At 42.3% G+C, this 123,495-nt stretch overlaps 2 protein-coding genes across 6 annotated transcripts; one reads left to right on the top strand and one right to left on the bottom strand.

Annotated features, from left to right (window-relative positions):
• Positions 1 to 5,343: 5,343 nt before the first annotated feature.
• On the top strand, positions 5,344 to 65,802 carry LOC147885896 (protein EMSY-LIKE 2-like). 2 transcript variants are annotated; one of them, XM_087396756.1, is made up of 10 exons: positions 5,344 to 5,552; positions 11,533 to 11,720; positions 37,156 to 37,265; positions 37,770 to 37,980; positions 38,073 to 38,285; positions 44,665 to 44,733; positions 44,880 to 45,194; positions 46,768 to 46,830; positions 47,066 to 47,132; positions 65,054 to 65,802. In XM_087396756.1, exons 1-10 carry the CDS (start codon positions 5,534 to 5,536, stop codon positions 65,191 to 65,193), a joined length of 1,395 nt encoding a protein of 464 aa, XP_087252882.1. In that variant the 5' UTR covers positions 5,344 to 5,533; the 3' UTR covers positions 65,194 to 65,802. The 2 variants fall into 2 exon arrangements, with proteins under 2 accessions (XP_087252882.1, XP_087252881.1); XM_087396755.1 differs by having other exon boundaries at positions 11,527 to 11,720; positions 65,054 to 65,801.
• Positions 65,803 to 120,828: 55,026 nt separating this feature from the next.
• Positions 120,829 to 123,376, bottom strand: LOC147885895 (pentatricopeptide repeat-containing protein CRR2, chloroplastic-like). 4 transcript variants are annotated; one of them, XM_087396026.1, is made up of 2 exons: positions 122,451 to 123,376; positions 120,829 to 122,360 (listed from the first exon to the last, which is right to left on the bottom strand). In XM_087396026.1, exons 1-2 carry the CDS (start codon positions 122,594 to 122,596, stop codon positions 120,977 to 120,979), a joined length of 1,530 nt encoding a protein of 509 aa, XP_087252152.1. In that variant the 5' UTR covers positions 122,597 to 123,376; the 3' UTR covers positions 120,829 to 120,976. The 4 variants fall into 4 exon arrangements, with proteins under 4 accessions (XP_087252152.1, XP_087252148.1, XP_087252149.1 ...); XM_087396022.1 differs by having other exon boundaries at positions 120,829 to 122,800; positions 122,964 to 123,376; XM_087396023.1 differs by having other exon boundaries at positions 120,829 to 122,775; positions 122,964 to 123,376.
• Positions 123,377 to 123,495: the final 119 nt, after the last annotated feature.

Below are 123,495 nucleotides of genomic sequence, written 5' to 3'. Positions count from 1 at the left end.
TGGGATATTACATTCTCGTATTGGAACTTAGTTGTTGCTCTTGCATCTTCTTTCCTTGTGGCTTTGGCCTTTGCCCACTTTGTGAAATAGTCCATGGCCACTAGAATGTTGTTAGGCCTTAAATGCACACCTAGGACCTAGAACTTAAATACATTTTGAACCATAGTTATATTGTGTGATCTGAAAGGGTGCATATGAATGGTTGTACCCATATTTTTAAAAGGAAGGCTGTGAGCCTATTTTGTAAGAATCGCTTATGCATAATGAAAGTGGATGAAACATCAATTTCATTACAGATATGTTTCTCTCTGTTTTCCTGTCTTCTTGTCTTTTGAGAAAACATCCGTTCTGTAATAAAACAGAGCATCTGTCTTTTGAATAAGATGCGTTGAATATATTAAAGTGTGGCACTGTGATGAATGAAGATTGGATGTTACAGGAAGTCTGTTTAAAGTTAAAACATAAGTTGTGAGAGTGATAATCTATTTCAGGGGATTAAACATGTTAGTGATTGGGGTCTAATTAATGCCCTAACACTTAGCGATCCTGCCAATACTCTTTGGGACACAAGCAAAGATAGACACGGGGATGTAGCATAGGCTACAAATGTGGAAAAGACAGAGCAACCGCTACCCCCTAAGCAATGGACATATGGTTGCAAGATTTTGTTAACTGGAATATAGAACCAGAAGAATGCGAAGAATTCGCAGTGACACTTTGCAAGGAATTTGCCAATTGGACAACAAAAGAAGAAGAAGATCAATCATTTGCTTCTGTTCTTTGTGAAGAGTTTAAACATTGGACAACAGAACATGAAGAGCAGGAGGCATATGCACAGAAGTTTCTAGAGACACATTTTGAAGAATTACCTTTGGATATTATCAGGGTGATAAGACAGAAAGTGTGGCAGAAACAGGAGAGGAGCCAAAGCTCAAATTCACTAATCTGATCAGTAGTGTTTTATCATGTGTTGTTCTATTTGTTGGCAGTGAAAGTTGATTCCATAGAGGAGAGGAGCCAAAGCTCAGATTCACTAATCTGATCAGTAGTGTTTTATCATGTGTTGTTCTATTTGTTGGCAGTGAAAATTGATTGCATCTCATATCTTGAGACAGGATGCCTCCTTATCAACACAAAAAAAGCAAGACCTATTGCAGTTGACCTCATACCAAAAAAGGCTGTAGTTGACCTGGTAACAGAAAAGGCTATAGTTGATCTGGTAACAAAACTTGCTGCAGTTGACCTGGTAATAGAGGAATAGTGTGACAGAGGATGATTGTGCCAGAGAGAGCTCTTTAAACAAAGGGTTCTTCTTTAACAGGGAACAGAGATGGTAGGAGTTGTGCTTGCAGGTCAACCTCGGAATTGGTACACCTCCCTGCATCCTTAATGTGGTCTTCAAGCTTTGCTTGTAGTTGTGAGACCTGATCATTATAGTTATAAAACTCTTGCTCCAACAAGAATTTGGCCTAGACCAGAGCAAATAGTGTTCAGTTAGTATGAAAATATCTTTCATTCCCTTATCCTTAGCTGCACAAATTTCAAGACCTTTCTTACTCCGGGGCAAGCTATAAACAAATGAAAAATGTCCTCCTTACCATCTCCCTTACCAAAATCCTGAGGCTCCTGCAATTAGTCCAGACAACCTTGTGCAGAATTAGCCATAACAAAGTGGACATTTTCTTTGGGATTCTTATGTCCCAGATCAGCTCAAATCTATTACCCCATTTTCTTTCATTATCATCATTGTTCCATGTGGCATTAAGTTTGGTCACAATCTCTTCAATGTCTTCAGAGGGAGTGGGGATAGGTAAGAGGGATGAACTACCTACCCAGCCAAACTCTCTAGAGAACTTTAGGACCTTGCCCCTTTCCAGGTGATGTCTCCCTCCCACAATTGTATTCTGATCATAATCAACTCTTAGTCTGCATTACTGAGTATGAATTCTCTTCTTATCTCAAGCCATGTCTTGCTTCCACTTGAAGTTGGTTTTGTCCCACACATCTCCCCAACATGATAACCCTTTCTTTGACAAATGCCATGCTTTCAAGAAGTCCTCATCACTTAACTGTTGTTTGGTGAAGAAGGCAGAAACCCGATCACTGAGCACTTCACCTCATGAATTCAATGTCAAGGACTAATTTGATCATTCAACAATGATGAATGCATGCAAAGCATTGGAGAATAGATTCAATGCCAACAACATGCCCACAATTATGATGCTTGACAATCAACCCAACAATTTATAGTTATAGATTACAACCAAAGATAGGTCCAACATACCTTGTATGACTTAAAGGCATTGCATATCAATTGGCATCAAGCAAACATGAAATAGAGAATGGAAGACTTGTTCAAATTGCATTATATGATTTAGGCAAAGATTATGAGCAATTTGGGATAGCCATGGTCACCAAAGATGATCCACTAGCTTTTGAAATTCTTATGCAAGATTTGACGAGAACAACTTCCATTATTGACTCAAAGAATTATGAATAGGCATTCTCTTCTAAAGGTAGGAGTTTCCCAAGAGGTAGAAGTAGAAATCATTATAACTTAGACATGAACAATCTTAAAATTACCAAGCACCATCATCTTTCTCACATTAACATCATGTTCCTTTGAATTAGAGGGGACTTGGAATGAGAAAGGTAGAGATGACTCTAGTAGTGGGGGCTATCAATCTGATCATGTAAAGAGAACCAGAAATTCAACTATTGTGGTACACTAAGTCACTAAGAACATGAATGCAGGAAAAATTACAAACGGAGGCTTCAACAAAATTAGAAATCAAACTAAGAATATAAGACAAATGCAAATGTTGATAATGAAGAAAATTATAACTAGCCTTAAGATAACAAAGTTCAACATCAAGTCCTTCTTTTTCAATACTTAAATGTAGTAAGTCCAAAGTGCTTGAAAAAGCACCTAGACAATGATGATAGTATTTGAAGGTTTGATTTCGAAGCAAGTAATCACATGTCTCATAAGGGAGAATGGTAATAGGAATACAAAAGAGAAATCCAACATGGGTGATAATACCCCTCATAAGATAGTAAGAATTGACAATATTCCTCTTCATGGTGTTGAAGGGGATGCACAAAGCATAGGAGATCATTACTTTATTTAAACTATGATAAAATCTCTTGTTAATTGGCTAGATGACAGAATGAGATGAAGTTAGTCTTCAAAAAGTTTGGTTGCATAAAATTGTACAATCTCATCATGGCGAAGATGCCTATCTAAACATGTTATAGCTGTAGAGGTTTGAACACCTCGATTTCAAAAGCTTGGCTTCACTTATTTAAACAAACATGGTTTGAGTCCTTCTATGTGTCTGATTCCCTAAGGGTGTATGTGAATCATGTTGGGAGAACAACACCGTCGACCTTTTCCCACTTCATGGTTTAGGAGCACTAGTGCACTCTAAATCATAACATGGAAAATTGGGGTTATGTGTCAACTTTACAATTAAACAAAGCCTTGTATTTTATCAACCTTTTTTATGATTATAACTCCTAAAAGACTTGGGATTATTTTATAAAATAGAAATAAGATGCTATCAATGCATTTGAAGAGTTCAAAGCTTTGCTAGAAGAGAAAGCATGAAAGCACATCAAGATCCTCCGATATGCCAATAAAGAAGAGTACGAATCAGAAGAGTTCAATCAATTTGTAGACAACATGACATAAAAAGGACATTGTATATATGTAGCTATACTTCTTAATAGAATGACACAGAACCTACAAGATCTTTCTTTCCATGATTCTAGGTGACCTCCTTGACCTTTTACCAAGTCGTGCACTTTTTAGCATGCTTTAACAGATTGTAGGTTTTTTTTCATAGAGTTTCTTTGAGGTTGTAGAGTGGCCATGTTGAGAATGAGCTCGGGAGATGGTTGCTGACTCCTTATGTTCCTCAGAATGAGCTAGGCTAGAGGGGTAAGGGTGTTCATTTATATGATTGTGAAGTGGTGTAAGGATGTTCATTTATTTGATTGCTTGATGGAGATTTAGTGTCCACCATCTAATTTGTATGTGTATATATCCATGAATTTGACGATGACAAGCACAATATTTAAAGACAAAAATCCCATGTTGGATTTTGCAAGCAATAGGCTTTGATCACCCAACCACCATGTCACTTTTTGTTAATAGAAAGTGACCTAGTGCAACCAAATCAAATTTTAGGACCAATTGCTTACCTACCAAACAAAGCTAAACGAAATATAACTATTAAAACTCTTAAAAAAAACAACTTATCTCCACATGCCAACTACTCTTACCTTAAAAGTATTGAGTGCTACCTTCAAACTATTGTATGCTACCTTTAACTATTGAGTGCTACTTTCAACTACTATTGTGTGTGACCTTCTTCACTTTTTTTGTTTTGTTTTGGGGGTAGGCATTTTTGTGTGTGGTACTTCCATCCACCAGATTTCTCATGGAGAACTCTTTCCGCCCACCTTTTGTATTCGGTGCCACCTCAAGTGTGGATCCCCATTAGTCAAACCTTTAAGGGGCAAAGAAGATACTAGGGCCTTGATGGTTCGGGCATGCGGGACTTTCCTCGAGCCCCCTGGATCTTAGCTCATCATCGCGCTAAAACTCCATTAACTAGCGGGTGCTGAACTTAGGAAGTGATGCATACCCATACCTTTTCAGTGTCTCTTCAAGAGGCAGGGATGGGCCTTTGCCACTTGAGAATGGCTTCTAAGGGCAAGTACACAATGTGTGAGAGTGCCCGCCTAAAGCAGAAAAGGGGTGGATGATGCGTGTTTACACATCAAGCGGGCCCTTTGTTAGCATGAATGAGGGAGTGGGCGGTAGGGATCTTGGCTACTCACACTCATGGACGCCCCCCTTTTAGAGGATCCCATAGCCACATCAACTTGTGCCCCTTCTCTTGCATGGGCAATGCTCTCGCGTGTGCGGGCTGTGTAAACACTCTGACTTGAGCAAGATTCACTCACGTCTGGACGCGTGGGCTGGGAAATGGTGTCCGGGTGTCGATGTATTTCACATATGGCTGGACATTGTAGCACCTTTGATTGGGTCAACATGAGATGGTGGGGCCCTCAAACTTTCACTTTGTCGGGTTGTGGAGAGCAGCGAGGGTGGACTCGCGAGGCCGGGCGAAAACAAATACAAAGGAGATGAAGGTGATGCCATTATGTTGTCCAGGTGATGTCATCCGGGGGTGGCCTTCACCCTAACCGGCGTTAGAAAAATGTGTGGAGAGTTAAAGCTGCAGTAGAGGGAAAGGTGAGAGGAGAGGCTCGAAAGTTTTGAATAGATTCTTAAAACTATGGGGGGAGAGGCCTAGTATATAAGGAGCGTTACAATTGCCAGTCTCTTCTTCTTCTTCTTTATCATCAGTAGGAGCAGCAAAAAACATCGTGAGGAGGAAGCCCTGCCCTTCCACCTCCATCTCCATCTCCATCTCCATCTCCATCGCCATCGACTTCGACTTCTCCTCCTCCTCCATCTCCATCGCCATGCCCTCCTCGCCTCCTTGACGCCTCCACATCCATGGATTACCACTCCAGCGGTACTTTTTCTTTCTCCCTTTCCTTCCAATTTCGCTTCTCGCATCGTAGATTTTCATCGCTCCTTCCTTCGCCTCGAGCAACCACCGCTGCACATACTGTCTTCCCTCTTGCTGGCGGCGCTTCCTTCGAGCTCTTTTGGAGCTACGATTACCCGAAATCGCATGCAAAGCTTGCTTAGGTTTTCGGTGGCGCTGACGGCCCGAAAGTAGCTCCGATCCTTTTCTAAATTCTCCACAGGTTCTTTTCTCTCTGGCCACATAATTAATGGTGAAGTACCCAAGCTACAGGAAACTGATCAACCATGGACACAAACGGAAATGCATAACATCGACGCAATCATGTTCCCTGTACCAAATGCCATGAACAGGCTCCATAAGTAGAAGCCGCACCATGTAGGCTCGGCAGCAGTAGCCGTATATACGGTGGAAATCCCAGTGTATAATCTTGCTCCTCGCCCTCGAACAGTGCGTCGGACTGACGGGGTATGGTATGTTTACGGCTAGCGGCAAGGCTCTGGAGTTTTGAGTTTAAATGAGTTGAGGTTAACTCCTACGGGGGGAAGCCCCTCCCTGCCTCAAGGGATCTCAGGGCGCTGCACGTATTGTTACGTCTTTCTTCCCAGTTGTCCTAGGAATGGTATGAGACGAATATCCAGGTGCTCCGTTGTTTTGGAGAGCGTTTGCCCACACATTTGCACAACTTCACTGCTCAAAGATGAAACGTGTTGACCGAACTTCAAGGAAAATAATACTGCTAGCTCACGGGACGAGCATTACAGCTTGTCTTGATTATATCCGATTATATGAGGAGTCATCGCTATTCCTTAGTAAAATGTGCTCGTTAACAATGCAAAGAGATGCCCTGCAAGGAAGAGGCCACTCCCTATGGGTTGTTAGAAGTTACTTATCCACCTATGAGTCCCCAAATGTGGAGGACAAGGGGTTAGTTGATTTTAGGGAGTTAGGGTTACCTGTTCCAGAGGTTTTCACAGCTAGTGGTACTGTTTTGGAGTACTTGGCTGCAAGGAGCATACACCTAGGAACTGCCGGGATGGTACAACACAGGTTTGCGGGGCAGAAGGCCTTCACAAGAGTCTGGAAGGTGGATTGGAATCACCTTTGTCCTTTGCCACAAATGCCTCGTCATTGTTGTTCTCGTAGAGCTTCTCCCTAGCATCAACAAGGGGCCTAGCTCCTCGAACGTCAAAGGCCTAGTCCTCTCTCCTGTTGTCATGACAGTCGTGAGCTTTTGACTCCTCGGAAGCATCCCAAGCACCAGTAGTGCAAGTTGGTTGAGGCCACTTTCTGAGCAACTAAAGCTAGCTGATCTGTCACCACCTTCACCTTCATGAGATGGTCATGTACTTGATTCCCTTCCGCCATGTTCACGTCGAATAACTTGTGTTGGAGAGATAGGATCTCGGATGTGTTGTGCGTCTTGTACAAGTCCTTTAGAGCCGTCCATGCCTCAACTGACGTATTGGAAGTATCCTTGATATCCATGGGCATCAGATCCTTCCTTGCCACCAAATGACTACAGATCTTCACCTTTTAGATGGGATAGTTTGTCCCATCAAGCTTCCTTGCTTCTCTGAAACGGAGGAGTGGTTGTGGAAGCAGCGACCAAAGGAATGGAAACAGCACAGGCAGTAGGCATAGCTTCTGAAATTATAGATTAATGTAACGAAACTTGCTATAGCAACCAAATAGGCTCAACACACACCTTGCTTTGAATTGAGGTTGCCTTCGAACTTGGCTGCAGACTGAGCTCGTGGAGCTGCCCACCTAGGCTGGCTTTTGGACAGCAAGGTGGAAAGGATTTGGATGAAGAGTCTACCTATGCTCGAGGTGGAGCACGCGGACTCATTGTTCTAGAGATATCTGGCAGATAGTAGAAGTACCTTGTGGTAAGATCAAAGGACCACGCTCTGGTGGGATTTTGGATCTATCTCTTGTGTAGTGTGTTTATAGCTTTGGACGTAAATATATTCTTTTGGTGGTTTCTATATCTGGCTGGATCATTGTCTATTTATTAGTCTGCACATCTATTTGAAGCACATAAGTTAAGAAGTTTGTGATTCCACCCCACCACACACACTGTGTGAGCTCCTGGGCTATTCTATTAGTCTTCCGCTGTGCGTACCCTCAGTTGGTTGATTTCTAACACCTTTGATGTGGGTGTGTCTAGAGCTGGAAACCGTGCTCTGATACCATGTTGGAACTGAAGAAAAGAATCTCTCTATCCTCACAACCTATGCGGGATAGGAACAGCTCCGTCTCACACTCAATGATGCAGACCACACATGAAAACCTCACTCAAAACATGGAGCATAGACAGCATATACAAGAGAGAGAATGAGATAGGACTTAGATGTATTCTTCCACCAAATAGTGGCCAAATAATGAGTACAGGATAACCAGCAAGGGGCTGGGCAAACTGAGACTCTTTGTAGGCTTACTCCTGCTCTGCGCTGCCTCTTAGGCTTCAGTGCCTGATGAAGAATGAGGGGAACAAGGGTCCCCTTTTATAGGGGGCTGGAAGGCCTTGGAAGTGGCCAACCTTCTGGTCGGTTCACAGATTGGCAGGGTGACTTGCCAGTCGTCCTTTTTCTGCCCCAACCAACCCCCCCTGTGCAGCCTATATGTGCTGCTGTCCTGCAGCCCAAAACAGTCCCCATTATCCCTCCCCCTCACAGTCATATGCCCCCCCATGTCCTCATCATATGGGGCTCACAGGTGGGGGACAGTGACTTCCAACTGCCTCTAGGGCGCCGACCAAACAGCCCCACATGGGCCGACCAGGCAGCCTACGTGGCTGACCAGCAGGTCTGGTCCACCTCTGCCTATAAACAGGCTGTTGGCCTGATAACCCGACCTGGCCTATTCAGTGCACAGCAGAGAGGCTGCCATCGCAGCATACAAACAGGCCACAGGGAGGCCATGGACAGCTGCACATATGACCACCACTCCTCCTAGAACCACTCGCAGACAAGCATCTCCAGGGCAGCCTACCAACATGCCCATCGGGCCCCGTGCTTTGGTCTGAACTGTGCCTACTTGGCCTGCAGTGACAACACCCAGGTGGGGCCTCTGTAAGGGCAGATTTGCCCTCTACCCTAGTCTATCCTCACCAGGGGCGGGCACACCCACAGCCAAGGCCCTTACTCTCTACTCTAACCATGGTACATCAGGAGATGCTCAACTCTAACAACCCCACTCAGCTCTTGGATGTAACATCATCTCTAGGGAGCTGGGTGTGCCGCTGGAACAATTGAAGGAATCCATTGTGTGAAGCTTCGTCGCTGAAGACCGACACAAGTACTGTTGAAGAACCCCCCTCTTGGCACAAACAGTTTCAGCATGATCACTGCAAACTTGGTACTACTGCTCTTAGGCCACAGGTGCTAGGCAACCTCCTCCGGTCCAGTACTGTACTGGTAGTCCAACTGATACCACCAAAGATGCAAGGTCTGCTTTCTTGCATGGGCACTGTATCACAGAGCTATATATCCTCCTCTGAAGCCCCTCCTCAGGTTCAAATTGGTACACTGACCTTAGATCGATGAACCTCTGTGCTTCAGAAACAATGGGCTTCCAACTACTCACAAGGATCAAACTGCGGTGTTTGGATTGCCACACTGGCAATCATCTGATTTATCCGGATCTCTAGCAGCTCAATAGACAATAATAGCTGCAAGAGAACACCAGGAAACCCCCTCTAGGTCTGCCAGATCATGAGGTCCAAACAAATATAAACTGGTATACATACTGCCACCTGAGTTAATAGGAACAACTTCTCGTCACTTGAGGTTCTGCGGAGTTTTGATAAATTCAAAGGTCTCAATTTTGATGAGACCTTTGCTCCTAAGCTCGGATGGTGACTATTCGGATAGTGATAGAGCCTTGGGCTGCACATCATGGGTGGTTGGAACACACAATCTGCATTTTTGAACGGGAACTTGGAGGAGGAGGTATATGTGGATCAGCCTCAAGGTTTTTAAGTTCTAGGTTCCGCTTCTCAAGTTTGCAGATGAAAGAAGGCTCTCTACGGGTTGAGACAGGTCTCTAGAGTGTAATCGGGTTGAGTGAAGTCCATGGGATGCTTACCTGTGTCTCTTCTTAGAGGGGGAGAAGGCTGATGGTAATCTTGTATGTGGATGACTTTATACTTACAGGCGGTCACAATTAGAAGATCTTGTATGTCAGACAGCTTTTGATGAAGGAGATGGATCTAGGTCTTGTTTATTACCTCCTTGGGATAGAACTTGAGCAGAAAGAATGGAGCAGCTTCATCTATTAGGAGAAGTATTGCTATGAGATATTGAAGTGGTTCGAGATGGAGGCTGTGATGCCAATTGAAGCTGGGTTGAAGCTGAGTGCTCAGGATACATCTCAGCATCATAGATGACAGCAGGTAGCTGAGGTTGGTAGTTAGTTTGGTCTATCTGACCAATACTGTGCTCTGCCAGTTTTCTTCGGAACTCGAGGAGAATCACTGGAAGGTAGTGCTGGCACGTATTCTATCACATATAGCACAGGTTTCCAGCTGGGTGGTTTTTCTGACTGAGATTGGGCACCTGAGTTGGATGCTCGGCGTTTGACGTCAGGCTATTTCTTCATTCGCTTCAAGGGTTAGTTCATGGCTAAGCAAGAAGCAGCGGACAGTTGCCTTTTCTTCTACAGAGGCGGAATACAATGGTGCTTGTATTGCAGCATGTGAGATGTCATGGTTGAGATGGATATGGACGTGCTTCAGGAGGATGCAACGATGATCATGTGTGATAGTCAGAGTTGCATTGACATTGCAAAGAACCCCGTTTGCATGGAACAAAGCATATCGAGGTCCATTACCACTTGTTCGAGAGCTTATAATTGACAAGATTGTGGAGCTGATATATTATCCAACGACTGACAATGTTTTGGATTTTTTCTTGAAACCACTCCCAAGATTGATGGATGGGGATTGGCGGCTGGCCCACATTTGTGTCATTGAGAGGACCCATCCGTGAGCCTCCAAATGAGGAAGACAATGAGTCAGTCAACAGTGGGGGGGTTAGTTGTTATGGTTATGAGAGGCTTGCGCAGCTAGTGGTACTGTTTTGAAGCAGTAGCTGCAAGGAGGATACACACAGAAACTGCTGTGATGGTACAGCACACGTCTGTGGGGCAGAAGGCCTTCACAACAGTCTGGAGGATGGACTGCCAGGGCCTATTTATAGCCCTGGCAGTAGGCGCCTATACCTGCGATCTAACCCTGGTTGAATCAGGGTTTTCTGAGTCAGCTAGGGTGGCAGATCTCGTTGTCTTACATTAGTTTCAAGGTAGAAAGCAGCCAATATGTTCTTGATGTATTAGTGGACATGCGAATTTCACATTGTGAAGTTTTCGTCCATGTCGCAGCTTGCTTTATCTTAAGTGTTGTGTTGCCCTATTATCTATCTTTTCTAAGCATTCTTTGCTTAGAAATGCTAGTTTTGGAGAGACTGAAATGAAATGCTATAGCCTTTACAAGAGATTGTAGCTCGAATGAAGAGAATGCAACTACTTTTTGATTAGCCTTCTCCTTTAGCGCTAGCCTTTATTACGGCTGAGTCTGTCCTTCACCTTTGGAGCATTGACAGGAACTCATCATCAAGACCTTTGTATACATGGGTGCTCAGAGTGTGTGTGGATATGTATGTGTCAGAGAGTGTGTTTATACTATGGTCTACACCCACCATGGGCGCTGACGATGTCAGTGGGGATGTCATAGTAGCTAGTCGTTGCTATGTGAGGGAGTCTATGGTTTTCAACCTTGTGACTGTCATGAGATTGAAACTGCACTATCTGTTGTGTCTTTAGACATGTTCTTGGATTCATCTCTCTCTCTCTCTCTCTCTCTCTATATATATATATATATATATATATATATACGAGTTTGCTGGCAGGAATACATCGTGTCTTCTTATTTTGTGGTAATGTGGCTTTTGGGCAGGAACAGACGACGATGTTCCACCTTCTGGACCTGGTCGTGCCTCTAGAGGGGGCAGAGTAAGAAGAGATGGAAGGGCTACTGGTGGAGCTCGTTATGGACAGTTGACAGCGAATCAACAGATGCGCAAGCTTGAACAAGATGCATATACAGCTGTTCTTCAGGCCTTCAAAGCACAGTCTGAACATATCACTTGGGTATAACTCTTTCTCATTCTTATGCAGAGTTTACATAGTGTTTTAAGTTGCAGCTGAGTATGCTTCCTACATAATTAAAACAGAAAAGGGGTAAAATGGACAAGTGAGAGTGTGACTAAGCTGTGGTTTGGGGGGGATCAGGGGTAGGGGTGTGGGGGTAATCATTGTAAGGGAGTGTGTGTTTGGGAAAGAGGGGGGGGGGGGGGGGGGGGGAAGCGGGGGTAAATGAGGCTTTACTGTATTAGTGCCTTGGCATGGATTTCGTGGCACCATTTTGAGGAGGGGTGTCCACCTTGAGTTTGAGTCACCTTGAAGTTTGTAACCATGCTACATAACTTTTGGCTTCCTAAATTAAGGTGAGGATATATGAGGGTTTTTGACGTGCATACGGCTCCTTGCTTTTATCAACAGCTCCCATCTTTTGTTCTTCTCTTCGGTCACGGTAGCTGTCCACTAACTTGTTTGTTACCCTAGAGACTTGAAGACAGGCTTCTTTAGGTCTTTGAACCTTATTAAGACTTTCATGGCTTATGAATAGCCTCTCCCAAACTATACCACACAATATAGCTCTACTTTAAGCAACTGAGGTCTATTGTTGACCTTTCTGTACTGTTTTGCGGCCAACTATCCTCACAAGAGTTAGAAGCTCTCTCTTCTTCCCCCTCATCAACAAGCTCTCCCTATGCTCAACATGTGCTCTGATACCATGTTAGGAAAAGGAGGAGGTGAGAGGACCTATAGACCAAGAAGATGGACGAGACAACTACCCTAAGAAATGTACAACTACCATTAAGCAACTGAGGTCTTCTGTGACCTTTCTTTACTGCTTTGCAGCCAACTACCCTTATAAGAGACGAGTTAAAAGCTCTCTAAGTCTCCAATACAGCTCTCCCCATCAGCAAGCTCTCCATATGCTTGACATTTGCTCTGATACCATGTTAGGAAAAGGAGGAGATGAGAGGACCTATAGTGCAAGCAGATGGACGAGACAACCACCCCACAAAAGTACAACTACTATTAAGATGAAGCAGTATATCCAATTGTACATGTGGAAGGGTTGATCTCCTTATCCTCTCAATACCACTCTACCCACACATGAACCTATGCAGCTAATTACATAGCACGATAATATTGACTATTCTAACAGCATCCATACTTGGCTGCATGAAAACATCTTCAGCTAGCAATGGTCTATTTTCACTAGAGAGTCAATGCCAAAGAAACTCTTGTCATATCCTGAGTATCTTGACTATTTGTCAAAAGGCTTCTGGCTATCAAAATCAATACTCTACCTTCTTGCATCAAGCTTGTTCCTGTAACTGTGTTGAAAGTGTTGGCAAAGGACTCAAATAAAACATTTTGGTCAACAACAGCCCTTATGTCATGTGCACGGATTGGTATCTGACATGTACTGGGTACACGAGACTAGCTCAGGTAGACTGGGGAGGCTTAGAGTTAGGCAGGCTTGATTCTTAGGTTGAGTGGCAAGGGTACGAACCAGTTAGAGGTCTTCGCTATTTTTGGCACTTGGGCCCGAGTCTATATAAGGGGCCCAGAGGTTCAGTTCTCAGAGAGCAGATGGGAGCAAGTTTCGTTCCCAGGTGCTAGGTCTGATCCTGGACTGAGTCGCGGACGCGCGTCTGCATCATAGCGTAGTCCAAGGCCTAACAGCAGATCCCAGGCTTCACAGCGCCACCTGGTGGTATGGGACACCAGGTTGGTTAGGATCTGGTTGGGAGTTCGTGCCAGTAGCTCAGCTCGTGGCTCGAAGGGGACATCTCCTGATTCGGGATCACATCTCGTAGATGTCATGGTTGGGTGGTGAGCAGCCTGCTCAGTGTTCTCACGTTGTGTGTGTTCTTGTGTTTGCTTGCAGATCAGAGGTTTCAGGAGTGCTGGGATGTGTAAGTTGGTATCAGAGCCAACTTCTGAGGTAGGAACTTCTGTTCCAAGAATTTTGGACGATTTGTTCCTCCAATTATGCCCTAATTTCGAAATTCATGTTTATTACCCTGCACGTGCTTTATTGGTTCAAGGCTAAGGGTGGCGGATAGATGGTGGAAAGAAGGAAGGAGAGACAGAGAGAAAAGGTAAATTCACAAGAAGCAAGGTGGAGTGGAAGAGATGCCATGAGAAAGGTAGTCTGTAAGGGGAAGAGCTTGGGAGCAGTTCGTTAGTTGTAGGAGCGTGTTTCAGAATAAAAGCAGAGAGCAAGGACGTGATGGACGGCCGCGGGCAACTTTCAGGATGAGAGTTAGGGAGTGGGTATTGATGGCTGGAGTGAGGATGAAGGTGTGCAGCAGATGACAGTCTCGAGGGACTGGTTGGGTTGCGAATCAGGCAGGGGAAAGCTGCACCCAAATTAGGCTTGGAAAGCTAAAAAAATCAAAAGTCCTACCAAAAGTAGGGGACTGTTTTTTTTGGCGTGCCAGAGCTGCGTCCAAATTAGGCTTGGACAGCTTAAAAAAGCAAAAGCCCTACCAAAAGTAGGGGTCTGTTTTATTTTTGGCCTGCAGGCTGCTATAAGCCTGCAATGAGGCGCTCTTTGCTCAGGCTGCCATCTCGCATGCTCTACTTCGCAGTTCATGAGTGCGCATAGCCAACCCTCCACCTGCCCTCACCTAGTACCACCCGTTAGCTCAGGCTGCTATCTCGCACTTCTGAGTTCGGAACAGCCCTTCTCTCCTACCCTTCCAGTTCACTACCTTGTTGCTCCTCTGCTTTAACACTCTCCCCTCTAACGAAATCTCCAGACAGATCGTTATTTACTGCCTGCTGTGGGATTCTGTTTTCTCTGCTGCCCCCTCCTTTCCTCACGACTCTCTCCTTTCCCTTTGGCCTTCCGAGCTCCTTCGCTCCACATCCTTTATGGCTGATTTTGTAGACCTTGAGCTTGCGATGGGAGACCAGGATATGAACTACCATGCGGAGGATGACCAGGGTCTCTACGATGATCTGATTACGAAGAAAGCCTTCAGTGAATTCACCATTGCTCTTGATGGAAAGTTTGAGCAAGTTAACACGAATCAAACGGGGTTGACGCAGCAACTCCAAGGGATTCAAACTACACTCACACTTTTGACTAGCACTGTTCAGGCGCTCATGCATGTGGATGCCATGGCTTCAGTGTTAGGTCCGAACATCACTCCAAATCCTTTTCCTGGAGATCAAAAGTTTTTTACCAAGGAGGTTGTGGACACTTGGTTGCACAAGTGGCAAGTACACTTCCAGTTTCACTCTTATCCAGATGACAAGAAAATACAGCTTGCAGTCGGGTTTATGTCAGGAAAGGCTTTATTGTGGTGAAACTCACTCCAACCCAACCCTGCGACATGGATAGATTTCGAAGGGGTCTTCAGGAAAGAGTTTCTGAAGGAGGAAGATACGATATCGTAGGCAAGCTCAAAGCTCTCGATATGTCCAAGCTGAATTTGACTTTTGAGGTTTATCTTCAGAGGGTTCGGATTTGCAGACCAGAGCTACAAAGATGGACCGAGTGAACTTGTTAGGCTTCTTTGTGGATGGTTTGCTTGACTTCTACAAGTTACAGATCAAGAATAACAAGTGTACCACGTTGCAAGAGGCCATGAATTACGCGCGTATTTATGATGATACCATGGCCAGTGCAAAGGGAACCACAGTTGTCGACACGGGTGGGAAGAACAAGTGGAAGTTCTTCTAGCCTATCACTGGTATCGGGGAGTCGAAGTCTATAGACAACGCCTCCAAGAAACACTTGACTCAGGCGAAGAATGGTCGTGCCTGTTTCCTTCGTACCTTGAAGCTAAAGAAGGAAGGACGTTGCTTCTTCTGCGAGGAGCGGGCCACACTAAGAATGATTGTCCAAAGCGCAAGAACCAGAAGCAAGCGCCGAGATCGAAGCTCCAGGCAGGTCTGGGTACCAAAGCCAAGGGAGCTAATCAAGTTGCGATGACAGGTATTTTTGTAAATGTCATTACCTGCCCACTTTCTTGTAATTGCACTTTTAATACTTCGTTATTTGGTTCCCATGATCTTTTCCGAGTTTATGGAGAAGTTAGGGACCAAAGAGTTCACATTCTCTTTGACCCGGGCAGCTCTCACAACTTTGTTAATTACAAACTTGTGCAGAAGATGGGGCTGTCCATGATACCTAGCTAATAGGTTGAGCCCCAGGTACTAAGTCTATGCGATGATCTACTGCCCGTTCTGGTGGTAAACCTTCCGACAGTTGAGCAAGGAATACATCCATGAAATCATCTAACAACGTTCTCAATTCACGGTGTTCAAACACACTTAAATCATTCTTGTTATTAACAAAGACAACAAATGAAGAGAGCGGAATCAAAACACACTGATAGACATCATAATGAGAAGTGTTTAATATATTCCGAAGCTGCATCGCAGATACAATAGGTCCCTAAGAAGAGGAAATATTATCACACTGAATACAAAATTAGGTGTCCTTATCCAAAAAAGAAAGAGTATGTTCCTTCCATCCAATTGTGGGTTTTAAACCACTCTATTCCGATTAATAAGTCCACATGCTCCAAGTGCATGACATAGCACGTAAGAGCCGTTGTGTATTCTTGAATCCGGATAGAAAGGGCTTCAATCTTGCGATCCCAAAACTACTTCTCAGCTGGAAGCTGCACCTCATAGGCACCTTATAGGATGAGCCAGCTTGAGGAGGATGAGTTAGCTTCAGAGCTACATGATTATTTGAATATGGGCTATATTCGCCCAAGTAAATCACCTTGGGGAGCACCTGTCCTCTTAAGAAGAAGAAAGATTCTACATGGAGAATGTGTATAGATTATAAACGATTGAATAAAGTGACAATTAAGAATCGATACCCTCCACCTCGTTCCGATGATCTAATAGACCGTTTGGCCGGAGCGAAGTATTTCACTAAGATTGATTTGCGTACGGGTTATCACCAAATCCCTATCTATGTTAAACACATAGATAGAACCGCATTCCGAACTAGGTATGGCCAGTACGAGTTTCTTGTATTACGTTTTGGTTTGATCAATGCTCCTGCCACCTTCTAACAAATGATGAACTATTTGTTTCGAGATTTTCTGGGCAAATTCGTTGTAGTATTCTTAGATGACATCTTGGTATATAGCCGAACGCTAGAGGATCACATAGGACATCTCCGGATTGTCTTAGTTATTCTAAGATAGCATAAGCTCTATGCCAAGATGAGTAGATGTGACTTCTTTATGAAGGAGATCATTTACTTAGGACACAAGATTTCTTTTGAAGATATTAGCATTGATCTGGATCGTATCCAGAAGATTTTAGAATGGCCGATCCCTTAGACTATGAAACAACTTCATTCTTTCCTAGGATTTACGGTAGTTCTACGGAAGTCAGTGCGTGATTATTCACACATCACGGCACCCCTGACAAACATTTTAAAGGTCGTGGACGCAGGTCTACCCATCCGATCTCTTGGAATGATGCATTGAACAAGGCTTTTGAAACCTTGAAGTTTTCTATTAAGGAAGCACTCGTTCTTGCATTACCCGATCCTACCCGACCTTATGTTTTAGAGGCCGATGGGAGTGATTTTGCAATTGGGGCAGCTCTATTCCAAGAGGGCAGACCTGTAGCTTTTGAGAGTAAGAAGCTAGACGACACCCAATATCGTTGGCCCACACTAGAAAAAGAACTCTATGCAGTAGTGTATGCCTTGAAGGTTTGGAGACACTACTTATATGGTTCGAAGTTTCTTGTATTGACCGATCATCAGTCAATCAAGTATGTGTGTGATGGGTCTGAATTGAGGGGACGGAAAGCTAGAGAATTAATGCAAGATTTTATGTTATCGAAAGGGTTCGTTGAATAGTGTAGCGGATGCCTTAAGTCGAGTCAAGTTTGTAAATGCTATGTCATTTACGGAAATATCCTCAGACCTATTTCAATCCTTGAGAGGGCTTTGCGTAACTGATAGTCATTTCAGTTCTTATTGGCAGAGAGTCCAGGATGGGAGCTCCATGGTTGACCAGGACTTAGGGATTGTGCCCCCTACGGTACAGGCGGCGGGAGGTCAGTGGATGATTAGGAACGGCTTGCTGTTCCGGAATGGAAAAATTTGTGTGTCAGATGTTCTGGAACTTCGATCCAAGATTCTCTGGGAGTATCATGATGCTCCTAGTGCTGGACATCTGGGTATACATCGGACTCTGTCTCTTGTGAAGCATACCTTTTATTGGCCTAAGATGTGTCCATTTGTTGAAAACTATGCATGATGGAGTTTATGGTTTTCAACTTTGTGAGTGACTATCATGAGATTGAAACTGCACTATGTTGTGTTTTTAGAGGATGAGTTTGGGAATGTTCCTGGATTCATCTAGATATATGCTTCTGCTGTATTAGCGGACATGCAAATTTTACCTTGTGAAGTTTTCGTCCAAGTTACGGCATGCTGGTATTGTGATAATTCTATCTTAAATGGTGCGTTGCCCTATCAGCTAGATTTAGATTTAGATGCTCGTTGGGGAGAGACTAAAATGAAAATGTTTAGACTTCACAAGCAGTTGTAGCTTGAATGAAGAGATTTTGGACTACCTTTTGATTAGCCTTCTCCTTTAGTGCTAGCCTTCATCATGGCTGAGTCTGCCCTTCACCTCCGGAGTGCCGACAGAAACTCAGTATGAAGACTTTGTATAAATGGATGCTCAAGTATGTGTGGGTGTGTGGATTTGTATGTGTGAGAGCATATTTTTATACTATGGTCTACACCCACTGTTGGGTGCTGATGACGTCAGTGGGGATGTCATAGTAGCTAGTCCTTGCTATGCATGATGGAGTTTATGGTTTTCAACCTTGTGAGTGACTATCATGAGATTGAAACTGCACTATGTTGTGTTTTTAGAGGATGAGTTTGGGAATGTTCCTGGATTCATCTAGGTATATAGTAGGTTGTCGGGTTTGTCAGGTTACTAAGGCAGAACGCCTTAGAAGCGTGGGTTTATTACAGCCATTGCAAATTCGAGGTAATAAATGGGAAAGTATTTCCATGGATTTTATTACTGGTTTGCCTCGAACGCGCAAGGGTCATGACTCCATTTGGGTCATAGTTGACTGTCTGATAAAAATGGCTAGATTCTTACCTACTAGAACAACTATTTCAGCTGTTCAGCTGGCTCACGAGTTTGTGGACCATTTGTTTAAGCTGTGTGCTTTGCCCTCTGACATAGTCAGTGACAGGGACTCAAAGTTTACAAGTAAGCTCATGGGATTGAATAGCATATGAGGCATTAACTGTCAATCCTGCTTTCTTTTTCTACGAAGCAATGCGCTTGTTGCATTCTGAAATGTCATGTCCAGGCTTGCGACAATAGTCGCATCTTTTCTTCTTTGACTTATTTGCTGTATTTTAAGATGCATGGGAGGAATTGCAGCTGCTATGCGCAGATTTTGGCTTGCCCATAGGCTTGGAAGCCTTGCCTCTTCCTGTCTGCTATGAAGCAAATGCATGATCAGGAATAATGGCTTGTCTATTAGCTCTACTTTGATCTTCCTGCAAAAGCAAAGTAACTAGCTGATCAAAAGAATAGTGGTTTGGATTACCCATGGCCACTAATCGAAGGGTTGTAGCAAACCCTTGATATGTATTTGGCAGTCCATTCAATGTGGTACTAACAAGCTGTAAATTTGGCACCACCTCATCAATGTTGGCAAGCTGTTCCATGAGGTCCTTGACCTTTGTGAGGTATGCATCCATAGACTCACCTTCATTCATACTGACTTCCTGTAATTGCCTTCTCAAATATGCAACACGAGACCTGAAAACCCAAAAGCCTCAAGGCTATCACTGCAAAAGGCTGGCTGTCCAAAAATGACAGCAAATATCTGCAAATTTCCGACCCAAATCAAAGGGCAAACGCAGATCTGACCTGAATGTGACTGTAGCAGGCAATGTTCACTGCAAAAACAGCAAATTTGGCAAAAGCCCCAAATTTATTGAGGGCAAATAGGCCAAAAAAAGAGCAAATACAGAAAAGCCCAAAATTTTGCTGAAATTTTTGCAAATGTGACCCAATGTATGCAAAGCTGACTCAATGTACTGCAAAAGTGACTCAATGTCCTGCAATCTGACCCAATGCACTGCAAACAATAACAGATTGCAGACCAAATCCTAAAGCCCCAATGTTCTTGCAGGAATTTGGAACCAAAGAAGCGGAAATGAACTGAAAGCCCCCAAAAAATACCAATGTCCAGAATGTAACCTTGCACGTGCAACCACTTGTACAGGGACCTTGAAAGATGTACTAGCTGTACGGACAGCTCAAGTACATTGTACAATAACTGTATGGATCAAGTACAGATCAAGTGCACTAGATCAAGTGCACTGTACGATGTACAGTTGAAGTACGGAGTTGGTACAAGTACAATGGTACGTTGGTACGAAAATTGTACCGAACAGTACGTTCCTGGGCTAGTAAAATTTTATCATTTTTAGTTTTGTCAAGCTGTTGCTCCATAGTCTGAACTTTGAAAAGTATAATAGTATTAAATGGCAGCGGAAGATGCAAACAAACTGAAACTATAGAGCCATACAGAGAACACTAGAGATAACAAAATCTGCCACAACTGATCTGCTGTAAATCAGCCCTTAAACCAGGGCAGCAACTGAAATACAAGATATCTTGAATAAGATAAGAAAACAGGAGCTGCAGGAGAGGTTGAACTGAAGCAGAGAAAAAGGGGGACACAAGAAAGCTGAAGCCTGAGAGCACGGAGGCAGGAGAAGCCTGAAACGAAGAGGCAAGGGCCTGGAGTGAAGAGGCTGGAACCTTGGAACAAGGGAACTGTAGAGGCCTGGACTGAGGAGGCAAGAGCCCTGAAGAGGCAAGATCTGCTGCGGGAGTGTGGGCAGCCAACTGAGCAGCTGAGAGGGGGCTCTGAGGGAATGGTCAGGAGCAGGCTGTATGCTGGAGCCTTGAGGAGCTGCAAGAAGTGAGTGAATGAAGTGAAGGGAAGGAGTCCCTTTTATAGGGCAGGCCAAGGGGGGAGTCGGCCAGTTTGCCTGGACCGACCAGCCTGGTCGGTCAGGCCAACTGGGCCGACCAGCTGGTCGGCCAGCCTACCCCCTCTGGCCCCCTTTGCTGCGTGGGGGCTGGTCGGCCAGCCACTCCTGGAGATGTATATTCTCAACACCCCCTCTCAGCTCCAGGGTGTGGCACAAGACCCAGAGAGCTGGTATGACGTTGAAGAAGGGGAGGAGAAACAGATTTAGTAAATATGTCGGCGACGTTGTCGGAAGTGGTGCTGAATAGGAGCACAATGGTACCGTCAAGAACCTTCTCTCGCGTGTAGTGGTACTGAATTTCAATGTGTTTTGTCCGAGCATGGAAAACCGGATTGCGAGCAAGGGCAATACAGCTTTGATTGTCACAAAAAAGTGTGGTAGAAGTGGGTTGCTGAAAACCACAATCGAGAAGAAGGCGCCGAAGCCACACAGCCTCACAGGTGGCACTACACATAGTCCGATACTCAGCCTCGGTGGAAGATAGGGCGACCGTGGGTTGGCGTTTACTGGACCAGGAGATAGCCGCAGAGCCAAAGGAGAAAACATAGCCCGTGGTAGAGCGGCGAGAATCGGGGTCGTCAGCCCAGTCGGAGTCACTCCAACCTCGGAGAGTGAGCGGAGAAGGAGAGGAACCACCGGCAGCATAAAAGAGCCCGAAAGTAGAGGTCCCCTGAAGATAGCGGAGGAGACGTCGAGCAGCTTGCCAATGAGAAAGCGAAGGGGTTTGCATGAAGGTACTGAGGGTGCCGACAGAGAAGCCGAGATCCAGTCGAGTGTTAAGTAGCCAAAGAAGAGATCCAACAAGCTGGCGGTAGAGGGAGGCATCAGGATAAGCAGTGGACCCAGAAGCAGAGAGTTTAGCGTTGGGATCCATGGGAGAGGTGATGGGCCGACAGTCAGCCATGTGGAAAGTTTCGAGGAGCTCGTGAACATAGCGTTGCTGAGAGACAAAATACCCCCTCTTAGTCTGCCAAATCTCAAGACCCAAGAAAAAATGGAGAAGGCCCATATCCGTCATCTCAAATTCAGTTTGAAGAGCAACTTTAATGGCAAGGATATGATTGGTATGACTCCCGGTGAGGATTAAATCATCCACATAAAGAATGATGAAGGTATGAAGCTGTCCTTCATGAAAAAGATAAAAATTGGGATCAGCCAGAGAGCGAAGAAGTCCTTGGCGGCAGAAGAAGGTATCAATACGCTGATTCCAGGCCCGAGGAGCTTGCTTGAGACCGTAGAGAGCCTTGCGAAGGCGACAGACCATGAAAGGAGAACGAGAATTAATGAAGCCGGGTGGCTGATCCACATATACCTCTTCATGAAGATCACCATTCAAAAATGCAGATTTGACGTCCATTTGAAAGATGGGCCACTGATGGTGGGCTGCAAGAGCGAGGATCGTGCGGATGGTGCTCATCCGGGCGGTAGGTGCAAAGGTCTCCCCATAGTCGATGTCGGGTCGTTGGGCATAGCCTTTAGCCACCAGCCGAGCTTTATACTTGTCGACAGAACCATCAGAGGCGTATTTTGTTTTGAAAATCCACCGGACACCAATGATGGAACGATGTGAAGGACGAGGGACAAGGTCACAGGTGTGGTTCTGAAGAAGAGCATGAATTTCCGCTGCCTTTTAACATGGTATCAGAGCACCAGGTTACTCTCTGATCTGGGAACTTCTATATTGATGAAGTTGAAGAAGTTTGTCCTCGTCAGCAACTCTCCTTCCCACTGACTACAGAACTCTCTCCTCCCCTCCCTATATATATATTTTTTTGCTGCCTGTCGGCAGCCCTGTTCTAGACCTTGATTTTTTCCTCAGCCCCTTGTTGCTGTCCATTCCCTGGTTTCAGTTATGGCTGATGAAACAAAGGATTCTACTCCGGATCTTCGCGTATCCCCTATGTCGAGTTTCTTTCAAGAGTCTGACAAGCCTGTACGTATTCCCACTCTTCCTACATTTCCAGATACTCGGCAGTTAGATGGGACCAATTATTCTCTTTGGAAAATTCAGATGGCGTCTGTATTGGAATCTTATGATCTTGCTGAGTTTGTTGATCCCGGGATCCCTCGTCCGTCACCTGAGGAGGAGCCACATGCTTCTCTTATCTGGGATAAATTGAATGCTCGTGTACGCTCGTTCATCTTTCTCAATTGTCAACCAGGGGTTCTCAATCATATCAAGCATCTTACTTCTGCACGTGCTATTTGGGAATTTCTTGATGGCATGTATCTTCGCGTCACTCCCATGAAACGTATTTCCTTGGAAGTTCAGCTTCGTCGCCTCGATCCGACTACTTCCCCTTCCATACGGGACCACATCAACAAAATGCAGAGCATGCATCAGGACATCCTCCATGCAGGCAAGGCTATCTCCTCCGAAGATATGGCTATTACTCTCTTATCTCATGTTATTACTGACAGTCGATATGCAGCATTCTATTCTTCTCTTATTACCTCTGGCCGCCTCAGCACCATCACTTGGGAGGAACTTGTCCCCATGATGATGGATCAGGAGGAACAGTTCACTAAAACCTCTGATGGTTCTTCTGAGGCTCTTGTGGCCCATCGTCCCAAATCACGATCCAAGAATGCCCCGTCCTCTGCCAATAACTCATCTCCTTCAGATCCCTCCAGTGACCGTCCTGCTTCCAAAGGTAATTGCAATCACTGTGGCACTCCTGGCCATTATTGGCGCAATTGTCCCTACCGCAAACACAAACGAGCTGATGCACCTCTGGCCGCTGCGGCTGATGCTTCCCTTACCCCTACTCCTGCACTTGTTCACCTTGAGCTCTTGAATTCGGTCCCCCTTCCTGCAGCAGAGTCATTGGCTCTCCATAGCTCCGACGCTCGTGAATGGATTGTTGATAGTGGGGCCTCTCGGCATATGACCCCCTCCTCCTGACTGCTCCAGGATCTTACTCCTCATTCTGGTCGTGTCTGCATCGGCAATAAGCACTCTATTCCTGTTCATTTAGAGGGCTCTCTTGATATTATTCCTGATGGCAAAGGGGGTAAACGCTCTTCTCGTGTTCTTTATGTTCCGTCTCTCGGCTTTCATCTCCTTTCGGTTCATCAGATTTGTCAAAACAATATGAAAGTTGAGTTTGAAGCAGCCTCTGTCACCATCCGCGATCGTGCCACCGGACAGCCGGTTTGGACCGGCCATTCTACTAATGGTATCTACAAGCTTGTCGCCCTTCCCTTCCTTACAGGAACCTCTCTTGGCGACCTTTGGCATTATCGGTTTGGTCATTTACACATTGATGCTCTCCATCGTGCTTTCCGTGATCAGCTTGTCCTCGGCCTCCCTAACGTCGGCACTCGCCAAGGTCTCTGTCCCTCTTGCATATTGGGCAAAGAACATCGCGAGCCGTTCGCTCATCATGCCTCTCGCCGTGCCACTGTTCCGCTTGGTCTTGTTCACCTCGACCTATGTGGCCCTATGCAGATTATGTCCCTTGGGGGAGCCTTGTACTACATGCTCCTTGTTGATGATTTCAGTCGCTACTCTTGGATCTATTTTCTTTCCCACAAGGATCTGGCTTTCAGTCGTTTCCAGATCTGGCTAGCCATGGTGGAAAAAGAATCCAATCACTCCCTCAAAATTCTTCGTGCTGATAAAGGTGGTGAATTCACCTCTCTCGAGTTTGATCGGTTCTTGAGTAGTCATGGTGTCAAACGGGAATTTGCCAACACAGGTACCCCTTCTGATAATGGTGTGGTTGAACGTAAACATCGTACCGGTGTTGAAATGGCTCGGACCATGCTCACTCACAGTCAACTCCCTCAGTCTCTCTGGGCTGAGGCCATGATGACCGCCATCCATACTCTTAACCGCTCTCCGACATCAGCAGTCCCAGGCATGACCCCTTATCAGGCTTACTATGGATCTAAGCCCGATGTTTCCCACTTTCGGGTATTTGGCTGTGATGCTTATGTTCATATTCCTAAATCTGATCGTGGCAAGCTTGATCCTAAGTCCCACAAGCTCTTGTTCGTAGGCTACAACTCCGTCTCCACTGGCTATCGCCTCTATGATCCTTGCCGCCGCATTATCTCCGTGAGCAAGGATGTCCTTTTCGACGAGCAGGTCCTTCCGCCATCCTCCGACTCTCCTCCTGTTCTTGGAGATCCGTCCGATGCCCCGGAGCCCTCTCTCCCTCCACCTGCCTCGTCTCCCGGTACATCACCTCCTATTCTCTCTCCTCCGCCTCCTTCTCCGGCTTCACCCTCGTCTGCTCCTCCTTTGGAACCCCGCTCGGTACGTGTTCCGCGATGGCTCATTGATACTCTCCGCTCCTCCGGTCTTGAGGATCCCTACTCCGAACCACCCCTTGATGATGGGCCTCGTCGCTCTCATCGCCATCTCCCACCGTCCTCTTCTGATCCCCTTCATGTCAATTACGCCCTTATGTCTCGCATCCTCGCCACTCGTGAGCCCACTACCGTTCCTCAGGCTCTGGCCCAGCCTCATTGGAAACAGGCTATGGAAGCGGAAATTCATGCTCTTCTTCGGAACCACACCTGGGACCTTGTCCCTCGTCCTTCACATCGTTTCGTCATTGGTGTCCGGTGGATTTTCAAAACAAAATACGCCTCTGATGGTTCTGTCGACAAGCATAAAGCTCGACTGGTGGCTAAAGGCTATGCCCAACGACCCGGCATCGACTATGGGGAGACCTTTGCACCTACCGCCCGGATGAGCACCATCCGCACGATCCTCGCTCTTGCAGCCCACCATCAGTGGCCCATCTTTCAAATGGACGTCAAATCTGCATTTTTGAATGGTGATCTTCATGAAGAGGTATATGTGGATCAGCCACCCGGCTTCATTAATTCTCGTTCTCCTTTCATGGTCTGTCGCCTTCGCAAGGCTCTCTACGGTCTCAAGCAAGCTCCTCGGGCCTGGAATCAGCGTATTGATACCTTCTTCTGCCGCCAAGGACTTCTTCGCTCTCTGGCTGATCCCAATTTTTATCTTTTTCATGAAGGACAGCTTCATACCTTCATCATTCTTTATGTGGATGATTTAATCCTCACCGGGAGTCATACCAATCATATCCTTGCCATTAAAGTTGCTCTTCAAACTGAATTTGAGATGACGGATATGGGCCTTCTCCATTTTTTCTTGGGTCTTGAGATTTGGCAGACTAAGAGGGGGTATTTTGTCTCTCAGCAACGCTATGTTCACGAGCTCCTCGAAACTTTCCACATGGCTGACTGTCGGCCCATCACCTCTCCCATGGATCCCAACGCTAAACTCTCTGCTTCTGGGTCCACTGCTTATCCTGATGCCTCCCTCTACCGCCAGCTTGTTGGATCTCTTCTTTGGCTACTTAACACTCGACTGGATCTCGGCTTCTCTGTCGGCACCCTCAGTACCTTCATGCAAACCCCTTCGCTTTCTCATTGGCAAGCTGCTCGACGTCTCCTCCGCTATCTTCAGGGGACCTCTACTTTCGGGCTCTTTTATGTTGCCGGTGGTGCCTCTCCTTCCCCGCTCACTCTCCGAGGTTGGAGTGACTCCGACTGGGCTGACGACCCCGATTCTCGCCGCTCTACCACGGGCTATGTTTTCTCCTTTGGCTCTGCGGCTATCTCCTGGTCCAGTAAACGCCAACCCACGGTCGCCCTATCTTCCACCGAGGCTGAGTATCGGGCTATGTGTAGTGCCACCTGTGAGGCTGTGTGGCTTCGGCGCCTTCTTCTCGATTGTGGTTTTCAGCAACCCACTTCTACCACACTTTTTTGTGACAATCAAAGCTGTATTGCCCTTGCTCGCAATCCGGTTTTCCATGCTCGGACAAAACACATTGAAATTCAGTACCACTACACGCGAGAGAAGGTTCTTGACGGTACCATTGTGCTCCTATTCAGCACCACTTCCGACAACGTCGCCGACATATTTACTAAATCTGTTTCTCCTCCCCTTCTTCAACGTCATACCAGCTCTCTGGGTCTTGTGCCACACCCTGGAGCTGAGAGGGGGTGTTGAGAATATACATCTCCAGGAGTGGCTGGCCGACCAGCCCCCACGCAGCAAAGGGGGCTAGAGGGGGTAGGCTGGCCGACCAGCTGGTCGGCCCAGTTGGCCTGACCGACCAGGCTGGTCGGTCCAGGCAAACTGGCCGACTCCCCCCTTGGCCTGCCCTATAAAAGGGACTCCTTCCCTTCACTTCATTCACTCACTTCTTGCAGCTCCTCAAGGCTCCAGCATACAGCCTGCTCCTGACCATTCCCTTAGAGCCCCCTCTCAGCTGCTCAGTTGGCTGCCCACACTCCCGCAGCAGATCTTGCCTCTTCAGGGCTCTTGCCTCCTCAGTCCAGGCCTCTACAGTTCCCTTGTTCCAAGGTTCCAGCCTCTTCACTTGGGAATGTTCTCTGGAGGTCCTGTAATGTCTCCCATGTTGCATCCTCCTCAACACGATCCTTCCACTTGATCTTGTATTCCGTGATAGTTCTATTTCAAATCTGTCTTTCACGAAATTCAAGAATACACTCAGGGTCGTGTCGAATAAAAGTCAAATCTATAACTTCTATTATTTCTTGAGGAGAAACAAGTTGATCATCCGCACCCAATACTTCTTTCAGTCTACTGACATGAAAGACTGGATGTACTCTAACATCAGGCGGCAATTCTAGTCGATATGCAACTGGTCCAATTCTTTTAATAACCTTGAATGGACCACAGTATCTGAGGGATAATTTCGGAACCAAACCAGTATTTAGGCTCTTGGATTCCTTGGGGATTCGCAAATATACCATCGTTCCTTCATAGAACTCTCTAGGTGAACGATGTCTATTAGCATAACATCTGTCCCAATCTTGGGTACTTCTAATAGACTCCTTGGCAAACTGCAACATTTCCTGCATGTCTTGCAAGAAGGTCTTTGCAGCATCATTTTGGATTCCCTTTAATCCAACCATAACTGGTGACTTAGGTTGAAACCCGTACATAAGCATAAAAGGACTGTAACCAGTACTCGAATGCTTTGCACTGTTATAAGCAAATTCTATCATAGGTAGATAATCTTCCCATGAAGACTGTCTCTTAGAAACATATGCACGAAGCATATCTTCAACCAATTGGTTGACCTTCTCGGTACTGGCATCGGATTGTGCATGATTTGAGGAACTCATACTTGGAGTAGTTTCTAGCTTCTCAGAAACAAGATGCTTCACATGCACATGCTCTTCAGGATGATTGGGCATGGGCTGTCCATTGCTCATTTGATCCCTCCAAAGTTGATGCATTCTTTACTGCTAATGATGCTCAGTCCTGGTACTTTGATAGTGGTGCTTCCAAGCATGTCACATCTTGCAGACAGTTGTTTCATTCTTTAGCTGATGCACCTCGAGGGGGGACTGTCACATGTGCCAATAATGCTTCATATGCTATTAAAGGAATTTGAGATGTGCAGCTCACATCCATTTCAAGCCATCCTGTTACTCTGACAAATGTTCTTTTTGTGCCTAGAATTGAAGTCAACTTGATTTCAATTTCAGCAATTGCCACTTCAGGTTTGAGAGTTATTTTTGATGGCTACAGATGCCTAGTTTATGATCTTCGTGATGACAATGCCATAGTTCTCACTGGCACTTTGCAAAAGGGGCTTTATCACCTTGATCATCACTTAGTTGCACTTTCTATTGAAGCATTCGCAATTTCAGATTCACAGCTTGCTGAAACTCATCTTTGGCATGAGAGAATGGGTCATCTCAATTATAGAGCTCTTGCAAAGCTACATTCAGAGCAGATGGCAAATGATGTACCTCAAACTCACACAGTTTCCAAACATGTGTGTGAGGGTTGTCTTTTGGGTGAGATGCATCGGTTTCCTTATGAAAAGAATTGTTTAAAACTCTCACAAAGGAAATTGCAGCTAGTACACAGTGATATCTGTGGCCCAATGAGGACAAATGCCATTGGGGGGTATAAGTATTTCATGACTCTCATTGATGATTTCACAAGATATTGCTGGGTATATCCTTTAAAAGCCAAATCTGAAGTTTTCTTATGCTTTCAGAGATGGCTGAATATGGTTGAGAATGAATCAGGATGCAAGCTTGTCACCCTCAACACAGATAAGGGGGGAGAGTATATGTCAAAGGAGTTTGATGCATTTCTGTCTTCACGGGGCATTATTCACTCATGCACTACTCCTTACATTCCTTAGCAGAATCCTGTTTGTGAAAGAAAAAAACAGGTCCACAATGGAGATGGCCAGATGCATGCTTAAGGCCAAGTCTTTGCCCAATAAATTTTGGCTTGATGCAGTAATGTGTGCCAACTATGTGCTGAATAGATCACCTACACGGGCATTGAAGACTGTTACACCTTATGAAGCATGGAAAGGCAGGAAGCCTTCACTTTCACACATGAGAGTTTTTGGGTCTCTTGCATATGTTCATGTACCATCTCAGCTGAGACATAAGCTTGATGACAAGGCAATCAAATGCATATTTATTGGTTACAGCCAGGAGAGCAGAGGGTATCGGTTATATCAACCAAATACTGGGAAGATTATTGTCAGTAGAGATGTAATCTTTGCTGAACATTCAGCTTCTCCTCTTGTGGACTGTAAAGCAAAGCCAGATGTTGACATGTTTGATGCCTTTGAATCTTGGTTACCTTTGCCATCATTAGAAGATGATTTTGACCAGCAACATGAGCCTCTTGCAGGCCCTCCACTAAGCAATAATCAGCCACAACCTCATGCTGATTTGCAGGTTTCTCTTCCGGCACAAAATGATCCCGCTATTGATGATGCAGTCATTGAAGAAAGAGCTGTCAATAGACAGCAAAGGCAAGTTCCCAGATGGCTTCTTGATACATTGAGGGACAGCAAACAAGATCAGCCTTTTGCTGCCTGGACAAGATCAGGGAATAGAGAGCATGGTCACTTTCTTGAGTTTGCACTCCTTGCTACAGCTTGCAATGAAGAGCCTCTGTTTATAAAGATGCTTTTGACAGCAAAGAGTGGATGGATGCAATGAGAGCTGAGTTACAATCTATTGCCAAAAATGACACGTGGGAATTAGTAGATCTCCCTCCCGGCAAGCATGCCATTGGAATGCGGTGGGTCTACAAATTAAAAAGGAAATCTGATGGCAGCATAGATCGATACAAAGCCCGCCTTGTTGCAAAAGGGTATGCCCAACAACAAGGCATTGACTTCGAGGAGACATTTGCTCCCACATCCAAGATTACTACCATTAGATGTGTCATTGCCATTGCAGCCCATCATCATTGGCAAGTGCACCAGCTTGACATCAAAACTGCTTTTCTTCATGGGGATCTGCAGGAAGAAGTCTATGTCACACAACCTCCTGGCTTTGAGGTTGTTAATTCTGAAAATAAGGTATGCCGGCTTAGAAAAGCCCTTTATGGTTTGAAGCAGGCACCCAGGGCATGGTATACCAAAATTCATGCACACTTACTATCCCTTGGTTTTCAGAATAGTCCCACAAAAGCCACTCTTTATGTCCGTGGGAGTGGATCTGATTTTTTAGTGCTGATTTTATATGTGGATGATATGCTCATCACATGCCCAGATACTCAGCAAATTGCAGCTTTCAAGGCTGATTTGCAGCAGATTTCTGACATGTCAGACATGGGACAGCTCCATTATTATTTGGGCATTCAGGTTGCTCATGTTGAAGGGGGTATCATGATGTCTCAGTCCAAGTATATTGGATAGCTCCTTGATTATTTTCAGTTTGAGGATTGCAAGCCAATCGCTACTCCCGTGGACCCTGGCTTCGAATTCTAAGCTCATGATGGGAGCCCGCCATGCGATATCACTCTTTATCAGCAGGGTGTTGGATGCCTTATTTATTTATGTCACACCAGACCTGACTTGCAGGTATGCAGTATCTCAGCTCAGCAGATTCATGCACATGCCCAGTTCACAACATTGGCAGGCAGTGAAGAGAGTCTTCAGATATCTCATTGGCACTAAGGATTTAGCCCTCTTCTATGGTGATTAGGGTTCACTTACCATGCATGCTTACACAGATAGTGACTGGTCAGGATGTTCCGACACCAGAGTGTCACATACTGGCAATTGTTTTTTGCTTGGCAATTCATGTATCTCTTGGCTCAACAAGAAGCAATCAACAGTTGCCACGTCTAGTTGTGAGGCTGAGTACAGGGTAGTTTTCACCGCTACAGTAGAGTGTGTTTGGCTTCGACATTTACTTACAGATCTTGGTATTCGCCAAACATCCTCTACTATTGTCTACACTGACAGCCAGAGTGCTTTGGTCACTGTGCGTAACCCAGTGTTTCATGTGCGTACCAAGCATATTGAAGTTCACTATCATTATGTTCGGGAGCGGTTGTCAGCAGGAGACAGAGAGTTGTCCTATCTTCCCACAGAGGACAACATAGCAGATATGTTTACAAAGGCACTTCCTCGTCCCAAGTTCGGAGTTTTTCAATAGGCTTTACACTTGGTTCCCTTTGTTACATGATCTGACATCCCTTGTACATTCATAGGTGGCTATATCCTTTTGGATGAACATGCCACCATGACCAGAAAATACCTGGTATTTTGAGACGTTTTCAGAGTACTTCAGCCCATCCCATGGAGGGGGGTTTGTAGGCCATTCTCTGGTGGTTCTAGTGATGCCCTATAGGCCATGGTATGAGCCTTGTAGGCATAAATAAAGACACTTATAGTGTTAGTGTCTTTTAGGCCACATAGGACACTTAGTCCTGTGTGACACCTAGGACACTTAGTCCTAGGTCTAGGTACTTGTACCTTGTACTCCTTTGTTTTTGATCATCTAATCCAGGTTTAACGTGACGGCTAAGGCTCGTGCTACGTTTTGCTATCTGTACTCTCTCTCTCTCTCTCTCTCTCTCTCAAGCGATCCTACAAAAAACTTGTACCAACACTTCTAGAAACAATCCCTGAAGCAATGCACCAAACTAGGCTCCGTTCGGTGCACCCTCTGATGGAAAGTCGTCCTCTTCTGACATGCATATCTGTGTAGGCTTCAGTAGCTGCTCAAGGCTGAGCACTTTTGCAAAGTTCTGCTCCAATGTTGTACTGCAGATGGTGCTCTTCACACATGCGATGTGATCTGCAGGCTGAATAGACTCTCCAAGCTTTCCTGGCTGCTCTGAATGCAGCCCAATCCAAGCTCCAAAGAATGTTTGGGCCCCTGCATAAGGTCTCCTATTTATAGGGGAAAGCCCCCAGCAGCCTGGACGACTGGCCCCTGCAGACCAAGCCAACCAACTCTGATAGACTCACTGACCAGTCTGTCAGCCAACCAGTCAGCCCACAGATTGGGCCGATCCAGTCTGTTCACTGCCTGTTCACAGACCAGTTGACTAGCTTATTTAAGGCTTTTGTACCTGCGCAGCCTGTGGTCCTTTGTTTTATGCAGGTTTGCTGTACTTAGGTCTGTCCTTACACTCCTAGCCGGCTGCAGACCTTTCCTACTGCCCTGTCCAAGCTGTACTTGCTGTTGCCAGTGCTGCGCATTGATGCAATCTAAGGAATCCTGCTGTACCAGTGCAAGTACCTTCACACCCTTATCTTGGGGCATTGACCCTATTTTTCCAATCCCTTGTCTTAATGACACACTGTGGCCCAACATCAACCATGTCAAAACATTAGGAACATGTCACGAGGACGTGAAATTATGGGACTTTTGATTTGTGACTCTTGTAATTTGCGCGTGACTGCCTTGAGCCTTTGGGGCGCGCGGGCGGGACTTGGGGAATTAAAATTCCCTAGTGGGCCCTTGGGAATTGTGAATGTGCGCCCAGTTACTAGGCAATTAATTCTTAGGGCCGAAGTGTGCAAAAGGGGGGCCAAAAGAGTGGTACAATTAAAAATTGCTAATTTTAGCACAGGATTCCAAAAAGAGCAGAGAGCCTTGTTTTTAGGGGCAGAAGACCAAAATCAGTTCCAAAGGAGCCAGATCATCAGTTGCGAGTTGCCAGAGATCAAATCGCCATCTACCAGGAGCATCCAGAGCCTGCTAGGGGAAATCGCCATCATCTAGGGCTAGTTCCATTGCATCCAGAGTATGCCAGAAGAAATCGCACCTGATCTAGGATGTCTTCTTCAGGTTGTGATTTCAATTTCTGCCAGGATGTCTTCTTCAGATTGTGATTTGATCTCCAAGTCTTCCAAGTTGTTCCAGGTGACTGCGACTTGTTCCAGGTGATTGTGACCTGATCCAGGTGCTTGATGTAGATTGCGATTTGCTTTCCAGGCTGTCCAGGCTGTGCAGGGAACTTGCGATTTGATTCTGGGGAGCTTCTAGGTGTTGTTGCTGATTTTGGTAACTTGCCAGGCGTGGGTGTTCTCTTCTAAGCTGCGGCTGTGCTAGACCAGAATCAGCTTTTCTCTGTAGGATCTGGGGTTTTCCAGCCTTGGTGACCTATCCTCTGTGGATGCTGGGTAGAAGAAGGCTTGCTTTTTGCTTGCTTTTGCCGATCCTTGATTGGTTGCTGGCCAGTTATTGCGTTTGGGTTTCTTTCCTCACGAAGAAAGGTTGATTCTTGCTGTTGGGCAGTTGTCAAAGGCTTGTCTTGCAGTTGTTCAGCTGTGTTTGGCTGGTTGGGTGCTTGGTTATGCAATTGCAGGTGTAGCACAGACAATGGATGCTTTTGGGGTCTCTGTTGCATGCTTTGGTTGGCTGAGGACAAAGGGTTGCCTAGTAATTGGATGCCATTTCACCATTTGGAGTTGAGCAGGGAACTACAGGGTGGGCTAGACGGGGAGTCTGTGGGCGTTGGTTTACCTGTGGTGCAGCTTCCTAGAGACCTTTGTAATCAGCCGCTTGGTTTTAAATGAATGTTAAGGGGCGTTGACGTTTGGGGCTAATTGGTGTCCTTGTATTTGAGTAGGAGCGCTCTAGCTCCCTTGTGATTTGATCTGTGGTGCATAATTATTTGTCATTTTACTGTGTATGATGTAATTAAGTGGATCCTACCACCCTTTATGTTGTTGAGGCTGGTTTCAAAACATGTTGAGGAAGTCTTCTTGATGTGGTCGTGATTCCCACACCTCCAGTATCCCCTAGAAGTTCCCCTCAATGGTCTTGAACAACCGGGTCCAGTCTAGAACACTGGTCTGGTCCAAGTCATGAGCACTCTAATTCTAGTCAGTTGCGTCGCTCAGAAGCTAGGGAGTGACCAAACCTTTTGTGTCGCTCAGAAGCTAGGGAGTGACCAAACCTTTTAGATGCTCGTTGGGGAGAGACTAAAATGAAAATGTTTAGACTTCACAAGCAGTTGTAGCTTGAATGAAGAGATTTTGGACTACCTTTTGATTAGCCTTCTCCTTTAGTGCTAGCCTTCATCATGGCTGAGTCTGCCCTTCACCTCCGGAGTGCCGACAGGAACTCAGTACGAAGACTTTGTATAAATGGATGCTCAAGTATGTGTGGGTGTGTGGATTTGTATGTGTGAGAGCATATTTTTATACTATGGTCTACACCCACTGTTGGGCGTTGATGACGTCAGTGGGATGTCATAGTAGCTAGTCCCTGCTATGCATGATGGAGTTTATGGTTTTCAACCTTGTGAGTGACTATCATGAGATTGAAACTACACTATGTTGTGTTTTTAGAGGATGAGTTTGGGAATGTTCCTGGATTTCGATATTCAGACGATGGACACTTCTTTTGAGGCTTGGACCACTTTGAGGGACATGTACGAGCTAAACAACGTACCGAGGATTCTAGACCTCAAGATGCAGCCCTATGGCATGAGCATGGATGAGGGGGATTCAATACATGAATACATCACCAAGACGAAGGTGGTAAGGGACTAACTGGCAACACTTGGACAAAGGACGAGCTCGACTAGGATGGCTAGGCTATTGCTTGGCATGCTTTTGAGGAGCTACAATAGTTTCGTGACTACAATGATTGCAAGGTAGAGGGCGGCACCGGTCACATTTGATGAGCTGGTACCATTGTTTCTGTTGCAAGAAGCTCTAGAGAAGAAATACGATGATGGAATCAATGACAAAGCCCCTAAAGCTCAGGATGGGAATAAAGGCAAGGGCAAGGGTAAGCTTGACATAGGCAAGTCCAAGAAAGACAAGTTTGATGACGGAGCGGGCTCTTCAGATGAAGAAAACAAGAAAAAAGAGAAAGAAAGAGAAAACGTGATTCTATTGTGATCAGTTTTGCAAAGGATTGCAGAAAGAAGAAGGCAAATGAGGAGGAGGAGGCTAGCTCATATTCAAAGGAGTCAAAAGGTAATGCGATGGTCACCGGAGAGCTTTTCTTGGTGACATTTCTAGGTGTTGCTAAGGTTTAAAGTATACAGACCCCGATGTTACGGTGAGGATGTTTGACATTGGGAGATGGTCAAATGAGAAGTCAGGATCAGCATTGAGTGCTTGGAGCCATCTAGGTTCTTGGTTGGTATTGCTGACATAGAGGAGGATTCTTCGACAAGACATGTGGATTCAAAGTCAGTTGGATGTTGTGACTTAGAGGGGGACATCATAGGACTACACATGAAAGTTGATGGTCCAAGTGATTTGGATTTATGCTTGGGATTTGATTTCTCGAGTATGCCATTTGGTTACAGACCTTGCCACATGGAGGACAGGTTGAAATAGACCCTAAGATCATGGTGTCTGGATGTCTCCAAGCTGTTCACCATCATGAGCGGGGCAGTTGGAGGATGTTGGTGCCTAGAGTGCTTGAATTCAAAGGCGATACATGACTACAGGAGGTGGTGCAATGTGGTGCTACCAAAGATGGACCCGTGTACTAGGGTGGTTTGCTTGTATGGGACCGGACCTAGCGGAGCAGGAGCCACTGGGTGAAAAGCCAAGAAGTGATATCGACACCAAAGTGCTACGACATGGGGTCACCTCCCCCATCTTTAAGCCCCCATAGTTGTGAACCTAGAGATGATGTGGCTGCCATGTGGGCAGCGTTCAAACAACAAAAGATGTAAGCATGGGGCTGCCACATGAGTAGTATACGGGCTGCCATTTGGGCAGCCCTAGACTTGCACAATGGGTAATTGCTCCCCATCCAGTCTGCCTATCTCCCCAAAATTCTGAATAGCAAATCTTTGGGCCATGACAACGAACTGAGAAGAGATAGAGTAAGAAAGTTACACACCTGTGTGAACCTGAGCCTCCCTCATTCTTGCCAAGGGCACAATCCTCTAGATGTCAAAGTAGATTCTCCCAAGCTCTGAATCAAGGTCGTCTTTCAGCAAGGTCCTTGCCTTCAGGCTCCATTTCTCGTGAACTTCCGATCAGGATGTTAGAAATGACCCAAACAGAGGATATCCGCAACGGAAGACTGATAGATAGCCTAGGAATTCACACGGAAATGTTTAACTACTGAATCAAAACTTCTTTACTTGTGTGTGCTCAACATACATGTGTGCAGACCAGTAAACAGACAAATTTCCAAGAGAGAAATAGAACCAATACAAACAGCAAAAGATGTAAGCATGGGGCTGCCACATGGGCAGCACATGGGCATCTGGCAGTTTGCAGCCAGCCTGGTTCTGGGCCCTTTGGTAAGAATGGTGTTTGACATCATGGAGGGTGCATAATGGCTAAGAGACTTTGAAGTGGATGAACAGGAATCCTGAAGGTTGAGGTCCATCATTAAGCTCAAGTACAGTTTTGTCGGCTTTGCATTTCTTTTTGTTACCTTGTTGCCTTTGCATTTATTTTTGCTACTTAGTTTGTGTGTTAAAAGATGGGGAATGGTCTTGGTCACACAAAAGTCTATTCCTGTGTAGTTCTTATTTAGGAAGCTTTTCCGTTATTCTAATATGGTAGATGATATTTAGTTCTTTATTTGTATCCATAAATCATCTGAGGCATTTCTTATTACTTTTAACTGCCACTGGTATATCTTTAGCATCACAGAAGAACTACATGCAGATGCATATTTACCTCTTTGGTTTTTCACTAACAGATATGCATGTCGTTTTGACACATTCTAAATACATTCAGTCTAGGTCCCAATCCTGATGCACAAATGACATCCAACGGTCGCATTTCATGAAGAGAAGTGATGGCCTTGGTCGAGTTTAATGAAGCCATGACGTTGACTGCCTCTGAGTCCAGGATGCGATGTTTTTACTTCCTATGTTTCCTCTTTGAACATTTATCAGGACCGTTTGAGCCCTTTTCTGCTCTACTTCTCCATCAAACTTTTTTTTTCCCCACAAAAGGGACCCTATGTGCCTTGCTTCTGTAAAGAAGTAAGTGTTATTTCAGCTTGTGAGCTTTGCTACACTTTGCTGATGACATTTACTATGCTGATGGTGATATCTAATTATTGTAGTGTCAAACAAACAGAAATGGCTGAGGATATGTGAAGAAGAACAAGTTTGGATGGACTCTGCTCACATTGGTTCCATTTTGATGTATTTGCTGTCATCGTCAGGACAAAGAGCAGCTCATGGCGAATTTGCGGAAAGAATTGAGGATTTCTCATGATGAGCATTTAAAGTTCATAGAGGAGGTCGGAGCAAATGATACACTTCGCCGAATCAGGTTTAGTGTCTTCTTCAATATATTGGTTTCATAAAGATGTGTGTTTTTAAATTTAGTTTCCAGGAGAGTTTTGACAGCAATACTGCAAAAGTTGACAGGTAGTCTACATGCTGGCCTTAATCATGACAGAGTATCCCTTCATCTCTAGATCTTTGGCAATCTCATGATAATAATTTTATTTACAATCTCATTGTAAGAACATTATGTGTGTGAGTGCTTGTATGTGTGTATCGCGCATGCACACATTGACTTAATATCTGCTATTGGGTCCCGATGACGTAGCTAGTCCTTTCTATGCAATGTGCATAATGATTATTGGGTGGTATAAATGAATTCATTTTGTAGAGGTTGAGTGTTGACTCCTGACATATGTTCTAGTTGAACCAGGATGTGGCTCGAATTTGGACGAATTTCGAATCATCAATCATATCTGGAAAGCTCATTGGTGCTATAATATTGGAACTATTATTTACTTGTTTAGCTTTGTCTGTATCTGGCATATAGGGAACGAAAGCCACAGTTTGATGAACACATGGGTCTACCTCCTATTTTATCTGCTGCTTGGAAGAAGCAGAAAACTGCACATGCCCCGCATGCTTCTTTGCCGCCACCTGCAACAAAAGCTACTCCAGTCCCATGTTTCAGTTTAACTCCAACAGCTGCTGTTGGAAAAAAGGGGACATCAGGTGGTTCCAGAGGCAAGAAGAGCAAAGGGGTATGCCGGTCTGTTCTGAATTAAGCTTTGATTTGGCAATTTGACTAGCAATCATCAGTACGTTTGATTGTGGGTTTGCCTGAAATCTGCAGGTTCGAAAGCAGGAAAATGTTTCTACTCCGACTCCACCACCGCTCTCAACAGGGCCTTCTGTTGGAAGAGGTTCAGCTCCAACGAGCAACAGAGATATTGCTCTAGCAGAAGATGTTCCCATTGATCCTTGGATAGGAAAAAGAGTCAAAACAAGGTGGCCTGAGGACAATGCATTTTATGAAGCAGTGATAGCAGATTATAATGCAGAAAATGTAAGCTCCTGTTCTGGTAAAATTGTTGATGCCCGTGATGGGCATTCTTAAAATATTTGTCATCATCTGTACTTATTTATAGTTGACACCTGCACTTGTGTCCCCGTAGGACTTGATCCCCTGCACTCCCGTATGTGTCGAATAGGGATTACAGACTATCAACCTGTTTATAAACTGTGGGCCTGGTAGTTTTGAAATATCGTCTCATGGATTAAACTGTAGACCTCATAGATTGATTGGAAGGCATCACTTTTGAATGAAATAGTGGCTCCATATTTATTGATTTTGTGGTTATTTCTCCCAAAAGTATAAACAATTGCAGTGCAACAAATTCACGTCATTTGGGTTGTCTTTGTCAATGCAGTAGATGAGGTAGATGAGATCACTAGTTCTCTTAAGAAACCTTTGAAGACAAAGTCAATTCTTGTGTTGATAATATGAAGAAGCAATTTTTTGATGTGAAAGTGTTAAACATTTAGGAAGAGAGCGAAGGAGAAATGTGGAATGAGGGACGGAGGCAAGATGTCACAAAGCAACACAAAGTTGAAGTATTGATTGATCACAAAGAAGATACAAGTCACAAAGATGTCTCACACACTCATGTACAAGAATTTAAGTAGGCAAGTGGAAGAGTCCACTTGTCGTTCACTACACACTCTACCTCCAAGTTTCTCACATGCAAGGAGGTGATTACAATATGTTGCCACATAGCACCCACATATGTCTCATCTCTAACAAATGAGTATAACTTTAGGCTTCCACTCCACTTAGGTATTCATAGCCCCAATGTGGTATTGGATGCTATGATCAACTAATTCTCAACACTCTCTCTTGATCAAGCATCCTTACCACGCAGGGTGTGCTACACCAAGGAATCACTAAGGACTCACTAAGAACTTGTTTGATCACAAAGAAGAATAAGCGAGGTTGGCTTCATGGTTGGATGAGGTATCCTTATGATTAAGGTTTTGATCTCCCTGCTTCTTGTGGCACTCCTTAATTAAATGTCCAAGCTGTTAGAAACTCATTGTGCCCACCTGTGAGCCCCCGATTTGAGGGGACAAGGGGCAGTGAGAGGAGGGCTGGGGAGAGAGAGAGATTGAGGCCGGCATCATAGGCAACCAGCACACGGGCTGGTTGCAGCCTGCAACAGCAGGTAAAACGGGGCTTTAGTCCTCACATGGAGGCTCCTGCAGCAGCGCAGACTGGCTGCACAGGGCACCCTTATATAGGGGCCTGTGGCAGGCCAAGTCGGCCCAACCAGGGCCAACCCTGGTCGGTTTTCTAGGGCCCATGTGGTCGGCCACCAGACAGGGTACCAACCCTGCTGATCGGTCAACTCAAGGGGCCTGGGCAGTGCCTATAAAAGGCCTACTCCTCCATTCATTCCAGCATTCAGTGCAAGACTGAAAGCCCCTCTCCAAGGCTGTGTTCAGCACTCAGATCTGGAGCAGTTGGTGAGAGAGAGAGTCCATCAATATTCTCCAGCACTTTGCTGTGTTTTGTATTGCTCCCTTGCAGCTATTTTTCTGCCCACCATCTGGTGGATGAATATACTCTCTTTCTCTGTCCGTCCATATTTATTTCTGAGAGAGTGTTTGTTGCATTTGTGATCATCTATTTGAGTCGAGTGTGTGTAAGAGTTGGAGAGATCTTGGGTGGAGGTTTGAGTGATTCATTCCCTCTTGATTTCTAACACAAGCCGCTTGTAGTAGTAACAGATATGTGGCTTTTTCACAAAGAGAGCGTCCTCACGTGGACCTTTACTTTCTTCATCCTTTGAACAGGTCGCATCTTGCTCTTTTTCATTTCCATTCTCCTTTCTTTAAGCGATTTGTGTCTCCTCCAAGATCAGAGTGGCAGTTGCATCACTAAGAGTTAAGGTAGATTGATTTGCTAAGGTAGACACACATGCTTCAAAAGTCTCAGGCATGCTGGCAAGAAGAACAAACATAGCTTCTTCATCACTTATAGCTACCCCACCACTAGCAAGTGATCCACCAAGGCATGGAGATTACCAATATGTTCGCCCACTTCCACACCTTCGTTTGTCGCATTTACTTGACCAAATACACATTGGAGATGTTTCCAAGCTTCATGCAAAGATCTTGTTGAAGCCACCTAGTTGATCTGGGAATTAAACAAAAGCTAGCAATTAAACCAAACATACACCATATAAGTTAGATGTGTGCGCAAGTCGAGCAATTGGATTCTTGAAGGGTATGAAGCAGATGATTCTTGATTCCAGATGGGATGAACTATCCAATCTGGAAAGTCAAGATCCGAAGCCATCTGTTGGCACGGAAGCTGTGGAAGATAGTGATTGGGACCGTGGAGAAGCCGGAGGACATTGTGGACAAAAGAGGTGAAGTTTTATTTGAAGCAGCGGATGAACTTAGTGCATGGGTAGAGAGGGATGCTCAAGCCTTAGCAATGCTAATTAGCACGACAGCAGATGCTGTGATAGCATCAGCTTTATAATCTTGATATGAATGAGGGTGATAGTGTGCATGACCATCTGGCAAAGGTGAAAGTCGTGCGGGACCAGCTCGCAGTGGTTGGTCAGAAGGTGGACTCGAGTCAGTTGGCGTTGCTCACACTCCACAAGTTGCCACGGAGTTTCAAAAGTTTTGTGACTACGGCCACTGTGGGTCAACGGACTAAGCCAATCACCTTTGAGGAGCTTGGCCCACTCCTACTTTAGGAGGAGGCTCGAGAGAAACTCTTTACACAAACCGACGAGAAGGCATTAGTGGCCAAAGACAAGCCGTGAAAAGGCAAGCCAAAGGAGTTCAAGAAGTCAGAGGACACTGACCGAAAGAAGAAAATGAAGTGCTATTACTGTGAAAAGCTTGGCCACTCCGCCAAAGAATGCCGAAAGAAGAAGGCGGATCAGAAGCGGAAGAGAGAAGCCATAAACAAAGAAGAGCCTAAGAATGATTCTACCAATGTGACGATTGGACATTTGTTTTTAATCAATGAACATTGTTCAGCGTATGCAGGTAGTGAAGGAAAAGAGGGTTGGTATGTTGACAGCGGTGCTTCAAAGCACATGTCTAACAGAAAGACTTAATTCAAAACCGTGGAAGTACACACCCGGATTCCAAAGTTTCTGTCGGGGATAGCCGGATGTGTCCTGTGAAGGGCATCGGTAGCATTACTTTCATTACAACCGCGGGTGAGGAGAAGGATATCTCTGGAGTACTTTCTGTACCCAACCTTTGCAAGAACTTACTGTCTGTAAGTCAGATGGACAAAAACAACATGGCAGTTCTCTTTCAAGATGGCAAGGTCATCGTGACATCCAAAGCAAATGGACAGATGGTGGCTCAAGGAGTTAAAGAGAACGGACTGTACCGCCTCAGTGCAATGTTGGTTCATGAAGACAACGGAAAGTCCAAACTTTGGCATGAGCGCTTCGATCATGTGAGCTATGGAACCTTGGCTGAAATGTCAAAATCGAAGATGGTGGATGGACTTCCACCAATTACAGGAAAGCATGGTGTATGTAGGGCTTGTCTAGAAGGCAAGCAGCACAGGGATAAGTTCCCACAAGAGGCCTCGTTTCGGGCCAGCAAACCACTTGAGTTGGTTCATGCCGACATTTGTGGCCCAATGTCTACAGCATCATGGGTAGGATCTAGGTACTCACTTCTCTTTGTGGATGATTTCAGTAGAATGACCTGGGTGTATTGCTTGGCCAAAAAGTCACAGGCTTTCGAGAAGTTCAAGGATTGGAACGCTAGAGTTGAAAAGGAGACAGGGGAGGATGTCAAGACGTTCCGTACAGACAGGGGGGGAGAATTCACCTCAAATGAGTTCAACACATTTTGTCGCAAGCATGGGATCAAGCGACAACTCACCACAGCACATACTTCTCAGCAAAACGGGGTAGCCGAGAGGCAGCATAGAACCACCACGGGGACATGGCTTGCTATGCTCCGAGGTAGGAACCTTTCTAAAGCCTATCGGAGTGAAGCTATCAATACAGCTGTACACATTCTCAACAGGACCAAGATGAAGGCCGTCAAGGGTAAGACTCCATATGAGGCATTTTATGGTAAGAAGCCCTCTATCACTCATCTTTGCATTTTTGGTTCTAACGCATGGGTGCATGTGCACAAGGAAGACATGACCAAGCTTGATTCCCGGAGCAGAAAATGTATCTTTGTTAGATATAGCGAAGAATCCAAGGCCTATCGACCTTCAACCCAGTAAAGAAGCAGATCCTTATTAGTCGGGATGTTGTCTTTGAGGAAAAGGAACCTGAACCCCAGGAGGAGCCTCAGATTGGGGAGGAGGAGATTGTTCAACCCCTGAATCCACCCCGCCCCAGGTTGACCATCCAAGAGGTGGCGAAATTGGAAGCTGATGTTCCACAAGGTACTGAGGAAGAGCAGGATGTTCCAGAAGCAGTTTCAGTTCCTCCTCCCACTGAGAAGCAGAAGAGGTTGCCCCAATGGTACCTACGGACATTGGAAGACTCTCGGGTCACCGAAATACCTGAGAGTAGCAGTTCTGGATTGCGACGGTCCCAACGTCTTTAGAAGACCCCATCCGTGAATTTTGCGTTGGTGGCTCAGCTTGAAGAGCCAAGGACCTTCGAGGAGGTGAAGGACCATCTAGAATGGTAGGCTGCCATGCAGGCAGAGATGGATGCTATCCTGAAGAACAATTTCTGGGACTTAGTGGCCAGGCCCTCGTGACGGAAAGTCATCGGCACTAAGTGGGTATACAAACTTAAATACAAATCAGACGGCAGCTTGGATAAGTATAAAGCAAGGTTAGTGGTCAAAGGTTTTGCTCAAACTGAAGGCATGGGTTTTGATGAAACTTTTGCTCCCACAGCTCCCATGGTTACTATCCGGACAGTGATTGCCCTTGCTGCCCAATTCTAGTGGCCTATTTAAATGGATGTGAAGTGTGCATTCCTTAATGGAACCTTGGAGGAGGAGGTATACGTAGAGCAGCCACCGGGCTTCCAAGATCCAGGGTCCCCATTAAAGGTTTGCAGGTTGAAGAAGGCGCTATACGGGCTGAAACAGGCCCTAGAGCTTGGTACCAAAGGATTGATGTATTCTTTCAGAAGATAGGGCTAAGTCGGAGCCCTTTTGAGGCAAACCTCTACTTGTTCATTGAGAAGGGGTTGCGATTAGTACTCATCCTCTATGTTGATGATCTTATCTTGACAGGTGACAATGTCAAGAAGATTTCTCAGGTCAAGGAGCTACTCATGTCTGAGTTTGAGATGATTGACCTTGGGTTATTACACTACTTCCTTGGGATAGAAGTAAAGCAGGCCAAAGATAGGATCTTCATTTCACAGGAGAAATATTATAGAGAACTTCCGAAGAGATTTCAGATGGAGGATCGCAAGACAGCACTAACTCCAATGGAGGTCGGGCTCAAGCCAAGTGTTCACGACACATCTCAGCCGGTCGATACTCCTTTGTATCGACGATTGGTAGGAAGTTTGCTTTACGTTACCAATACTCGACCTGATATTTGTTATGGAGTTGGGCTGTTATGCTAGTTTCTGCTTCTCCTAGGAAGAGTCATTGGGATGCAGGTTTACGAGTGCTGAGGTATCTAAAGGGTACTTGCACCTACGGGATCACCTATACCAAAGGCATCGAACTAGGCGGGTTCTGTGACAGTGATTGGGAGTCCTATTGCAATGTGATGTTGAGGTTTTTGGGCCCAAATATTGACATATTTATCATCAGGGCATTATGCTTCTTTATACTGCATGCAATTATTTCAGCTTCCCGACAATGAAGGTCCATGCATGTGGGTATCACAGGGAGAGCCCATATGTTTTCCAATTCCTTCATGGCCACATGCAAAAGGCAAGCATAAATGGGAATCATGCTGTTGAAATGAATGGCTCTACAATTGCAGGACTTGCAATTATATGCATTTTCGTACATTTTATTCTGCCGAAGCCAAGCAAAATAGAAAGTTGGCACTGGAGTAATTTTTATGTTAGTTCCTTATTCTTCCAAGAATTTTTATTATCTAGCCTTGAATGATTGACTTGAATCTTAATTTTTGATTGTTTGACGTGCTTGTATGGGTTTATAGTAATTGTACACATATATGCATGCATGTCTGTGTCTGTCTGTTTGCCTGCGCATGAGGTGGAGTGTAATAATTCCCATTGATATAGTTATAATCTTTACTTGTAAAAATGTGCATCATTACTTAGAGGCTGGTGCTATGAAATATATTTATGCTTATAGAATACCTTTTGATTTCATCAATTACTGCTCAGAGTCTTTGCTTCTCGCAGAAGTTTGGTTGTGGAAAATTTAAGATCAAGTGGACTCATCTTGAAAAAGATCTGATACTATAGATAATGCTATTATTGTTTGGGCAGGGTTTGCATGCACTTGTATATGAAATGAACACCGAACATGAGCAGTGGGAATGGGTTGATTTGAAGCAGGTAGTATACTTTGCTTAGTGACCTCAATTTCATCCATAGTCATGGAATTCTAGTCTTGTTTACATTTTTAGTTTCTCTTCTTAATCCTAATTTTGATTGGCTGCATGGTTGTAATTATGCCTTGTGCGCTGGATAATGGTATGCAGTTGCCACAGCATGATCTGGAGATTGTCAGTGGACCAGCCATGCCTGTCACTGGTAAAGCTACAGGCATGAATTTTACTGGAGGAGGTCAAGGGACTGCAAGTAGAGGCAATACAAAAGCACGTGGAAGAAGTGGTCTGATGTCTCCAGTCGTCATGGGTAGAAACACGAGTAAAGGGCTGAACAACTCTTTAGAGCAATCTAATCTTTCAGGAATGCCTACAAGAAATTGGAAAGGTTCAGCACCTGAAAATGGAAGTGAATTGAAGGGATTGCGGAGATTTCAATTGCCTTCACTTGATGCCCTTGTTAAGGAGGTTTGCTTCTCATTCCCTCCTGGTGTACATTTTAAAGGTGGAGTCCCAACACAGTAGCATTTCGCTATACTGCCAGCTTGGATTATTACCTTTTACTTTTCCATTAGCAATGTTGAATGCATGTCAGGAATCTCTCAATGGACTAGCAAATTTCCCAGTTTATTCATCCCATGCAGAGAGTAGGGTGCAAATACTGATATGAGATCAGTGGGTTAAAAGTTTTTGACAGGATTGAGTCAAGGGTTAGTATCAATGGAAAACCTTGATAATGTTCCAGTGAGGGTAGTGATTCTACAAGTTCATTTTTGTACTAACATAGAGGAAAGTAATGCTCTTAAAGGGGGGGAGAGGGGGGGTGGGGGCATGCAGAAGGATGGAGGGTAGGCGGAGGGGGAGAGAGCAGGGTGAGAAAGGGAGAGCGGGAGCAAGGACATGGAATCCTAGAGGTATACTTATTGTTAGGCAGCATTGGGGCATTGATCTGTTTTGTGCAAATCAATGCATATTCATGGCTTGCATGTTATAGAACCAAAGAAGGGGAAGAAGACAAGACCCCATCTGCTTTTTTGTTAATGGAACCAATGAAATGCACAAACTGTTGTCGGACCCAATTACTTAATAGAGCGTGTGTAGCACCTTGGGTGTCGGCTATGACATGCCAGAGATATGAAAATGCAAGACAAGTGGGCATACCAACTAGGCCTACAGGTTATTTGGGAAAAGGCCAACCAAGCTTAGTTTCACATATTAGTCTTAGATCAGTCGCATTTTGTGGGAATAGATATACAAAATTGCAATGGTGACAATGGGATCTAAATCTGAGTGTAATGTGTTAGATAGTTAGCAGCACTTTAGGCATTGGGCGAAGAGGCGTCTTTGTGTTTTAAGCTTTCAAGCATTGAAAATGTTTCTTTGTTTAAAGCAGCAAAGACTCTAAATTCTTCACTTTTTCAATGGAATTATTCATCAGACTCCAAATTCATGCATGCTTTCAATGGAATTACTCATGAGCAGTGTCTGCGAGTACGTCTCTGAAAGTAGTCACTTCGCTTGCTGTAGAAGCTTTAGAGGCTCTTCATGCTCGTTAAAAAATTGTAACAAAAAGCTTCTTTCCACTATTGTTTTTAATCGTCATTTGCAATAGTTTAGGGATTTTTCAACAAAGAAGAATTTGCAAGTATTGTGTTTTGTGAGTCTTGCACTTGAACTTTTGGTTATGATTGTCGTGGCAAATTTTACTTGTTATGTGCTATTCATATTGTGATTTGCAACCAAAGTAGAACTAAAAGGCTGATTGTAGATTCTAATGTTTTGAGTGTCTTGTACTTGAGTTTTTAGCTTCATCCCCTTACTCTTTAGAATCGATTGCTTTGACATTTGGATACACAAGAAGTATGTGACCTTCCCCTAGCTTTGTTCCCAAATATTGTGACCATAAGAATACTCATTAAGAGTTATGTTGGGTTTGAACTTGTCCTTAACGAAGTTCTTGTTAATTTTTTAAAATCTGTGTCTGTACCTTTGCTTTAATAATTGAAGTTATGACTAAATAATATCCGTGTGTGGCTCACAGATCGACAAAATTGCTAAGGAGGAGGACTTAATGAAGATTTTAAGTGTAAAGAGGGCAGCAAAGGTTGTCTTCATAGTTTTGATGGATGCCTTTTCGAGGGCGGAATCTTAAATACGTTGTATTTAGTTCATTATTCTATTGTTTGACTTTTGAAATACCTTGTGAGGAGACAATAAGATATGAAGGAAGGAATGCACATTGTGAGATGTGTACCACAGTGCTCGTGTAATTTACTAGATTGGATGCATATGGGATGATTTGCAAGGATGCTCACGCTTGAGAAAATGATATTTTGTAGGAACATGAAGAACTTTTAAGAAAGGCACTAGCTGAAATTGGAGAATCTTCAACAGAGGGAGAAAGTGGTAAGTTGTCTGTATGATGATGCTCGTTTGCCTTGGTAGATATTTGTATGCAATTATATGCCTGCGAACACTATGCTCAGAAGGTAACATGGTGAAGCTCGATCCATTTAGTTAGTGATACCCTCTCTTTTTCACCATGCATAGACAATGAGTCATAACTTATGGCTTAAAAAAATCTTTCTGTTAAACATGTTTCCTTTTGTCAACATAAGATATAAAATAGTAGTGCATGTAAACAAATGATCACCTCGAATATGAAAATGTGGACGTGTACATGATGGACATTGATCAATCAGAATAGGTTGCATGTTGTTGCCTTTGGCTACTTGAAAAATAGCTTGATGTGTAGAATATATTTTTTGGAAATGGATCTGCAAGTGCACAGTTTGAGGTCATGGGCTATGCTTGGGCATCTTGAAAGAAAAGGGTTGGATGCCTCGGGAGGTCTCTTGTTGCACTAATTCTGCTCATGTTTTCCTTGTTTCACTTTCTCGTCTCTTTGCTCCTCTGCGCCTTTTTTAGGCTTACGACTCATGCTGCCGCGTGGTTGTTCTTGAAATTCAAATGCATTGACGGACATTGGACTTTTTCTTGTTGCTTCAGACTCGGCTAGAGGCTTAGAGGCTGTGGTTCTTCACAATTATAATCCATGGGAATGTTGTGAGGATTGTTGGTTTGTTTGCATATTAGTAGAAGGATGGTCAAACTTTCATGCTGTGGTCTTATGAGGCTCCATATGAATGAGCTCTAAGGAAAATGATATCCCTGGCAGAGGTGTATGGAGGGTAGGGATACAATAATGTTAGCAAACGAGTACTAAATAGTGAGTCTAGCCTGTTGGGTCTGTAAATTTTTTAGCAATATTGCTGAAAGGTTTCTAGTACATGGAACCATGTTACGTTTGCGATGAGTGCAGCGGAAACTGATCAGAAAGAGAGAGTGCACACACCACAAGAAATGAACTGCAAAAGAGGAGAGAGACTGCAAGGGATCTCAGGGAAAAGCCCTCAACTGCTAGGCAGAACCTCTGCTCAATGAAATGGTACAAGAATGGGGAAAGGGCCCTATAAATAGGGTCCCCCTCACAGCCAACCTATTCCAAGCAGCCGACCAGGCTGGTTGACCCAGGGTTGGCTGTAACCTGACCTACAGGTCAGTGTAACCAGCTGGTGGGGGGCCTAGTTGCACCGCGCCCCCCCTGCCCCCCCACCTAAAACTCAGTGCCTTGGTGGCACCTATGTGGCCACCTTTGGCAGCAACACAAGAGCCCTGGGGCGTGCCGAAACTGCTTTGCACCCCCCTGCAGCTAGGGCCTCTCCAAGTCCCGCCCACAGGGCCCGGAACCATGGCCTGAGCTGTGCCATACTGGTCTGCATAGATCTGCTCCCCTCCAGGCAGCCAGATTGCTGCCCCAGGGGTGACTAGATCTAGCACAAGACCTTGGCGGACAACCCTCCCCTACACTATTTTCACATGGGGCAGGCACACCCACAACTAAGGCCGTCGCTTCTACTCTACACATGGTAGATCAAGAGATGCAAAACCCCTCTCAGCTCCTGAACGTATCACTCTAGGAAGCTGGGTGTGCCGCTGGAGCATCTTAAGGAATGCATTGCATGATCCACTGGGCACAAGTATTGTTAGAAGAAGTCCCCTCTTGGCACAAACCATCTCAGCACGATCACTGGAAACCTGTATTGCTACTCCCAGGCTACTGGTGCAAGGCAAACTCCTTTGGTTTGGTAATGTACTGGTACAACCATAGCTATTTCCATATGTTACCATACGCATACGTCATACGGATATGGAAGTAAGATTGGCGTATGGTTCAGACCCTGGGGCTGAATCATACATGACCCTAATTTACCATTAAAAAAAGAGAGGGAAATATACATTGTACACATTTAATTGACAGAGAGCTACAAAACTTTCAACTTCAGACTTCAAACTTTAAACTTGTATTAATTTTAAAGTCATGATTCGTGAAATAGTCTAGGGACCAGAGTCATCGGGATTTTGATACATTGTGATAGAGCAATACTACACCAAAACATAATGATCAAAGGTAGCAGGTAGTAGATACTAGAAAATTGGAAGGAGGTACTCCACCAAAACATCAAAGGTAAAACTTCAAGGTTGCCAAGCTGCTAGCTGCCACAGCTGGGAAATAAAGCTGAAATGCATCACAACTGATGAGGCTCAAGCGTCAAGCTGTATCGTCATCCTCATCTGTATCGTCATCCTCATCCTTGTCTCGGTCATCATTATTGTCACCATCAGTTCCATCCTCCTCCTCCTCCTCCTTATTCTCATCCTCATCACTATCATTCTCATTTGCCTTGCCATGGGACTCCAAAAGACAAGAGTTGCTTGAAGCTGCAGCAACATCCATCCTTCCTGTAACTAGAGGGGCTGGAATCTCCTCTTCAATATTCTTGGTCCAAATTCCTTGGAATGACAAAGCTCTTGATATCTCTGTTTCTAAGAATCAACATAATGTTTGTAGATAACACTCAGAGAAGCTTCCCATCCGCTTCTTCTTTGACTTTCACAAGTAGGACTAGAGATAGTTTTGAAATGATTGCTTCTTCCAAGGGCTCTGTATTCCCCTCGGCTTCTTTGGCTGCAACTCCTGTGAGACAAAGGGGAGTAGAATGCAAGAGTGAACTGAACGTCTGAATAGAAGAAGTGAGAAGTACAAGAAAGAGTGACAAAACCATTATCCTATCCACAACCGTAGTTAGGGATTGGATTGTGGTTAGGGGAAAAACCTCAATGAGGGAAAAGTGCCCTTAACCTAATTATTACATTACATTGGCCATTTGCCTAGAATATACCAATAGTTCTAACACCCCTTGCAGTGTCAATGTGGTGTACAAGGTAGTGATCAATCACCAAAAGGAGATAAGCTTAGGGCATTGCGAAATGCCTCAAACTTCTCACGTGGAAGTGCTTTGGTGAAGATGTCTGCAACATTGTCATGTAGATCATATTGATCTCCCCTACATGCAACTTCTCTCTGACATAATGATAATGAACCTCAATGTGCTTCGTGCGAGCATGAAACACATTTGCAAGTTGCCCCCCTTGGGAAAGATTAAGCCGTAAGACTTTGTGCCTTGCAAATAACAGAAGATGCGTTTAATAGCTTGCCAATGTGTAGTCTTTGGGTTGTGCATATACCTGCTCACTAAAGATATTGCATAATGAATATCGGGCCTTGTATTGCACAAATAGATGAGGCATCCAATAGCCTGGCTGTAAAGTGTGACATCCTCTGATTCACCTGCATCATACATAGTAAGCTTCAGCCCTGGCTCCATGGGGTTGGCTATAGGCTTACAATCATGCATGTTGAACCTATCCAAGAGCTTTTGCACATACTTGGATTGAGACATAACGATGCCACCCTTGTCTTGTATGAACTGAATCCCCAAATATAAATTTAACATGCCCAAATCTGTCATGTCAAATTCAGCTTTCAACTCAGCTTTGAAATCTGCAATTATTTCCTCATTTGACCAAAATATCCCCCCCATCCTTCTTGATGCAGAGGGTGCTTTCCATGGGACTATTATGTAACCCCTTACTTGCCAGGAATGCACAAACTTTCTTGTCTGCTCTTCTTGCAACAAAAGTCCTACCTATCTGTGAAAAGAGAGAGGCTGTCTCCCTCAGTGACAAATTTAGCGAGGTGTGGAAACTGAGATAAGACTCAGGAAGAGAATTCAGAGTGGTGGTAATCATTTCTAAATCCGAAATAACTTCATCTATGTTCAAAAACTGTTTCCTCAAATGTTGAAGTTTTGTGAGGTGAGGATTGATGGAATCTCCCTTATCCATATGTGTGAGATAGCTCTCTCTTTAGGAAGGAAACACTAGCATCATTTCTTATTGCAAACATGCTCTCTAAAATCTCCCAAGCTGCCTTCGAGGTCTCGCATGACCAAATGTGAGGAATAATGAACCTCTTGACAGAAAGATAAAATAACAGAAAGATGCTCAAGTATAAATGGATGCTCAGATAAAATGACTTTGTATAAATGGATGCTCAAGTATGTGTGGGTGTGTGGATTTGTATGTGTGAGAGCATATTTTTATACTATGTTCTACACCCACTGTTGGGTGCTGATGACGTCAGTGGGGATGTCATAGTAGCTAGTCCCTGCTATGCATGATGGAGTTTATGGTTTTCAACCTTGTGAGTGACTCTCATGAGATTGAAACTGCACTATGTTGTGTTTTTAGAGGATGAGTTTGGGAATGTTCTTGGATTCATCTAGGTATATGCTTGTGCCGTATTAGCGGACATGCAAATTTCACCTTGTGAAGTTTTCGTCCAAGTTGCGGCCTACTGGTATTGTGATAATTCTTTCTATCTTAAATGGTGTGTTGCCCTAGCAGCTAGATTTAGATTTAGATGCTCGTTGAGGAGAGACTAAAATGAAAATGTTTAGACTTCACAAGCAGTTGTAGCTTGAATGAAGAGATTTTGGACTACCTTTTGATTAGCCTTCTCCTTTAGTGCTAGCCTTCATCATGGCTGAGTCTGCCCTTCACCTCCGGAGTGTCGACAGAAACTCAGTACGAAGACTTTGTATAAATGGATGCTCAAGTATGTGTGGGTGTGTGGATTTGTATGTTGTGAGAGCATATTTTTATACTATGGTCTACACCCACTGTTGGGCGCTGATGACGTCAGTGGGGATGTCATAGTAGCTAGTCCCTGCTATGCATGATGGAGTTTATGGTTTTCAACCTTGTGAGTGGCTCTCATGAGATTGAAACTGCACTATGTTGTGTTTTTAGAGGATGAGTTTGGGAATGTTCCTGGATTCATCTAGGTATAAAATAACAGAAAGAGCTTGTGCATCCCTAGAATCCCATCTTTTCTGATCTGCTGTGGGAGTCATTGGAGTAGCAGCTACTGTTGCAATCACTTGTGCTGCATTTTAACCTCTACCCTTGCCTCCAGCTGTAGGAGTGATAGGCGTAGTCACAGTATTTGGCCTTGCCTCATCTCCATTGAGATAATCCCAAAGATGTCTGCCAACCAAGATGTTGCGAATTATAAAACTCCACAAGGAGTAGTTGGTGCCATCCAACTTATCCTCCTGTGTGAGGACTCCAAACACCTCATTGGGGTTGTTCTGAGCCATTTCTGTCGGAAAACTCAAAAAACGCAGCAAACTAGACAAGTAAAATCCCTTCCTTGGATGTAAAGTGCACAACTAGAGTCTGCCGAAAAAAAAAATCTGCCAATAGTGACAATTGCTGTCACAGCCTATCAAAGGCTTGAAATGCAACACAATGCTCTGCAAATGCCCAAAAATCTGCAAAGTATATCCGCAAAAAGTGGCAAAAGTTTGCAATTTGACTCACACTAAGTCTAAAATTTCTTGCAAATCTCCCAAATGATCTTTCAACTACCAAATTGCATCCAAAATGCAAAAGCCCCACATTTCTGCAAGAAATTGCACTTGAAAGGGGGCAAATCTACCAAAAGCCCCAAATTTTGCAATTATCTGCAAAAACTGCAAAAGCCCCAAATTTTTCCTGCAAGATTGCAAGCAAAACCAAAAAGCTCCAAATTTTTGGAGCAGGTTTTGCAACCTGACTGCAATGCTTGCAACAAAAGATGCCTCAAATGTGCTCCCTTAATGCAAGCCAAACAATGGCTATCTGCACGAATGCTTGCCAAAAACACCTGCAAGGAAAAAAGCTAGCAAAGTGTATGGACACAAAATGTGTCCTGACTAGGTACGAACGTACGGTCTGCACACTTCGTATGTACGGTAACTGCAATGTACAGCTTCCACAGCAGTACGGAATCCGTACATAGTATAGATAAGTTAGAGAAGTTGTACGGTCGATGTACGGTCGATGTTGTATGGTAATATACGGCGTATGGATTGTCAATGCTGTTGCAAAGTGTACGGACTGGTGCGCAAGGTACGGTTGGTGCGGGACTGTCAGCTCGTATGGGTTGTATGGCAGATAGGCGAAATCCGTATGGGTTGTACAGTGAAATCGTACACAGAATGCGGGAGTCGGGTGCTAGTACGAAATGCTTGTTATGGAATGGCGCACATTTGTAGAACAACCTGCACGATTGGTTATGGAGGACAGTACGGAATGCGGGAGCTGGTTGTACGGCGTTGTAGTACGGGGATCCGTACAGGCGATTGGTAGGTACGACGATTGGCAGGTAAGGACGACACACATCAGATGTACGGCGTGTGATAGATGTATGGATGGCTTGGTAATGGAACTGTGTAGAACTGTACGGGGGTCTACAGGAGCAGGTACGGAACCCGTACAGTCGTACGGGGGTTGTAGGAATGCATGAGTTGGAGCGGGATGGAGGTAGGAGGCATGAGCACGGGTAGGAAGAACCTACTCTAATACCAAATGTGAGACAAAGGGGAGCATAATGCAAGAGTGAGAGCAAGAGTGAAATGAACGTCTGAATACAAGAAGTGAGAAGTACAAGAAAGAGTGGGGTTTTGTCTAAGTGACCAAACCCTTATCCTATCCACTAACCGTAGTTAGGGATTTGATTGTGGTTAGGGGGAAAAACCTCAATGAGGGAGACGTACCCCTAACCTACTTATTACATTACATTGGCCACTGCCTAGAATATACCAATAATTCTAACAACTCCATCTTTGAATCCGAATAAAAAGGAAGCAATAAATCACATGGCCAATATTTGGGCATATCACACTCATTGACTTCTCATTCATGAGAGGGGTCTTCTTCAAGAAAACAGTCCACTTTTCTCCTTGTATTGCCATACAAGGGTTAGATCTTCATAAGGCAAGCTTTATCAACATAAAGGAGATACTTAGCCTTAATAAAACTGTTTCTTGGAATCTTTCCATATCCTCTTTCTTTGAGAATCCTCTCAAATCTTTCTGAATGAAGTGATAATCTCCATACCGATACTCATGCTGGTCAGACATAAACTTGGAGAGTTCTCAAACTGTCCAAAAGGACATATAATTGACAGATGAACTGTAAATTTCTTCACTTTGGCCATAATAATCCATGAGAAACCATAAGAGGTCTTGTAATAAACAAATCCCAATTGAAACTATTGAATAATAGAATTCTGAAGAAAATATTGGATCAATAATGACCATAAAATACTGCCATATTGAGGGCTGGTACTTGAGCATGTCATGCTCAATAACAAGAAAACAACAAAACTGAATATCATAACTGAAACTTTTCTCATTTATTCTTATTCTTATTTTATTTTATTTCTTTTTGTTTATTTATTTTTTTTTAATTTTTTAATTTTTAATCCTGTCTCTGTCACCTGCTTCGTTTCTTCTTTATTTCTTGTTTTCATTCTCTTTTGTTTATTTGACGTATTTTAGTAAGCACTGGGTTTGCCCAAGAGACTCCGTGGGTCTTTAGAAACCCAGTATAGCTGCTTATGCTTGGTGATGACGACATAAGTGTTGCTTTGCTTGCTAAGTATGTCTTCCTTTTGCTTTTCATAAAAGTTTTTGTTTACCTTTTTTTTCTTCTCTTTCATTTTCTCTTTTATTTTCTTTGTAGATTTTTGATCTTTAGAACAACAAAATTTCTAAATTTGTATGATTGGACTTATTCTAGTCTTACAAAGGTATATCATAACTGAAACTCCTCTGGAACTGAGACAATTTAAATTGAAACTTAAATACTTGGTCAATAATGACAACGTGGAATTCCGTCATAAAGGATCGGATACTTGATCATCTCATCATGCAACATAACTGATAATCGTGACTAGTTATCATAACTCAATTCCCTAATTGAAGATCATAAATCAGACGCATGACTATCAACTTGCCAACTTTGAAAATACTATCCTCAAATAGGGTCTGATCTTGACTCTGTCATGAATCTAACTCTTCAATTCATAAAAGAGATACAAGTAGTCTCTGACACTTCTCTTTGGCATAAGCTGGATGTAATAACTTCGAGATTCCTTTTGTCTTGGTACTATGTATAAAAAAGTTTGATAAGACCAAACAAATAGTCCATAGCCTTGACCACATAAGTCACAGAGTATACAAAAGTTTGATAAGACCAAACAAATAGTCAATAGCCTTGACCACGGGTTTCCACTGTCTTGGAGCACCACCGCTTTTTAGTTGTGAAGCCGGCGGAGTGCAGCCCGTACATTCTGTGTGGTAAACAAATGACATGTAGTGGGCTGGGGCATAGAGAACATATCCGGTGGTGCTTGCCTCAGGGCATAGAGAACATATCTGGTGGTGCTTGCCTCGGGACATCGTATAAGGAGCATAGATAAGTGTGCCATAACCCTCGGGTCAGTAATGGAAATGGGTGGCTTCTCCTTCCAAAGAAGTCACCATCTAGTAGTTGGATTTGCTCCTCGAAAGAATCTGATGATCTCATCCATCTTGTGTGGAAGGAAAGCTTGCCTCTTACACCGTGTCAGCCGTTGGAAGATCCGTTGTGTCTCAGATGACGTCAATTGACTCAAGGCTCGCTCCCGTGTGAGATGGGCTCGCGTCTCTTTGCACTTGGCATCAAACCAAGGGTTTTGAGGCATCTTCCCATGTCAAGCCGGTGCGGGTCGGGTCGTAGGGAAGGATCTGGTGGCACGCCTCACACACACCAGACTGAGAAAGAGGGTAAGGAGAGAATGGCACAAGAGAACTGCAAGTGATCTCTTGAGAAAACCCCGCTACAACCCGGGGAAAACATCTGCATAAACAGGCTGCTCGACAGCTCAACCACAACAAATGGAGGCACAAAGAGCGGAAGGACCGCTCCACACCCCTCTCCTAGTATTGCTCAACAAGGCATGCCCCACAAGGCGCTGGTTTGCAGTGATGTGCTGCTCCACTAGATGATGTACAAAGGGAGGAATGGGGGGCCTATATATAGGCGGTCCCCTTGCCGAGTCGGCTATGCTAGAGGAGGGCCGACCCCTGGTAGTAGGGCGGACTAGCCTAGGTGGGCCGACCCACCACTAGGGCTGCCCATGGCCCTATAAAGAGCCCCCCCCAAACACACACACACACACAAAAAAAAAATAGGGGACTGTATCCAGCCATTGTGGCCGATTTGCAGGTTGGTCCACCAACTGCTCCACAGCCCACAAAAGAGGCCCATAAGAGGCGCCGAAGAGCAGCACAATGGGGCACATCTTCCCACACAGCCTCACACCCCTCTTGGGAACCTTCCTGGCCTACGTGGCGACGCATGAGGCACTGGAAAGCCACACTAACGTACTCTCATAGGGGCGGGCACACCCACAACACAGGCCCTCGCTCATCTACCCTAGTGTCACTCACTGGGCGAGCACACCCATAAGCAAGGCCCTCTCTCTCTAGGTGACATCAGGAGATGTAGACCTCTACCGCCTTGTCACCATCTGGATTTCTCTCTCTCCATATAGGATTGAGAACAAAAGCTTCCGCATGCAATGGAGAGTGCATCGCATCCCACCTTTAACATAAAAGGCTCCGACATCAGCCAACTTTGAGGAGTCTATCCCATCCATAGTTTGTATCTTCTCGACCATTGGTCAGTGAGCTCATATACAAGTTCCATGGTAGCCCCTTTTCTATCAGCCAAACGTAGAATAGGTGCACATATCTTCACAATGACTCTTGTTGGTAGCCTGATCTTAAATCAATATTTGTAAGGAGTTTGGCTCCATTGTATTTGAAATCTTTGTTCTTGCTAAAATGAAGCGCCAATACAATGGAAGACACATGTTGTGCCTTCACAGTGCGTGACACTTTCTTCCTGCAATACTCATCACTCACAACCATGCAGCGCAATCCATTATAGACTCTCTCATCCGACAAGTTAAACATGTAAGCAAACCAAGTCCGTGTAGGTTTCACTAATTCCTTCTTTGCTGAAAGTTCTATACAATGCTAGCACCGTGTGCTTCCGAGCAACAATTGTGGCATGTCCCAACATTGGCTTCACCCATGCAAGCAGTTCAATGTCCTCAAACAAGAGGTCAAGGCAATGGCTATACATCTAGTATAGAAAATATGGGGCCACTCTTCCTCTATGAGTAGTTCTCCTGCTCACACACAGTTTGATGTATTGTCCATGCATACCTGCACCACATTATCAGCCCTAACATCAAGAATGGCATCTTTCAATATCTAAACAATGTACTCCTCTAACTTGTACTGTTCACATGTATTCACTAACTTAAAGAAGGCTGAGCCAAAAATGCATGAGACCATGATATTAATGATAGGCTGATGCCGAGTGTTAGACTAGCCGTCACATACTATAGTGCAGCCATATTTTTTCCATTTCTCCCGAAGTTGTAGGAACTCTTGATCTATGCATACCACCTTAATATTTAGCTCCTTTGTGCACAAAACTTTGTAAGATTGAGGCTTAAAGCTAGGCCCAACTTGGCCAATTGCAGGAACCATTTCTAAAACATTAGGACTCTGCACCCTTCTAATGAGGAATGTCCTCTGCAAAGAAAAAGTGACGGAAAGCAATGTATGCATCCTTCTGTGCGTCTCCCATGCATAAATCAACACTTCCTTTGATGCTTTTGTTTCCTTTGTTTTGGCTCACGTGCAGATGCACTTGCACTTGCAGCACCACTTTCCGAGGCATCTCCCAAATCAGCCATATCTACATCAATCTCTTCTCTCACCTTTTCATGGGGAGAGGTACAACTCTCAACGCCAAGGCCCGTCAGCCCAAGAAAATGTGCTTTTATGCGGATAGGTCCTTCATCCGAATGATGAGGGCAATACTCCTTTCCCAAAGGCTTCAATGTGTCCACAAATTCCCATTCAGCTCCTTTCTTTCTTCCCATTTGCGTAGTTCTAGACACAATGACAAAAGATAATGTCGCTTTCATTAGATGAGAGAGATTTCAATTGAATTGCTTGCAGCTCAACAGTGAATTGCTCACTATATATATATATATATATAGAGAGAGAGAGAGAGAGAGAGAGAGAGAGAGAGAGAGAGAGACAGGGAGGGAGTCTATTACAGTCTTCGGAAGACAAAAAAGGGTCTATGAGACTAAAAGAAATTGATACAATGAACTGATGGGTGGAGCCACTAAACTAGTAACAACATTCGGGACAAATACAAAATCCATAATCCTACCCATAATGGCATCGGTACACAAAAGGAAAAAAACCCTCTGAGTTGAAGCCAACACTTGAGAGCGTTAGTCCCTAGGAGGGGGTCGTCGGTGTGCGAGGTTGCGGTGGTGGTAGAAACCTTGCTGATAGGGCGCTGACAGCTGTTGACATGTACAGCCCGCTGAAGTCTCCTGACAGTAGCTCTACTGTGAACAAGTGCCACGGCAGCCACTCTTGTGAGTCGTGTATCTACTCTATTGAGCATGGAAGCGATGTCTCCCAGCGTGATTTGAGCCTCAGTGCGCTGGCAAGTCTGGCATGTCTCTAACTCTGGCACGGGTCCCTGCATCCGCTACTTCCGTTAGTCCTACTGGTCAGTACTATCTGGCTCGAAAAACTCAGTGATCATGCTCAGAGCGGATTTTGGATTTGTATCAGAAACTTTCCTGTGTGCAAGGATCATTGAAAAATATGTCAAGCAGTTCTAGAAACTGGCTTATCAATCCATGGCATTGATGATACGAGTAGAATGCTTGAATTCATTCATGGATTGCATCCTTACATTGTCTCAGATGTGGCAGCACAGAAGCCAAGCACGCTCAAGGAGGCTACGCAGTTGGCTGAGTTATTGAAGCCAAATGCAATATGAAGGAGAAGACTTGGGTATTGGCCATTTTGGAACCAAGCCTTCAACCACAGGTAGTCCTACTGATGAAACAGCTTCTTGCATCTTCTACAATGTCTCTATTTGTAGATATCCTACAATGTGTCGCAGCAATACGGGGCATACAAGGGCATATAAGGCTGAGGATGCAAAGACATCATTCAAACCTTCTTCAAAGATGATGTAGGTGATAAGAAAAGACAAGATGGTAAAGCAATTATCTCAGGCCCTCATTGATGAAAGGAAAAGAAGAATCTGTGCTATCTTTGTGTAGAGAAGTGGACCTTGGATCATCAGAGTGTGTGCAAAGCCAAATCAGGGGCAAAGGTCAGCACAATTCTTGAAATTGATGATGATTCAGCCTCTGATAATCCAGTAGGAGATTCTGAATTTCATGATTGTGTGAATGATGGCCAAAATCATGAGGTGGTTATTCATGGTGCGTTGCCCTACCAGCTAGATTTAGATTTAGATGCTCGTTTGGGAGAAACTAAAATGAAATTGTTTAGACTTCACAAGCAGTTGTAGCTTGAATGAAGAGATTTGGACTACTTTTTGATTAGCCTTCTCCTTTAGTGCTAGCCTTCGTCATGGCTGAGTTTGCCCTTCACCTCCGGAGTGCCGACAGAAACTCAGTATGAAGACTTTGTATAAATGGATGCTCAAGTATGTGTGGGTGTGTGGATTTGTGTGTGTGAGAGCATACTTTTATACCATGGTCTACACCCACTGTTGGGCGCTGATGACATCAGTGGGGATGTCATAGTAGCAAGTCCCTGCTATGCATGATGGAGTTTATGGTTCTCAATCTTATGAGTGACTCTCGTGAGATTGAAACTGCACTATGTTGTGTTTTTAGAGGATGAGTTTGGGAATGTTCTTGGATTCATCTAGGTATATTCTCTTCTTTCCCATTTGAGCTGGTGGGTGGCTCTATGTGGGTGTAGGCAAGATTCAGAAGGTAACTGTTGTGTTGAGGATGATGAAATGTTTTGGGACACTCAATCTGTCTTTCACATCATCTCTCCAGAGGCTATAATGGGCTCTAGCCATCAACTCCCAAACTGTCCAAGCAGTGAGATTGTACCCATCCACCTTGGATCATGGGCTTAAAGTTGAAGTGGCTAATGGGGAGCACCCAATCAGCAAACAATGTTGCCAAGCCACTCAAATTAAACTTTCTGAAGACTATACCTTTATTTTCAAGCTACTGGTTCTAGATATGGGGCCTATTGATATTGCATTGGCCTGTGAATGGCTGAAAACCTTAGGAGAGCTCTCTATGGATTTGGACAAGATGTTTATGAAGTTTCTGCAGTCTGGAAAATCGGTCATATTATGGGCTTAAAATAGGTCACATGATGGACAGTTATATTGTTCGATAGATTGGCAAGGGACCTTAAGGGTGTTTGTGGACTGTATGCTGTACATTTAGCTAAAACACAGGTCAGCAATGAAATGCTGGTGGAGGATAAGGATATACAGGAGTTGCTGTAGCAGTTTACTCATTTTTTTCTGATCTTCCTCATCACTTACCTCCCAATAGAGATGTCGACCATTCAATTAATCTGCAGCCAGGGTCAAAACTAGTAAATAAAGCACCCTATAGGCTTTCAAGAATTGAAGGAGAAATGGCAAGACAAGTTAAGGAATTTATTACACACAGCCAGTCTCCTTTTGCTTCCCTATTCTCTTGGTTAACAAAAGAGATGGCTCCTATAGGCCTTACAAATACTACTCAGTTAAGGGGTTACATTGGGCTTGCCTCTTTTTTACAGGAGGTTCATCAAGCATTTTGCAAAAATTGCAGGATCCCTTACTAACTAGCTGAAGAAAGAGGCCTTTTTCTGGGCTTCCATTGTTGAGAGGAGTTTCCAGGGCCTAAAGAATGCTTTGACTTAAGCTCCCATCATTCTCTCACACACTTGACCTTATTGGGGTCCACTTTAATGCCACATGCATAATATCTCCACTTTAGACTTGCTGTTAGTAAATATATCATCAAAGAAAGCGAGGACAGATTTATAGAGGTAGGGCTGTAGAATCTTATTCATGAGTGCTTGGAATGTTGTTGGGGCATTAGTCAGGCCAAATGCCATCACCTTGAATTGATACAAACGACATTCAGTTCGGATTGTTGTTTTTGGCTCATCCTACTTCATCCTTATTTGTTCGCGTATGTCTAGATCGCTCTCAACCTTCTACCATTGAGCTGATGCTAGTGATAGAGGCATTGGGGATGTCCTAAACAGTACATGGAGTGTAGCCTATGAGAGCCCGAAGCTGGATGACAAAGAGCTGAGCTACCATATTTATGACAATGAAATGCTAGCCATATTGCATGCTATCAAGAAATGGCATCACCACATATATGGGAGTCACTTTAAGGTAAAGACTGATCATAGAACTCTAGATATTTCCTATCTCAGTGTAATTTATCTCCCAAACAGAGGGTAGCTTTCCATTGTGCAAAACTATGATTTTGATATTAAATACAAGGTGGGGAAGGAGAATATAATGGCTGATTCACTCTAGGATGTGGCATGAACTTTATCCTCTGTCTATAAGGATGGGATCCATGTATTTCAAGTAGAATATCTAGCAGACCGATCAGCTGCAAATTTATTTCAGGACCTCCAGGACCCCAATTGCCTTGATCATCCACATTACAAGCTATATAATGGGCCAATTCGGTTCCATGACAGGATTTTCCTAAGGCTGCACATTTCATACCCACCAAAACTCAATACTCAGCCTCATGGTTATCTCCCAATTTATGGAAAATGTCTTCAAATCACGTGAACTGCCACAGGATATTGTGAGTGACCATGATGCCAAATTCATGGGCCATTTTTGGCAAGAGTTTTTCAAGTCTATGGGCACACTTCTCACTCCTAATACAGCTGATCATCCGCAAACTGATGGCCAAACAACAAGAATAAATAGACGGTTAGAAGAATACCTTAGACAGATCTATTTTGACACTCAGACAAATTGGGACGATTGGCTAGCTGAATTCCGCTATAATAGTCATTGGTGAGCCCATTTTGAAGCTATGTATGGCTGCAAAGTTCATGTGCTTTCCATAGTTGTTGGTAGTGCAATGCCCAACCAACTAGCAAGGGATGATCTGCCCCACATGACTGCTTTACGAACATCAATGCAAAGATAATATGATTAAGGCCCAAGGCCATGAGATTCTATGAAGATCAGAGGGAGATTATGTGTTTCTCAGGCTCCAGAAGTCCCGATATACTTGTTTGAAGGGAAAGACTTGCTCATAGATACCACAGAGAGTTGGTGAAGTGACTTACCAGTTGGAACTGCTCCCATCTTCCAGAAGTCACAATGTATTCCACGTCTCACTCTTGAAGAAATATTTGGGACCCTTGGAACAAGCCCTTGAGGAGCTGCCTCCTATGGGTGAGGAAGGGCATATACAATACATTCCAGAGAAAATTATTGGCTTCAGGGACTATGCACTTGGGAATATATCTTAATATCCTCCTCACTGTTTTTCTCTATTGTTCCAGTGATTTCGCAGAATTCGAGGACAAATTCTTTTTGGTGGGGAGGACTGCAACAGAAGGGGTAGTTTAGTGGCTTCTTGATTGGCTTTGTAGTTAGTGCTTTGTACTTCAGGCTGCTAGCAAGATGCCGCGTGGCATTTTGGGGAATTATCCTATATTCAAAGCTGTAAAACAGCCTGCCTGAATCTCATAAAAGGACTGGCTGCCTCATTTGTACTCAGCTTTGACCAATACACTGTTATAAAGCCCTCTTGGTTCCAGCTGAAATTCAATAAGGGATTACTTTTTCTGTTCTTGTGCAGCTCCTCACAAGTACTGTTGTAAGTCCAGACCCAGACTTTCTCTCTCTCTCTCTCTCTCTCTCTCTCTCTCTCTCTCTCTCCCCAATTGAAAAAGGTAACTTCCAGTCTATTTCCGCATTGTACTTCCTGTGCACTTCAGCATTGTACTCCCTCCTTGTAAACGGCATTGCTCTAGCCTAAGCAAGTACTTTCTGTTCTGAATTACTCATTTCTGCAACCCAAGGGTTTGGAAAGGACGAGTCTAGAACTGTCTAACTAGGCTGTAATAGTTAGAGTTATCCACAGTTAGGGTTAGTCTAGTTTCAGATTGCAAACTTCCATGAAAGTCCCCAACAAGCTCCTGAGCCATACACACTCAGCTGTTGTTGTGAAGCATGCCCTGTATTCACCGTCACATGAGGTGGCTTCCGTGGGTTGCTTCTTACTCAACCAAGATATGCATGAGCTGGCAAGAAAGAAATAGTTTCCACTTGTAGACGGCTGAGTATCGTATTTACCAGCCCAATCTGTTTTCGCGTGGTCCCTGTTGATGGAACAATCCAAGATGCTGGTGCCCTGCAAGTATCTAAGAAGCTTGACTGCATAACAATGACTGGTCTTAGGGCTGTGCTCATATGTGACACTCCAAACTAAATGGTAGGATGTGTGTTGCATGGGTAAAAGAGGCAGCCAACAGCCTGGCTGTATTTTTGTGGCTTCAAAAGGTTCTATGCTATCATACATTGACATCTTAATCATACAATTCTGCATTCTCAACCTGTGTACACAAACAGCCCTTGAGGCTTGTATACTCGGAGTATTTCATGACGATGCCTCTTTTGACTGCATAATCTAAATTCCAAAGTAACAATGCAACAGTCCCAATCCAACGTAAAGGATGATTATGATCAGATCCCTTTGTCTTTATTGGCATAGAGAGTACTGTGAATTGGACTGAATTGACCAGCCAATGCTATAACACACTTCATGATTGCCATCTTGGAAGTGGGAGCAAACTTCAAAGGTCTCGTCATTATCTATCCCCTTTTGTTGGGAATAGCCTTTAGCAACTAGCTTGCCTTTGTACCTATCGATGTTACGATCAGATCTTCATTTCACCTTGTAAATCAACTTTGTCCCAATAGCCTTTTTGCTTATGGGCAACTCCGCCAGATCCCATGTGTTGTTTTTGTGGATTGAATCCAATTTAGCCTGCATGGCTCGAATTCAAGTCTCACTCTCTTGAGCATCCTCAAAGCTGTCAGGTTCATCTTTATCACATAAGCTGCTCATCCAAGCATCCTCAAAATGTTCATTACGAGAATATCTAGAATCAGCCCTTGTCATGCTATAGAGAGGTGCGGATAGTTTACATCAGGCACTTCGACATTGGTATAGCTTCCTGTGTAGTAGTTCTCTCTTCATTGATAATTGTTAATATTGGGCGGATTATTGACCTGACCTGGCGCATTCACATCCTGCAGTTTATGTTGGATTTGCTAATTTTCCACCTGTGGTTCTGAACTGCTGTCCAGTGTCAGTGGGAGCAATCCATCAAACATACCTGTTTGCGGCTATTTTTCTGAGGTTTCAGCAAGCACCACATTTCTACTGTTATAAATCCTTTGTGTCAAGGATTGTAGAGGCAGTAACCTTTACTCTCATTGCTCTAGCCGACACAATACAATTGATAGCTTTATCATCCGATGTGCCTCTCATGTGTTGAGGCACATGTAAATAGGCTAAGCATCCAAACATCCTAACATAGACCACTTTGAGTTTCTTGTCATACCATGTCTCAAAAGGCATGATGCCTTTAAAGCTTTTGTGGGGCTTCTGTTCATAACATGTGTAGCAAGTATGATTGCCTCCATCCAACCCCTTTGCCTTGATCATGCATCTGGGCTTCTGCACTTAGGACTTAGTACTACCATTCTGCATTTTTTGCATTTTGCATTGGTGTGGATGCTTGTTTAGTAGCTCCACTACCACAGCTCGTTTGTACCAGGTTTTTCACAGTCTCGTAGACCCATCGGTCTTCCGAAGACTTTAATAGACTTTCATTCTCTTTCTCAACAACACTATTTTGGGATTGTACTCACAAGTGAGGCACCCCGACTGTTAACATAAGGAAACAAGGAAATAGGTTCTAAACTGATGTTACCTTTGAAGGCATTGGATATGATATGGAATAATTGATTTGAAGTATGGTGCATGCAATTGTTGCATGAAGGTAGGAGGCTAAGAGTGATCCCGAAGTGCCATACAATAACAGAAAGAACCTCTTATACCTATTTTGACATTTGATAAGTTGACATTTTGTGTGTTTGTTTTACAGATGAGGAAGAGGACCCTCACTTCTTCCACACTAGCTCCATGGACCATGAAAGAGAGAGGAGAAGCAGGCAAGATAGTAGGGAGCAGCATGGCAATGAGGATGATGATGACACTACAGGAGATGATAGAGGAGAAGGATAAGATGGGTAGCCTTTGGTTGTGGGATGGAAGTGTTGTTTCTTGTGTGGATGATCATGAAGAGGGGTAAGTGTGAATATTGATGCTGGATGCAGAACACCTGGGATATACAGCTATTTCGGAGTTTTAGCATTAGCTCCATAAGAAAAGACAGACTACCACGTGGGCAGTGCACTGGATCATTTTTGAGGTGTTCCAACTGCTCCTAGTACATGAAGGGATGACATGCTGTCAGGTTGGCATTAGCTGGATGAGATTTCTTGGGTGTTCGATTTTTGTGTAGATTTTCCAGGGTATTTTAACTGTGATGTGGAAGAGCCTTTGATATGCATGAGCAGTACCACCATGGTTTTGCCTCTGAAGACCTTGTATTTTTCCAGCAACATTGCTACATTGCACTCTGTTATGTTGCACAGTGGAAGATGATCTAGCAGCAAAGGTCTATCTTTATGAGACACATAACGTGCAGGTTTTCTGATACAAGGTCATGTGCAGCCAAAGTAATCTTTAAGACAGATGCTTTAAGGCTATTTGTAATCATAATTGAATGTTTTTTGCCATCATTGTAAACTACGGGATGAGCTAGCAGCACTCTTATTTTCATGTATGATTGTGATAGTTGGTCTTTTGTTGGACTGGCTTTGTCAGAGTCTTTTTTGTCCCCTTTGTATTTTGGGGGGAGAGAGAGAGAGAGAGAGAGAGAGAGAGATGCATTACCATCTTGAAAAGGCCTTGTGGGCACACGAGACAAAGGACAATCCAAGGACAGCTCATACAAGCCACTGTGGGCTGAAACAAAGGTCTTGCTAAGGTCCTTGCTGAGTGCTATGCTAAACTCAAAAGTAGTGCTCAATCTCAAAATCAAATACATAGCTAGATGCCAAAGTGGCCCTTCTGCAAAGATATCTTGTATCTGTGTCTGTAGGTCATCTCTCGTTGTGGCGGGGCGTGTGGTCTTTGTGATCTCTGTATCCGGGGGGTCATATCGAGCTGGGATGGGCTGAACGTCCCATCCTGCATGCTCTGGTCCGCCTTTGCATTGTGTGGCCCCCGTATCTTTGGATCTGCTGCTCCTCCTCGCCTCTTCCCATTGATCCATGATACCCTTATCTGAGCTATCTCCTCTTCTACTCCACTATGTCCAAGGGTAGACTCGGATGTGTAGAAATTTGTGACATGTTGAGCTCGATCCGTCTGTCCACTGTGGCACAGTCACCTCCTGTTTGATCTGATGCAATAGGGTCTCTCTGTGTTGCTGCATTTTCATCGGATAGAGGCCAATGCAGGCCTGGTCATGAAAGTGAATCAGCCGCCTCTTGAAAGAGGGTGATACCGTCCTCGGATTTCATATTAAACTCTGCAGGTACATAGGAATGCAGGCCTGGTCATGAAAGTGAATCAGCTGGGGAGGCTCGAAACCGTACCATTCTTGAAAGAGAGGAGCATTTCCTATGTACTTGTCGAGTTTACTATGAGTTATGAGGTATCACTTTGTCTCTATATCCGCCAATGTGCATAACTTGCATAACCATTGCTCTCTAGTTGTGCATGTGACTCTCCTTGTGTCAATCCTCTGTTGATGGGATGAGACCCATGTTTATTTGATGGAAATCCTTAAGGCGTGTGAGGCTAGTTTATCCTCCATATATTGGGGTTTGATAATCACTCCACCCTTTAATACTTTCAAAAGTGGTCATGGTAGATTTAGATCTTGGTGTGGAACTCTTGGAGCCTCCCTCGGCATGTCCGTGACGTATAGAGCTAGACTAGATCCAACCGTATGCATGATATGGTTGATCTCAACACGCGGGATCATGGGATGAGGGACATCTAAGTGTACTGGATGGGAAACAAACAGCTAGCTGAATACCTTGATTGGCAAACCATCTAAGTGTACTCCGAATCATCTTGGATTCCAGAATCACCAACCTCTCGAATTTCCATCGATCGATCATTGATAGGTCATTCCCCTTGAAGAGTGTTGCGTATAGGTTTGTTGGCCTTACAAGTGTATCAAAGGGCCATCCTTGTGCCATCCCTCCGTCGAGGGCTCTTGGAATTGTGCTTGAAAGTGATGTCGCTCTAGTCGAGCTAGAGCTCCATGCCCTGGTGCAAGTCATGTCTTTGCTATCATCCTGAGGATTCGCCTTGCCAAGGTTGTCCCTAGGTAGGTGTATGATTGAACAATCTCCACTGGCTCCCCTCCATAATTGAAGTTGTGTCGATGAAGTGCTGCTTGTGAGTTGTTCAAAATCATAACCTTGGTCTTGCCAAGATTGGCTTTTAAGTCTCTCTCTGCAAAACCTCTAGGGTCTCGAAAACGAGGTGCCTCTAAGTGGCTTTGTAAGCTTGGTGTTGAGGAGAATAGTGGTAATATTTACCAAAATAATTGAGTTTTTGGTTGGTGATGGTGGTCATGATGATGATGTTATCTCCACTCTTGATCTAGTAATTGCTCGATGTAAAAAACCTTGAAAGTCTCTTGACTTGTCTTGGCCTATCATGTTTATGTGCTGATTTAAAGCAAATTGGCATGCTTGCTTTTAATGTATATAAATAACTTGGGAAATATTTGTACAATAGCTCGCCATTTTACCTAAAACAATCATTCTGAACAATGCTAATTTTATGATGCAACTCCAATAATGATGGCGATATTTTAGGCATTTAACAACTAAAGACATGGAAGAAGAAGTAACTCAGATTATGTTACTATGCACTCTATAAGTTGCAATTCCAAGATTATGTCCATTAGAAGATTTAAGTTTCTTTGAAGATGACACGAGACATTAAGTTTTTCCAAAGAGGACACAATATATTTTTCAACTTGTATATTATTACCTGCTCATCAAATTCTTTACCTTTTGAGGGGTGCCCATGTCTCACTATATTAGACCTTGTATTGTTAATCCTTAGTATAGATCTATTTTTGTTATATTCTTGATGCTCTTTAGAAAGAGAGAACAATGAGTGTGGCCTTGTTTAAGGCCAAAGTTAGCCTAGTTGACGATTATTATAATGCCTATGTTACTAAAATGCCAACAAAGCTCTCGTGGTCTTCCTCAAATGTCAAGTAACACCATGTGCTTGATCTTTTTGCGCTTCTTAAGGTAAGGCAAACCATCCTTCCTTGGTGTAAGTTTGTAATTGTGTCCTTTATCTAGTACAACTAGCATCTTCTCCTTCTTTTTGGACTTTATCCATTGGGTATTAGTGTACTTGGCAAAACCATTTACTATAGTCTTGGCTTATGTTGCCACACATTCTACTAATCTAAATGACATGTCACTTTTAAACTTTAGAAGATGTAATCATGAAAAGTTGTTGGTAATTATTTCCATTTTGCTTAATAAGTTGAAATGTGGAGCTATGGGAACTCTTGTGGATCAAATGTTGTGGAGTACATCTAACAAAATATTTGTTATCTAGGACAAAGGCAAAACATATCAAAAGGACACTCAATACAAGTCTTCATGCTCAAACTTTTAAAGTTGGAGATATCTCTGAAAGGCTTCCTTGTAAAATTGACGGAATTTGAACAGAAGGAGCAACTCATTTTGCCAAAATGAAGGTTACTAAGTTCCGTGAGGTTAATAGCACAAAGATTGTTGCAGGTAGGGAAGATGATGAGATGGTCCATGCATTTATGAGGATGAGATGGTATGTAAGGCGGAAATAACACATATTACATTTCAAAAGACATTTTGGATATGATAGATGACTGAAAATGAAAGCAATGAATTGTTCTTTAGCTTTAATAAAAGGAAAGCAAAACTTGTGATTTTAGAAATGCAGACATTTGTACTACTTGTAAGAGAGGTGCTTTTAGATGTAGATGAATTTAATGGTAATCCTTCTCTTTTGCAATTACAAAAATTGCATTCTTTCTTTAACGGATTTGAGCTTACAACTTCCATTTAAAATTATGAAAACAATGACCTATTAAGAGTATATGAGTTCAAGTAACAATGTACATGAAGAGAATTGCAAAATAGAAAATAGAATGGATTCTAAACCAATGGGCAATGTTATCTCTAGGATTGAAGAGTTTATTGATAGGGGAAAAGCTAACAAAACAAGGGACTGCATGGTAGATGGATCAATGAGTGATGTGTTCTCTTTGGGGTAGATGAATGATTGATAGGGGCAATGCCAACAAAACAAGGGATAGTTGACATATAGATCAATGATTGATGTTTTCTCTTGCATTGATGATTTATATATTTTGACAACATTATCAACGGGAAATTCTAAGAAGTAGCACACAATGTATGAGTTCATTGCATTAGAGGATGAACAATATTGAATAGGGTTGTATAGATATCCAATTGAGTGTTTATAAGTATTGATGTAAATGATATTGAGGCCCAAGACACACAAAAGCAAGTACACAAATTTTTAAAGAAAGGAGGTTCCAAGGAGATGCCTAGGACAAGAAAGACTATAAGGTTAAGAATGTTGAAAGATATAAGCATGCTCTGTACATTCGGATGTAGGTGCTATGAATAAAGATCCATGTGATTTGTATACATATCTAGCCTAACAATATGGAGGTAGAACATTCAAAAAATGGAGAGGGAGTTAAAGAAACTAATAACTCGTTACAAACCTTGCATGCATTCTACAAAATGACCAAAAGGCGTATTGATACAAATCCTATCTAGCTATAACAAAGTTTGCAACAAGGCATATCTATAATTGGTTAAAATGCTACGAAATGCAGTAAGATTTGATGTGGATGGAATACAAAGGAGCCAAAAGAAAGAATGAATATGTTACACATTGAAGCACTACTCAAAGATTTCTTGAATGAGAATGCCTCCCCTTAGTCCAAAGAGGCAAAGATGTAGAAATGCATTCTGTGTGATGACTTGAAACAAGAGAGTGAGAATGCTTTGCATCCTCATGAGTAAGAGCTAGGAAGTGTAACATATGAGACACATACAACACTCAAGATCAAAATATGTTTTTTGGAAAGAAGAAAGCATTGTGAAGTACATGTGCCTCATTATAAATGGTATGAATCAGTATGACATTTCCCCATCCTATTTTCATGTGTTTGTGCCATACCCCCAAAGCTGCAAAGAAGGAAAAATAACACTTATCATGGCATGGTGTCAACTTTTTTGTAGATGCATGGATTGATCCGTTATGCAAACATGATAGCAAGAAAGTTCTATCTTTGTTTATGAGATCCTTCCATAGTGTACAATCAATAGTTTTAAGGATATACGTTGATTTTTTTAAAATAAAAAGGATACAATTTGATAATTGTTAGAGGGAGAACAAGAATATTCCTTCCACCAATTCTAAGGATACAATTGATAATTGTTGGAGGAAAACAAGAATGTTCCTTCCACAAATTTTAAGGATACAAGTTGATGATTGGTGGAGGGAGAACAAGAATGTGCCTTCCACGAATTTTAAGGATGCAAGTTGATAATTCTTGGAGGGACAACAAGAATGTTTTCATGTTCTTTTTTTATGCTATGGTTGTTGTTCTTGAACCAAGATTGTATACTAGATGCTATTATATCTTTGATGGGATCTTATATTACCAAGGCATTGATGGTACCTTATGTCTGGAAATTGATGCTGAAGAATTCTATTAAGGCATGGATCAGTGCCATGATGGAATTTGTTACACTGTTAAGAAGGTCCTTCATACTCGATACTATTGGCCTACCTTGTGTATCGTTGCTTACTATAAACATGTGAATTCTACTAGTTCTTTAGTAGGAAAGATCTTCACTTAGAAAAATATCAACTTGTCATGTCCACATACCCCTTTCAAAGTTGATGGTGGATTTTGTTGGTCCTCTTCTAGTGATTGCTTTGGAAAAAGAAATATGTACTAGTGAATACTTAGTATGTCACAACGTTGTCCAAGCCATGAATATTCCTATAGCTAATGTTAAGGTGTTTGTGAGTTCAATTGTGATTTAAAAAAAAATAGGTACAATGGAAAATGATGGTTCATATTTTATCAACGTTTTTGTTGAGCTATTGATGAACCAAATGTGCATTAAGCACCACAACTTAAGCATCTGCTACTTGTTAGCAAATGGGAAAGTGGAGAGAACCAATGGATCTTGTGTAAATCCATAGGAAAGATGGTTTTAGGATATACGAGTCATTGGGATCTAAAAGTGATCAAGGTAGCGTGGGCAAAGATCATCACACACAAAATTGTTCTTACGGGCCATATTCCATTGAAATTGGTGTTTAATACCATACTATTCGTACTACCCATGGGCACAAAAAAACTACCATTAATTACATAGAGGCCATATTACATTCAAAACCGATTTGATACCAAAGCTATTTGTACTACCCATGGATACATAAATACTAGCATCTCGTCTTGCATTAAAACATCAATTGATAGAGGATTAAGAATTAAAAGATTGATTACTACACTAAGTCTTAGAAAATATAGATGAAACTTCATGGTTTGCAATCCTTCATCTAGAGGTCAAGCAACAACGATAAAAATCTAGATTGCATGGAAGGATTAGAAATGGATGAGAATGACATTGTAAAGAAAGTGACTTGATCTGTGTTTTATGGTCACCTAGGTGATCAGTTACACAAGAAGCTCTTACCGACATGGACTAGACCATGCAAAGTGATAGGACCATGCAAAGTGATAGATGAAGTCCTTGCCAATATGGACTAGATGATACAAAGTTCTTGCAAACATGGATTGAACCACATGGGCCTTAACCATACAATGTGATAGATAAGGTTTATTATGAGAATTTAAAAGGCAATAAAAGTTATTATAATGTCTTCAAAAGACCTTGTGTCAATATATGAAAAGGATATTTTCTCTCTTTATAAAAAATTGCAACATGATGATACTTTGGCAAGTCTCTAATGAACTGGTCCTTATTATCGAGAGCAATTCCATTGAAAATTTCCCTCACTATCAAAAGAAATTCTAGTGAACTAAGCACACAATATGCAACTTAACATATGCCTACATGACATACATAGATTTTGGAAGAATTTCTCAAAAGTCAACTACATTGACAATAAATGCGAATGATCTATCACGGAAAAAGAAAGTTTGAGATATGTTGAAAAATAATGATTTTGATTAATAATAAATGTTTTGATGATAGCTTTATGACAATTGGAAAGTGTGTGCTTACGTAACATGGACTTTCCTTGGTCACTGTTTCAAAACTGATGCAACATTAGTGTTCAAAAGATATGTTATTTTTATGAAATGTTCCATTGGGAATGGGAGATTACATATTGCAAAATGAGATGTTGGAAATAAAAAATATTTTGGTAGCATCAAAAGCATGTGGTCCATAACAATGGAGGAGAGGTATTGGTGGATGAAAAGTAACAATGTCCTCTAATTGAAAATTTTCATTTTCCTCGGGTCAAAGTTAGAGGCCAATGTGGGTAAGAGTTGGGAGGAATTGAAAGAGTTTTATGAGATCACAGATGAAAAAATGATACTTTCCTTGGGTAACGGTTAGGAGGAATTCAAAGAATTTTGTGAGATCATAGATGAAATTTATGATACTTTGCTCGAGTACTACAATGAATGGTTGAACACAAGCTACTCCAACAATCAAGGATGGGAGCTTCTAGTCATAAGCAAAAAGCCATGCCTTGGAAGACTATAAACATCAAGTCCAACTTCAAGGGTTTGGGAGGCATCAATAGATATATGGATCCTCCATGGTACTTATTCTTGAGATGTAGCTTGAAAACCCCTTGAGCATGGTTTGGACATGCATTCTTTTTTAAGATTCTTTGGCATGATTAATGAAATAAATATCAAAGCACCAGGTTACAAACTGGTTGCATTTATGTAAGTGAGAAATGCATCTACTTTCTTGGATGTAAGCAAAATCTTGGATTTTGAATTCATATATGATGGTGATGCATATGGAAAGAAGCCTCTAGAAGATGATCTATTTGAAGATTCCCTTGGTGATTTGGTGAAATTGTTTCCAAAGAACCTCATTATGACATGCTACATCAATTGAAGAAAAATCCGTGTAATGAAATCTTTCTTACAACTCAGATTTAAGAGGACGAGAATGAAGATAATTAGGAGGAAGGAAAAAAAAAGAAATGTTAAATTTGTGTCCACTGTCATCTTTTATTGAACATTTTTACTGATTAGAACAATTTGTTGTAGATGCATTCACAAATTGGAGTTGCCCCATCAAATCTTTAGAGTTGGAAAGAAAGGAATCTACATTTGTTAGCATGCAAAAAGAGGAAAATGAGGTCAATGGTAACTATTTGAAGCTAGCCTTTGAATTCAAAAAGCTTAGAGCATGCACAAACTTGAAAGAAGATAATATCAAAAACCAAGGAAGGCTTGTGTGTCACATGTAGATATGCATGCTTCAAGTGAAACTAGCCTTGACAATCCCAACTAGTATATAATACTAAAAGAACATCATAGAACCTAAAAGGTTTGTTATGTAAAATCTTTTCGAAAAAGAACTAGTAAGAAGCCATAATTTTCCCATGCTTTCTAAAATCATGGTTACAAACCATTTATTGAATTATAAAGAAAGCTTTTCAGACATTCTCTTGGATGAGAAAGTTGAGTCTTTGAGGTTGAGTCATTTTATGTAATTTTGTAAGCTTTTACCTTGTTATTTATTTAAGTGAGAATATTAGTGATAAGGTCAATTTTATCGTGTTATCTAAGTGAGAAGATTGGTGATAAATTCAAATCCAAGCTTCACTTATTGCTACTAACAATGTACAGGTCTTTTTAAGTAAATTGTAATTTTTTGTGTGTGTGTGTATTATGTGTCACATTCTAATATTGTGCGAGAGAATGTGATTGAGATATAGACTAGATGTAAGATTATGTTTGTATATCAAAGCTAGACTAGATTTATTGAATAATAGCTTTACCAATAAATGGAGCTTTTGTGTGCTATGACACAGGTGATAATCTATTGCATTTAGAAATGCCACACATAGGGAAACCTAGTGAGTCAACAAAATGCTTGCATGGTTCTCCATCTATGAGAACAAAGATATTACTTATGTTTGGCCTAAATGTAGTGTGCTCCTCAAGTGTAATAGTCCTTTAGAAATCATTGGAGTATACCAGTTGGAAGGACACAATGGAATAGATGTGTTCAATTCTTGGTACATTTTTTGAGCACTTTCATGTGGGCAAATACTAAGAATTTGATGTAAGATGAGTTGAATTGTTGAGTTTTTTTAAAGATTTTTTTTTTCATTCTACAAAACAATCGGCCAAGAACATATATTAATTACAAAATGTATAATTAATGAACAAGCCAAGTGTTGAATGCATGTGTAAGCACTTGCTTACTCTTTAGGCGAATAACAAAGAATTGACTCCTACAGAGATATCTAGATTCTAACCTTAGGGGTAAAGTGCACCGGATTGTTGACCACCCCATTGTATCTCATGTTTCCATGGACGAAGCAATAAGATCAGCACTTTTCGCATACATGGTTTTTGTGAGTATACGTTTTAACATATAATATCATTAGAGATATCCAAGCAGGAGAGAAGTTGTTTTATGAGTATTGAGTTTTAATATGTATTACCATTGTTATCTTGTTGTTGTTATTGTCACATGTTTAAATTTAAGATTAATAATTCAAATATCAAGTATCTTTCAAATCTCATCTATTTCAAATTTAAGATTAGTAATTTAATATATCAAATGTGTTTATTATTAAGACCACCTTTCTCTTGAAAAAATTTGGATCTTCTCTTCAAAGTACCAACCATATAAAGAAGATGTTTTATAGCACTAGAATTTTGTAATATATTTGAATTTGCAATGTACAATTGGTAATTCGATTATGAAATGTATTTTTGAAGCACCACCTTTATCTTATGAATAGATTTTCTCATTTTGTTATAAATCTCAATAAAAATGGATCCACTACATAAGGATGTTTGACCTTAACACTGTCTAAATGAATTTGATTGTATAATATTAATATGCTCTAATTTTAGTTGACATTATTTCAACCAATATGCTTCTTAAGAGCAAAAGAACGTGAAAAGAAAATGTACCAAAATTGAAACTCAAATATATCTTTCAATGAGAGAGAACTTAGACAAAACATATAAATTCCTAGACTCTCTCTCATAGGCACACGCATGCATGCATGCACGTGCATGCATATACACGCACACATGCACATGCACACACACACGCACATGCATGCATGCACACATGCATGCATGTGTGCACACACACACACACGCATGCTTGCATGCACGCATGTGCACGCACACACACACATGCACGCACTTTCTATCCTTACCCTATTTCCCTTCCTAATTGTAACCCTTGTCACTGCATCTTTCTCCAAAATTTCCCCTCTTTCTTCACCTCTCGCTCCCTCTCTACTTAACCCCTCTTTCTAATTTTTACCCCCCTCTCTCTTTGTCTCTCTCTATTTTTTCCTCTCTCTCTTATCCTCTCTCTCTGCCCCCCCTCCCCCCCTCTCTCTCTTTCTGTCTCTGTCTATCTGTCTGTCTATCTCTCTTCCCTCCCTCCCTCCCCCCCCTCTCTCTCCTTGGACCTCTCTCTGTCTTCTCTCTCGTTCTCTCTCTCTCTATCCTCTCTCTTTCTCTCTCTCTCTCTCTCTCTCTCTCTCTCTCCATACATACATACATACATACATATATATATTCTCTCTCTCTCTCTCTCTCTCTCTCTCTCGATTGGGACACCACATGGGTAGACTTACCCCCTTCCAATATAGCATTGATGCACCATTTCTCTCTCTCTCTCTCTCTCTCTCTCTCTCTCTCTCGATTGGGACACCACATGGGTAGACTTACCCCCTTCCAATATAGTAGTGATACTCCATTTCTCTGTCTCTCTCTCTCTCTCTCTCTCTCTCTCTCCATGTAGATTCAAGAGATTGGGACTCCACATGGATAGATTTTCCTTTTCCAATACAACATTGATGCACCGTTTCTACCACTTAGGTATCACGACGTTAACCAGGTCATATGTGAGGACCTCCTATAGTAGCTACACACATTCCGAACCTACTTGGAACTACAAGAACTCCTCGTGAATCTTAGCTTCTATCGAGATCGCTGCCTGTGTATCTCTGACAAGGGTTTGGTTGATCCACCTAGATATACTTGGGTCCACCTCCCCCATCAGTATTGGAAAGTTTTAGGTTTCTTCACATCGACTTCACATTGAGAGTGGGCAAGCCAAGGGAGTACCTAGGGAATGATCCATATGCACTCTATGTGAGCTACGGGAGATTGAGTTAGAGTAGCATTTTATCTTCAAGTGTCTAGTGTACTATGAGATTTGGGGTTGGTGTTGTTTCCTCTTCATAGACAGCTTCGGGTTACTTTCCCACTTTTTCGCCTTCCTAAGCCAAAGATGTTTGGCCGCCTTCACCCATGAGGCAATTAGACATTAAGAGTGCCTACTTAGATCAGAGAGATATGGATGAGACCACTCAAAGCATGATCACAGAGTTTTTCCAGCTAGACCACATAGGTTATCACTTGCAAACCAACGACGCGGTGGGGATCCAGTGACACATCATACTCGATAGTAGAGGATGGACATGAAGATTATAGTTTGAGAAATTCCTTCTATGTTCAGGGTGGGGGTACAACCTACTGGGGTCACCATAGCCCTAGTCCAATGCAGAGCTTCTGCTAGGAGACGACGTCGCATGGTGCCTATGGATATTTAACAGCACTGTATCTCTGACTTTATGCTACCACTCTGCTGAGTCCCTCATGATCTTGTGCTAGATTCTCTGATCTATGTCGATGATCTATGATGATAATGGCAATGATGATGGCCACACTAACATCAACATTATGCTTTGGCTTTGTATTTAGGTTCTTATGACTATAGCATATGTAGCATGTACTATGGGTGTTAATGCTCGCTCAATAGCTCCACCCTTTTAGCTTGTTTGTATTTGGTTTCTCACAATCTCATAGACCCATCGGTCTTTCAAAGACTCTAAAATACTTTCTTTCTTGTCTTTCTCTATCTCTCTATCTATTAAATTGATTTTCTCTGTTTCCCACTCTCTATGCTCCCACTCTCGATCTCTCTATCTACTTTTCTCCTAAACCAATTTTCCAAAACCTAACTAAACACCCCCTCCTAACCAAACCGACTACCTACCACATACACCCCCTCTCGCGTGAGGTTTTGCAACTTTCTCACATGACTATCCTATCTCCCACTCCACCCAACCATTCAAATACTCCACGATTTTGCTGCCTTGCTCACTTATATCACCTTGGCTTTGCCACCTACTGGCCTGACTTTTCTGGCTACTCCCTTCCTCTCGACCGTGCATATCCTCCCTCTACATATATTAGCATCTCGTTAACCCTCCCTTCTCTATTGTGGTCTCTCCCTTCTTTGCCTTGCTCACTATGTTAAACTGCATAGCTACCCACAATCTAATACTATGCACATGAGGCTATTGCTCACTACTCATTGCTATGCTTGCTATCACCTAACCATTGTCGATACCATCCATAACGCTACCATCTACCCCTCTCTCGCCTTCTCACTTTGTCACTACCTCATCTATCGTATTTGTTGATCTACCATACTTCCCTCCTCCGTGAGCTCAGGTTCTGTCGGATTTTCCTCATCTCCCTCCTCCACGTCCCCTCTCTTCCTTTACACGTCACTTTTTTCCTTTCTCCACTTAATTAAACTCCTCCCTCTCTTCTCTCTCGTATTAAAATTTTCATATTAAAGTCCTCTCTCTCCCTGCATGAATTCTTTTAAATGTTCTGTTTTCTCCCTAACTATAACTTATACCCCTCTACCTAATCTATACCTCTATTATTATCTCTTTCTTTTTAATCCTTGATACGGTGTATTTTAGGTTATGATTTCTTTTCAATTTCCTAACTTAACTGCCAAACCATTCAGCCTCACAACTTTATGACTCTCTACTATTCTTGAACATACTCTTGTTTAGTATTCTACCTAACCTACTCATATGTTTTAATCAAGCTATATAGGTTTTGTGGTTAAGTATTAATAACAAGGGAGCGGTGTTTATGACACTGTCTTCCCAATTTAAGTCTAAGCTGGTTCTCGCCTATCTTTCTTGTTGGATGGTGGCAGGTATGCAGACTCCCCTCTTTAATAAAAAGCGATACTTGCTATGTCTTGTCAAAGCTAAACTTTTTGTACTCTACAAAATTTTGGCATATTTTTCCTCTCATTGATTTTTTGGTAGAGTTTCACTTGTTCAAACATTTTCATTAAATAGAATAGATTTCTCTTTTTTGTCCATTAACAAAATTATTTTCATTTCACTATAAAATGGGGTTTTGTTGAGTCTTCCACACACAGTCACGTTTTTCCTGCAACTTTGGATGGCTACACATAGTACATTTAACTCATTATGGCTCTTGGACTCTTGACTCACTTCATTTATCTTTGAGAAATACTGTCTTTCCCACTAACAGTTTGATTTTTTTTTTTCAAAAACTCTTCTACCCCAAAAAAGTCTCAATTTAACCCACTTCCCCCCTTTCCTTCCCTCCCTTCCCTTCTCTAGTACTAATATCATCAAACCATCACTTTGAGTCCTTAACTTTTACTCATTATCTTGAGTCCACCACATAAAATGCTCCCTTACCTCTTTAATCACACTCATCTCAACCCTTGAATTGGACTCACATATATTTCTATCGCTTTTTGGTAGACAGTAGATCATCACAATAGGCATTGATGCAGTATCTCACCTAGTGTGTTGTACCCTACTAGGGCAAAGGTGGGGGCACACACACACACACACACACACACATGCATGTGTCCATGTGCATGCGCGCACACACACACATACATATGCGTGTGTGCACGTGTGCACACACACACACATGCACGTGTGCACATGCATGTACACACAGACACACACACACACACACACACACACACAATTTGGCCTCCCAAAGGGATCTAACCTATTGAATGGTATAGACCCACCTTGAAGAAAAAGAGGCCCCTTCAAATAAGCGGATACATACCAGTAATAGTGGACCTAACACCTCATGCACATAGAATTTAGACAAAAAAGAGAAAAAAGCAGGGATGAGATAATGCCCTAACTTAGGACAAGAGGCAACAATTAACAAGCAATATTGGCAGAAATAGAATGCCATATACCCTAGACCATTGGACTAGATGGGACACGGAGGACGTGGGTGAATGAGAGCTATAACAAATCCCTAAGCAATGCTCACAAAACCTGGCTTTTAGTGTAAAAATACCGGTTGAAATTGAGAAATCCCGATTGGGAAAACGATATGCCTTTTTTAATAAAGGGTTCAAATGAAGGTCAAAACTTTATTTTAAAGGCACACATGAAAATAGACTTTAATTAAAGGGTTCTGGGTATAGATAGTCTTTAAAATAAAGGGTGAGTCTAGAACATGCCTTTATTAAATTATGTATGTATATAGAGTAGTACTATTAGTAGAATATATTTTATAACTGTAAGAGGCTAGAGCCATGTATTAACTCTAAGAGCCATGGTTCAAACTTCAATCCTCATGTTTGTCTCAAACTAAGGTTGAGTGATGAGTCATAGAGTGATCCAGGTCCCAGGATCCTCTTTAATTTTACAACTAACCCCCCTCCTCCTTTTCCATCCCACCCATGATGATCATGACATCCCTTCCCCATTCCCACCTGCACAATGCACTCTGTCTCCCCCCCCCCTATTACTACAGTGATCCAACGCCGCTCTAGAGTCCAGCCTCCTACTTCTCCTCCTCCCTTGCCTCATCAAGATTCAACTTAGGAGTTAGCAGAGGATTTTGTCGGATCTAGCCTCCACTGTCCACGCATGCCCATAGCCCAACTTCGGTAGATCCTAGATTGGATCTAGATTTCAGATTCTGAATCCTGACTACACATTATGCAGGGGGCCATCAGACATCTTCCAGGGGCGATTCGCAAATTGCGATTCGCGATATTGCCCAAACAGGTAGGCTGAACTCGTGACTCACATCAGTAGTCTTTTAAGTTTTGCATACTGGAGTCTAGAGCAACGGTAGAAGTTTTGGTAAGCAGGGCCGAGGCTGCAGTGGCATGCAGTGTGCACTGTGCAGCTTGCATGATGCATATGAAGCATAGCAGTAGAGCAGCAGTGGCCAGCCAATTGAGAGCTCCGTATAAGCGTGACGGCCAAGGTCCAAGGAGTCAGGACAAACTGTGAACTTAGAACTTTAGTGCCCTCTGCCTACAGTCTCTAGTTTCTCGGATCTCCATTGCCCTGGCCCCTAAAGTTTGAAGTTCAAAGGCATCGATGGCCAACCGCCAGAGGACCAATGATCAATCACGATTCGCACTCCAAACTTCATAGTCCAGGACCCAGGTTGGTAACTTGGTTGAACTTTGACATTTCCTGGAACACTCCAGAGTGTAATACGATCGATGTAGCTACTACCAAGTGTTCCCATTTGAAGCCCTTCATAAAAAATATGAATAGCCTTTCTCCTCCTTCTAGACATGAGACGGATCAACAGATTGATAGTGTCAAAAGGTGATCTTGCCATGGGAGCAACCGATTGTATATTAGAGCTTATGATTCTTGTTGATGTTGCTAGGTTGCGGTTTTGGCTGGCATACTGGATATGGGGACACGGGGCAAATTTGTAGTTTTGGCCAGCAAATTTGTAAGCTAACCTTCAGTAACTTTCGGGATATGGGGCTTGATGCTTCGTTGTCATTTTGTAATGCTTTGAGCGAGAGAGAGAGGAAGAGAGAGAGAGAGAGAGAGTGCTATCATACTTTCAAGCATAAGTTACATTATCGTACTTCTAGGCTCTAGTGAAAGAAGTTAAAAACTAGGATTGCATGATTTGGAGGTGAACATCATGCACCAAACCATTTGGATAAATAAGTAAAAGTGAAGGAAAGTAGAACCATGGAAAATTCTAATATAATATAGCGATTGAAATGTGGGTAATATTGTTTATGAGAAGATCTAGTGGATATCAAGTATTGTCCTAGAGAGAGGCATCAAAGGGGAAGCCAAGAGTGACCTCATGGGCCATCCTTATATCAAAGAATTCAAGAGCATTCAAGAGCATAGCCATTTTCAAGCACAATCAACTAGATTCCACATCTTGTCTCCATCAATATTAAGAGGTTCAAGCAAGCCTAGAACATAGCCATTTTCAAGCACAATCAACAAGATCTATGTAGGTTTCCACATCTCGTCTCCTAGGCTCAAGCAAGCCTTCCACAGTTGCATCATCGAGATGTGATGGGAGGATGGGTTAATGCATGGGGCCTCACCGGTTGGAGTGGGAAAACCTTCTAGTGCTCTTAGTAGCGGAGATGGGTGGGAGGTAGACTAGGGATACCTCCATGGTTATTTTTTAGAGTTCCCTTGTATGGATATCTGAAATCCATAGATTAGAGTTCTAACGGCACTTCAAATCTGTGTTATGAGGGGTGAGCATTGAGGATCAACAACTAAAAACACACCAACAAGTAGCCTTTGATAGTATCAGCCCTCACAAAATGCTTGCGTGTATGTGTGTGTGACATGTGTGCATGAGAGAGAGAGAGAGAGAGAGAGAGAGAGAGAGAGAGAGAGAGAGAGAGAGAGAGAGTAGAAACCTCTTTCACAAATAAATTGCTGTTGTATCTTGTAGAAACATGTTTCAAGGTTTATTTTCATTGTCTATTTCCAAGATGTGAACATTAATCGTTCCTTGCTATCAATGTTTGTAAATGTTTGCTGAACCACTAATCTGAAGGAGGTGTGGCAGTCCACATTGAGTTGCAGTCTCCCTAGATTAAGATTGTAGTCTTTGGAGTGGGGTAGACTCTGGACAATTGTGATAAAGCATCTTCAAAGTTCAGGTATAATAACTTGCATTCGTCTACGCCCTCAATTATCCTGATTTTTTTGAGGGAGGGGGAAAAGAGAAAGATTTAAATTGTGAGACATACTTTCTTATAAATGCACTATTTGCATGACATGCCCAATATGGTTGAGGGTCACCTTTGTTACATCCTCATTATGGTAGCAACCTTGTGTGTCCCATATTATGGTGGTTCACTCAAATAGAATAGCTTTAGTCCTCTACATCTTGGAATCATCATGTGTGTGTGTGTGTTTGTGGGTGAGAGAGAGAGAGAGAGAGAGAGAGAGAGAGAGAGAGAGAGAGAGAGAGAGAGAGAGAGAGAGAGAGAGAGAGAGAGAGAGAGAGAGAGAGAGAGAGAGAGAGAGAGAGAGAGAGAGGCGTGCATTTGTCTATGCTCTTAATTATCCTAATTTTTTTTAGGGAGGGGGAAAAGAGAAAGGTTAGAACTTTGGGATATAATTTCTTGGAATGCATTGTTTGCATGGCATGGCCAATATGGCTAGCGCATAACTGGATGTAATGTGAGGGTCACCTTTGTTACATTCTCAATATGGCAGCAACCATAATATGGTGGTTCACCCGAATAGAATAGCTTTAGTTCTCTACATCTTGGAATCATCATGTGTGTGTGTGTGTGTGAGAGAGAGAGAGAGAGAGAGAGAGAGAGAGAGAGAGAGAGAGAGAGAGAGAGAGAGAGAGAGAGAGAGAGAGAGAGAGAGAGAGAGAGAGAGAGAGAGAGAAGCTTTACTTAGATTAGTTTCTATTTGTTTATAGATAGCTATGCCTCCGCAGCAAATGTCTCTATTTCATTTGCCGATGTTCACTCAACAACCACCACCCCCAAAGCGTTCAAAGAAGGGGCACATTTCAAAAGATGCATCCTCCAATGAAGGTGAGGGAGAGGATATCTTAGGAGATACAGAGCCAAATGTAGTTGGCCTAGAGAATGATTTGCAGTTGCAGCTTCGAAGGCAAGCGTGGAACGAAGCTTGGACAACAACATTTGAATGGGCTTATTTTGACAAGTTCATCGGTAGGATTTTTTGCAAGTATTGCAAGAATGACATACGCTCCAAAAGTGAGTTTGGGAAATCTGGTTCCATTAATATCCAACACAATGCTCTTACAGAGCATGCAAAATCTAGGGCACATTCTGAGGCAAAATATGTACATGGATTCAAGAAAGTGTGCATTGAAGATGGGATGAATAGATCCAAGGATGATGCCAATCAAGCCATTGAGAATCTATTTACAGCAGCATATTTTGTTGCCAAAGAGGATCTTTCTTTTAGCTCATATTCGAAACAACTGAAGCTTTTAATCCGATGCAAATGCCCATACATCACAACTGATTTGTACCACAATGACAAGGCATGTAGTAAGTTTGTGAGATGCATTAGTGAGGGGCTTTTGTCACAAATCTTGCAAAGGATGAATGTTGTCACAACTACACCTTGATGTCAACAACATAGTTTGGTTGGGTACAGATGGTGCTTCATCTATGATAGGGCATGTTAATGGGCTAGCTACTTGCATGAAATGAGTCAGTCCTTATATTACTTCAATACATTGTATTGCTCATAGAACCAGCCTATGCTTATGTGACGCAGTTAAGAGATCTGTAACAGCCCAAGAAATTGATCAGATTATGAATGAGATAGCAACGATCTTTCCAAAAGTGCCTTAAAAATTACAGCACTGAAGTCTCTAGAGACCGAGTTTGGGTGTGTGGAACTTAAGATGAGTCATATTCACAAAATCAGATGGTTGAGTAGATCATCAACTATTCACAAAGTTTGTGAATCTTTTGAGACTTTGCTGGTATTTTTGAAGTCATATAATCCCACTTTGTTTGTCAAGGTGAGCAATTTTGATTCATCTACAAGACTTCATGGTAGATATGCTTGAAAGGTTGGCCATATTGAGCAAAACATTTCAATGTAACTTTGTTGATATTTCAGCAGTTAGTGGGATTATACAAACTGAAATACACTTAATTCGTGAACAATTCCTCATGGATCCAGATGTGGATATCAACGCAGACACCATGGGTTATCCCATTATTCCAGATTATGGCCCTATTGTGGGATAGCTTACTACCCTTAGAGCATCTCTTCGTGGTAATACATACAGATTAGTCTTGATTTGCAGAAATCTGATATGGAGTCAGCCCTTGAATTTCAAAAGGAGTTTTCTAACGTGATAATTCAGAATCTATTTGAAAGGTTTCCAGATAACAACCTTGTTGGATGCTTCAAGGCATTATCACCTTGTACCTTTCCAAAGGGAAACCATTTGAAGAATTATGGGTTTTCTAAAATTGAGACACTTGCATCCTACTATGGTGAGTCAAAGGATCTTGAAAACGGAGAGAGCATCGGACCTCTTATTGACAAGATGCATGCCAAACGGGAGTATCAATATTTCAAGGCACAAGCTGCATTTGAATGGGAAGGAAGGAGTTTGAGGGATACATGGGTCTCTATTGCTAGAAACCCAACCACGGCTGCCAAGTATCCCATGCTACTTTGTTTAGCACATATCTCTATGCTACAATGTGCAAGTACAACAATATGTGAAAGAGGTTTCAGCATACAAAATATAATCAAGGACAAGCTTCGAAACTCTCTAAAATCAAGGAGCATGGATGCGCTTATGTGTGTGTACATCGAAGGGCCACCTCTTGAAGACTATGATTTTGGTGTTGCCATTGAATTATGGAAGAGAAGTACCAAAACTAGTAGGCATATCTATGGTGAAAGCACAAGGTATGCTTTTAATTTGTTTATCATATATAAATAATTTTAGTGTGATTGTATATGTGTTTAGTTGACTTTGATTGCTTTTTTTAAATGTAGGGTCAGCGGGATTCAAAGAGGTTGAAGGTATTTTTTAAAGTTTCAATCATTTACCTTGCTATCTCTTGTTATCAAAGCTTGCTGAAAAGTTTACTTGGTTGTCTTGGCAGATAATGGTGATTGGAGTTATGGTGTCTACTTTCTTGATTATGCTTGCCACACCATAAGGATTTCATCTTCAACATAGCTGACATTGTACATACCGTTTATAGTTTTATAGGTCGCAATGTATAAGGATCTTAATCTTAAATATAGCTTACATTGAACATATATTTTATAACTTCATTCACTCTTAACATGTGAGAGTGGGTTATATAAATCGTATCTAGCACTTTGGGTTGCAACTTTGTAAGAGAGGAGTTGTAACATTTTGGATATCCAATATATTTATGCAATGTGTTCAGCTAGCTTGTCCATATTTATGATTAATTTTATATTGCTTTTGCTTTCAAGACCTTTAAGATTTGGCTAGAAATGGTGTCTTTGTTTCTTTTTGGTTTTGTATAAGTAAATGTCTTTTGAAAAGGATTTCATGTGAGTGAATACCTCTCTATGGCCTATTGGAAAGTATTTATCACTTCCTTTGAGGTTTAGTGAAAATAAATGTCTTTTTATAAGGTTTCACATGATTGAATACCTTTATATGGCCGGTTGTAAAGTATTTACTCCTTTTTTTAAGGTTTTCAGAAAATATATGCCTTTTTATAAGGTCTCATGTGAGTAAATTTCTTTACATGGCCGGTTGGAAAGTATTTACGTCTTTATTTACCGGTTGAAATTTTCAAATACCGGCTACTCTAGAGAGCCACCCTTATTTTGTCTGGTTGAAAATAATGTTTTGTGTGACGAGTGTCCCTAAGTACCAAAAAATTGCAAAAGGGAGGAAGGAAGGAAGGCACCTTCCCCCATGTACGTAAACACCAAGGAACTTTGGATTCCGTGGGCCTACCCGCCATTGACATTAGCCAAGGAGCCTTGGGTCCAACAGGACGCACAAGGGAAAGATCTGGAGGATCCATTTACATCCACGAGGGCAAATATGGGATACGAAATGCCCATTACCCCGGAACAGGAGGGGATTAAAGAGCCCCTGACCTCGAGCCACACACTAAAACCCAAAACTTCCTGCCATGAGTGGCCACTAGAGAAGCGCCAAAATTAAAAACCACTGAACCAGCTTGAGTCCTGACAGCAAGTATTTGAGCTTGATCGAAGCTCGAGAGCAGCCTACCTTTAACACCTTTAGGAGTTATGGAGACCCCATAGGTGAGTCCAGATAGATCATTTCAAGCTGGCTCATCAGCCCTTCACCCATGCCTCCTCTCACGCCATGCTGAGCAATCTCTCACACCTTTTTTGAACGCCATGCTATGCCTTCTCTCCCTGGAAACGAATAGCCCCTTGAGAGTAGAGAAAAATAGGGAAGGGGCGGGGAGGACGCACACCCATGCAATATGCTCGCTGGTTACCAGGCCTTATGAGCAAAGTGCTCCCATCTCTAGACTCACCTCTGATGGAAGACTCGCGATGGTCGCTATGTTTGCTATGTTCACTAAGGTCGCTATGTTTACTATGTTTTCTATATATTCTCTGCCTTCGCTACTGCTTTGGGGCCTGACCATCTATCAACGTCCGCATTAGCAGAGCAGCCGATCACCACCGCAGCAAAGCGGCTACTATACGAACAACGTAGTATATTCTAATGCCTCCTGGACTACACTCTTACGGAAAAGCACGGGATTAGTCGCAGAAGTAGAGGACGACCAGTGAAACAGTCTTATCGGGAGCTTATTCTATAGCGCAATACGATGGGTGGCCAAATGATTTGCGCCAGTAGCAAATGAAAAGATGGGGAGTGGCGATTGACAGGCCACAAGGACCCGGTTCACCCCTTGACAGTCTCGATAGTGAAATCAAGGTCCACGAGAGCACTTCTCTGATCAACACTATTATCACAGATCAGATGTTTAAGCACCTGCATGATAGGGATAGCTAAGCATCGTATGTAGTCACACTATGAAGCCAACCGAGACAAAACATATGCCAGGGTGATTGAAAAGTGAAACGTGTTCACGTTAGCATGCATAGGTACTTTAAGGCCCAGAGTCCTCGTACTCGAGCGCTGCCTATCACTCTGAGGTATGGGAGACCACAACACCATAATAAGAAAGGAACCTGAATGGAAGATCAGGCTATCTGCCCTGGATATGACGATACACCCCCCCCTCTCCTTACTCACGTGCATTGACAGTTAACTCTCGAGTTCAAGTTTCTCGAATTGGATCCTCATAGAGGACTTTGCACATTGGTTTGGAGTCCTAAAACTATAAACAGAACACTACCTTGCTGCATTTCCCATTGTCCGCACCGGATTTATCGGATCTGAGCTTGTTTAGTGATTACTGGATGCCCCTTTCGGAAAGCTGTATGACATGACCTCTTCGATGAGATTTGGTTATTATGCTCACAAATGATCTACCTATTCCCAGCTTATGTCCCTCCCTAAGGTTGTTGTAGAACTGTATTGATAGAATGGGAATAATAAGTATAAAAGAATATTGTGATACCATGGGTAATTACTCGACACTAGGGTTTTTCTGATCTACTTAAATATCAGGAACAAAAATTGCTGAGAACCTCCTGCAAGTTTTAAGACTTTTTGTTAACTGTAGCTTTTTTCTGCTTGGCATACAGGAACTAGCATTAATGTGAGCTTTTTGCACTTCCTTTTCACTAACAATAGAGAGTCAAATAGCTTTTGACCCTCAAAACCTCTAAGAGAAAAAGACTTTATGCTCTCTAGGATTTACCATAGCATTGGAGGGATCCTCTAAAATAGGCCCTTATACTCTCTGAAATTTATCATTAGTGTCTCCTTCTTGATCAGGAAATTGTTGGGGTTGACAAGGATAACAACTGTAGCTAGGCCATGAAGCCTGCAGTCTCGCATTACATAGTATTCATGTTCTAACATGCTGTGCTTGTGGATGGATGCAGGTGAGTCCAGCTACTAATCTCGACTTTTGGATTGAAGGGAAGGAGGTTAACAAGGCACATATTGGCAACTCAGACTACTGTACAATGATTCTCAGTTTAGGAATACTTACCATTAGAGAACCCTCTATGTCACCCCTCGAGAAGATTTTGACACCTTTTGATGTCTTTCGGGAGGTTCCAAAGAAACAATGACTAATCGCATGCCAAGCTGGCCATTGTAACCTGTTTACTATATAGACAAGGAAGAATTGATGGATAATCTAAGGGCAAAATGAAAATTTCAGACTAGGAAAAATATAAAGGACAATGTTTGAATTTTGCACTTTATATATAAATGATTTACACTTTTAACTTGGGAAACTTGTCCTAGTATTGCTTACCCAATGGAGTACATTAGATGCGGTATGCATTACCCTAATGCATATATTGCAAAATGGAAAGTATTAACAACATGGGAATGAGGATGCATTGGATGTAAAGGCATTTTTATACATGGGAACCAAGAGTGTGTAGTAAGGAAAAAGTAGATTATATTGTTTTCAGTAGGTAACACACACCGTAACAAGCTCGTCGGGATAACAAAGACCCTAACTGGATGGGTTTGTTTGACAAAGACCCTAACTACATGGGTTTGTTTCTATCTCTCCCAGGCACCTACTTGGTTCATGGACCTCACCAAGTTTGGTTATGAGGATCCACTACCAACCCCCTCACTAAGCATGCCAAGCAATCCTGATCATGTTCCATCAAAGAGTCCATGATACTATAATTGGCATGGACTCGTAGGAATTGAAGGATCATCTAGATTCTGGAAGACTAATAATAATGCAACTATCTTTCAATGATTGGTGCAAGGTCTTAGTCCTCAGCAAAGGAAAAGTGGATGAGGCAATTACCCTCATGAAACCGCTCCATGAATCCCTGGAATAGATCATTCATGAGGACAACAAAGCTCTCTTGGAATTTGTGGAATCATCTCCAAACACTATGAGAAACTTGTTTCTGAACTTTAGTTTGAACCCCCCTATCAGCCCAGCTTTTGCGGAAAACATGGGGCTAAAATGTTTCATTCCACCACAAAGTCTGCTCTCTCCCCCCCAGCACAGTTTTTGCTATATGGAGGGATTATCTCAGGATGACCAAGAGAAGATCTTCTCCAATTTGATGGTGACACCAGTGACAACATGTAGAAAAAGCTCATGTCCCACCTATACAAATCCCTTTTGCCCACCCAGGGTTCTAGAGGCAGAACTTATGGCACATGATAATAAGGTCTAGGATCTACATGATATGAATCTTTTGGCCCCATTCCACATTGACACTTGGCTATTCCTCACTGATCTTTTGCAGTCTACTAAGAGCATTAAATTGGAAGCAAAGCAAGCAGCTCAGAACTTTGATATCCCAATCGTATATAGCCATGCGTTGGCCAGTTTCTTCCCCATGGCTATGTTTGCATTAGGCAGATGCCCATCCCCCGGTAGGGGTTTTTGGCAGATGTAAGAGCAAGATTAATGAGTCAAAAAGGAGGACCCTGAAATATGTCAATGATATTTTTAATGTGGAGAGACCATATATTAAATGCAGATGCAATGAGGAAAGGATGGACTACAAGGCCCAACCACTTTGGTTTGACCATGCAATATGGTTCATTGCGAATAATCTAGTTACCTTCTTTCTGGGGAGACCTCTGAAAGCACCCTTCAACTCATTTCTATTATTTATGAAGACCCCTGATATGGTATTGTTTGGAAGAGCCTCCGTTACCTTCATGTACATGAGAGAATTGATGCTCACACAGCTGTATGGAATTTGGAGAGAAACCCTTCTTTACCATTGCTCCCACAAGCGTCCCTGGGGATGTGTTCATATGGAGAGAGAATTGTAAGGGGACATGATAGTAGCAACCATAGTGCATTAAGCTCTTCAAAACGGGGCTGATTTTAGTCACGAGGTGGAGCAGGATATGGGAGATCCAAAAATTTGCAGCCAGCCCAATCATGTACCCCAAAGCAAATTAAATGGCAGAATAGTGCAGAAAGCTCAATCCACTTGGACACGGGGTGAATCTCAGGTAAGGCATTAGAAGATTATGAGAGGTAGATTTACACAAGATGTCAATACGAAACTACCAGTTATGCACCTACTGTATGATGACAAAGATTGATATTTTGCAAGTATGCAACCCACCCTCAAAGAGCCTTATCTTCCTCCCTCATGGAGAATTCACCTTAGCTACTCACCGCATGAATAATAAGAAAGGATTTATATCTTTAGACTTTAACAACCCCCTTCTTGATTATTTCTCTTTAAAGAAATTGCTTTCTAATTTCTGTTTTGACCATGATTTACCATCAACAATTGCTTTTTTAAAGGAAGCTTCCATTAGCTGGTCCTTCAGGGACAATTTGGGAGCAAAATTAATGAAATCATGGCTGTTTTTCAGGGATGAAGGGAACATATCTTGTCATTTCCTTGAGCTTGACATGACCCAATTTGTTAACAAAACCTAGAACCATGTAGTAACATTAGACACTACCATAATTCGGAATAAACAACTCCATAGCGAGGTACAAAAGGGTTTGAACCACATCCCCAGGGAAGGGATGCAACTAGAGGGTACACTCAATACTCTAATGCAAGCTTGGTATCAATTGCCAAACATGGTTGATAGACATGAAGGGGGCAGCCTCCGCAAGTAAAACCCTTAGAAAATTTCGCAAGAGATTTCCTAAAACACTTGATGGAATCTAAGACCCCTGCAGGAAGGGACCCCTTAACCTTCTCTTACTCTTATGAGGTACAAAAGGAAATAGACCGGATTACATCCACAGTATTGATGACCTCTACCACGGACATGTCAGCATCCACAGTAGCAGATTGTCCCTTCTTCTAGACACTGAGATCTATGCAATCTCTGATTTAACGACCTACTTAAATAAGCAACAAGTGCCGCTCTATGAATTGCCATGCTTGCTTCATTAGTTTTATTGTTGTTAAATGTTGAGAAATAGTGTTTGTTGTCTGTCATTCATGTGCTTCGCATATTTTTGTGTGTAGACATAGATAGTCGATTGACATTTAATGTTACTTGTGGCATTACATTTAGTGTTACTATTAATACTGTCTTAGTCCTTTTGGTAGCATTACTTTTAGTGTTAGTTTTATTGTTACATCTAACGTTATGGCTTTTACTTAGTCTTCTAGGCTAGGTGATCTAAGGTTCTAGCTAGCGTATGGTTTGGTTACTATAATGGTGACTCTATAGATCTGGTTGATGTATACATTAGCATGTTTATTACGGTAAGTGCTTAGACATTAGGTAAGCTAATTACTAAACGTCATTCTTTTTTTCTTGGTATCTAAATGCCTATGCTCCCCAAAAAAAATTCTTTTCCTTTCGATTTTTTAATGGGATTTTGCAATATCATTTTTTCAAACCTTTAATTGTGCACTTATCAGGGCATTTGGAGGCATCTCATTTACGTAGTTGATTAGCTAGAGTACAATGCTACAACATGATTTTCATATATAGATATTGGATAGTTCTATGTGATGTCATTATTTTCCTTATAGTAAGATAAGGGGCAATCTATAGATATTTGATAGTTTTTGTTGTCTACTTACTCATTGTACTGACGAATGGATGTCTCCTTTTAGGACACATCTGGCACTTATAACCCTCGAAAGATGACCTGTATGTCTGTTAAAATGGATCCTGCCTGCCTTTGTCAATAAATTACAGGAGGCTAGAAAAGATGGATTGACTTCGCATCATGCTTATACAAATGCTAGAACACGACCCTATCTTCCTCGAAAAACCAAGAAAATGTGAAAATGAGATTCCACTAGTATTGACCTAACTTGGGCTTGTCTCTTCCATGATCTATTGAGACACTCTTTTGGCCTACCCCGTTTGAAGCATCCCCCGGTGCAACATGCACTTATCATTGATAAATTTTTTTTTGTGGTGTTTTACTCTAATTTATTCCCACCTTCGTTTAGGTCAAGTCATATATTTTGCATGTGTAGGCAGCTACTTGTGATTTGATACCTTTTCATGATTTCCTAACACAGTGACAGAGATAATAGTTTCATGCCTCCTCTATGGAAGGCTAGATGCTTGTGTTTTAATACAATTTTCCCTTTTATTGTCTCCTTTTTGCTAAGCTATTTTTGCCTCCTCTATGGAAGGCTAGATCTTTGCCTGTTTTTACGTTCTACTATGCCTCCTACATGGAAGGCTTGAAAATCTATCATGCCTCCTCTATGGAAGGCTAGGAATTTTTGTCGAAGTAATTATCCTTATGCATCCTACATGGAAGGTGAGTACATCCTCTCCCTAAACAATTCATAAATACCAACTAAGCTATGGCACAATGTAATGTTTTATTGTATCTTTGGATGGGATGCATACTTTCTACTTGGAAAGCTAACCTATGGTACACTTCTTCCATGAAATTCCAGATCATTGTCTATTGTTACAAATGTCCTTTCTAATGCTGTTCTATGCTATCTCTATTCCAATGAGCTCTTGGCCTACAAAGAATCAAGAAAAGACAATTTGAGATGAAGAAAGGGAAAAGAAGTGGTGCCAACAACAAATGCAATATTGAAAAGAAAAAGAAGGGAAAGGGAAGAGTTAGTAGCATGCTTGAAATTCATCTGAGGTAGTAAATATGTGACAAATCCCTTCATTTCTTCTCTTTGGCACTTTTGCAACAAATAGGGACAAAATAAGGATTTTACATAATGCCTACACAAGCATGTGTAGAGGATACTTGGGGGAAACAAGTTCTTGAAAATGCCATGACAGATTACACAACAGGAACAACTGTAAATTCTACATCTAATGTCCTCCCTAGCCTCCAAAAGATATGTCTTGCATTGATCGACAAAATTGACAATTTAGAGTCTACAAATGTAGCCCTCCTTGCAGAGAAGGCACATGTAGACAAGACACTAGCTAAGGTTAAAAAACATGGAGGGAAAATGCAAGAGGATGAGAGTGCTCTCAACGGAAGCAAGAACGGAAGAAGGAGAGAGAGAGACAGAGAGCCACACAAGTTTGGTGGGTGCAGAACCACCCTAATCTTCTTTTTCATTCATTTATATATGTGTTTGAGTATTGTACATAACTGGGGTTAAGGCACAGTGACCTTTAACCCCCACAACCTCCCACTTAAAGGACAATGTGCCTTTAAGGGAGAACAACCAGTGAGCATACTATCCAATGCCCATCAATACACGACAATACTCAAACCGCTGACTAGGTAGACTCTTCGTCAGCATATCTGCAGGGTTATCATCTGTATGAACCTTGACAAGCTCTATGCGCTTGTCCTCAAGTACCTCCCTGATGAAATGGTACCTGACCTCAATGTGTTTGGTCTTTGCATGAAAGACCGGATTCCGTGCTAGCTGAATAGCACTCATGGAATCACTATGCAATGTCGGTACACCTGTATGAATCCCCAAATCTCCCACTAGCCGATCAAGCCATATAGCCTCCTTGCAACCCTCTATGGCTGCAACATACTCAGCCTCTGTGGTAGACAAAGCCACGCACTTCTGTGCACGAGACATCCACGACACTGCACCACCTGCAAAGGTGAACACATAACCAGAAGTGGATCTCCTACTATCCACATGCCCTGCATAGTCTGAATCTGTGTACCCAAGTACACGCATGTCTCCTTTACCAAAGCAAATGCACATCTCCTTGGTACCCTTCATGTACCTCATGATGCACTTAACTGCCTCCCAATGCCTCTTTCCTGGATTAGCCATATACCGGCTAACAACTCCCACTGCAAATGCAATGTCTGGTCTAGTAGCTATCATAGCATACATAAGACTCCCAACTGCTGATGCATAAGGAACCTTGGCCATCATGGCCCTCTCCTCATCTGATTTGGGACTATCTGTATGACTCAGTTTCACATATGGAGGCAATGGAGTACTCACTGCCTTCCCCCCCTCCATATTGAAGCGCTGTAATACTTTTGTAACATACTCTTTTTGTGAAAGCCAAAGGAGTTTCCTACTCCGATCACGCGTGATGCGCATACCAAGAATATGACCTGCAAATCCCAAATCCTTCATATCAAAGGCCTCATGCAACTTGGCCTTTAATGCATCTAGCTCATAAGTATTCTTGCTAGCCAATAGCATATCATCCACATATAGTGCCAGGATTATCAGGCTACTATCCTTAGCCCTTTTAGTGTAGAGGCAGTGATCAATTTCACTCCTTCTAAAACCCTGGGACCGAATGAAAGCATCAAACTTTTGATACCATTCTCTAGGTGCTTGCTTAAGACCATAAAGACTCTTTTTCAGCTTGCAAACTAAATGCTCTTTGCCCTTTTCTTCAAAGCCTTCCGGCTGCACCATGTAAATTTCCTCATGCAAATCCCCATGCAAGAAAGCTGTCTTGACATCCATTTGCATAAGCTCCATATCCTCTACTGCCACTAGTCCAAGCATGCATCTAAGTGTGGTCATCTTCACAACCGGAGAGAATATCTCATCAAAGTCCACACCCTTCTCTTGCTTGAACCCTTTAGCAACCAATCGGGCCTTGTACCTAGGCACATCATCACCTGTGACCTTCATTTTGTAGACCCATTTACATGGCAATGCTTTCTTTCCATGTGGCAAAGAAACCAAGTCCCAAGTCTTATTCTTCATAAGTGAACTCATCTCTGATTGCATAGCATACTCCCACTTGCGTTGATCCTCACGCATCATAGCCTCTCTGTAGCAAGAAGGCTCCCCGCAATCAGTAAGCATCACATAGTCTACCCCTGGAAGAAACCTATCAGGCGGTCTAGACACTCTAGATGATCTTCTCAAGGGCATTTCAGCTTGCTGTCCCACTTGCATATCAGCCACATTTGGCTCATCATTTCCACCAATAGATGATCCATCATCTACCCTTGATTGTATACCTGTGGGAGTACTTGGTTGTACCATTTCTTGCACATTTGGTGCATGGACAGCTTGCTGCCTATCAACATATGCAGGTGGATTCACATCCTGGAAAGTGATTCTCCTCATTTCCACATCCCTCATGGGTGCCTTATGCATCTTCTTCTCATTGAAGACCACATCATGGCTGCATATGATCTTCTTTGCTTCTGGATCCCAGAGACGATAGCCCATCTCTCCACTTTCACCATAACCTAGAAAGATGCATTTCCTAGACTTAGGATCTAGCTTCTTTCGAAGCTCTTTTGGCACATGTGCATATGCCTCACACCCAAATATACGCAAATGAGAGTAAGAGGGCTTCTTTCCACTCCATGCCTCTTCAGGAATACCCCCATCCAAACTCTTACTAGGTGATCTATTGATCACATGCACTGCAGTCTTCATTGCCTCAGCCCAAAAACCACCAGAAAGACTTGCATTGGAAAGCATGCATTGCAACCTTTCTTGAATGGTACGGTTCATCTTTTCTGCAACTGGATTTTGCTCTGGAGTACGAGGGGATGTAAGCTCCCTCTTAATCCCACGAGTATCACAGAAATGCTGAAAGTCATGAGAGAGATACTCTCCACCATTGTCAGTCCGTAGGCATTTAAGCGTTCTACCTGACTGATTCTCAACCAAGGCCAGCCATTTCTGAAATACCTGGAATACATCACTCTTCCGAGCTATAGCATAAGCCCACACTTTCCTAGTTGCATCATCAATGAATGTCACGTAGTATTCAGCCCCGCCTAATGACCGTGTAGGCATGGGACCACATACGTCTGAATGCACCAAATCAAGCATTTCAAACTCTTTCTTTCCCCTTCTTTTATGGGCTGATTTAGTCTGCTTCCCATAGAGATAGTGCTCACAAAATTCAAAATCAGTGAAACTCAAAATGCGGTACATAACCCAAACGGCATAAGAGTTTCATTCCATTCTGGCTCATGTGCCCCAACCTGCAATGCCACAAAGAAGTGCTTGGCTGCTCGGTTATTGCAACAACATGATCAAATACCCCTGATACATGTAAGGGATATAAAGTCCCACACTTGGCACCCCTAGCCAAAAGCATAGAGCCCTTTTGAATTTTCCACCTTTGAAAGCCAAAAGTGGTGTGAAAACCAGCATCATCTAGCTGACCCACTGAAATAAGACTCTTGGTCAACTTAGGCACATGTCTCACATGTTTCAAAACAAATGCAGACCCATTTGCAAAAGAAAACTTTATGTCACCTGCTCCCACTATGTCACATGCATAGTCATTTCCAAGATGCACACAACCTGTCTTTCCACTATCATAAGTGGAGAACCATTCCCTATGGGGAGTAACATGGAATGAAGCACCAAAATCCAAAATCCAATCCTGGGAATATGCATCATCTGAAGTGGTAAGCAACTCTGCAGATAAACTAGACATGAAGAGAACATCATTGTCACTATCATGTGTGACTGCATTGATCTCCTCGATCTTCACTTTTCCTTTGTCCTCCCTTGGACTCTCTTCCTTTTGATTTGCACCCCAATTTGCATTCTTTTTCTTATCCTTTTGCTCTCTTTTCAGCTTGTAGCAATCCTTTTTCATATGGCCCTTCTTGCCACAATGGTAACACTCAATGTTCCGTGCCCTGGATTTACTACGAGACTTCCCTCTTTCTTGGGACTTCCCCCTGAACTGTGATCTGCCCCTTTGCACATTTAAGGCTGCATCCTGCTTGTTGCCATCCATAGACTTCCGTCTAATCTCCTCGGCCAACAAGCTACCCACAACATCATCAAATTTCAGTACTCCACCAGGTGCAGAGTTATTGACAACTGTACGGAAGGTATCCCATGAGGATGGTAATGAACATAAGAGAAATATTGCCTTAGTCTCCGCATCAAAATTCATTTTCTGAGCCTGAAGCTGGCTGAAAATAATATTGAATTCATTCAAGTGAGAAGCAATGGAGACCCCTTCCTTCATCTGCAGCTCAAACAACCTCTTCATGAGGTAAACTTTATTAGAGGCAGTTTCCTTTTCATAAGTGGCACACAGTTTCTTCCACAAATCTTCCGTAGTCTGCTCACTTACTACTGTGAAATAAACTGACTCTGCAAGATGAAGTCTAATAGTAGACTTTGCTAATGCATCCAACTCATTCCAATCATCCTCAGACATATCCGCAGGCTTAGCTTCAATACCTGCCAAGGGTTTAATCTGCTTCTTTTGAATAAGCACATCCCTTATCTGTTCTTTCCACAAAGAAAAGTTTGTCCCATCAAACTTTTTAATGCTGAAAAACTCCTTTTCAGACATGGAAGAGGATGCCATGATGCAAATAAAGCAAAATCCCAAATGCTAGTGCCTGCAAGAGAGAATCACACCAAATACCAGGTGCACCCAAATGTGTATGCCACAATAGAGTGAAATATCACCAAAATTCAAAGCTCAAAGCATCAAAAGATGCATCTGACTCATGTGCATATACTATGCATCCATATGAGCAAATCTGGCCCAAAAGAAAATGCCAATAAGTGCCAAATGACTCAAGCATAAAACTGTCCACTGGCATATGCATCAATAATGTCTCATCCAAGAGAGCATAGCACTATCAGTGCATCACCTGCAATGTGTCAAAGCTGTCCCTCAGCATAAAATAGCATCCATGTGCAAAGCGTCCATAAAAATAGCATCCCACAAGGCAATTTGGGCCTATCAGCGCATCCAACAAGGACCGCAATGCATCCAAATGGCCTATAAATCATCCACTGCAACCCAATGCATACCACGAATGAGCGCACACTGCTCAAACTGCAACCAGAGTGATCTGCATAAGGTATGCTCAAGAAATCATAGTCCCACGGTAATGAGCGCTACTGAAAATAGAACCTGAGATGCTTCAAAACATGGGCGCCATTGCATAATCGGACTCAGCAAGAAAATCTGCAAATATCTCTCTTCTGCCAGAACTCCAAAATCCCAACCGATGAATGAGAAATGGGAGTCAACACTTATCCACTGCCATGTGGCATAAATCTAAGGTTTCAAAACCTTAGTATGCAAAATGCATAACAGAGAGACGAAATCGAATACACAGAGATTTATAACTCTGAAAATCCTCCACCGAATCATGCAAGAACTGATAGGCAGGGGTTTTTGGACGTCCGAAACGCAATGGGACAGACGGTTTTGGAAACCGTGGTCTCAATCACTGGGTCCAACACACGGACTGAAAAACGTTTTTGGAAACAGAGCTATCTATAAACTCCACCGGAGTGCGAATGATGAGCAACATAGAAGTTTTAGGACCTCCTGAGTCCACCGGAACTGACAGATCTGCAAATGGTTGCTCCAAACTTGAGTTCCAACACCCGGGCAAAAAACGCAGGAATTGACACAGTGAGTCAGAAATCCACTGAAATGATCTCAGATTCAAGAATGAAGGTGTTTCCAAGCTCCTGAAGTAATGTGGACACCAAAAGCAAGCAATAGTTGCCTCCACAAGTCAATACGGAGTCTCTGTCATCGAACGGAACAGGGAAAAGCTCAAAAAAACGACTTTTTCTTTGAAAGCTCTTAACAGGCTCTCAAAACCACTTCGTAAAGCCAAAGTGACTTTTCCAAAGGTTCCTCCAAGGTCTCTGCACACTCGGATGCAAGTAAAGTCACCCACAAAGCTTCCCACAGAGCTTCTCCTTCCTCCCACAGAGCTGCTGAGCTTCAAGCATTCACGGACGCTCAGCTAGATCACCCGGGCTCTGATACCAGTTGAGAGTGCTCTCAACGGAAGCAAGAACGGAAGAAGGAGAGAGAGAGACAGAGAGCCACACAAGTTTGGTGGGTGCAGAACCACCCTAATCTTCTTTTTCATTCATTTATATATGTGTTTGAGTATTGTACATAACTGGGGTTAAGGCACAGTGACCTTTAACCCCCACAGAGGAGTGGAGAAAAGAAAAGACCAAAAAAGGGGAATGGGAAAAGGAAAAGGCTGAATGGATATCTAGAAAAAACAAGCTACAAGATAGAGTAAATGCATTGGAGATTGAAGTACCAGAAATGAGGGATATGAAAGTGACCCTGGAAGGCACAAGCAAAGTAATGGAAGATCTTAAAACAAAGAATGCCACTCTCAAGAAGGAGATTGCAGCCATGCAAGAAACAATGGAAGGCACACATACTCAATCGACCAAGGGAAAGCCAAGATGTTGGAATGGAAGGACGTGGTAAAAAAGGCACAACAGCCCCAAAGAAAGAATTTATCTCAAAAGCACTTGAGGAGGAAAAGAGAAGGGCTAGCAGGGCACTAAATGTCCTTATGAGGGGCTTACCAATGGGTGACACACCAATGGCAAATGACTAAGTATTTTTCACATGCGAGATAGCCTGGAGGGTAGGCAAACCTAAAGCACTGCATGGACAAGAAGACTCTCATGAGCATGAGAGTGACTTTGAAAGGGACTAGAATCTATCTAGATGATGACCTCACCCTCTTACAACAAGAGCACCAGAGGGAAGGCATGGTATGAGTAATGGCAGAAAGAGAAGCAAGGATATGGGTAGCATACAGGGATGGTAGAGTGATCATCCAAGATAGAGCAGACAAGGAAGATAAGGACAACAAGGAAGTCACAAAAAAGGGAGACTTATGATGGTGTTGAGCCCATGGGATGAGTACACATACTAGACATAAAATAGGAGTATGGACATTATAATCCGATCTGAGAGGTTTCTTGGAAACATATAGGGATCGGGATATGATCTTTTACACTGAGATGCACGAGAGTCGAGAGAGAGGGTTGCCAATGGTGACTCGCCGATACACGTGGGAGTCGGAGGGAGTTGAGGAGAGATAGTGGAGTACGAGGCTTCTGGGGGGTAGTTGTCCTCTTCAAATCACACTTGAGACCCCACTCATATCTGTGGTACGATGAGAGGAGCATGCACGACACATGTGAATATGAGTTTAGCTATTTGATGCCTAGCCTATCTTTATGGCAATATGCTACTTTCTTCTAGACACGTCATCCTATGCATGAGAGGTCATGGTAGAGGGACACAACCCATATGAGACGATCCATGATGACATCATGAAGTTCTCTAGACAAGGAGATATGCTCCTACTAGAGGACTTCAATGCACGAACAAGAGATAGACAAGTGGGTCTACTTGACTTCATAGATGACAAAGATCCCCCCAAGTCCCAGAGCTAGATGCAACTGAGCTAGTGATATTGAGACACTCTATACATGTCCCATAGGTGATAGGATATGGGCAACACCTACTTGATCTAGGGCAGTCCATAACTTGATCATTGATAATGGTCTTCAGATATGGCCATTATTTGGAGGACTCACTTGTTTCCCACATGGGAGTGGGTCAAGTACAATGGACTACCTACTAGGCCCACTAGATTTTATCTCATGGTGGATACACGATTTCATTGTACCCATGCCCCCACTTAGAGCCAACCACTCATACCTAGCCTTCCATATCTCTCCTTCTATGCCAACCACTGGGAGAGTCGCTTGCGCATGTCTAGATCCAATTTGACCATGCCCTCGACCTAATGTATGTGAGTCACTTAGCCAGGGTGCTCCTGGCCCCACTCGATGATGGTATAGACATTACACGCACCTCGGACAACCTTGTATTAGTGGTATAGGATGTTAGCACCAGATCAGTTCCCATGACCTGACCCACGCGAGACCGAGATGGGAAGATGCCTCAAAATCCTTGGTTTGGTAATATTGAGTGCAAAGAAGTGAGAGCCCACCTCATATGGGAGTAGACCTTAGGACATCTAACCTTGTTTGAGGCATAAGTAATCTTTTGACAACTGATATGCCACAAGAGGTGGGACTTTCTCATATATAAGTTGGATGAGATTGTCAGATCTTTTCGAGGGAGACCCGACCACCACTGGATGGGGGTTCCTATCTAAGGGGAAGCCACCTATCCCAATCACTGACCCAGATGTGTGGTACACATATTCATGTTCCCTCTATGATGCCCAGATGTATACACCACTAGACATGCCATCTATGCCCAAGCCCACCACTTGTCACTTGTTTAGCACATAGAATTTGTGGGCTGCACTTCATCAACTACACAGCTAGAAAGCACATGATCATGAGGGTCTATGTACTGAGAAATTTGCACATGGACATGAGGTTTTAGCTCTGGTCCTAGCACATATGTTTAACCAAGCTATCTGTTATGGTTTCCCACCTACTTGGAGCACCACCACTATTGTACTGATACACAAAGTTGGGGACCCTATGGAAACTAGGAACTACCGCACCCTCATGATTGGTCATACTTTGGCCAATATCTATGGATTGTTTCTAGAGAGGAAGCTCAACAGTCACCTAGAGGCTCAGGGGCCATAGACACTAGGACAGACAAGATTCTAGAGGCAACATTCTACCTGAGATCACATATTCACTTTGAGATCTATCATTGAGGAGGCAAAATCTAGACACCAGAAAGTCTATACATGTTTTGTAAACTTTTGGAAGGTCTTTGACACTGTCCCGAAATCGCACATTATCAGGAGACTACAAGAGATATAGATCCCATAGATGTTGATTTGGGTGTGTTGAGCTTATATGAGTCAACCAGAGGTAGAGCACATGCCCTAGGTGGTCTAACGGACTGGGTCGAGAGCAGCTATGGGATTTCATATTTCTCAATGTAAGTGCAGTTTTATATATGTATGTATGTATGTATGTGTGTATGTATGCAATATATATGTATGTATGTATGTATGTGTGTATGTATGCAATATTAAAATATTTCCAAAGTGATTGAAGTGATGTTTTCTTAGCTACGAAACTAGATAGTGTCCTTTCATAGGCCAAGGGCCATAATTTGAGATGAAAGATTTTGATTAAACTGAGTTGAATATTTGAATTAAAGTGGTTGGATAATGCTAATGAGAGAGGAAGAGATGCGGCTACTGTGATGACAGTAGCACTTAGTATGGTAGGAGAGCGCTCTGAGTTTGGATAGTGTCAATACCGACCAAGGACCATAATGTCAGACCAAATATCTACATACATCTATCACTATCTTGAAAGCTTTGCATGAATATGAAGTTCCTTAAAGATGGCACACTTGATCTCTTGGAGCTTTGGCTACTCTGCCTTTTGTTTTCACCTGTCTTTTTTTGGTTTCGACTTCAATCTCAGAACCACCTTTCCATTCTGAGTGAAACCAATTCAAATGGTATAAGAGTAAATCTTGGATATACATTACTCGGGTATTTTTTAGGGGATGACCACTCCTTTAATATAGGATACGTGGTCGCCAGTGTGGTGGTTGGTTGCACACTAGGATATTAACTGCCACCAGCATGGTAGTTTGCTTCTATTATTACAATATGAATATGAATGTCATACAATTCATTCATTTAGGATTTAGCATTCATTTATAATTCATTCATTTAGGAGTTCACATAAATTCTTATGACATCACCCCATGTATTTGTGATATCACCCCATGTATTTGTGATTCTTTTTGTAACTTCCATGTATGGAAGTCATTGATCGCATGTTATCTTTGCATATCTTTGCCAGAGTTCCAACACGCCGATAGAGAAGACTATCTACCTCAGCCAAATGATGAGAGGTGGAAATGTTAGGTCATATGAAGGAAGAATGAGAAGATCGGGCTCAATGAACTCTCTTTCTATATAAGTGCCAAATGATGAGAGGCGGACATGTTAGGTCATATGAAAGAAGAATGAGAAGGCCGGGCTCAATGAAGTCTCTTGCACACTAGGATATTAACTGCCACCACTAGCATGGTGATTTGCTTCTATTATTATAATTATATGAATATGAATGTTATACAATTCATTCGTTTAGAATTTAGGATTCATTTACAATTCATTTGTTTTGGACTTCACATAGATTCTTGTGACATCCCCCCATGTATTTGTGATTCTTTATGTAACTTCCGTGTATGGAAGTCATTGCTTGCACATTATCTTTGCATATCTTTGCTAGAGTTCCAACACACTGTGATAGAGAAGAATGCCCACCTCAGTCGTGAGAGGTGGACATGTCAGGTTGTATGAAAGAAGAATGAGAAGGCTGAGATTAATGAACTCTCTCCCTATTTAAGTGCAATGCAGACACAACTAAGAGCCCATTCTAAAATCTAGCCCCAAAACTTTGTGGACTATTCCAAGTATTGCAAATCTATGGCATACCCAAAAGAATTTGGAATGCTCACGTTCTACCTGAGAACACTCTTGGATGACCTCCGTGTAGAACTAGACCCAGAGAAGAGGGAGGATAATAGCTACAAGGAGGAAATGCTTTGCAATTGGCTGTATGACTTGGAGTTGACAAAGATGGTGAATATTAATTTCCCTGGCTATCATTTTTCCTACTCCTTTAAGGTACTTGTCAAGCTCCTGATGTAGATTTCTTTTAGCAAGACATGATGGCAACATGAATTTTTATAGAGCACCAAGACTAGGATGAAGAGGACTCCAAGCGAAAGGACGAGTTACTATGGGCATACTAGTCACAAGAGGCAAGCAAGTAGTTAGTGGTTCGAGTGTGTAATGAGGTCTATGATAATGCATCAAACTAGCCTAAAGAGTTGGGAGATGCTTGCTACAGAGAGGTTGATAAGATAGTTGGGATTTTGGAATTTCCTTGAGCCTCAAAATGTCACTGTATTTTTGTTTTAGTAAAAATCTTGCAGGCATTTCTTGGAATTGTGGACTTCTCGGACTACCATCATTCATGATTTATGGTGCTCATAATACCTAATTTTGTATCAACGTTCTTCCTTGGTAATACTTAATGTCTCTAGAAAGACAGTTGGTTTATTTAGTGTCAATCATATGTGAGTGTAATATTTTGTGAGCATATACGAATTATCCCAGGTCTGTGCGAACCGATCTTATTTTAGTCGACCAAAGTAAACTCTGATGGATCTCAATTTAATACACGACTGCTTAATACAAGAGGTGGATGAAGCTATGAAATAGGACTACTCTAATGTCTTAAGTAGTCCGATGGCTAAAATCTGATAGTTAAAGATAATCAGCCTAAAGGGGATTGAGTATAGCACTTTGCAACAAATTTTAGGATAGCATGGCGGTAGCGCTAGATAAGTTGTCACCAACGTGGTGGTTTGTTGCACGCTAGGATATTGATTGCCACCAACACAATGGTTTGCTTCTATTATTATAAGATGAATAACATACAATTCATTCGTTTAAGATTTGTGGATTAGTTATGGGATTTAATAAAACCATTGCGGTGGTTGTTTGGGATATACTAAAAGCAAGCGTGGGATTCATCGTTTGGGATTTACAAAAACAATTACATTTTTTAGTACTATCTTAGTTGTCCTCATACACTACTCCAAGATGTGCTCATGCATGTATAAATCTAATTTGAAGACACTCTTGCCCTTCTTTTGTTGTGGCATAGATTGCATATGGAACTCAATAGATCTTACTAGATGAGAGTACACAAAATTTTAAGGATGCTTATGTAACAGTTTGTAATTGTGGCCTCTCTTGGATGTTTTTTTATACCAAAAAGCTCAAACTACTACATCCCACTTCTCATAGGTTGTTCCCCAATCATCCTTAAATGCTTCCTCAACCTTGTGCTTAGGTTTTGTGCACTGCAATGCAAAGTATGGGTCATCTTCCTCGTGCTCTCTAGAGGCAGCGATGACAACTGCAAAGCTATCCCCCTCTTCCAAACAGTTAGTGAGGTCATCAAAACTCTCCCCAAACTATGGAGGGTCATTGTTTGTCCCTCCATTATTTGTCAGTCCATCTGAACATAAAGGAAAAACTTGAACTTGCTCCCATATCTTCATAGTTGTAATGTTCTCACAATTGTCATGCTCCCCAATGATGCATGCACTGCAAAAGCAAGAAAGTTTTCTTGTTTTATCAAGTGCTTGTTTGAAAAGCCCCATATGTTGTGCAGACCACAAAATCCTTTAATTTTCTTACAATCGTGCCGGCTTCTCCCCATTGCACGTCATCCACTTTCACTTCATGGAACACTCTATGTACTACACTATTCTTAAGGCTTTGTTTACTGAATGTTGAATGCACGCGAGTGGAGAGGTTTGCTGTAACCCATGTTATAGCATCATGGGCATCATTGAGATTTTCTTGAGGGCATGTTAATTGGTGTTTAAATAGACCTTGCTTAATAAAAGCACCACATGCATCATGTTCACCCTTGCCATGGCTAGACCCAAAGAAATTCCACATCATGCCTAGACCAGTTAGGGATTTAAACCTTGAGACAAAGTAGAATCCACGAGCTGATTTAAATTGAGAGGCAACACCATATGACGACATTCAATGTTGTTTTATATTTTCTACTTGGGGATTTTGTTTTTTCATCCATTCCCAATGTAGTAGAAAAGCATGCTGCACAAATAAGCTGTCATGTTCCCTATCATATGAAATGTAGAAATGGTATGTGCGTTGCACTGACTTGGACTCCTATGAGTCGGCAAAAGCAAATTGGCATTAGTCCTAGAAGAATCAAATGACTATTCGTGATATGCACAAGAATTGTTATCTACTTGTTGTACTAGTGAGCACTTTGAATTTCATCTTGTTCTTGAAATGAATAATTTTTAGCGAAATCTATGATAGAGCCAATAGTGTCATGGGGAGAATTGGCAAGACACGTCTTGAACTGCTTATCCTGCCAGTTGGCCATGAAATTGTGAAGCACATATTTTGGGATGGATTGAACCACATGACCTCTAAGCTCCCTTGGCTAAGTTCTTTTATATGATAGTAGCCATCTCTTTTTATCGAATCCTTCAACATTGACATTTTCAAATCTCCTCCTTAGCAACATGGTGATCTTCCCTCTTTTCATTTGGACTGACATGAAATGTCTTCTTCTTCAGCTTTAGACTACAATGCTTGCATGTGTCACAAAGGCATTCAATGTAGTGCCACTCATCGTCTCCCTTTGGACAAACCACTGGCTCCCATTGAGACGTTAGGCTACAAAACCTGGTCTCCCTTGCAATGCATGATGAGGATCCAGGTGGCCTATAGGCTATGCATTCAATCATTGGGGAGACATGGGCATCAATCCCCATGGAGCAATGCTCCAGATCTTGAGTCATTCATAGCTTGTCGGTGAGTCAAAGTCTATGTGTGTTTTGTAACAACAAACGTTCTTGTCTTTGAGTTTCCTGATGTACCATGGCTTACAATGCTCAAAGCTTCTCCGCCCAATTGAAATGTTAGGATTCTAATGCATAAACTTGAGATACAACTCCATCTGCTAACCCAACATGTGGCAACAATAGCATAGTGAGCCCCCTTTTACATGGAACAACAATACAATGAGCCCTCTTTTACATGAAACAACAATAGTATAGTGAACCTTCTTTTACATAAAACAACAATACAATGAGCCCCCTTTGTGCACTACTAAAACACTATAAAAAACTACAAAACACAATATGTGCAAAAACACAGTCTAATTAAAGTAATCAACCTATGGGAAAGAAAAATAATTTCAACCCTCGGGTTGGTTTAATATAGTCACATATAATGAATCTAATAATTGAACTAATCAAGCTACTAGTGAAACAAAACAATTTCAACCACTGTGCTAGTTTAGGACAGCAGTTACAAGTTCAACTACCGAGCTGGTCTAGGACAATCACAATTTCAATCACCGGGCTAGTTTAGGACACAGTCACAATTTCAACCATTGGGCTGGTTTAGGACACGTTTAAGATAGCCATTGGGCTGGTTTAGGATATGTTTAGGACAACCACAATTGCAACTACCGGGCTGGTTTAGGACAGTCACAATTTTTACCCCACCGAGCTAGTTTAGGACACGGTTATAATTTCAACCGCTGGGCTAGTTGAGCATGATGGGGTCTCAACTTCACATATTAGACAAGAACAAGTATATTGCTTTTCATTTTTGAATTCCATAATTAGAAAATAACAATATATTGCTTTTCATTTTTGAATTTCATAATTTCAATCACCATTTCAATCAGTAACTACTGTATGTCTTGAACCAGCACCGAGATGGTTTAGGACAATCACATTAAGTCCAAGCCATCCTGGTGTAGAAATTAAGTGGTATATGACCCAAATAGTAGGAAATTGAATTCAACTAATTTAATACTAAGAAACACAGTAATTTTAACCACCGGGTTGGTCAACAACTAATGTCTGTTCAACCACACTGGTTCAGGACAATCACATAATTGGTGATTCAGTTGAACCAACCATGGGGCTGGTTTAGTATTTTTGCTCAAACATGCCATCAAGCTGGTCAACAACTAATGTCTGTTCAACCACGCTAGTTCAGGAAATCACATAATTGGTGTTTGAGTTGAGAACTAGCCACGGTTGCATGATGTTCCAACCACCGGGTTGGTTTAGGATAATCACATTAAGTCCAAGCCTAGTTTAAGAAATGAAACAAGTAAACTATCCCAAAGCTCAATCATAAACAACCACCAAGCTAGTTTAGGCACCACTGACCTACGTTGTATCAAGCATGTGTATGATGTGATCGTCAAACACTTTGCATCATGCCTGGTTTTTACAGATGTCCTTTCTATTTGGAGAAACTCTCATATTTTCATGCCAAAATGCCATCACTCTAGCGATGACTTCCACACTTAGGCTATCTCTTCTTTTCTTGTGTTTTGTTGAAGCCCACAGACTTCTTGGATCGGGATGATTGTGCATTGCTTTTGCTCTATGATCAACCACTGGAGCCATGTTGGTCCTTCTGATTGACATCTTTGACATTGTGTGCCCAAGCCATTTCTCCTTTATTTTCAGGCTCGACACCAACGTAGCTAATGTTGCCCTCTTTGTAGCTAGTTGATCTAAGATGTGCACCCATTTCACTTTATGTAGACCATTTCTCAGGTTAGAGAGCATCGCCTCTTGGGCGTACATCTCTCGAGGTGCTGGTAGGGTTCTTACTCTATGAACTTTAGGGCACAGGTAACGCTTGTGAAGACTCAAGACTAGTATTCACCTAAATGGCCTGATGTTGTTGCCTCAAATGCTCCCACTAATTGTGACACCACAACTCGTGTTCTTTGCTCTGATGGCAATGATCGCATCTGCAACTACTTTCTGATGTTGCTGCTGCTATTGATATGCAAGGATTCTTATTTCTTCTCGTTGTTTCTCCCTTCGGATATGTTGCAAACTTGTTTTCTGTTGTCGTTTCAATATTGTGCCATTGCATTCCTTGACCCACAATCTGTTCTTCGTGCCTTGACTAGACTTTTTCATCTTCTTGTCTCAAAGAATCTGTTTACTTCTCTTGCTATTGACGCCATGGCCATGATTAGTCTAGAATAGACCTAGAGAAGCTAGATTGTGAGGTGAGCAAAGAATAGAAGACAACTTACCCTAAAGAAGATAATGCCAAACCAAAGTCTGCACAAGGTCACATTGAGGTGCGTGCATGTTGTAGGGCAGGGGTAGGTTGCAAGTACTTAATATTCCAAGATTTGATGGGTAAGAGGTGTGAAAATTTAAAATTTAGGAGTAGTAAAATCTTTAGCCGTCGGTTTTTCCCCTCCGACAATACACGTCAGGAGAATTGGATATCCCAAACAAGTGCAATGTGGCCAAAATGCTTCAAAATAGAAATAGGCCAAAGAACACGCTATTGGGTTTGGTGCCGTATATTTGCAATAAACTTTGGCATGCTTATGATCCATATAGCAGGCAAGTGCATGGTAAAAGAAATAATTCAAAATTGTAAATAGTGTTGGATTTATAAGAAGATCTTTGTACATGCACAAATTGCACATTTTCAACTTCTTCCATTTTAGGGCAAATCTAGATACCAATATCAACAACTATTAATGTTTTAACACCACCATGCAGTAGTACCACTAGTTTGGATTCCAAAAATGGTTCTCAACAAATCAAAAAAACGTTAGGGAGTGTGCCCTCAAATCGGTGTGCATCACTTTAGCACAACATTGGAGGCCCGTTAACCCATACCTAATGTTCTCATTTCGGTGTGCCCTTGGGGTTGAGGAGAAGCTCATGTAGTTACTTTTGAATGATTACTTGGTTGCATGTATGTACATCATAAAATTTTGATGTTTTTGAATAAATTGCTATATCCTATAGTCTTTAGGATGCATGCTTCACATGCATCACATGCAACATAGCATTTGTAATGCTTTAACGATCTCATTCCAAATCCTTCTTCAATAAAATTTTGGTCTCATGTTTATGTTTGGAATGTGTACTACAACTTGAAGACAAAGTTTACCGAATTCCATTGAGCAATGCATAAGTTATGGGTCATGAAAGATACCTGTATGTAGAAAATTCCTTGAACCTCATAAAAAATGGCTACACCCAAGAAAACAATGACCCACACATGCATGCGCGCACGCACACACACACACACACACACACACACACACACACACACACACACACACACACACACACACACACACACACACAGAGTTCCCTAACGATGAATTATTATTTTATGTATACCCCGTGAAATCTCCCCTTTACACTCTTTTTTTAACCACCCCACACACCAAGCACACTAATCCTCCCATACATCCACTAATCCCTTGTCAACCCATGCTCTCATTTGCTCCTTACTCCACTCATGACTTCCAACATTTCTTAAATTACGAGCACACACTACCACCTTAACATGTTTTAGACAAGGAATGAGACCATGGTTCATTACTTCAAAATACAAGTTGATAGTGTCAAGATGTAGAACGGATTCAATGTCATATTATGCAATTGAGATTAGGGATCTTAGAGAACAATTAGTAAATATAGATGAGGCGAAACTTGAAAGTCACATTGTGTTGGCTCTACAAAAAGGTTAGTCCATAGCCATTTCAAGACACGGAAGAGTTGATCACAGGCTTGGCCCTGAGCAAAACACTGTAAAGCCATCACATTCTATACTTGCTAGGCTCTCACTTGTCTTTTAAGAACCATTGCATTGTCCCCATGGTGACTTTTCTCATATATATTTCTACATAACTACATGGAAAATATTAGTCATTTATGCAAATATATCAGAGTCTTAATTGTTGACATGGCCATGAAATCTTGCTCTCATAAATGTGTTTCAATGGGATTGTGGTAAATCAATAACATCTAAGAGAGAATGTGAGAGAAGACTTGAGCATGGAGAAGAGATAGAGGAGAGAGGGACCACACATGATGATGCAACTTTGATCTATACAAAAAGTTAAGGCCAATTGTATTTCACTCCATACAAAGGAATCTATACAAAAAGTTAAGGCCAATTGTATTTCGGTCGATACAAAGGAATCTCTTGGGCTCCTTCAAATAGAGCCAAGAGTTCCATCCATTTGGGTATAGAACCACACACTTGTGCACATCCACCTCGATACACTTGCTTGTTTTCTCCACCATAAAGTACAATAGGCATGCTCCATGTGACACCATTAATGAGGCCCATGACCTTTCATGTGACCCTTCATGAGAACCATGTGTACACTCATCTTCAAACTCTAGGGAGTGTTTCTAAACCATGGTTCTTTTAACACCCTCCCTCAATATAACATTTGAGAAGAGTTATATTGACTACCTGGATATATGTTTTCCTAGATGACAAGGTTGTGGCCTTTGTATCTTAGGCATGTACAAGGTGGAATTTTAAAAGTATGGTTCTAAAGGACATACTTGATGGTTGTGTGGTTTTTGTTCTCTGAAGTTGCTTGCTTAATTGTGCATGACATGCTTTAGATAGTCATGTCATTTTCTCCGTATGCTGTATAAGGTGGAATTTTACAAGTATGGTTTTAAAGGATGTACTTGATTATTTTGTGGTTTTTTCTCTTTGAAGTTGCTTGTTTAATTGTGCATGACATGCTTTAGATAGTCATGCCATTTCCTCCATATGTTTTCTCCCTTGGGCACCCTCACACCATGGTGTACTTTGCACGTAGTTCCCACTGAGGATAGCAACACTTCCATTTCATGAGGATAACAACACCTCATCCTTCGGTAATGAGATGTAATAACCTCCTCCATGGGACAATGAGGGCATTCCTCCAAATGATGGCAATGATAAATGAAGGAGGATCTTACCTCTTGACTTATTGGATCGTCAAGGGCAACGCCTTCTCCAAAAATGCAAAGAGCGCTTATGAGCCTTACCTCTTGACTTATTGGATCGTCAAGGGCAGTGTCTTCTCCAAAAATACAAAGAGCGCTTATGAGCATACTATCCCAAAGAAATATGAAAATACAAGTGCAATTAGAGTTGATATATGTGGTTACCCTTTTGGTACAAAAGTGCAAATATTTTGGAGGGGTGAAAAAAGAGAGGATCCTCCTTGCCACATGTCAACATCTCCTCTATTCTGGATCAATGGTCTAGTTTATATCTCTCTCGCTCTTCACAAATTTCTGGACACTCAGAATTTGCACAATTCTAAGTTTTAATGTTGGAGGAAAGGGGTTTGGACCTTCTAAATCTGATGGAACATACAGTTTCTAAAACTGTGAGCTCTAGGTATGATTTCCAGTAGACGGCCTGAATTGACGTTGGTTCTCTGCGATTTCTCTCTCCTTGTTGTGATGCTCCTTTGATTCTTGATATTTCATTCGAAGTAATGTTGCTACAGTCGCTTGTGCAAAGCTTAGACTTTGCTCTCCCTTGTTATGCTTTGCTTGTCAATGCTTTTCTTGGCTACTGCACAACTTTGTTGCCTATTTCCGCTTGTTCTAGGATGCTTCAGGGCACTTCTTTTGTGTGCTTGCTACTTTGCTATTGCTTGTGCTTGGCGTATATCGTTGTCATAATGTGTGCCTTAGTCGCATTTGTTTAGATGCTTCTCTGCAGCTTCACAAAACGGTCGCTCAAGCTGTTCATGAGTTTTCTCCGAACTTTAACCCGTCACGTAGGTCGGCTGCCTTATGCTGCTCTCCTCATTCAAGCTCTTGTTCATAGTTTGGAGCCTAAATGAACCTTAAATAGCTACCTGTGTGAGTTGTTGGGTGCTTCAAATCTCTTGTTGCTCATTGTATACACGTCCAGGTACTATTTGTTCGCACAAGTAGTAGCTTCACGTGCAGTTGTCCTCTGCAAGCTCTTAAGTTGTCAAGAAAGCTCTCTTCACTATCTCGCGACTGTTTGAGATTCGCCCTCTTTGAAGCTTTCCAAGCTTCTTTAAATGCAAGGCCTTCTTCTTAGCTGAAGACTAAAGGGACCTTCACTCAGCAACACACTCAACAAGCGTTCACGACAACCTTGAACAAAACTCTCACTCAACTCTCAAAAGAATATGCTGTCCAAGAGCATTTGAACAAAATCTCACTCAACTCTCAAAAGAATGTGCTGTCCAGAGCATGATACCATGTAAAGATTTCAAAAGGATCTATGACCTCTCTAGAGAGAGAGAATGTGGAGAACTATGGAAGCATAAGAGAGAAGACTTGAGCATGGTGAAGAGATAGAGGAGAGAGAGAACACACGTGATGATGATGAAGCTTTGATCTATACAAAAGGTTAAGGCCAATTGTATTTAAGTCCTACAAAGGACTCTCTTGGGATCCTTCAAATAGATCCAAGAGTTCCACCCATTTGAGTATACAACCACACACTTGTGCATATCCACCTCCAACTCTCTCTTAGGCTCCTTCAAATAGATCCAAGAGTTCCACCCATTTGAGTATACAACCACACTTTGCACATCCACCTCCATACACTTGCTTGTTTTCTCCACCACAAAGTACAATAGGCATCATGTGACACCATTAAATGATGGCCCCCGTGATCTTTCACGTGACCCTTCATCAAAACCATGTGTACACTCACCTTCAAACTCTAAGGAGTGTTTCTAAACCATGATTCTTTTAACACCACTTACCCCCCCGCCTCCCTAACACACACATGCACGCATGCACACATGCATGCATGCATGTACGCACACATGCACGTACGCACACACACACACATGCAATGAGATCCATGATTGTAGAGAATAGGTTCTAAATATTGATGCAGTGATACTTGAAAGCCACGTTGTGTCCACATCGTTAGAATCTTTGCTAGAGTATATTATTTGTGTTTTCACACTTTTCTAAATCTATTCATAAGCGATTGTATAATTTCCCTTAGTTTCCAAGAGCTGGTGGGACTTATTGCAAGAAGAATAGAGAGAGAATTGACAAGAAAGAACATGTCTATTGATGTGCAGAAGGGAGGTCAAGCCTTGGAAAAGATTCATATGAAAGGCCTCTTTAGACATTTGGAAAAGATGCATAGGAATGCCTTTCCAAGCAATGGATCTATTAGACTTGAAAGAAATGGATCTATTAAACCTAAAAGAAAATTACAAATCATACACTGTGTGGTCCCATGAGGACACCATCTTTGGAAGAACATTTGTATTTTGTGATCTTCATAGATAATTTTTCTAGATTCTTAGGTTTTTGTTTAGTAAAAGAAAAATAAAATGTTTTTCAATTCTTTAAGCAATCTGTGGCTGTGGTTGACAGTGAGTCTGGATGCAAAGTGCATATCTCAAGAGGGGGAAAATGTATATCAGATGCCTTCAAAGATTTCTTGAATTCCAAAGCTTCCATGGTTTGTATCTATTCCTTTCACATTGACCATGCAATCTATTTAAAGCTCATGAGGATAGAAGTGTACAAGGATGTGTTGAGAGAGGGTTGAGAGGCTCTCTTGAAGATGCATATCTTCTTGAAGTAGTCCACTCAAATCAACCATTTGGTTGATTTGAACTAATGCCCCACCACCATGATTTACCATAGCTGGGGCATCAAAAAATCATCCACATTTCAGAATTCAGCTAATGCATTTAAATGAAGGTACATTGCCTTGATAGATACAACATGTCCAAAAAACATTCGAATTCAACCAACTTCGTAGACCATACACAAGGACGCATGCACATAGTGTCTCTTGAAGATGTATACTTCTTGTAGTACTCATTCCAAATCAACCACTTGGTTGATTGGACACCTATAAGTATAGATCATGCATAAGGATGTGAGCACATACTTGAAGATGCATACATTCTTATAGTAGTTAACCACATGGTTGATATGAAATAGATGCATCTCTACCACGGCTTAATCATAGCAATGGAATTTATCAAAATTGACCCCATGTTTGATTTCATGCTAATGCATATCAATGAAGGGATATTGATAGGCATAACACATGCAAAACTTCCATGATCCTTGCCTCTTCCTTTCAAATTGACCATGTGGTCTATTTGATTCTCATGAGGATAGAAGAGCTCATGTATAGGGATGGGCCAACATAGACTCTCTTGAAGATGCATACCTTATTGAAATAGTCTGCTTGAATTGACCATGTGGTCAACTTGAAATACATGCACCTCCACCATGGTTTCCCCATAGCTAGAGCATGAACAAATTGCCCACATGTTTTATTTCATGCTAATGCATTTGAATAAAGGTACATTCTCTAATAGGTACATGTCCAAAAGATCCATGGTACCTGTCTTTTTGTTTCAAATCAATCACATGTTCAATCTTATGCTCATGAGGATATAGGATTCTTGTGTAAGTATGTGCACACATAGGTCTCTTGAAGATGCATGCCTTCTTAAAATACTCGTATGAAATCAACCACATGGTTGAGTGAAACTAGACACATCACCATCATATAGTAGTTCTGTATCATATATGACAAGATGGATCAATTGAAGACTTGCATTCCATGGCTCCAACCATTGCCAAAATCATTGATACTTAGCATGGAATTGCCTATGTTTATCTTAGAAATCTTGACCCATTTAGTTTAGGGAAGATATGAATTTAATTTTGGAAGAATGATTGTAATTTTACCGTAGGTTCTCTTCCTTAGTACTTACCAATCTTGAACAAAAGGATAACCATATGTGTGGTAAGGTTTGTAGTAAGGAAGATCCCAAAATCACAAGAAATATTCTAGCTTTGTTAAATAGAGACGCATTAGATGGCCACGTGCAAGCAACAAGGATAACAAACAAATATAAGGTTATTTCATTGACCATAAGATGGAGATTTCAAGGTTCAAGCAGATGCCACCTAAAACTTCCACAAGCTCTTATTCTCCAAGTTTACAATTATGGAGCAAAGAACAAGAGTACATTTTTCACTTTTTACAATTTTGATAGGCTCAAAATCATGGGATTGTCTCAAAATTCCTAAAAATGTCTTTTGTAATTAAGAAACACAAGATAGTTTACAACTTTGGCATGTAGGTTTCATCTCATATTAATTGCAAGATTATCAATGTGTTTGACCTTAAAGAAGAATTAACTACATAGAACTCAAAATAAACTACTTACATGCATAACATTTATTACAAGTATAAGTTCTAAAGCAAATTCTTTTAGCTTTAGTCTTTTCTTAAAAAGTTTACACCCACCCTACAAACTAGTGATCACATATTTTGGGCATAGATATCCATGAAAAATTGCCCCTTTTCAAACATAACTCTAAAAATTTCTTTAGCTCATCTAATGAAACCCACTTTACAAAATCCTTTAGTGATATCTTTGTGATGAGAAAGATTCTTTAGTTGAGCATTGTCCCTTTCCATATATAAGTCTAAAACTTTCTTCAATCCAACCTACTAAAGGAAATCCTTTAGTGGTATCTTTGTACCACTTGTGGTAGATTTTTGATGGTACTTGTCCTTTGGTTCTGAAACACCTCGACACAATTATGTAGCAATTGAAGCATTGAGAGATTGTCTTTTGGGTTTGAAAAATATGGTACTTGTCCTTCGGGTATTAAACACGTCTAAGAAATTGTGTAGCAATTACGGCAATGAGAGATCTGTGTCGAGATAGAAAATATGAAGAGGGGAGAGGAGAAGAGTAAAGATGAGGAGAGAGGGCACAACTAGAGAGTACACCACAAATGACTAACTGTACACTAGATTTAGTTGAAAATGTAGAAATGATGTGGCACTCAGGGGGTCATATGCAGTGACTGTGCCTAGCAAGGGGTGTGCTTGTGAAGCCTTGTGCTAAGATGGCAAATGGGTTCACATGTAATATGAACAATGTGCCTACAAAGCGGTCAGTGTGCATGGCAGGGGGCAGTGCCATGTGGCACTAATGATGTGGTTGCTGACGGGGTAGGATGAGGTGTCACTTCACTGACCTTACCCAAGGTCAAGTTAACCTAACCAAGGTCAAGTTGACTAACCTAGGGTAAAGTTGACCTAACCAAGCTTACAGTAACCATGGTGATGTGGCAAAAGAGGATAAGGTGTCACCTGTCAATGCTGACGTGGCCTGGGATCATCTGGCTCTACTGATGTGGTAGGCGAATGCCACGTGGTAGATAAGAGATGACATGGGAGATGGCATTACCACGTGGTCGACTTTTGACCAAAGGTGTGTGTGTGGTGACCTTAGAGATAAGACGGAGGGGGTGCACCACATGTCAATAGGAGAGTGGGCCAAGTGTCTTACTTGGAACTATGGCTCAAACCTTGGAAGATACTAACGGAGTCTTATCAGATTTTGTCGATGGTTGTAGACTCTGATTCTTGTCGAAGGTTTCCTCCATTGGTGGAGCCACTCATAGATGGTGTGAAGCTCGCTTATGGCGACTGCAGAGCTAGGCCATAAGGAGTTTGGGGCATGGTTGTATGTTTGTGGTGGTCTGCTAAGGTTGGTGGAGGTGAAGCTCACTGCCGGCATGTGCTGTTCGCAATTGTGGTTGAGTGTTAAGCGCCGGAGCTCTGTGGCGAGGTCGCTAAAGCACTATGGCTCTGTGGTGATATGAGTTGCTGTCTTTGCTCTGTCCGGTCGAGGAGCCACTGAAGTGTCGTGGAGTGGGAGCCCGTTTGTTAGCGATTGTGAGTGATTGGAGAGCTACGAGAGTAGTGGAGAAGCCAGGGCGTTGTTGATAGAGGCTGTTGCAAGGTTTGCTGAAGGCTTGAGATGCACGTTGGAGATTTGTCGCTTAGTCGTTAGGAAGCCTGAACTGGCAAAGTGCGAGATCTACCTCATCTCATTAAGCCTTTGAGTTCATGGATGCTGCACACGCTTGTTGGTGTTGCACTCAATAGGCTTATGATGAAAGGGCCACCTTGTAGCCATTGCAGTAGAGGTCGTTTGGGCTAGAGAGCCTTGAGAAGCCACTACAGTAGCCACTGTAGTAGAGGTCGTTTGGGCTAGGGAGCATTGATGGATGGTGCTATACTTTTAGACCTATAACTTTCTCTCTTTTGCTCACAATGAACCTTTTGTCAAGCTTTCTCTCAACAACGAAAATTCTTACAATAATGGATGGAAATCTCTCATAACTGAAAGGGCCACCTTGTAGCCATTGCAGTAGAGGTCATTTGGGCTAGAGAGCCTTGAGAAGCCACTACAGTAGCCACTGCAGTAGAGGTCATTTGGGCTAGGGAGCATTGATGGATGGTGCTATACTTTTAGACCTATAACTTTCTCTCTTTTGCTCACAATGAACCTTCTGTCAAGCTTTCTCTCAACAACGAAAATTCTTACAATAATGGATGGAAATCTCTCATAACGATCAAACTAAAATCTCTCTCTCTCAACAAGCAAAGAGATGAACCTCTCTCTTGCTCTTTCTCACACAAGAATAATTGAAATGAACGAAAATCTATGAACATAAATTCTCAAAGAATGGATGAAGATCTCTCAAATCTCTTGATCTCTCAATTAATCACTCTCTCTCATATGGATCGCAATGCCTTAGCGGAAGGCAAGGGAGCTCTAATACCATGACAAAATATGAAGAGGGGAGAGGAGAAGAGTGGAGATGAGGAGAGAGGGCACAGGTAGAGAGCACACCACAAATGACTAACTGTACACTAGATTTAGTTGAAAATGTAGAATCTATGCAAACCCTTTTAGGGTTAGGGTTAGGGTTAGGGCATCTAACCCTTTCCGTTATAGCAATTTTTTGGGTTAGTGCTTTGCACGTATGATCACATGATGCTGTGTTGGTCTCTCAACACCCCCAACCCTTTTTTTTCCCAAGGGAATTTTACATTTAGAACATTTTTACTTTTTAATCAAAAATATTTTTTGATTTTATTAGTAAATAAATACGCAACCTCCCCCCCCCTCCCCTCGCTTTTTCACCCCCTTTTGTTTCTCCTTTCCTCCCCACACTTATTTCTTGTCTAATCATTTGGATTAAATTATAGCTTCTTGAACTCTATATTTTTTAGCAGTTTTTTCCCCCAATTATATCAAAGGTAACTACACCCCTAATTCCTACCACCCTTTCCCCCCTTGTAGTTGGGTTAACTACACTATCCCCACCCTAATCTAAACTCTCAACCCCCCCTTTCTTTACTGCACCCATCTCCACCGCCTCATCTTTATGGCTGGCACGTTACTGCCACCTCAATGGCTTAGTGCCTTCATGATTCTCCACCCACCATTTATTACCACCTCAACAACTCTCCTCTTCTTGTCTTCAATAGCTCCCTTCTTTCCACTGCCTCGCCTTGCCTTCATCCCCCTACTTTTATTGCACCCCGATGACTTCTTCTCTCCATCGTTGGTGAGTTGCTGGCTTAGTTTTAGCCTTCCCTTGCAGGTCTCTTGGTAATTGTAGTTCTCTGCGTGGCGTCTTGCCTTGTATTTTCAACCCTGATTGTCTTGCGACCATGGTACCATGATAGTGTATAGAGCATAGTGTAAAATATAAACATGAAAATGACATAAATAGAACAAAAACAAAACCACGTAAAAAAGGAATCAAGAATATAAAAAGGAACATTGAATATATATATATATATATATATATATATAGGAATATTGAATATATATATACCAAACAAATGAAAAAGAGCAAATTCATGACACTGCTACTATGCTTAAAGGAAGACACACACACACACACACACACACACACACACACACACACACACACACACACACACACACACATATTGTGAAGATAAGCTTTGCTTGTGGTTGTTCCTTTGTCCTTGATCCCTTCCTTGCTACTGTCCCCCAGTTTAATTATATATATATGTGTGTATGTGTGTACACATATGTGTGTGTATAAAATTTATTCTCCTTTACTTCCTTCTCACCCCTCTAACTTTCTATATTTAAGTTTTCTCCTTCAACTAGTTACAAAGTAATTTATTTAGTTATCCAGTTAACCTTTTATTTCTATCCACTTAGTAATGATTTAGCATTGGAAATTGTTTCTTATAGATTATTTTGAGACACATATATGTATATATATAAATTTTATTCTTCTTTACTTCCTTCTCACCCCTATAACTTTCTATATTTAATTTTTCTCCTTCAACTAGTTACAAAGTAATTTATGTAGTTATCCACTTAACCTTTTATTTCTATCCACTTAGTAATGATTTAGCATTGGAAATTGTTTCTTATAGATTATTTTGCTCTCATTTTGATTGTTTGTTCCTTCTTAAAACCTTTAACTCCTTTTTAATTAGAATGATTACTTTTAAATAATGTATACTAGATTTCTTGCCTACTCCTATGCTTGTAATTTATCTAAGGGTTTTTTCTTGAATTCCTTAATAAATTCTTTTATTAAGGAATCTATTTTTCTACTTTTCTTTTTAATAGGTCTTTTAATGTAACACGTTAATTCCAATATATGCATTCAAAGTAATATAAATAGTGTACAATATTTTCTCTTATTAATCCTAGCTTGCTGAAAGGTGAGGACTACCCCCCTTGATGATCTAAATGTCTACTTGAAAGTAGTGGATTAAAACCCCCCTTATAGGTAAATTGTGATTTCTGCTTTAGAATCTTGATGAGAGTTTGAGTCTTTGGTATATGCAATAACAAGTTGGGGTGTACATGCATTACCTATCTTCCCTCACCAATCTATGTTGTTTCGACACCTAGGTTTGTTTGGATGGTAAAGTAAATCCTGACCGAATACCTGATAAATTCGACAGATTTGACACCTTGTTCTAATCTTGCGCTCCCTTTTCAAACTCAATATCTTTATAAATTCACACTTTTGTTGGAATTTTTGCAAACTCTCAATTTGTTGCAATTCTCAACTTAGATGTCTACATTTTTTTCCCGTTCTTGTCTCATATATTACTTTTTATTCAAATGATGGAATTAATTGTATGGTTGATTTATTAATGGGAGTATTAAATCTAAACATACACACACGCATTGCACATTTATTAATGTTATGGGGAGATACTAGGATGCTAGCATATGTCAATTGTAATAGCAAGGTCATGGATATACACCATGGCATGGATGCATGCCCTCAATTTATGTTAATGTATCACTGGTACCAGTCCCTTGTGGAAGGAGGGTGATGTTATTGTGAATTGCAATCTGAGGTTATGCTAATTTGGCTGGCATGCTGTTTTTGGAGCTCTCAATATAATTCAAAGTATGACTTGAGGCATATGAAGACACAATAGAAACATGTATTGCAAAGATTAATCATGGTTTTGGCCTCGGAAGTACGAAGAAATACCAACAATTTGATGAAGGGATAGCTAAAGCATACTAATAGCCAGCAAAGACATAGAGACCTTACTGCAGTGCCTCTAGGAGATAATACACGACTTGACAGGCCTCTATATCCATGCAAAGAGGAAGCATTATACCAGCTGTTCAGTAGGGACCTTTGTATGTAAGTTTTGGAGTAGATCGCATAACGTCTACATATCATGATATTTGTGAACATGATCCTAACTTTTCGTGGCTGTGACAGGCAAGGAAGGGGGGAAGAAGTTGGTGTTCAGTTAAAACTGAGTTCATCGAGAAGGGCTAGTTAGAAGCAGCACATAAGGCGAGACGATCGCCATAGAACGTGACAAGCTGAGATAATGAAGTTAAAACCTGCAAAGGAAAAAGCTTTACAAACGAAGGCCCAAGTGGATGTGACATTGATAAGAGCAACACAGGTGAGAATACCGTAAAAATATGAAATGTAAATGAAGCATGCATCCCTTAAGATATCTCCTGAATGTAGAGTTGCAGGCATAACGGCGGCCCAAAAACATGCAGGTAGCAAACAAAATCACCATCAGCAGCTGCCAGACCAAAAACTGTGCGAGTTACTCGCCAGCTCCTCTTCTGAGATTGATCCCAAAACTACCTCCAGTAGAGGCACATGCCCTTGCTTCTTTACTAACTTACTTAATCTCTGAAACTTTAAATGATTCTCATCCTGTGTATGGCTGCCTATTTGTATTATAAACTCATGCATCTTATCACTAGCCTCAATCCACGCCTTCCCAGGCTTCTTCCATGCACCTGCAGATCGCTGTAATTCCTGGATTTCATCAACAGCCTCCCACATATGAGCGTCGGCATAGATTTTCAACATAAGCACATAGCAAGAAGCGTCACGCGGATCTAATTCAATAAGCTTATCAAAGCAAAGTCTTCCTAACTCCACATTGCCATAAATTTTGCAGCTAGTGAGCAAAGATGTCAACAAGATGATGTCTGGGGGAACCGGCATGCTTTGAAGAAAATTCAAAGCCTCCTTCAAGCGTCCAGCACGCCCTAAAAGGTTAATCATGCAGCTGTAGTGCTCAATATTCGGGGCAATACCATGGTCTTCTGTCATAGACTTAAAGTATCGATGACCTTGCTCTAGTGAGCCAGTATGACTGCAAGCAGCCAGAATACTGGTGAATATAACGTGATCTGGTTTCATGCCTTGTTCCTGCATAGCGTCAAGACAATGCACAGCCTTTCCTAAGTTGCCACACCTGGTATACCCTGCAATTATTGCTCCCCATGAAATTACACCTTGAACCGGCAATGCATCAAACACCTTGTGTGCCTCCTGCAAGCTTCCACATTTGGCATACATGTGAACAAGGGTGTTCCCAATTCCTGTATCTGATTGAAGCCCTCCTCTAACAATTTGTCCATGAATCAACCTACCTTGCCCTATGTCACCTACGATACTACAAGCCTTCAATATACACAAGAATATGACTCTGTTTGGATTGATGCCCTCCAGTTGCATTTTCTCAAAAAGTTCCAGAGCTGAAGTACCATGCCCATGCTGAACATAACCTGCTATGATTGCACCCCATGATACCACATTCCGAATGAGCAATTTATCAAACAATTCGCGTGCTGCCTCAACACTCCCACATTTGGCGTATGCATCAATAAGGGTGCTTCCAACGATAACATCTGATTCGACTCGGCTTTGGCCAATATGATTATGGATAAGTCTGACCTGCCCCAGTGCTTCTATACTGCAACATGCTTTAAAGGTTAATAAAAATGTCACTCTATCTGGCTTTAGACCTTTGTGCTGCATTTGATAGTACAAGGCAATAGCCCTTTCACCATGTCCAAGGTCAGCATGTGCAGATATGATCGCATTCCATGTATAGACAGTTGGCTTTGAAACATTCCAAAATACTTCATTTGCTTCGAGCAAGCTGCCACGTGAGGCAAAGAGGCGTATTAGGTGGTTCCCCAAAACACTGACCGAATCCAGTCCATTGCTGACCATAATTGAATACACACACCTGCATGCTGCCAAACCCTGTCTTTTTGTGCATGCTTGCAGAAGATGGTAGACAGCATTCCTGGATATTGGAATTTTTTGCTGAACCAGACGATTCACAGCCTGCAAAAAGAGGTGGTCTTCTTGCATTCTTAGAATCAGAAACATCTACCTTTATGAAGTCCTCTTCGCATACTAGTGTGGCAATGGGAAGCCCTGGTATCTGCAGTCCAAACGTATAATGTGATTGGTGTGGGTTGGCAGAAATTTGACCAGCTATCGAGACAAGTTTCTGCGGAGCCATGGAGACAAGCCCTTGCACGGGGAGGTTACCCCTCGGTCAACCCCTAGTCAGGCCACCAACCAAACGATCTGCTTGGGGTGACAAAAAAGCAGGCCAAATTGAACGAAACTTTTGAAACGGAAGATGAAAGCTTTGATATGAAATTCTTCAATCTAACTGCAATACACAGTGAGGGTTGATATATAAGGACTGAGGAAAAAAAGAAAGACAGGGGTGCCCTAGATAAAGAACCTGAGGAGACAAAAGATGCTGGGGATTTGTGTCCATTCCTTAGTACTGCTCAGTATTCTTTGCATTGTCCGCCTTCAGCTTGAGCTTCTACCGTTTTCTGCCCTTGGAGATTGCACACAGCTGAGTATATTGTAAGGCACAACTGAGCATATTTGTAATACACTATTTCCCGTCGTAATCTCCAAATTTTCCAAATTCGCTTGAGCCTTTTGAATCGTGCTTAATTGCCCAAGAACTATCAAAACATTCCTCGCATGAGTCGAGCAGGGTTAAAGCATTCTCCCCTTCCCAACAGACGGAAAAATGTGGCACTACAAGAGTAAAAGGAAGAGAGGAAAGGTGAATGATAATTTATCATTCAAGAAGGCATGCCCAAGATAAAAAAAGCAAACAAAAAAAAATAAAAATCCCTTGGAAATAGTGTGGAGGAGAAAAAGGAGAGAGAGAGATATATATATTCAACCACTTTAAAGTCTCCATTCAACTCCATAGTGGAGCTAATGAAGAGAAGCCAAGTATTGTCCAATAAGCA

The sequence above is a fragment of the Dipteris shenzhenensis genome, chromosome 25 (genome assembly GCF_047967505.1).
Source record: "Dipteris shenzhenensis isolate YYH24624 ecotype China chromosome 25, Dip_SZ_1.0, whole genome shotgun sequence".
In the NCBI taxonomy this organism is placed as follows: domain Eukaryota; kingdom Viridiplantae; phylum Streptophyta; class Polypodiopsida; order Gleicheniales; family Dipteridaceae; genus Dipteris; species Dipteris shenzhenensis.
The sequence above is the reverse complement of the archived record's forward strand: the minus strand, read 5'-3'. Positions and strand labels throughout refer to the sequence as shown.

Bases quoted from the DNA above. Each gene is read 5' to 3' on its own strand.
- LOC147885896 (XM_087396755.1), top strand. The intron at 11,721-37,155 runs GTATAACTCTTT...TGTCATCGTCAG, and splicing joins AGTCTGAACATATCACTTGG to GACAAAGAGCAGCTCATGGC. The intron at 38,286-44,664 runs GTAAGCTCCTGT...TTGTTTGGGCAG, and splicing joins CAGATTATAATGCAGAAAAT to GGTTTGCATGCACTTGTATA.
- LOC147885895 (XM_087396022.1), bottom strand. From the start codon at position 122,596: ATGTTTCTGATTCTAAGAATGCAAGAAGACCACCTCTTTTTGCAGGCT.